We start from the raw sequence: 144179 nt of genomic DNA on the forward strand, positions 1-144179 counted from the left end.
TTCTTGGAGAGGGATCCGTGGCCCAGGGCATCCTCAGCCCCAATGGCGTGTATGGGAAAATAGGAAACATTGCTGAGTGAGTAGATTTGTTTCTGACTGTCACATCTGTTCAACATTCCTCTCTGATCTCTGGTACATGTAACCCAGGAAAAATGAAAGGAAAACTCTGGCCCCAAATAATCTGCCTCCTCTTTAAATAAGCAAGTGGACTGAGAATATAAAGGTGGCATTTTTGGTGCTAATTATTCAAATGGTGTGTAATTGGTCTCTTGTTTTCTATGTGAAAATACGGACTGTACACTCTGTATTAGGGCAGCGCTGGCTGCTGTTCCGAACAAACCCTCCAATTCAGCGCCTCAACACAGTAATTTATTTCTCACTTGGGCATCTGTCAAATGTCCTGGTCAGAGGGTGGCTTCATTCCACAGGCCAGTCAAGGCTTCTTTTACCTAGTGGTCCCACCATCTTCTGGGGTCCTGGATTCTTCTGCTTCCAATGAGGCACAGTGGGGATGCCTCACCCATTTTTTTCATTTTGAAAATTTTCTTTTTCTTTATTGCGTTAACACTGGTTGACATCATTATTTGTGTTTTAGATGTGTAGGATTCACCCAGCTTTTGTTACTATACCATACCTACCATGAGAGCACCCACAGTCCATCCCCAGGCACATTTTTAAAAAACCCTGACCTGGAGGTAAACAACATCACTTTTGCTCATATTCCATTAGAGAAAACCAGTCACATGAGAGCACCTGGGTGCAAGGGAGGCTGGGAAATAAATCCCAGCTGAACAGCCATGGGCCAGCTTCCGTGCGGAGGGAGGAGCATGAATTTTGGGTGGGCAGCTGGCCAACTTCCACCACCATGGAGATGAAGCACCACCTTAGGCTGCTCTTTAATGCACGCTGTGGACCAGACGATGCACTTTTGTTAGAAATGCCACCATCTTGGATAACTTCCAAAGCATATCTAGAAAATGGGAGGCTGTTGTCAAGCACAGCCTGGACACTGTGGATGTGGCAGGGATGTCAGGCAGATGGAAAGAGTTAGAGCAAAGCCTGAGAGTGGGACTTGGGTGCAAATTCTGCCTCGGGCAGTTACTGTCTTATAGGCCACTACACTGAGAATCAGTGTTCTGAACAGCTATTTGGGGATCAAAACCTCTCCCTGCAATTTTAGCATGGTTAGAAGTAACATATTTACAAGTCCTGGCTGACAGATAGTAGATTAATGATGACTGGTGTTATTAGAACAAAGATTTCTCAGGAAAGCAAGTATGCCTAATTTAAGTTGCTTAGGAGATTAAAAGTGGAATAATGAACAACTAATGAGCCTTCTGCAGATATAAGTTGTAGGATAGCGCGGATGAATGCAGATGTTCTCACGTGCGTCCCGTATCCTGAACAAAGCCCCACATCAGAGTCCCATCAAACTGCTTGTCATGTCCTGAAATCCATGGAGCCACGGAATAGGGAACATTCATAGAATATTGGAAGTCATGATTTATTGAGTGTTTAAATTATGGCCCCCTTGGGACATAGTGTTACCAACACCAATATGATATTATTGCTATTGCTGTTATGCATGAGAGAACTGAGGTACACAGAGGGAAAAGAATGCTCAATCACTCGTGGTGGAATAGGGATTTGAACCCAGGCAGTGGGACTCTAGAACTCAAACTCCTAATCAAGGAGCCTGGGATCTTGTTGGCGGAAATGCTTTATCTGTGTGAAAACACTGGAACACAATGCATGATAACATTGTGAAGTGTGGTTCAAATTATGAATGCTCTAGGAATTCAGTCTGGAGAGGAACTCCCAAGGCCCGGGCCCGCTGTGAGCCAGGCATTGTCCCGGGTGTTTTCTATCCTTTCCATTTAAGGAGAGCTAGCATGGCTTAGGTAGAAGAGGAACTGGACAGGTAGGGTTTAAATCCTCATGCTGATAATTACCACCTATGTAATCTCAGGCAAATTACTTAACCTTTCTGATATGGCTTCCTCAATTGAAAATAAGGATTAGAACTACTCCCTTATAGGGAAGGGTTTACTGTCACCGAATAGTAGCACTGGAGGGTAGGTGTTATTCCCTCAACAAATATCAATTAAGACCCAGACACCTGGGAACAGCACCAGGAGCCAGAATAAACTATATTATGCTGTTGTAACAAACAGCCCTCCCTTCCCCCTATTCTCACCAGTTTAACACATACCAATTTAATATTTGCTTATGCTACTTTTGCATTACATGTGAGCTGACTGTTCTGCTATCTTTACAGAGCCAGGCTGACTGGGGGAGGCTCTGTGTCTGTAATTTCATGGTGATTAAGATAGGATTGCCGACTTGTGTTTTCAGAATTGTCGAGACACCAGGATTTGCCCTGGGCTCTTGAGTTTCTACTTGAAGAGTGAAGCATTTCACTTCTTTCATTCTATTGGTCCAAGCAAGTCATATGACCACCTCTGATTTCAAGAGGATGGGGTAGTGGATTTCTATTATAACAAATTAGGGAAAGAACCAGAAAATACCTGGTGAAGAGCTTTAATTACCACTACAGGCCTAATCTGTTTACCTGCAAGTCCATTATTTTAAGAAGAGGAAACTCTGAGAGGCTAAGTCAGTTGACCAAGTTCACACAGCTTGGGGGGAAGGGTGGGCAGACTCACCCTGTTTTATTTACACTGGCTTCAATCTGCCTGCATTGGGTTTACAGATTTTGTATAATGCAGAATGAGTTTCAGGGTGGGGGCAGGGAGGCCCTGCAAGTGTGGAGGGCAGGAAAGGAATAGAATAAACATGGCCTTTGTCTTTGTATTATGCAATAACCAGTGTGCTCCTGGGGAAGCTGGGACAGGACAGTGGGGTTCATGTCAAGCATCTGGGGAGGTGAAGTTGGACCAAACCGGAGGGAAGGTGAATATGGTGACTGCTTTTAGGCCTTACTCTGGAGCAGGAGGGGGCTCAGGTGGAGGGCAGGCTGTTTGCAGGAGTCCAGGTTAAGGTGATAAGGGATAGAAATGCAGGAGGGATGAACCTGGGAGCTACAGAGGGAGGTTTGGGCATGCTCAGTGGTGGAAAAGCAAAGAACTACACAGCAATGTGCAGAAGATACCGGTATACTTCATACCACACTCTTCTTATCCCAGATACGACACACACACACACACACACACACACACACTCCTCTTTTTCTCTTGGTTTCTCCCTTAATTTTTCTTGCTACTTCTGAGGACAAGGGTAGCCTCCCATGGTTGGAGGCCCTCCCTGCCTGACCCTCAGCTTGTGGGGTGCAGCCCCCATTACCATGTCCAGGACCTGATTCTTTCAGTTAAAGGCGACTCTCAAGGCCCAAAGGGCCAGGAGACCTGCCAGTGTCTCCTGCTCAGCAGGCCCTGGGCCCGGCTCCATCTGGCGTCTCTGCTTTCCCCACCTCCAAAGGTTGCCTTTGCGTCTGGACGGGCGCCCAGCTCTGTCCTGGAGTCTCTAGCGCCCCTACTCCCCCATGGCCCCAACTCTCTCCCTCCTTCCCAAGCGGCTGCCCGGGGTCCTGGAGGGTGGCTCAGGCCCCGCGGTCAAGCAGGGACCCCAAATTCAGCCTCCACGTCTGCCTTCCGCTGCGACTCCGCCTCCTTAAGGAAGGGCCGGGCCGGGGTCCCCGCTCCCCGCTTGGGGCTCTTCGGGGTGCGCCGCGGCCCGGGCGGCGGCCCGTCCCCAGCGGGAGCCGGAGGCCGGGGATGCCAGCCCGGGCGGGCGGAGGGGGCCGTGACTCACCGCCTGTAACCCAACCCTCGCGCCTCCCCTCCCCCCGCTGCCCCCCCATCTCGGGCCTGGCGGCCGCGGCGACACCCAAAATAAAATGAAGGGGCGCCCGGACCCGGGGCGCCCCCAGCCGAAGCGCGAGCGGACCCGGGAGGCCTCCGGCTCGGAGCGCGCGCGCTTCCCCGGCCCCGGGGCTCGGCGCGCCGCCGCCCGGGCGCCCGCGGGGGGAGAGGCCGGGCGGCCGGGGCGGGACGCGGCGGCCGCGGGGGACTCGCGGTAGCCGGGCGGGCCGGGGAGGGGGCGCCGGGCCGGGAGCCCCCCGGCCTGCGTCCCGGCCGCGCGAGGACAAAGCCCCGCGGCCGCCGGCGCGGCCTACCCGGCGCGGCACAAAGGCGAGCGGGCAGCACCCATCCCCCTCCCGCTCGGGGCCCGGGGGGCCGGGGGCGGCGGGGAGGGGGCGCGCGGGACCCCGCCTCCGCGCCCCCTCCGCGCGGCCGGGGAGCGCGCCCCCCCCGCCCGGCCGGCGCGGCCTCCGGGGGAGGGGTCGGGGGGCGCGGCGCCCCACATAACACTCCCCCTCCTGCGCCGGGAGCCACCCCTCTGCCCTCCCTCCTGCGAGCTCCGCCGCCTCCCTGGCCACCGCCGCGCCGCGCCCGACGCTCCGCAGCTCGCCGCGGCCGGGGGGCGGTGCGCGGACCGTGCGCCCGGGGCGCAGAGGTGCAGTCCCCGGCGCCGCCAGCGACCAGCCGCAGCCCGGCCGGAGCGGGCCGCCTCCCCGATGCTGCGGGGGCGACCCTGAGCGCCCCCGGCTGCCCTCGGCGGGGACCCAGACGCCCCGAGCGCCGCGCCGGCTCCTGCGCGCCCCAGCCCAGCTCGCGCCGCGTCCGGACATGGAGGGGGCCGCTGCGCCCGCGGCGGGGGACGCCCGCGACCTGGGGCTGGGGGCGCCGGGCGCGCCCCCGGAGGCGGTGGTGGGGGCGACCGCAGCCCCCGAGGCGGCCGCGCCGGAGCCGAGGAAGCCGCACGGGGTGAAGCGGCATCACCACAAGCACAACTTGAAGCACCGCTACGAGCTGCAGGAGACCCTGGGGAAGGGCACCTACGGCAAAGTCAAGAGGGCCACCGAGAGGTTTTCGGGCCGAGTGGTGAGTGGGGAAGCCCCCGGGGGCGCGCGCCGCCTGTGGCCGGGGACCGAGCGCCCCGGGGCTGGCGCCTGGGCGCGCTGGGACGCTCTTGTGGGCGAGGGGCTTGCCAAGAGCCCCTAGACAGACTCCTCACTCCCCCCCCCAGCACCCCGTGACTCAGGCGTGTCTCTCCTCTGAAACACTTGTTACATCCTGTCTGCGCATATTTTGGGGGTTTTTATCCCAGCAGCAAAGTAGTGTTTATGATTTGCAAACACTTTGCAGCGTTGGGACCGCCAGGGTCTCCCTCTCCGGCAGGCAGTCACCCCATATCCTGGGTTCTCCAGCTCCAAACGGACGTACACCCTCAACTTTGAGCAGGTCTCCCAAGTCCTGTGTCCTGGAGGTGACTCGATTCTCCCCCCCACCCCCACTCTCCTTCTGCATCCTCCCCAGGTTGCTGTCACTGCACCCCAGGGGGACTCCTGTCTGTTTTTTGGAGAGAAGGCACACCGGAGGGATGTGACAGCTTGGGGCTGGCTTCTGAGAGCTCTGAAATGCCCCAGGCGCTGCTCGCCACACAGGGGGCTGAGTTGCAGCTGACTCAGTTGCATTTCAGTTCAGTCTGCAGGACTGCTCCACTGCCTAAGGGGTCTGGCCCGGCAGCCCTGCTGGTGACAGCTGAAACCCTGCCGGGGTCCGGGTACCAACAGCACAGCCCAAGAAGCTCCTTGGTGCCTGGTCCCAAGCTTGCTTCCTTGTCATTTTCCTTTCTGCCGAACACGCCCTTGAAGTCCACACTGCTCATGGCCAGAGGGTCGGGTCCAAAGTGACTGTTGCAGAAAGATTGTGTATGGTGTGTGGCAGAAGCTTCACATGTTCTTTGATTTGAAGCATATCCGATGCATTTTTAATAGATGATGGCCAAAGTCAGGAACTCATTATGGGATTCCTTGTGTGTGCACTCTTGGGGGGTGTTTCGGGGCTCAGGGTTGCTTGTAAACTTTAGCAAATGACCACAGGGAAAGGCAAAATGAACAATGGCATGAAGTGTTACATTGATGTTGATATTTTTTCTCTTGTGTCTGTGCAGGGACAGTTCTGTGGGAAAAAAATGGGGCATCAATCAGTAAGCTCACCCCCTAAATTCCCGACTATAAGGCTGTCTAGATAATTCCCTTATTTCTAAGTCTCACTGTTTGGGCAGATACAGCTTTTTTTACCCCTGTAGATAAAAAAAAAATGCTGTTGGGGTTAAGAGGACATTGGGACATTGTACTTTGTAGTTACAAGCTGTCTCTGTAATAAACAAATGCAACAGTAGGTAAGCAAGCAGTTAAGAATATACTCTGGGCAAATGCTATTTTTGTAGGCTGAAAAATCCAAAGAGGAAATGGTTGCAAAGACACCCCTTGCAAAACACACGTTCAGGTTGGTGCAAGAAGAGGCTGAGAAGCGTGCGCTCCATTCATGCTTTCTGTCCGAGGTGATATTCCCCAGGCTGGATGTTGAATAAGCAAAAACTAAGCTTAGCCCCTCGCTCGTGTTGTCTTAGTAGCTGTTGAAGAATCGCGCTGGGAAGTGGGGAAGCAGAATAATGAAAAACAGACGTGGTTGGAGCTGCAGGTTGAGGATGTGAGCCTGCGAAGGGTTGAGTGGTAAGGGTGTGTCTGGGATCTGTAAGGGGCTTCAGACACCCAAATACTGGGGAGCTGCGGCCAACTGTTTGAAAGAATGAAACTTTATCTTATGGCAGACACCTTAGGGAGCTGCACTGGGGCATCCTGTTAGCCATCGGTCTGGCTGTCTGTCACCTCTCCGTGGAGATTAGGTGAGGGTGAAAGGGATTGCATCAGGAGCCTGGAGCCTGCCTTTCTCTTGGCGGTCTGTCTTTCCCTTTATTTGCAGAAACGCTCAACATTCCGTCGGGATTGAGTCGAACGGCCACTAAGGGGCGCGCTGAGAACAGCAGAGGCTCTTCTCTTAGCTCAGGACTTGAGTCCTGGCGCTGTTACGACCCACCCCAGTTCAGTTTCCCATTGCGCTATTAATTTCAGTTAAATCTCTTGTTTTACTCAAAAATTATGTAAAGATTTAAATCTGGTGGCAGATCCTGGCCCAGGAATTGGCAACCCCGGACTGCTTGCTACTTGATAAATAAGCTTAGAATGTTAGCAAAATCATCTGGTGGAAAACCTTCAGACAGGAAAACTGAGGTTTGGTGAAGAGCAGCCATCCTTGGCCTGCATCCTCCCCCTGCTGAGCACGCCGCTCCCAGATGGGTTAAGAACTTAAGTGAAAAACAGGAATTGTCAGGTGGAAAATTCCCTCTGCCGGGCTGGACAGAAAATAAAACACAAATACAATTGCTCAGCAAATTGCTCTTGCCCAAACAGTGCTTGGTGACTTAGAATCTGTCAAAAGCAGCAAGAAATTTTCATCTAAAGTATGAATGTGGAGTTTTTTCCTAGTTGCAAGTATGCCTTAAACAGCCACAAGTTGCTTTTGCGGTGCAATGGAAGGTGATGGAGTGGGCACTGTCTCAATTCTGCCTTTTTGATCTTCGGGTGAATTCTGAAGCACTGTTTTATTTTTGCTTGCGCCCACGCCTTTCAGAGCACCTCTCCAGAGATGGAGCCCTGGCTGTGAGCTGCTTTCCAGTGGGAGCAGCTGGAGGCGGTGGGGGGGGGGGGCGTCAGGTTGCAAGAGGGGCTGTGAAGTCAGCAGGGGCCTCCATTCGAGACAGACAAGTGTTTAAAAGTGAGAATGTTGTAGCTTTTAGTTGACTGTCTGGAAGGCTTCTGAATCAAACCAAACACCACCCAGAAGCGTCTGCTGTGATCTGTGAAAGGCAGTTTGGAGGAGAGTTGAAGAACTCTACTTGCAGCCAGGTTTCAGCCCTCTGCATGGCCCAGCGTTGTCCCCATTTCACTTCCAGGTGGGGTCTCATGGCCACTGCCTGAGTTTATCTGCAAGACCGGGAGTCCAAGTGGCAGCTTCTGGAGATAAACAGGTCTGTCCATAGGACGGTCCCGCAGAAGCCTGAGAGACTGCTCGCCACCCCCCCCACCCCCGCTCCTTCAACTACCCCCCCACCCCTCCTCCCCCAACCCCTAGCTTTGTGACCTTGGGCAAGTCATGTAACTTTTGGAAACCTCGCTTCTTCATCTGTAAAATGGGCTACTCATAATACCAAAGGCACGGACTTGTGAGAATTGGATAAATTAGTTTATAAAAAGGCTCAAAAGGGGAAATTGGCCAATTTAGTTTCCCTTTTTAGTACATTTTCTTTTCATCTCAAGTAGTTTTTCATTTGGATTTTAAGACCCTCATAGAGGCAGGATGCCTTTATCGCTCAGACAGAGGTGAGGAAAAGAATTGTCTTTCAGGTTAATTAGCAAAGGTCAGGTTAATTAGGAAGGGCACCCATATGAAGCCAAGACAATCAGCCAGATTCTGATAGCATCTGAACACATTTCTAAAGCCTTGAATTTGGGCCTTGTTCATTGCACAACTTTTGTTTGGAGCAGGGCTGTTGAATGAGCCCCATGTCATAACATAGCATATGTTTTCTTTGAGTCAAACCCTCTGGACCTTCAGGCTGGACAAAACATTGTCAGAAAAACAAACAAACAAACAACAACTTTTTGGGGAGAGGTGTCATGTGACCATCTCACTGTCAAAGGCCAACTTCTGCTTCCCTCTGTACCTCAGTTTTCCCATGAGCAGTATGTGGTGAGGCTTGAAGCAGGCAGCAAGGTGTCTGGGGGAGGTCTGGCCCAGGGATGGCAGGACCCTTGCCAGAGTGCCCCCATGTGCCTTGGTGTCCCCAGGTTCCAGAGCTCTAGCTTGGCTGATAGGGCATCCTCCCTCAGCCAGGGAGAGGAAAAAGGCTACTTTAAAGACTGGTGCAAAGTCATTCACAGCCTGTTGCTGGAAAACTGCAGACCAGGGAGGCAAATTAGAGCTGACTTGCCAGCCAGGGCGTGTGTGTCTGTCAAGTGCATGGGGCTGAGGTTCCATGTTGCAGCTAAGCCCCAAACCCATTTTCATGGCATCAGGGACCCCAGCAAACATGTGATCCAGACTTCTCATCCCCAGGGCGGGATAAACAAGTCACAGGAGGGTTAAGTGAATTTTCTGTGGTCCCACAGCTGATCAGTGACTGAACCAGATATAAGCAACCTGGATCAGGGCTGGATATTTTCCATTGCTCATTTAATAGATCTTTACTAGAGCAAGACGTGATCCTCTCCCTTAAAGAGCTTATAGTCTAGGGCCTCCCCTGGTGGCGCAGCGGTTGAGCGCTGAGCTGCGAGGCTGCAGCGCCGGTTCGTTCCCCGGCTGCCGGCGAGGGTCCCACCAAAAAAAAAAAAGAGCTTATAGTCTAGTAGCGAAGATGAGATGTACTTACAAATACTGAACTAATTTTGTAGCACAACAAAGATTTATTACCATCAGCCATATGCTTCTCAGCATGTTAAATGCTGGGACGTAGACCATGTTGCTTACAGTTGGTAGATGACACCGCTCCAACAGTTGCTGGGCTGTGGACCTCTTCCATTCAGGACGCTGTCATTTCAGGTGAGTTTCCAGTGGGAAGGTAACTCACGGGGGGTTGGTTGGATACACTGAGTTCTAGACTGGCTGGGAAGGCTCTTCCCCTGTATTACCACTGCTGCTATTAGGACTGCCAGCTGATATTTTTGAGGCCTTGAGGCATGTGATGATGTGTTAAGTGCTTCACAGACTTTTACAGAGAAGAGGTGGGCACTCTAATTTGATCCATTTGAAGATGGGGAAGTGGTTCTTAGAGAGGTGAAGCCCGCTGCCCGGAATCATATAGCTAGGTAGTGTCAGACAGGGCTGATCTGTTTGGAAAGACCTTGTTGTTAGAGAAATTGGCGACCTTCTTTCTGTTGTATGGCTGATGACCCCTGGATTTGGGTGATGTCCTCACTCATGGTGCTGGAAGACCTGCCAGGGGGTGACTCTCCACCTGGGTGGTTTCTTGTTGCTGTTCAGGAGGGAACACAGTGGGGTTAGGGAAGGCATGTGCTGTGGAAGATGACCCTTGACTTTTGTAGAAGACTGAAGTATGGGGTGTTGCAGGTCGAGGGCAGGTTCTAGGATAGGCAGGCAGATTGCGTGGGATGCATTGGGAGCCAAATTGTTAAGGTAGGATGGGGATAATAATAATGTAATAACAGTAGTAGCAGCAGCAGCAGCAGCAGCTAATGCTTCTTAGGTGCTTAAAACATACCAGGTATGTCTCAACTGATTAAATCCTTGTCACATTCCTGTTGCCACTCCATTTTCCAGATAGAGAAACTAAGTCACAGGTTGTTTGGCCTGGCCAAGGTCATGAGCAGCATCAGAGCCAGGGTTTGGATCCAGGCAGTGTGAATGCAGAGACCTTGACCATATTATTCCTTTTTCTGGGTGGGCTGAGCGGAGTTCTGACCACAGCGGGGCTCTGAGCCCATCTGTCTGGGTTGCTGGCTTGGAGCAGCAAGGCCGGCCTGGTGGTTTTCGCAAGAGTTGAGGTATGAGAAGATAAGGATCGGGACCATGTCGGCGGGAAGTGGGGCAGATATGTCTGCTTCTGGCAAACTTTCTGGTGCACGAGTATGTTTCAAGGCATCGGGCCAGGGAGCGTTCTACCTGGACCCACACTGAGTTCTTTGTTCCTTGAGTGGCCACAGACCCTAGAATTCCTAGGGGCTGGAGAGGTCAGCTGGTTCACTTCCCCGCCTGCAGACAGAAATGCACCCACACTGCTCCAGGATGTGGGGCTCTCACTTCCTCCTGGGAGGCGGCTGGAGATAAGGGTTGAGTCAAGGTATCTTGTCTGCGGGTGAGTCTTGTCTAACCGTCTTGTAGATGCCTCTTGTCAACGCCTGGCTTAGTGCCAAGCACCTAGTAGGTTCTCCAAAAAAAACTGGTAGTATGGAGCTGCAGTGAATACTGAATACATTGAACAAGGAAATATTTCAGGAGGCATTGGAGCTGCAGGTCATCACCCCTGACTTCATGGAGCTTTCTGATTGGAAGAAAATGGCTGGAAATGAAAGGCAAGGCGGGTCTTAGCTAAGTCTACATAGTGGGGTGGCGGGGGGGGGGGGGGGGGGGGGGGGGGGGGGGGGGGGGGGGCGGGCGGGGGGGGGGGGGGGAGGCTGCCTCTCCTTCCCTTCAGGAATCGCGTTTCTGTTGCAGTTGCCCGCGCGCTCATTAGGGAGAGAGCTGTCTACCCAGGGCCTGTTGGCTTCCTGTACTCAGTGGCTCTGGAGTCAGACAGCATAAGTCTCCTTTGTCTTCCCCACATGAAAGTCCTGGAGCATCTGTAAGTTATGATTTGTGAAGTATCTGCTTTAAAGCAGAATGCATTTATCATCGGGCCGGCCCAGACGGCACTGTGCAGTGCAGAAATGAGAAGATCCCAGGCCCCGGCACGGGAGGGGCTCGGCCAGATGACCCACCGTGAGCAGAGTCTGGCTGGGCTGATAAAATTCCCTGGAAATGGCCCAGGAGCAGCCAGATGTTGACTTCACAGTGAGGCTCTTCAGTGCACATTAAACCCAGACCTGGACTGTCCCACCTCTGGCTTGCCCCGGAGAAAGCTGTAAGCTGGTGTGTGCACAGAAGCCTGGATGTCAGTGTCCATGGCAGCTCCATTCCCATGAGCTTCAAGGGGGTCGCAATCCACAGTCTGCCAACTGCTGGATGGATAAAGTGTGTCTGTTTCCTTTATGACCTGTCCCTTGATTATATTTATGGAATATTATTTAGCAACAAAAAATGAAGTTCTGGTCTGCTTCAAGCCACCATGGACGAACTTTGATAATACTGTGCTCAATGAAGGAAGTCTGTCACTCAGGACTGCGTATTACACAATTCCCTTTCCATGCAATGTCCAACAAAGACAAATCCATAGAGACACAGTGGATTGGAAGGCACTGGGCTAAGGGTTCTGTGTGGGGGTGGATTGGAAGTAAAGGGGGTATGGCTGCTCATGGCTGTAGGATTTCTTTTAGGGGGAGAGGACAATGTTCTAAAATTGTGATGTTACTTGCACAACTCTGTGTCTGTACAAAAAAAATACCTGCCTTGTGTATTTTCCATGAGCAAATTGTGCGATAGGTGGATTATGTCTCAACTACGTGGCCATAAGTAAAGCCACTTTTGCTCAGAGTGAGGCTGGGAAATGGGCCTCGGGGTGGAAGCTCTTAATTGTCAGGGGCCTGAAATTCCAACCTGCTAGTTCATAATATCTCAGGCTCATCTGTGTGGAAAGCAGGAAGCAGTGTCCAGGGCATAAGGACAGGAGCGTGCCCTGGGGCCAGAACACCTGGGCCCACATTCCCTCCCACCCTTAGTGGCTGAGTGACCTCAGGCTAGTCACTGATGCTCTTTCAACCTCCATTTCCTCATCTGGGGCTAAGATCTTAGCAGCTTTTGATTTTTGAATTGTTGAGATGCTCCAATAAGATGACTTGATGCAGCTGAGCCTTTAGCCCAGTGCCTGGCACCTAGTAGGTGCTCATTAAATGCATCTAGGATCATTGCTAGTTTCAAAGGCACCATCTAAATGAGAAAAAAGCCCCCCTTTAGGAGAATGAATCTGAATTCTCTGAGACTGAGGATTCCCCAAAATAAAGACACATTGGAGGTGTGGTATGGGGGTGAAAGTTGGGGGGCATACCTTTTCCTTTCAATCTAGCAATCAACAGATGCACTGAACTAGCTCTGACCGATGTGCCCAGGGCTGGGAGGAATCGCAGAGGAGAATACCATAAATCATGCACTGAGATACCTAGAATTTCTTTGGGGCATGGGATTGATATATCAGGAACACATCCAAGACAATGCAAGGCGGTATATAGATCAAGTGTAGAGGAAGAAATCACGGCGTGGCATCAGACCAACGTGGTTCATTTTCTGTCCTGCCGCTGGCAGCTGGGGAAGGCATGCGTTTGCTCAGAGCTCCTGTTTTTTCATCTGGAAAATGCTGCTCCTGATATCCTACCATGTGGGATCGCCCTGAGAAGCAGGGTCTGTCTGGAAGCTTCTAGGGCAGAGGCTGGTGCATGGGAGGCTCCTGCAAACCAGCACTGGTATTATTACTTTCTGAGAAGTACTGCCCTGTGTGTTTGGGTCATGGCTTTAGCTGCTTGGAAACTTCCCGTGGGGATGAAATTCTGAATTTGCCACGTCCTTCAAGGCTCCCACCTGTGTGTCCAACTCTAATTTTCTTATTCCTCTTTGAGTCCTGGTCCATTTCCTTTGGCGCACATAGAGGGTGGGTCTGATGACTTGTCGGCATGCACCTTCCCTTTCCTTTCCCTTCAGAAGGCTGTTTCACTCACCCTGTGTCCTGACCTGCAGACTGGTGCAGAGAGCCGGTGCCCCATGAGTATGAATAAACTGCTTCATGAATGCACCAGCCCTCCTGAGAAGGGGGGGTTCTGGAGTGCAGGGGGTATGGGCCTCCTCCTTTTCCTGGTCATCCTTGCCTACACCCTTGCTAGCTGCGGAGAGCCCAGCACTGCCTGGTGCCGCTCGTCTCCTCCGCACGGTGGCTGCAGACGAGGAGAAATGGGTCCATTTTCCACCCTTGGTCTCTGTCTCTGCTCCCAGCAGTTTTTTTGATCTCCAGGGTCTCCTTGGGTTGCCTGCATACTTTCCTGCCTACCCCAGACCCCAGGCTCCACCTAAGAAAACCTGGTGGTCTCTGTGCCCAGTAAGCAGGCTTTAGATGCAAAAATGCATTCGCAAGACTTTCAAAACATTTCTCCCTGGGTTGTAAATCAAGTACTTTAAGAATTATAAACTGGCTGGACTGTGAGGTTAATGTATGTCTGGAAAAAATACCATCGTGCTTTGCCTTTTAAACTCAAGAATTCTACTCGGTTTAAGTTATTCTGAAAGAGATGGAGAGACAGCTGAGGTTAAGGGGAGGCTGTGGTAGGCGCCCCTCCTTCCTGGCTGGGGACAGGACTTGCCTTCCTGTGGCCTGGGGGCAGCTCGGACCTGTTGGACTCAAGGGGAATTTCTCAGTGAGGAAAAGGGAGCTGCTCCATTATCCTCAGGGATCCCTCGCTCCCTTGTGTCAAGCTCCTGTAGTTCTGTGGCTCAGCAATCACCAGGAAGCTCACTGCTGCAGGTTGGAAGGAATGCTTGCCAGCTCTGTCATTTTTTCCCTATGAATCGGGCTCAGTACACATGTGTTGTCCTAGTTGCCACAAGACAAGCGCATCACGTCTCTGCAGGATGAAGGTGGGAGGAAGTGGACTGTCTAGTGCTGCACCTCAAAGGAAGCATGGGCTGGTGAGGAGCACAGCCTCCTGCTAACCTGGAGAGGGCCTGCTGGACGCAGTTTCTTCATCTGTGAAATGGGAGTGGCCGCTAGAGTAACTGAGTTGCGCACCGAGTTCAGTGTTGTCCTTAGAAGAAACGCTCTGGGCTCCAGCAGGAGGGTCGTGGTCGTCTTGGTACTCGGGCAGCCTGGCACGGTGGGTTGCACATAGCCAGTGCCCTGGTGTTGAGCCCCTTTTCTTCACCTGGGCATTGAGATGCTCTCCAAGACTCACCTGGGAAAGTCCCAGGACGAGACTCCTGGGGTCCGCTGAAAGCAACTGGTGAAATGCAGACTTCATTTCCTGTTGCCTGGTTTTGGCAGAAGGACTTCTCGTTGGGGGAAGGGGAATATCTTTGCTTTTAAAACCCTTTTCGGATTGTTTAGGATAGCTTTGTCGAGGCTGGGGAGAATGGCCCAGCATGGGGTCAGCCCTTGTTGGGGAGGTCTTTGTACCTGCCCGCTTCACCCCCCAGGCCCACACCTGTTTGTAACCTGGAGGTGATGATAGGAATGAAACCCATGTCTGTCTGGACTCTTAACTACTATTCTAGGAAGCTTCCCAAGAGGGTGTAGAACAATCTCTGCCATTTTCTCTTGTGCCAGGTGCTCCTTCTCCGCCTCCCAGCAGTGGGTTTAAAAATATCTTATCAGATATTTATTGAGCTCCTTCTCGGCCAGGAGCTAGAGTGACAACAGGAAACAAGGTCTGACCTTTACCCCAAGGAGCTCAACCTCCTCGTGGTTCTTGAATGTCAGTCTTGTCATTTCTACGTCCCCTGTCTGTGATCCACACTTAATGTTCCGTGATCCAAACTTACTGCTCCGCACTGGTCTGTTTAAGGAGACTGGTCCATTTAATACATTCCCGCTGAATTTTTTTTTTTTTTCCTGGGAGGGAGCTTCAGTCTCTCAGAGTTTCACCTCTTTGCATCCATTATGTAACCTAGATTTTCTTCCTATGGATTAAAAGAGTTGCCCGCCAACTTTGAGACACTCTTAGTGTGCCTCATGCCACATAATTACCTTGTAGGGTTTTTAGTAGGTTGGAAAAGCAGCTTTTCCCCAAACAGCAGCAGCAGTGGAAGGGAAGAGGCCGACGCCTGTCTGGTGAGCTCAGAGTTCAGTGCGTGACTACATTTGAAGGAAAGACCGGGCAGTGCTCTACTCACCCCGGAGAGGAGCACCCTTTACATCTTGCTTGTGGTGAACTGAGAGCTGCTTCCCAGGCAGAGTCAGCTGGCATGCTCCGAGAGGCAGCAAGCGTGTGAGTGGGCGTGCAGGCAGCCGGTAGCAGAAATCCTGCAGGAATTAAGTGGAAATCTCCACTGTGGAGCCCATGCCCCTTCTTCCATGTGTGGGGAGGTCCAGAGTCAAGGGGAGTCCTTTCCCTAAGGACCGTAATAGCAGGGAACCTTTACTGTTCGCGGGACCCTGCTCTGGCTGCTTTGCATGCTTTCTCCTCTGCGCCTGGATTATTATTGTGTTCATTTTGCAAAGGAGGGAGATAGCGGCTCAGAGACATCAACTGATTTACCCAAATTCACTGAGCCAGGATTTATGGCTGGGCTGCCTGACTTTAGGGTGATGGTGGTAACCACTGGATTCCCTGGCCTCTTGTGGGGACAAGCTTCCTCGGCCTCCTGCCTTGGTTTGTCACCCATGCTGTGGATGGTGGACACCCATTGAACCCAGACTCAAAGTTCATAGACGTTGTCTGCAGGTGTGTGAAGCTAGCGGTGAGAGTAACTTAGTTCCACCATCCTAGTTATTCTGTGTCTTTTGCATCTATGTGCTCCCGGGTCCCCTCCCAGGCCAGGCACACAGAAGAACATTCTGTCGAATGGCTGCGGATTGTTACGAGTGTGGGAATGTCATCGGGAGACCTGGGACCAGCCCTCCTGTAGCCACAATTTGAGCTGTGGCCTGGGGCAAGATGTGTCCCTTCTGTGGCATAAACTCACTTAGCTGTAAGATGAGGGCTCTGGGCCAGAGTTTGTGTTAAGATTTGCTGCTCATTCAGCAGCTGCGCCCCGAGTGTCAGAGTGCTGCTGAGACGTGAGTTTTTCGCTCTCTTGGCACTTGCGTCCAGCCCCTTCCAGAGTCTGCTTTTGTGTCTTCATGTCTTGTCCCTCTATTGCTTCCAAAGGCCAGTCACTGAGTATTCCTTTGTCTTCCTTCACTAGAAGACACGATCCCTTTTGCCTGTCACAGTGCCCTGCAAATAGATCTGGGTGACAGGCGTGCAGGTCTGTATGAAGGATCGCAGTAGCTTTCTTGTTAATGACATCCCAGGAGATTAACATTCTGGGGCTAAAGCCCAGGAAGAAATTGAAGGAGTCGAAGTGCCTGTTTCCAGGAAGAACATCTTTCCAAAGACAAGGGGCTGCTGAGCTTGGAAAGATTTGTTATCTCTGCTCGTGGAGGATGAGGGAATCAGGAGAGAGGCCTTGATTTTTCATCAGGTAATGCTTTTTTGCAAACCACAGAGAAAAGAAAACAAAAACAAACCTCCCTCATCCCCTTTAGGCAGAAAAAAACGCTTCTTAAAACAGCTCATGAAGGAAAAAATTGTACCAAATATTTTGCATTTATCTAGTGGCGGCACAGTATGAATTCCTTTCAGCCCCACGACGAGTTCTAATTTTATGAAATGTTTGGATTAGCCACCAATTTTCCGGTGGAATTTAGGAGGCTTGTACTAGTGCTTAGGCCAAAAGCGGAGAAATCTCATAAAATCCTCACAGTGTCTCGGGCCCAGTGGGACGTTGTAGCCAAGGACAGAGTGACCATCGCAGAATGCCCGGGGAGACGAGAGCTCTGGCAGCTGGCGCCCGGCTTGTGGACAGTTGGGTGTTCTTGAGCCTCAGCCTCTGGGGCTTGGCCAGGCTGCATACCACTTCCTGCTGATCATGGGCTATAAAAATTCCAGCCCGAGTACAATGCCTTGTACCTGACCTTGTTCTTTCAGTTCCCCGAGCCAGCGAACATTAGGGCATCTGGTAATTGGGTGAGAGGCATTTGATAACGCGTGCTGCTCGCCACTCTCCACCACCCCAGTAGGTTTTGCCTTGTGCTATTAATTTCCAGTTCACGTATCTCTTCCTGCCTATAGACCTGCACTGTCCAATATGGACACATGTGGCTATTAAAATTAAAATGAGTTACACTGAGATAAAATGAAAACCAAAGATCCTTGGTTGGGCTGCCCGTTTTAAGACACGGCTAGTGGCTGTCATTGGACAGTGCAGACAAGGTCACTTCTCCCTGCACTGTAGAAAGTTCTGATGGACCTGCAGATCTGGGTGCAGAGTTTCACAAGAGCAACCCGCAGCACCTCTGACCTTGCTTTGTTATTTCGTACTTCGCACTTGTCACTGTTTGTACTTGTCACTGCCTGTCACTGTCTGTCACTATCCGAGTAGCTGCGTGCATCATCTCCAGAGTCTAGAACGGTGTCTGGTAAGCAGTAAGCAGCCAGTGAAGATTTTTAGAAGGGATGGATGAAATTGTTGGCATGATTTAGCTTGCTTTGCTCATCCCTGCCTCCCAGTGAGCCTTCCAAAAAATTGGGTTAATTGCTGTAGAGTTGGAACCTCTGAGTGGGTTCATCTGATATTTGTTGAGCTGGGGCTGTGTGTGTCAGGACTTGTGTGAGGCTCTGGGATACACTAACATGGATCCTCTCGTTAAGTGGGTCTTAACCTTGCAGGGTGTGCTGGTTAAAATGTGCTATCCTTGGTGCTCCCCCGTTGGATCTCATCCTGCGTGGCTGGGACGGGACTTGTCCACAAGCTGGGCTGGGAGCCTGGGGAATCTTCAGCATTTTGAGCAAGCAACTCAGGTAAATGTGATGCAGTGGGCGATAGTCTGTAGTTGAGAAACACAGTTCTAGCCAATAGTTGCTAGTTGCTATATTCACCTGGGGATACACCACCCCACCTACTTTATTTAGTCCACACCTTCTCATATGATAACCAGAGGGCACCTAGACCCGGGATTCTTATATTGAACCTGAAACTTGAGGCCCTTCTGCTCACTATCCTCCCATGGACTAGTAATAGCAAACAACTGCACAGTAATAATTGTGCTAAAGTCACTGACTTGAATCATCCTCCCATCTCCCTAAGAGATGCACGGCATTCACTGTTATCCCTGTTTCATGGTGCATAAAATCAGACACAATTAAGTGTCTTGTCCGTGTTTGCACTACTGCAATGCTGCAGGGGCCTTTATATCACTTTTTGCCCATTACTGAGACCCAGTTTTCAGGTATACTATGAAATACCTGCTTAGGAGTTCACAGGTGTGGACATTCTGAGCTCTGTTGAGCTACAGATATCTCTCCTGGGCCTCACAGAGTGTGATGAATTTACTCAGCAGACATTCTCTTGGACTTACTGTGTGCCAGCCTTAGAGACAGGCCCCTGGCCTTGGGGGGCTGGTATGTAGGTGAGGATTTCTGAGAAAGTCCAACCCATGAAGGTCTTCTTCTGGACAAGAAGAGCAAAGCAAATCTGAAAATCAAGGTGTTCCCTTATCTTATTGCTTGGGATTCAGTATAGTTTTCTGTAGAATATGCATGTGTGCTTGGGGGGCTAACAACCTGTTTGTCTGCACTCTTGTTCACACCTGCTTTTAAGGAAGCATATGTCTTCCTCTCCATCCTTTTTAACCCCTTAGGGTTGGGGGAATTGCCCAGAGCCTCTGATTACTTGGTAGGACCTGGGAAGGAGACTGAAAGGGAGAGGAGTGGGCATTTCTAGAATACTTGGTGTGTGCCCTCTGAAGACACACTCCCTGAGGCAGTTACCTGAAGCACCTTATGAGGTGGAGACCATCATTTTCATTTTCCAGTTCAAGAAATTGATGTGCAGGAGAGGAGCTGATCTGCTTGAGTGATTAAGGCCACACCCGTGTCCCTCTGACCCAACTGTGGGTTCTCAGTCTTGGCTGAGTGTGAACATAACCTGGAGACCTTTTAAAAGCTCTCTGGAGTAGGGCCCAGGCATCAACATTTTTAAACCGAGTCCTCTTCTCTGGGCTTGAGAGCCACAGGTTAGGGCATGCTGTCCGTGGAGGTCCAAGGCAGCCCCTCCTTGACCCTCCCCCAGTCTACCCTCTCCAGGGAGGGCTGGTGTGTCCAGACCCTTCCCTCTGGACCGGGGCCGGGACCTCTTGCTCTGTTGCATCAGAGGCTGCCCGTAAATCGGCAGCCGACTTGTTTTCCTTTTAGGTCCCAGTTGTAGTGACCTCTGTGTGTCTGTTTATTTCAGGGAAATAATTCCATCCTGCAAAATCAGTTCCCTGGGGGCTACAGAAATCATTTGGAGGGACTTCTTTTAGTGAGGTGACCTCAAATGTCCTCCTAAAAGAGGCGACAGCTGTTCCCCCTCTCCTACCCCCCGTCTCACTTTGCCTTCTGTCATGGTCCTTTCAGCCCCATATTGAAGGTCTCACTGCAGAGTTCTTACACACAGCTTTGCATAAGGCCTGTTGGTAATAATGGTCTTTTTGGGAGCATAACCTGTGTGTTCGGCACACCGCCAGGCAACCTCTGTTGCGTTACTGCATTTTGCCTTTTTGTGACAGTGCTGAGTCCACATAAGTCTGCAGTCTGGAGCTTTTGATCTTTGGACTGGAGGGATTTTCAATCCTGCCATGATGTGCTGGCTTTTTTGGAGGATGAGGTGGTCCAGGGATGGTAGAGACCACCACTTTTGGGTTGTTGGCTTGGCTGGGATGGGGGTGGGTAGTAAATAAAGGGGTGGTGGGAAGAGCAGAGGAGCCTAATAGTCCCTAGAGTCCAACCTGCAGTGAACCTCAGGGGAATGGCAATACTGCTTAATTTGATGTTTGGGGAAATGCTAATAAATTATAACAGAGAACTCATACTATATTTTTTCTAGGTATTTAAATCTCATCCATTTAAAAGTCAATCCTTAAAAAATTATAGCCAGTAACAAGTGTTGGTGAGGTTGTGGAGAAAAAGGAACCCTTGTGCACTGTTGGTGGGAATGCAGACTGGCCCAGCCTCCATGGAAAAGTGTTTGGAGGTGTCCCAAAGTCTTTACTGCATGTCCCAGAAATTCTACTCATAGGTATCTACCTGAAGAATGCAAAAACACTAATTCAAAGGAATGTATGCATTCTTATGTTTACTGCAGCACTATTTACAATAGGCAAATTATGGAAATCACAAGGACAGAGGAGTAGGTCAGGGAAATGTGATATATACTACACAGTGGAATACTACTTAGCCGTGAAAAAGATGAACTCTTGCCAATTATGGCAGCTTGGATGGAAATGGAGAGGATAATCCTAAATGAAATAAGTCAGCAGGAGAAAGACAAATACTGGATGGTGTCACTTACACATGGGATATAGAGAAACAAAGGGTCAGATAAAAGCAAACCAATAATATATCCTTGACAACTGACTGCAAGGCTGAGGCAACCAGAAGGGGAGGGTGGCAGGGTTGGAGTGGGGGAGGCAGGAGGTTCTGTGGAGCATGATGGAGGGTTCTTGGGGCTTTGGTGGTGGGCAAGGAAAGAAAACACACATTTGTAAAGCTTTGAACCTATATCTCCTAAAGCAAACATAGTCATATAGACCAACTTTACCGTAATAAGCATAATTTAAAAAATTATAGCCATTTCTTGTAGATTCTTTCTCAAGTGAATGCACACTTCCTTGCCTTCTTGACACAGAGTACCTTGAAGCTAGTCAAACCTCTTCTTGATGTCTTTGGGGAACTTCTCCTAAATGGTCCTCAGAGCTGTGCTTTGGAGTTCTCTTATCTGCCTTTTATAATTTGTCTGTCTTTCCCCACATGAACTTTTCATTCCTTTTTGTGACCTTTTTAAAAGATAAAGTTCTTCATTTCCCTGTAGCAAAACTAAGGCGTGCTCAATACCGAAAACTCATGAGACGCAGTAAAGTTAAAGATGAAAAGTAAAGTTAGCTGTCCCGTCTTGATCCCGTCAGGGAGACTGTCTCAGCAGCTTTCTGGCTCCATTTCTTAGCCTCCCCACAGAATCGCTGTGACCGAGGTAACTAGCCTCATGTGGGGTGACCCCCTGGAGATGCTCAGCACTTGCATTCAATGGCACTTCTTGGGGTAGCTTTGCTGAGGCTTCATTCTCTTCCTCACTCAGTCTTCACAGATGAGTGGACCCTGACAGTGAATCTGGGGACACTCCATTTTCTCATGTGACAGGATGAGCCACGATTAGGGGCCAGGGTCCCCTGGTTAGTACCTGACCTTGCTGGGTCTCTTGGCCCTGAGCTCAGTACATTTCCCAGTCACCACCTCTGGCCTGTGTCCTAGACTGTGGGTTAAAAGATAAGTGGCTTTGGAATAAGAGAACAATCACTAAATTTGGATAACTAAGTCCAGGAAAAACCTGCCATTACCTCCCTCAATCCTCTGGGTTGCTCCAGGGGTGGGTTTTCTAGCTTCTTTTCTGAGGATGTAAGAAGCAGTGTTGAGCATGCCAAACGCACGCTCTGATTGAACATCAGTCTTAGATTAGTACGGAGATGGCTGAGAAACACACTTGAAAGCAACTTGCATTATTATCCGTACATAGCTTACATTTTATGATCTGCTCGAAGATGCAGGGAGCATAAATCTTGGGGAGGGCGGCCTCGTTTACTTGTTCGTCTTTTCTGCAGATGGGACGCTTGCATCAGAGTCGGGCTGGCTTCAGATGTCTGCTCCAGGATATTTTAGCTGAACTGTATGAGTCCATTAAACAAATGGAAGAGTTTTTGGGAAAGAAGGGCCGAGTCTCAAACCAAATGTTTTACATGGGGAACATCTGGGGGATATTGGTATTTGTGTGTACAGTACATCAGAAAGCAGCTTGGCGGGGTTCAGCTAGGATGTTTCTGGCCTGCGGTTGCTGGATCTGACAGTTTTGTTGTAAGGGAATGGTTCTTATGAAGTGTCGCCATGGAGGCAAGGCTCGATCCAGGAGGGGGTGGCCTTGTTGAGCTGTACGCTCAAATTGTTCTGATTAGCTTCCCGGCCAGATCGTCCACAGCATTTGAACAGTTGAGTCTCTGAGCTAGTTTTCCCCGAGACTGAAACTCCAGAGAAAGGAGGCCTCAAAGGAGGCCTCACGAAGCAAGGCTTAAGGTGTGTCTTCTTCACCCGGGGGTCCGGGGGGTTTGACTGTGAGGTGTGGGGGCAGGTGTGGCCCAGAGCCGGAGCCAAAGATCCAAGCATCTAAGTGTAATGTCAGGGTATTGCTTGTATGATTGGTAGGTGCTGGGATGCTCCTTTTTTTTTTTTTCTGTTTTACTCTTCTGTAAAATAAGCAGCCTGGGGGCCTCCCCGGTTGTCTAGGGGTTAAGTCTCAATGCTATCACCACTATGGCCTGAATTTGATCCTAGCCAGGGGGCTACCTACATGGTACAGCAGACCTCTCCTTTCTCACCCGCTGCCCCCCTTAGCAGTGTATTTCACAGTCAATCTGACTGTTCTGCTCCTACTCTGTCTCTGATGGATCCTCTTACCCCCCGCACCTCTACCTACACCCCAAGTCTGCTGCCTTCTCAAATTGGGCTGGAAGCAGCTTGAAGGGTAAGGTCCTATTCTTCAGGACCTGGATCAGTACTTTATCCAGTGCAGATTTCTCTAAATTGCTTGCCGGAGAATTGACTCATTATTGCATCATTTAGTACATGCCTCCCACACTCCCCTGACCGATTCTGCCTTTTGCCCATCTGCAGGGGCTGGTACCACGGAGAGCGGCAAGGAGCACCAGTGGATGTGCTTTTGAAGACGGAAGTGGTTTCAATATTAACAAAAACAAAGACTTAGCAGGGCACTAGGCAGTGAGGCCTTGGTGGGGCCTTCACCCTCTAGAGACTCAGATCCAGTTCTGGTTTATCAGACTCCTATTGTGTGCCAGAGGTGCCGAGCTACTGGCCTTCTGTGTGGCATTGAGCTTAAGAGCACTGCCTGTGGGTTTAGCAAGACCCTGCTCTCCTATTTATGAATTGTATGCCTCAGGGCAAGTTTCTTAACCTCCCTCAGACTCAGTGTATATTCATTGAGAAAACAGAAACAATCATGTTTTTGCAAGAACTTAATGAGCGAGAGGTTGAGAGGCTTAGCGGATGGTGCCCAGTGGTTGGCATAAGTAAGAGCTTGATAACTGGTAATTATGATTACTCTTAGTGATTGTGAATCATCTCCAGCCTTTCTGCTCTGGGCATGTATTACCATCATCTACACTTGAGAGATTAACAAGTAAAAGAAGACTCAGGGGCGGGAGGCTGTAGAGTGATGAGATGTCCTGCTGTATAGTTTTATGTTCTTTAGGGTCCTTTTCTCCCCAACTTTATTGAGATATGATTGATATTTAATACATGTCAGTTTAAGGGATACAGCATGATGATTTGATACATGCATGCATTGCAAAATGATGCCCACAGTAGGGTCAGTTAGCACTTCCTCTCCGTTGACATGATTATCATTGTGTGTGTGTGTACCATTTATATCTACTCTTCAAATATTCAAATACTAATACAAATAATAGTGCTGTTAACTACAGTCCACACGTCATTAGGTCTCAGAACTTACTGTTCTTATACCTGGAAGAGTTTGTACCTCTGACCACCATCTCCCCATTCCCCCAGCCCCTGCCCTGGTACCAGCGTACTGCTCTCGATTTCTGTGTGTTGGATTCCTTTCTGTTCCACATGCCAGTGACATCACGTGGTAGATGTCTTTCTTTGGCTGACTTACTCAGTTAGGGTCCCTTTTAATGCTTGGGATCTGCCTCAGCTTTTTTGGTCTATACACCACCCTAGCACTTGCTGGGCACTGGAGATGCAGTGAGTAAAACAGAAATGGTCTTGGGGCACGTGGATCCTACAAGTAATGTTGAGCTGGGTTATGAGAGGGCACTTAGGTATGCAGACAGGGCCTCATCGAAGGGGATGGATGTGGAGGAGTTGGTGAGTCAAAGAAGTTAGTGCAAACAATAGGATGTGGAGGGATCCTGGCAGAGAAGATGACAAGCACTAATGTGTAGGGCCCTGTCACTCCTCCCCCAGGCTACTCCCTGGCTCCTTGTCATGTCCGCAGATGCCTGCCGCTCTCTCCCAGGGTGGGGTCTGAGTGCTGGCCTTGAGATAAGGCTTAGGGAGGCATCCTGTCTGATGAAGCACAGGCTGGGCCCGTCTGGCCTGAGCATGCTCCTGGGTGTCAGGTTGTCCCTACTGGAGCTGTGTGTTTGTAGCCGGAGGTGCTGCTGTGACAGGCACTCTGGCAGTTTGTGGGTGCTAATCAGTGCTGGCTGACAAGCATCCAGATAGATTTTGCAGTAGTGCTGTGCAGCAGGGACTAGCCTGAGGGGCAAGGCAGGCTGCCTGTGAGGAGATGATGAGCAAGGTCTCCAGGGGCACAGATTGCAGCTCCAATATGTCTTTGCACATTTGAATTGCTATAAATCAGTTTTCCAAATAAGAGGATTTGATCAGGCTAGCTTCTGAAGATTCGCTCACTAATTTATAAAATCATTTGTGGTTAAAATGTAAAATAAAATGTAAAACCGTGTCTTTTCATTTTTGCATGTTGTCTTTTACCATCTTAAGGAATTAAAACCTTATTTTGTCTCATTCTGCTCACTTGAATTAGCTCAACTAAATGAACTATTTTTTTTCTCTTTGAAATTAATTTTGTTTCTTAGGTCTTTTGTCTACCTTGTTATTGTTCTCAGGGTTCTTGATTCAATAGCAGCCTGAAGTTACTATTTAAAAGCAATGTTTTCAGTGAACTAAGAAATAATGGGATCAAAACCTTCCAATAGGCCTGCTCGTGTGTGATATCAAATCAGGCTTCTGAAGCTGTAGCAAGATTTGGACTGAATTGGACTGGAAACTGTTCCTGGCATGTCTGTGTGAGGACGGCCCCCCTCTCCTACACTAGACAGCGGGGACATATTTTGCCTTACAAGACACATCATAATTTGCCATCCCAGTTCGGAGTCTGTCACTTCCCATCTTAGTTATTAGTGACGCAGCAGTTCTGCAACTTGGCTCTGCTGGGACCTGCCTCACATGTGCACGCTAGACCTTCTTGTGGCAGTTTCGGGCCTGCTGCTAGCATTGCCCCAAGTATTAACCTCGGACTAGAGTGAGACTTGGGCCCCTTATTGCAATCCCAGCGCTACTGTTAACTTAGTGAACTTGTTTCTATGCTTTAACCTCCTTGTGACTCAGTTTCCATGTCTGTAAATTGGGGGCATTGGCATGGAACATTTGGAGGTACTGGCCACTCTCCATCTGCTGTTTGTAGGGGTGACTGTTGACTTTCCTTGCCCTTCAGCCTGTTCCCCATCTGATAGGACCCCCCCCCATATACCCTGTGGGGTTCATGCTCCTGTGCTCCTCATTTGCAGATGGAGAAATGAGCCTGTAGTACACTTTCCCGAGTATCTGTGCAGTGGACACCTGAACTAAGTTGCCGTGACTGATGACCAGCCCAAGGCACTGACGCTGGGCTTCTTAGCGGTTCTGCTGGGCCAGGAGGTTGATAAATAAAAGCTGCACAACCTTCAGCTTATCCAAGCTGTGTTATAAAAAGCTCCAGTAATCAGATGCTACCAGTTGAGGCTGTCCAACTTGTAAGTGACCTCAGCCCTCAGGGCGAGCCCTTATCCTCCCGCCCCAGGACAATTGTAAGTAACCTGGCAGGAAAGCAGCTGAACTTTGGAGTTCTGACTTGGGTTGCGTTTGGCTTTCAGAAACATAAAAGTCTAAAAATAAACAGCTGCTTGGCTCCTGCAGTCCCAGCTCATCAGCCTTGTCTTTGCAGACTTGCTATGTCTCTGGTGCTGCCTGTGCACCTCTCTCATGCTCCCAAGACTTTCTTCAGCGGGTCTTGGATCTTTTACCAGATCAGAGCCTGGAGATACTTCCAGGAGATCAGGGTAAGAGAAGGCTCTTCAAGTACCCCCTAGACCTGTCAGTTCAGGCCAGCTGACAGGCTTCTGAGCTTTCCTTCTCTGGGCACCTTCCTGAATCAAAGGCCTGCAGCCCCAGCTTGTCTGCAGAGCCTGGGGGAGCCAGTGCCTGCTGCCTCCTTGACCTTGCAGCCTCCTTCTTTGGGCTAGGCTGAGTGGAGTGTCTGAGAACACAACATCCATTTCCAGGGGTAAATTAATTTGGGTCACTGAGTCCCCTCCAGGATGTAGCTTGTTTTTAATTCCCATCTATATAGACAGGCAGTTTATTAATTTTCATGAATCATCTGATGTTTAATACGACTTAGACATATTTGAGTTACAAAATAATAGGTGCTTCATGATGACATTCTCTGAGTTAGGATGGCAGTTCTCAGGCATTGGGGTGCAATAGAATTACTCGGGAAGCTTGTGAAAAATGCTGACACCAGCTTGTCCCCGCCAGACTCTGAATTCCAGAGCTCTGGGCTGTTCCCTAGAACCTGTATGGTGACCATCAATTTCCCTTTTATCCCAGCCAGGAGGTCTCTGCTGACACCCTCCCCAAATTCTCTCGCTGAGAGTCTGGTTGAGCTCTCAGGCTGGTTCGCGGCTTGCTTAGGGCATCACCACCAGCTTCAGCCTCACATGGGCCTCCTTTTTTGTGGCTCCAATTTATCTCTTTCCTGGTCAGCCATGCTGCTCTCCAGTGTTTACAAACCCCAGCACGATACTGAGCGTGAATCCGCTGACCTCTTCCTTACCGACTGCGCTCCACACCATCATGTGCACTGACAAGATGCTTAGTTGTGTCCTTGAAGAGGGGAGGGTTGGTTTTGGAGAGCAAGGAACAGCTCTACACATAGCTAAGAACACCCCAGGTCTCCTTGAGGGTCTTTTAAGCGGGATCTGGGTCCAGTCAAATGGAAATCTGATTTACTGCTTGAATTCTGGAAATAGAATGGTTTTTTTCATGGCAGGAGGAAAATCAGTATCACTGGAGGAAACATCATCTTTTGGGGGGATATAGGGGAAGTAGGGAATTGAGAACTGAGTGGCAGAGGATTGAGTTTTGAGAACCACTCACAAGATAAAGGGAGGTGAGTGGGGGTGCTGGTGGAGGTGAGTGGGGGTGCTGTTCTTTGAGCATCCCTACACATGGTTGCTCCCTGGCTTCAGGCTGCCTCTCCTTGGAGCCTGTTGATACACCTCTTGGCTTGCAGACTGCCTCTGTCTGAAAAAACATCCATGTATTGACATGAATCAACAGGCCAGAGAGGAAGGGACCCATGGGCCTGAGGCAGAGCTGGCTTGGGCCCTTGTGGGGCTAGTTGTATCTTGGCACCTTCTGGCATATTGTCCTGAGTTGACCAGGCTCCTGATGAAGAGCTTGGGGTCATTTAATTAACTATGGGCATTGGCTGCAAGATGGCCTCCTGGGTGGCATCACCATGGTGAAGGTCAGGCGCAGCCTTTCTGAGTGAAAGCTATTTGGGGATCCTGGGGATCTTTGGATCATCCTGGGCCCATGGGACTCTTACCCCGAACTCTCATCATCAGCCAGACAAGAGCAGGAACTGGTGCTCCAATCTCCAACTTGACGTGGCACCCTGTTCATTGCAAGTGGCCTCTGGATCCCTTGGTGAGAAAAGACCCCCGAATTGCGTCTGACTCAGTGCCCTGAAGCTCCCGTGGAACGTGGCTGGTGTGAGGTCACACCTCGTGAATGGCAGGGAAGCTGCCAGCTCCTCTGGCCAGGATTAGAAGCCAGGCGTGTTCTCAGTGAAGCTGATGCCCTGTGATGCAGTGTTTCTTCCTGTGACCTCACATGTGACCCTGGAAAACTTCAATGCTCAGAGGAGGCGCATCACACTGGGCTTTGGAGACCTTTTGGGGCCCATTGAGCTTCTTGGTCATGTGCCACATTTGCTGTCCATTCCACCTTCATCCCCTGCCTCAAGAATTGGCAGCCTCTGGGCTCAGCCTGCCTGGATGCAAGTCCTCACTCCATCTTTTACCTGCCGCGTAACTGTGGGCAGTATCTATCTTCTTGAGTCTGTCTCTTCCCCTATAAATTAGGATTGCAGTTAAGATAATAGATTAGGTTCACTAGTGCATCACTGACATGTATTAAATATTAGTTACTGTTACTATTAAGAATATTGCCACTGATTTAAAAATGTTGATAGGTCAAGGCCAAAGGCAGAGCATGAACATGTCATTACTCAAAATGTGGTTCCTGGAACCAGCATCCCTGCCATCACCTGGGAGCTTGCTAGAAATGCAGAGTTCCAGCTTCCACTAAAGACCTTTGGGTTCGGAATAACCCCTATTTGAGAGGCACTGTTCTAGAATGCTTCCTGCAGGCTGACAATAAATGAGCATCTGTGGCAGGTGGTTACTGAGAGGCAACGGCATTGAGTCTCTTGGTTAGAACCTCAAAATACATACAACCTGCCCAGAATTTCCCCCACTCCCCAAAGCTGCCCTCAAGATAACTGGCTGCCCTGCTCGCTCTTTGTGGAGATGCAGACTGGATATTGATTTCAACCTGCTCTTGCCTTAGTACAAATGTGGGCATGGGGAGGATGTGTGTGGGGCCTGGAGAGGGGAAAAGGTCTGTGATTAGCTTAGCTGTGGAGTCATCTGCCCTTCACGTGGTCCAGGGCCCTGTATGCTTCATAGACCTCCATTCCAGACAACCTCCATTCAGCAAACACCTACTGTGTGCCAGGCACCATTTACATTATATCCATCCCTTGCAGCAGCCTTATTTTTACAGTTGAGGAAACTGAGACCTGGGAGGCTTGGGTTGCCTGAGGTCACCAGTCTGCAAGTCTGAACTCCCTCCATATTCTTCTGTCCCCCTGTCACCCTGCCCAGATCCCTGCTGTTACTGTTGCCAACAGCTCTGTGGAAAAGGATACCCAGGAGGCTGCAGAACAGGTGGTTTTGGTGATTATTCACACAAAAAAGGAAAAACTACCAATATAGAAGAGGAGGCGGGGCCTGTTACATTTTTAACAAGAGATAGGAAATGACTGGGCTGAATTTGCCTCTTTAACGGGCAGGCACTGCAGGGCAGAATTCACAGGTCCGGGACCAGCTGCTGCAGAAGGTTTAAACATTAGACTATAGGGTGGCCTCATTTAAGAGCAGACCATTTTATAAGGCGCATAGTGCTGTCTAGACTTGGGAGCGTTTATGATGTCCCATGCGTCGGGCTTGCACACCTGAGTTTCTGGCTCCAGTTGCTTTGAGGGTACAACCTCTCCAAGCAGTGCAGGAACAAATTGGAATTTTTGGGGAAAATTCTCCCTGCAGGGTCACTGTATGTTTCTTGGGGTGCCCTTAGCCGTGAGGCACACCTTATTATTTGTGTAAATTTTGCTTATTGCCTTTGTCCCTCTCCCTCCTCCCTACCTTGAGGGCTGCCTTGGGGGTTAGCTCTGCTTGGCTCCTGGAAGGCACTCAAAAGGAATAAGAAAATGAAAATCCTAACCCAAGAAGACTTAAGTGGGTATCATGAGTCAGGCTTTTGACTCTAAGTAGGAGCTTTTGCTCCCCTGTTCACCTGGAGGGGTAGCCATGAGAAGAAGATGGGGAACTAGTCCTGGGTAGCTTTCATGGGTCCCAGATCTCATCTTTTGTCTCGTCTCAGACTCAGGTGCCACCATGATACATGTGGGTCCCATTTGAGATGGGGATGCGAAGGTAAAGACCCCAGAGATGAGATTCGCCTGCTCTTCTTATGCTTGGGAACCAAGGTGGTCTCCAGTCTCAAAGCCTTCTCTTGCTGCCCCATGAGGAACTGGGAGGAATTCCAGTTTGCTCCAAGGAAGGAAGGCAGGCTGGCAGCCCTATTTAAGGGGTACCGCTGTCTGGGTTAATTAAGCGTTAATTAAACATGGTCTGGCCCAGAGCACTTAGCCTAGGCCAGGCATGTTCTAAGTACTTAACATTTAATCCCAACAGGCACCCATGAGGCAGGTACTGTTATTTTCCTACTTGACAGGATGAGGGAAGTGGAGCTCAGAGAGGTTATGAAAACCGCCCGAGGCCACACAGCTAGTTTGTGGCTGTAGCCAGCACTCGGCCCTGTGTCTGGCCTCACGCAAGACCTCTTCTCTGTGCACGGTCTCAACTTATCCTTCAGGTGCTATTTTATGCCACAGGAGCTACATTTATTGATCTCCTTCTTTGTTAACAACTTTAAAAAAATGTGACAGCCATTCGTAGCTCTCTAGGTCCTGTAAAAACAGGCCGGGGGGCAGAATTTGCTCACTGACCAAATATGTAGCAAACAAAGAAGCAAGATGATTTCAGCTGGTGCAAGAAGCCCCGAGGAAGAGGATGTGGGGAAAGATGGAGCAAGAGGAGGTGGACAGGAGTGGTGTTATGGGCTCCAGGGGCAGGAAGGGTCTCTGGGAGAGGATGGCATGATGCTAAGCTTGCGTGGAGGGAAGGATGAGAAGGTCTGCAGTGTGTCAGGCACTCGGCAACGTGTGCGCCTATCACTGCCCCTGGATGCCTGCTATCACTACTCTCTCATTACTGTTTCCTTGGCTTGCCCTTAACTGGCTCTCTGGCCTTGGGTGCGTCATCTCACTGCCCTTTGGACTGACCTGTCCTCTCCCCCCAACTGCCATGGCAGTGGCTCTAAGTGGTTTCTAGCACGCCTCTCCTCCTGACTTCCCTCCAGTGAGCGCTTTGAAATAGGGGCAGAAGGAGCTTGCTCTCCCGTACATTTTCAATAGAAGAGTCTTTGTACTAAGAGGGAAGCTTTGTAAAGGGGCTGCCTCTGTGGTTATTAACATTTATGGAGCCCTTTTAGTTTCCTCAGTGCTGCGTGAGGCTTTGCTAGAATGTGGGCACTTTCCTTTTCACACTGGCCTGGAAGCATCCCCTTGGCAAATGCACCATGGGACCATCGGCCTCTCACTCCACTGTTGAGGGGCAATTGGCAAGTGGACTTATTTTTTTACGCCCCAGAATGTCTTACCCTCCCCGACCCTGGATGGTAAAGAATGTACTCCTATTGTAATTTGACAATAGGACCTCCTGGAGGTCCTGCTGCATAATCAAAGGGGTGGTTTCTACCCTTGGCCCATCTGAGTGCATGGAGGAATGTGGACTTGGTCCAGCAGCCACCCACATCCTCCGTGGCCTCTGTGTGTTCACTGTCTGCTTCCTCCAGGAACGAGTCTCAGGATTGCAGGCCCTGCTCAGATAAAATAAAGCCTTCCAGTCATATCTTTACATTTGACGTCAGCGCAGGGAGGCTTTGCTGCTGTGGACTGAATGGGGCTGTCGCGAGGGCCAGGGGTAGCGCTGAGCCCGGCATGGTGGTGCAAGGGGGCGGGAGACCCATTCATCTTTGTGCAGCCTCCCTTGATGCAGCCACGTGGTCCAGCCCCGGGCTGGAGTGGGGTGGTGTGGGGCGGGGGAGCTCCCCCTGGGCTGCTGCAGGGCCGGCATCCTGTGTTCCTGTGCACGTTCTCTGTTCCTCGCTTGCCATGTAGGTAGGATGTCACAGGTATCCTAAGTCACCTCCCTGTCGGGCTTGTCTTGGAATGTTTGGTGGGAGTGCGTCTCCCTCTTTCCTCCAGTTCCACTGTCTGTGTTCCACTTCTCTGTTCTGTGCTCTCGTCACCTCATAGCATCAACCCATCTCTCCCTTTGGCTCTTTCCTTGCCGCCTACCCTTTCTAAGTGCCTCCCCACACACCTGCCTCCCCCTCTAAGTGTTTTCTCAGCCTGCCACAGGCTGAGCACGGCGTTAGACGTGGACATAAAGCCGTGACTGAGTTCCCCATGACATATAAGTCATGACACAAATACTGATCTCCCGATGAGGGGAGGGTTCTGCAGGGGAATCCAGGACCTGCCTGTGGGTGGAGCCGGCACGCAGCGGACACAGCAGTAACAGTGGCTCCCAGTTCTGTGGCCTCATGGGTGGCGCGATTGTGTTTGATAATGTCTCTACGGACAGAGCTTGTGGGGACCTGGTGCAGGCGCGAAGCTGTCGGTGTCCAGTTCCACTCACTTCAGTTCCACACATGAACAGGTGTATGCACAGGTGAACACGTGCCTGCCGAGGCTGACCTGACCTCACCCTGTGATCGAGCAAGGTGAGGTCCCTGATAGCCAAGGGCATTTCTCCAAACTCATCGTCCTGCCTTTACAACCCAGAGGGTGGTCATCTTGGAAAGGGTAGTGCCTTGGGAGACCTCACCGGAGGACCGGTTTGGAGGAACTGAGCGGGCTTTGGGACCTGGCAGTAAATGGGTTGGCGGGTTTTCCTGTTCGCCCCGGATACCTCCCCAGACCAAAGTAGTTTTTGGCCCCCCCGAGAGCCAAGGCAGATGCAATTACTAACCAACTTGTTTGTGAGCAGAGATGATTCCATCGACACACTTTTTCTTATTAGATTCCTGTTGCCATCCAATTCCTTTTTATGGATGTGTTTTATTTGAGAAGTTGTTCTTTGCGTTGGCCCTGCAGTTCCGTACAGTTTGGATTTGCAGATGACACTGGCACGGAGTAGTGGAATCAGCTGGGGCCGGCCAAGGGGGGCCTGCTGTCGCTCCCTTGGTCTTACTCTGAACTTTCTCTCCCAGTCTTTTTGTCACCTATCTGGGAGGTGTTTGGGTGCGGGGGAGCATGTAGGGAGAACTTAACAGACATCAGAGCAATTGCATAAACACAGCAAAGTCTGGCCTCTTAAAACCCCGGCTTGGAGGTCGGGCTGGCGTCGAGGTAGACCACTCGGCAGTGCTTCACTCACACCCCGGAGGCCTCCGCACAGCCGAGATACTCATTTCACCTCCAAGTTGAATCATCCAGACCCCGTAACCCGAGCTCTCCTTTTTCCCTTTTTCAAAGAATCAGGATTCCTAGAGTCAACAAATCTGGCCAAGTTAAGCAGCCTCCACTTTATGAAACAAAACCCACCCTCCCAACCCCAGGCTGTTAAAACCTGATGTTTTCTGTTGCTGGGAGAAGGGTGTTTTTGCTGTAAATGAAAGACGTGACAGGGGTATTTTGAAGTTTTGTTTTGGTTATTGTCGGTTCTGCCAACAAGTAACATCTGTATTTATTTTCCAAACTCCCCCAATGGCTGATTTGCATCTGTTTAGTTCTCTGAGTAACATTTCATTTCCTGACTTTATAGGTTGCCATAAAATCCATTCGTAAGGACAAAATTAAGGACGAACAAGACATGGTTCACATCAGACGAGAGATTGAGATCATGTCATCCCTCAACCATCCTCATATCATCAGTATTTATGAAGGTCAGTGATTTTTTTTCACCCTGTATCAGTTACCATTTCTCATACCATGGGGCTTGCCAAGATTTTTAGGTAATTGCCTTTCTGGGTGGGAGCCAAGTATTTTTCCTCATGATGCAAAAATAGCTGGGTGTTATCTCTTATTTGGCTACCTTGAATGCAGCCAGACACACGTAGCGCAGCGCCTTCTGCTCATAAAATAGTTCCTGGGGTACCTTCTCCCCTGCTCCTTGGTGGTTGCTAAGCAACCTGCCTTACTGCAAACCAGTATGTGAGACAGCCGTGGCCTCTGAGAAATGGCAGTTTGCTGGGTGACCACGTAACAATGGCTATGTTGTAAATGTCATTCCCAAAGCTGGTGATGCCATGCCGGTGTCCTGAGTTACCCACTTAGGCTCTTTGAGGTAAGAATGAACTTTGAGCAGGTCCAGGAAATAGCCAGAAAGACGAGGGAGGTGCAGATGCTTGGCAAATGGAATCCAAGTTGTAGTTGGTGTTTGCAGGAGGAGGTATGGGGAGAAGCTTATAAAACTGCTCTTGCTCAACTCTTCGGTCCTTAATGGGAAGAAATGAAGAGTATTAACTTCCCATAGTCAGCTTATCATACACACACACAGCTTATCATATACATGGACACACGTATACATCATCTACATACTGATGGATCATCCCTCCGTCTCACTGTCTGTCTGTCTAGCTATCCATCCATCCACCCACCCATGTACCTACCTACCCTTCTCTCTTTCTCTCTCTCTCTCTGTCTCTCTCTCTCTGTCTCTCTCTTTATCTCTCTCTCATTCCCCTTCCCGTCTGTCTCTCTTTCCTGGAAAAGTATTACACAAGCAATATGTATTTATTGCAGAAATGACTGAAATACAAATGTTAAGATAAAAAAATAATTTCAGCTCTAACTCCCAGTTTGATAAATAGCTCTCCATCCATATCCATATTTTTATCTACTTTTCCATAATTGTATGTGGTTTTTAACCAATGTTAGATCATAACGATTGTACTGTTTTTAGCTTAACATTTTTTTTTCATTTTTTATATCACACATCTGTTCCATAAACAGATGTCAATAAATATTCTCCTGTCAGGACATTTTAAAAGACTTTGTAGTATTCCATTTATGGGCATACCATAATTTATTGAATTTAATTCTTTTTTGTCAAACATTTAAGTTGTTTCAAATCTCTGTTATTATAAACAGGTGACTTTCCTTGTGCATTGTTTTTACATTCATTTCTGATTATTTTCTTATGAAAAATTCCTAGTCCTGGACTTACTGAGTCAAATGGTTTCTCCAGAATGTCTTAATATATGATTGAGTCAGAAAAATGAATCTATTTTTAATTTCTTCCCTAATCATAGCAACTTATATAGTAAGGTCTAAGAGGAAACCAGATATTTACCCTAAAATTTTTCTGATATTTAAAATTTTCCTTCTGATTCCATGTGGGTTTTTTTTTTTTGCTATTTTTTCCCCTGCTATTTCTATTTTTGCTGTTCATCTAGAAGTAAATATTGGTAATATCTTTTATCTTGATTTTTCTAAAGTTCATTTTCGGAGCCCCCGGGGATAGGATTTTTAAAGGGAAATTCTCACTGGTTCAACCGTTTATTCACTCCACAAACATCTCTTGCAGTGACTCTTATAATGTAGTCACTGGGCCAGCGATAACAGCCTGCCCAGATTTTTGGGCCTTACCCAGGTGCTGCTGGGTCAGCCACTCTGGGAGTGGCGCCCAGGTATCTGTGTTTTAACAAGTTTGAGAACCACTGGTCTATGAACTGTGTCCAATTCTTGTTAAGCACAGTGTTAATAGCGGTTAGAAACTTTCAGAGGAATGTTCTACGGACCTTATATTCAAGAAGCAGCAGAAGGCATGGTAGAAAAAATACAACACAGAAGTAGCAGCAACAGATTCCAGTACTGTGAAGGTCAAGGGTTAGAAGTATTCATGAAGATGTGTGGCCTCCAGGCTGGGTCTTGAAAGAGTTCTTTTGAATTGGTGACGGTAGAATATCAGGCTGAGAAAATACAAATCTGAATATACCTGGTGAATGAAGGGAATTTCTAGACGTTTTAAGTGAGAAGAGATTCAAAATGCAGGAGGAGAGTGAGTTTTGTTAAATTTTGAGCATTTTTGCTCTGTATGGTTTGGTTACCATGAAAACCTGAAAATGGTAATAGTAAAAGATCACCTGTCAGGTATGGACAAGTGCGGTCAGGGTGTGCTGTGAGCACCTGTGTGGTTGAGATTTCTTTATCAGGGAGGCAGGGGAGTGCCTTCCGGTGTGAAGTGTCCAGGGTCTTTATTTGGTCTTGATGCAGTCAGTGGTTACTGAAGCCTGGCCTGGAGAAGCCGGACCTATTTGCCAGCATTACGCCCTCTCTGGGGCTGACCGTGGGATGTCTCTCTGAACAAGGAAAGACCAGATGTGACCATTAACGGAGACACATTCTCTTCTTAAGGCCCTGTTGGTCTTGGTTTAGCTTCTGCTGGAGGCTTCAAGAAGCAAGACCCTTGCTTTAAAGATGAGCTCAAATGTGCATGAGGCCTCAATCGAGGACCTGAACTTTAATTTTAGGGACTTGGGAAAGAGCTTTTAGTTCTCACATAAAACAGTTTTGGGTTTCTATCTTAAATCCTCCATGTTGGCCTAGATAGACATGGCACTTTGGACAAGCTGTGGGCCTATCAGTAATGGCACCGATAAAATGGGGTAACTGTCTACCTCTCTCAGAGGTCCCAAAGAATTAAATGAGATGATACCTGTTCTGGCAAACTCAAGGATGGTCATCACCATGAAGATGCCATAATATCATCTGTAGATCTTACCTGGGGTTCATTGATAAGGGTATTTCATGGTGAGCTTCAGGGGCTCTATAAATCTTCTGGGATACTGTCCAATACAGATCCTATTAACCATAGATGATTATTAACATTGAAATTAATTAAAATAATTTAAAATTCTTGTCCTCAGTCAAGTGCTCCCTGGCCACTGTGGTCAGTGGCTGCCATGCTGGACAGTGTAGAGAGTTTTCCCCCACCACAGGGTAGTGCATGCTGGTGTGTGATGTGTCTTGTGTTAACATCATGGGTTATTTTTTTCTAGGAGGAGGGTGCATAGCTTTCCTCAGACTCTTAAGTTAAAAAGATTTAAAAAAAAAACCCTACTGCCACCAAATATTTTTGACCTGCAGATTACATAAATAACATACGAATACTTATAAAAGAATTTATATATTTACATAAAAATTTATATAAATAAAAAGTATTGTTTTTGTGCAGAAAACTCCAGGGACTTAACTGTGGCCTTTTTTTCTTTTCTTAGTTTCTGTTCTGTTCTCTTTCCCTTCTCCCACGCAAGTTCTGCTTCTCCCACATTCACTAAATAACTGTGGTGGAGGGTGGTTCCCCTGGGGATTAGGAGCAAGGGAGTGCTGAGGTGCTGTTTTTCAGTGTGTACCCCAATAACTATGACCCCACAGCCCCCAGGTCCCCTGACTGCCTAGGAGCCCTGGACTCTGCTCTGGGAATGACGTTGGCCATCCTGATGGCATGAGCAGAACTGCACGGCTCACAGAGCTCTCCTACCTCAGCGCAGTTTGGTCCCCATGGTAGATCTGGGAGGTGAGCAAGCGCCCCTTTCAATTTTGTTACCATTTTGCAGCACTGGGGAGACTGAGACTTTGGAAGTTTAACTTGTCTCCCTGGAATGCCAGACTAGCGCACCACAGGCTGGGGGCTGAGACCACCCTGGAGGCTCGAAGGCCAGGGTCAAGGTGTTGGCGGGGAGTTTCCCTCAAGTGCCCTCTCCTCGGCTTGCTGGCAGCTGTTTCTCCCCGTGACTTACATGGTTTGCCCTCAGTGTGTGCCTGAGTTCAGATGTCTGCTTTTTACCAGGATGCGGCCATATTGGCTGAGGGTCCACCCTGATGATCTCATTTAATTTAATTAGCTCTGGAAAGACTGTCTCCAAATACACATTCTGAGGTGCTGGGGGGAGCACTTAGACTTATGATTTGGGGTGTGTGTGCACAATCTAGCTCATCACCCTGGGTGTTTCAGGGAGTTGGTGGCCTGGCACACAGATCTCCTGATTCCGTGTTCTTCCCTCTGTCAGGCTTCAGCCAGCATTTCTGATATGGGTCTTGTGCTGGCTTTGCAACCGCCTTCTGCCCCCATTCAGCCCCCTCTGCCTGGCTTTGGCTGGCCCTTCAACCAGGGTGTGGTAGGGGCGGTGTTGGCAGTCAAGGTGGTACAACCCAAGTCTGTGAGCTAATACTGTGGTCTTTCTGCACACACAGTGAAGGGGAAGCTACTCCCTGGAAGCTGACTCATTTGACAGGCCAACCGAGAGCCTCAGCTGAGTGCAGAAATGCTTTAACTAGCTTAGTGAAAAATCAGTGTCGAGGTACCTAAGTAGCTGTTTGAACATTAGCCAGGTGAATAGACATGTTTAAAGAGCTTTACAATTTCTTTACAGTTTCTCCAATGAGGACCTTTATGATTTAGAAAACACACACATGTACATGCATATGTATGGTTGTACATGCACACACACAGCAGCGGTGGCAGACACAACAGCAACAGCAGCAATGTGGCAAAGCAGTAATGCACCTGATCCTGTATGTTTTGGAACTTGGGGCTTCATGAGGGGAAGGTACCATCTTGCATGTACTAACTGGTGATACTGAAATATTAGTTGCACAGAAAAAGTCATTCATTATTAAAAAATGACCAATTAAGTGCCTACTGTGTGCTGTGCTTTGGCCTGGGCACTAGGAATACAAGGGTGAACCAGACAAGCTCTGGTGTCATGGAGTTGACATTCAGCTGATAGGTAAGAGGACTCTGGTGAATTTTGAGCTGAGACCTGATGGGGTGAGCAGTGAGCCCTTTGAAGACCTGGGAATTCCAGGCCAGGGAACAGCATATGCAGAATGCTCAGAGGATGGAAGGAACATGTGTTGGTAGAAGTGACAGCCTGGGAGACTGATGAAAGGTTGGAGGGGGCTGGGACCTGAACACATTGGCCAAAGGACAGAGTGTAGATTTAACACCAAGAATGGAGAGGAAACGACTGGTTTTTGAGGAGGGAAGTCGCATTTTAAAATTCATACTTTAAAATAACACTTATAATAGTTAAGAGTTGTTTCCCCTGTGCCTAGGATGTGTTATCTCATTTAGTCCTTATATCCTTCATGGATATAAGTTAGTTATAATTAACATCCCTACTTTATGGACAGGAAAGTTGGGTGTGGAGGCGGAGGATATTTCCTAAGCTACACTAACATAGTGGTGGATCTGAGAGTGGAAACCAGTTGGTGACACCTGCAGACAATGTTCCTTGCAGTTACAACCACTTACAGGGCTGCTGTGACCCCTGATGGGGGTGAGCATTGTCCAGGCCCTGTGACCACAGAGTGTTCCTGGCCTTCCCAGAGCTTGCTGTCTTCAGTCTAGGTAGGGTGTTAAGTTACAGTTTTCTGGGTCTTTTAGAAAATATTTCTGCATACATCTTGGGAAGAAGCTGGGATCCTAAGTTGGTAAGCTCATCGGCCGAGTGTTTTCTAGACTGCACACCATGGAGGTGTATTTATATCAATATATGGTTTATATATTGTAAAGTCTGTGACTTCACAGCATCACTGTGATGCTCACCAAATCCCCCAAAATAATTCCTTTCAAATGTGTCTTTCTCCAAGCAGACCCTGGGGTTGCTCTCTCCTATTGACCCATGGGTAAAGGTGATTAACCCTCAAATTTGTCAATGCTGTGTAAACACAAACCATCACTGGTTGCTAATGCTAAGTAAATAATAGAGGATGGAAATACACCTTCCAGTGTGATACTTAGAGTCATGTGGTAGAGGAAAGGAAAAAAAAAAACGAAATCTCTGGCACCATCTAGGAGAGGGACCCCTGCTCCCAGTCAAAGGAATTCCAGTCTCTCAGCAGGGAGGTCATTGACAATATGGAAAGAGCAGCTGAAAAGGAAGTGCCTGCCAGAGCTTTCAACTTGGTTGCCTAGGATGGAAGAGATAAAAACAGTTTTTGCTCGAGTTTCTGATTTCAGGACCCAAGTTCAAACATCAAAGGCACGTTGTCACACCCCCACTTCCCCTTTGAAAGTCTAGGAGACCTAATCTGCAATACCATGAGAATGACTTGCAATACCATGAGAATGATTTGCACAGCCCTTTAGGGAACTTGTGCAGCATCTGGTAACACTGGCAGGTAAAAGTAAAAAGGTGGGGGTGGTGAGGGGATCCTCCTGGGCCTTCATTTTCCAGCTCTTGGTGTTTGTTCCTGGGGACCTCTTCCTGGCCCTGTGAGATTACATCCCTTTATTGCCCTTTGCTTCCTGCCCTGCTGGCCTGGCCAGCACTTCCATCAAGTCTCCTGTCTTAGGTGAGGCTGATCTTTGCTTTCTGAGCACATGTCAGCTGTGGTCTCTCGCCTTTGGGAGAGTTTCTCAAACTTAACAAAGTAAAGCAAAACAGACAAATGTGCCTCCTTTGATAAGAGTGTATCAGGCCCTTCTTCATGAGCCTTAAACCTGTGGCCCAGGAGTAGATAGAAAAGAATCCGTATTCTAGCAAATTCTCCAAATTCCTACCATGAAAGACACTTTGGATGAGTTTACTGTCAGTTAAAAGCCCCTCTCCTCTTCTTGGATGTATACATTATAATATGCTTATTCACCTTACCTGTGCCTTTCTGAGGTTCTGATAGATCTCTCCAGGAAGAGATGTTCTTGCCTCCTGGTAAAAATCATTACTTGGAAAATCTAGCCAGAAGTGCAGAGGAATTGCCAAACAACAGCGTGAAAAGCCGAAAGACTGCTTAGTGTACAGCAGGCTTGGGGGACAAGAGGTCCACCTCCTGCCTCCTTCAACAGGGGTCTAGAGCCAGAAACTAATGCTGCCTCTGGGAAATAAGCCCTTGAGGATGGCAGGACCCTAAAAACTGCCTAATGGTGCATTTGAGCAGTGGACTCCAGAGGGCAATACAGGGCCTGCAGCCTCAACATCACCTGGTCCCACCCCAAACCCATCAGAAGCTCTGGTTGGGGTGAGCACCGTGCTGTGCAATAACCAGCCCTGCAGGTGGTCCTGCTCCCCTCAAGTTCCAGAACCAACGCGTCAGAGCCCACCTGCCCAGTAGAACAGAAACCTCACAGGGTTGCCGTTTACAATTTTCTTTCTTGGCTCAAATGTCCCAATCTGGGATTCTTGGGCAGCAAGCAGATCCTGATTCAGGCCCTTTCAAAGGCAGAGAGCATAGTTGAATTGAATGAACTAACGAGACCTGTCGGTTATTAATATTCCCCACTGTCTTCATTCATTCATTTATTTAGCCATTTATTCTTCCAATCATTCATTCACTTTACAAAATTTATTGAGCACGTATGTACCAGGTGCTGTCCTAGCAGATTGAGTACATTTTTATTGTCCAAAATAAGCTTTGATTTGAATGAGCTATGTGTTTTGCCAGTTGTTGCTGTGTGACCTTGGGCTAGTGACTTAACCTGTCTGGAGCTGTTTCCTTACCTACAAAATGGGTAGCTGCTTATAGATAAGGCTGTGAGAATATAATGACATAATGCATGCTTAACAAATGATGTTCATTATTCCTGATGTGATGCTTAGGGATTTGAGAGGTCCTTTCTGGCAGACAAAGAATAGTTCTTTTAGGGGGCCTCCCTTGTGGCGCAGGTGGTTGAGCGCTGCGCTGTGAATCTGTGCTGTCGGTGGAGCAACCCACATGGCAGGGCAGACCTCTCCTGTCCCGCTGGCTGCTCCCTTCAGCAGTGTGTTTCAGTCAGTCTGCATGTTCTGTTCCCCACTCTGTCTCTGGTGAATCCGCTCACCCTCCTGCACATCTGGCCTGTACTCCCGTTCTTATATAAATAAATAAATCTTTAAAAAAAAAAAAAGTTCTTTTAGAAGGTGCTAGGGGAGAAGGTTAAGGTCAGAATACCTAAATCAGATTCTGAACATTGGCTGCACAGTAGAATCTCAGGAAGCATTTGTAAAACATGCTGATGCCTGAGCTTCACCAATTGGGACTTGAATTTAATTGGCCAGGCTGAGAAATATAGACTTCATCTTGCAAGTCAGAGGAAAAGAGCCCCGTTCTCGACTCTTGTCTTCGGTCTGATCCTTTGTCACCAGCGAATTCCAGGGAAGAAGGTGTGCCTGGCAGTGGTCACCCGGGAGCAGTGAGGGATACCTTTGGGTTTGGGTTTACTTACTCAGCCATTTGGTTGCTGCCCTCATCAGGGACTCAGGGCCCCATGAAACAGTTTGTTGAACTTGGCAGAGGGGTGTATTATGCTTGTGTTTACTCTTTTGAACCCATGGCGAATTGCTGAGCATTTTAACACACTCCCTTTGCTGCCAGATTCACAAATTCCACATGAAGTCTCTGCAGACTGGATGGAAATTAAGGACTCACCCCTGTTAATAGCCCAGCACCAGAGCATGTCCTCACTTTTAACCTTACGAATGAGCTTCTCAGCTGTGACTCTGTCCAGCCACATTTTCTAATGAGTTTCCTATTAAGTTAGCTATTTGACCTTCAAGTGTATTATTTTCATTGTTTTCATTTGATTACACCCAAGTCATTTTTCTAGAGACTGGAGATTAGAAATAAAACAACCAAAAAGCGAATGCTACTCCCTGGCTGTCCTGCCTCGCCCTCTTGGGTTTCCTGGAATTCAGTATTTTCTAGTGTCTCAAATAATACTGCTTGTACTCGAAGTTAATTTTTAAAGGAAAAAAATGGAACCATGTTGTTATTTAATGTAGAACCTTTTGAAATCAACTGGGATGGCTGTCTGCGTTCCCCCAGACTGCCGGACCGACATGCATTTCCAAAGGCTCACGGGCTCAGAGACCAGGCCCCTTTAACGACCATATCCTGCAGAGGGCATTTGAATATCGCAAATTTTACCACTGAACCGCCAATGCAAGCGGGATTTGAATATTGAAAGGAGGGTTGGGCTAGGTGAACTGAAACATGCAAGGTGCGGACTCTGGATTTTTGATGGGTTTGTGATGGATGTCCTGCACCCACCATAATTTGTGGCGGTGGTTCGTTTACCCAGCAGGCAGGGCCCTGAGATTCACACACACATACTATGCTCTGAGTCCTTTGATGTCTCTGAGTGTTAGTTCAGTCTCTCTTCCATTCTCCCACCTCCTCCTCCCATTCCTTGAGGGCACAACTGCAATCTCCAGTGTCGATTCTGCCACACATACCCGTCGTCGTAATCTTGGATTTGATCCAGGCATGCTTTGCTCTCCCTAGTTAACCAAGACTTGCCGCTGCATAATATAGATAACACATGTATGTGTGCTTCCTGCTGTGTTCTGTACTGTGATAATCCTCATGGTGGGGACAGGGAGCAGAAGCATCCTGTGAAGAACTAAAGCACAGAAGGCTTGCCGAGGTAGCCTGCTGCCACTGAGTGGCAGTCGGGACTTGACCCTGTAACCTGCCTCTGAGACCTTGCATTGCATAGCATGGTGTTTGCAGCCATACCTGGTGGGTCCAGCAGAGGCTTGGAGCAGAGGTGTGATAACCTCAGGCCTGGTGCTGGGACGAGTCCTACAGCAAAGCCCTCTGTCGAGAGCTTCAGGCAGAGAGACTGAGGCTGCTTTCCCAGAGGGGAGAGGCTTCTACTCGCTTTACTGCACAAATGGGAGCATGTATTTTTCAGACGTTCACTGTGTCAAGTACCAGAGACTTAGCTGCAGCCTGGGGTGGTTCTGGAGTATGTGCGTGCGTGCGTGCATTCGTGTGTGTGTGTGTGTGTGTGTGTGTGTGAGAGTGAAAGAGAGAGAGAGAAACAGAGAGAGAGAAACACTCAGACAAGAGCACTAGACAGAATGATCTGGGAGCCTGTGGGGCTTGGCTGATGAGTGTGTGGTGATGGTTGGAGAAGTCCATTTCCACCTCCAAGCCCTGCTTGTTTCCATGGAAATGCCCCCAGGCTTGTTGTGGAAGGAGGGTGAAGTCCTATAGCAGGCCAGCCTGGTGTCCTTGATTTGCTGTCCGTGCAGCTTCCCTCTCCACCTTGGCCAAGTCCCCTGTTCTTCTAGGATTTGATGTGGAGCCTCTAATTAGGTCCAATGATCTTAACAGAAGGAAATGGGGAGCCTTCTGCACACCCTCCTCCCCACGTAGCTTGTATACTTGCTAACCGTTTCTTTTGCCTTCTGTGGAGTCCACTGCTGGCTGTGGGTGGCTTGGTTGGCTAGGATTCTCCTTGCGCATGCCAACCAGAATCCAAAAAAGTATGGTTTAAGAAAAGACAATTAGTGAATTAAAGAGCCTTTCATTGTCCAAACCAGGAAACACATTGACTCTACTCTGACGACTCATTGACAGTGGGAGAGCTGCCAGTCCAACTTCATATTCACCCTCCGTGCCCCTTGACTTCAGGGATAGGGACTATTTTGTGAAGCCATGAGCCTGAGAGCTGTTTGGAATTTAGCTCAGGGGAGGAAACTCTGAAAGAATGAATCTTTACTTTTACTGTGGTCACATCGGTTTACAGTACTGCATGTGATTTAGAAGTATAGGCTCACACCCTTCAGGTGTATGTTACCCACCACCCACCCACCACCCATAGTCCTCTACCCTAGTCCACTGTTCCTCCTCCCCATTGGCTTTCCTCCATTCCTCTCCCCCTCAATTCTAGAGATTTCCAGTGTTTATTATGGTTTGGTTTTATTTATATTCTACGTGTAAGTGATAGCCCCTGGTACTTGTCCTTCTTCTGAGTTATTTCACTTAGTATGAGCTCCTCCTCTTCCAGTCATGTTGCCACAAATGCCAACAGTCTATCTTTTTTCCTGCTGAGTAGTATTCCACTGTGTACATATACCACAACTTGAAGAATGAATCCTTATATTGTCTAAATGACCTCATCAGGTTGCAGACAGTTCTTGCAAAGGAATGAGCAATCCCTTTCTGAAAGGGAAAGTAAGCTGCTTTCTGTGAGGATCCTGCTGATCTTTAATAAAAGGACTCTGCTGAGGAGTGGAATGGTGCTTCTGTCTGAGGTTTTAGGAAAGTAATAAATCTGTGGCTTGTTAGAGGTGATAGCATCCCAGAAGGAATGGCAGCATCCTGGAACTAATTTACAAGACGGCCCTTTTTGCTTAAAACTAACGAACCAGTCTTCTTCGCTTTTTTATTACCTGCTCTTTCCGGAACTGCCTGTAAATGATTCCCACCATCTCACTTCCCAAACTCATTTTCTTCCTAAATGGTCTCATGCATTTGGCTCTAAAATGGCTGGTGGATGGTTAAAAAGCCAAGATCTCTTTCCTCATGAGCATTTCTCCCAGGCCAGAGCATTGTTTTGATAATACGCATTTTCTCAAGTTATACAAGTTGTGCTATTAACCCTGAGGGCAACAGGAGGGAATTGTTAGGAATTGGGTAATTAGTGGGGTTGTGAAAGCCAGACAATCAGAAGGCAGAACTGGACTGTCAAACTGAACATCTGATGAAATTCAGAATTAATTTGGAGAAGCAGCTGTTGCTATAGCAACCAATTTCCACTCTCCCTTGAAATGAAAAATAAACAGAAAACAAGAAAGATAATTCAAGTTGGTGTCTGGGAAGAAGGCCCTTCTGTAGGACAGTAGAAGAAAATGGAGCGAGTCTGGATGTTTTAAGATATGCTAAAACAATGGTGAAGCCTTGTCTTGCAGACAAAACCCAAATCATTTTTGATGGTTGAGTTCCACGCCCGCTTTCCCTCGGCTTCTTTCCTGTTTCCAACGACCTCACCAATCTTTCTCTGATTGTCTAGGGACTTCCCAAGTCTGGCTGGACTTGGTTTATTTGCTCAGTACTAGATGAATTCAACTACACAGCAGCTCCTCCAGGACAAAGACTGTGCCTCAGGCTGTGTCTGTATGCACTTTAACACAAAGCAGGAGGCTCAGATAAATACTTCAGATTGGCTGATGATAAATACTTCAGATTGGCTGATAATAAAAGCGTGTTCAGAAAAGGCAGTGTGTGATGTTGGTTGTCTGCAATGAACAAGAATCTTATTGGGTTTGATGCAAGGAGGGTGAACATGATGACGGAAGGTGGTGGAAAGTCGTGCCAAGAACATATGCTTTTTTTTTTTATTATCAATTTAAGTTTATTCATATAAATGAGAATAATTGAATAATAGCCATGCAACTGAAACCATACTAACAATCATTTCTCTAGACCTGATAGCATTTTGAGAATTAATTTTGTCCATCTCAAACCTACTATTCTAGTGAAACTACCTCTAACCTGATACATGATTCATATTTGGCAAGTCATTTGTATAAATGGAAGAATATTCTTTTCTAAAACGATGAGGAGGTCTCTCTTCTGGTGGTCTCTGACATAATATTTATGAATCTGTTATTATCATAGATGTATAAATTTGTTGTCCATTGGGGGTGGGAATTGTGTGGGGAATATAACCAAGATGAAAATGCATACATTGTGCAAAAATGAAAAATGATGTAAAAAATATATAAAATAAATGTAAATTATCAAAAAAATGTAAATAACCACTTATGGTTAATGGCTTCTGTACTGGGCAGTGAAGCTCTAAACTGTCAATTCAATACATTGGCTTTGCAGAAAGACCAATATGTTTTTAAAATTTATATTAGGGTAGTATATAACTATGTTATTTTAATGCTTTTCAATTCCTGGAAGAAAGGATCTGCATTTTATAATGTTTATTTGCATTCTAATATAGCGTATTTCTTTGTGTCTAAAATTATACAATAAATATTTGTTATGTAGTTAAAAAAAAAAAAAGAACATATGCTTTCGAATCACAAAACTTGGGATCAAATCCTTACCTGTTATCTGCCCAGCAGAAAAGTCTACAGATGAGCATGGAACTACATGCCCGAGAATGTTCTCAGCAACACCATTCATAATGACCCACCATTGGAAACAGCCCAGGTGCCTCTCAAGGGTAGAAGGGAGGGCTCAACCGTGACACACTCACAGTGGGGAACTCTGCAGCATGGATAGCGGCCAGTCTCCCATCGCGTAGAGCAACTGGGATTGCTTTCTCAAAAATCATGTTGAGCTGATGAAGCCAGACAGAAAAGAATATATACTGCACAATTCCATTTCTAGAAGACTCGAAGTTGGCAAAATGGATCTATGATATTGCCTTATATTTATCCCATTCGTGAAATTGGCTTATCTATTTCTCCTTGGGGAGATGGTTAATGACAGAAAGAGGATGTTTGGAGGGGGTGTTTGTGGAGGTGGGCTCTGTCATTGCTCCAGCTGAGAGCTGTTTCCCTACTTATGAAATAGGGATAATGTTAATACCTGTCTTGCAGGAGTATTAGGATTAAGTGTGACCATCCATGACATGCAGTAATTGTTCAGTAAATGGGAACTTTTGTTATTATAAATGAACCTTTTAAAAGGAAAGCTCGCTATCTGGGAAGACTATGGAGAATAAGAGCTGGGCTCTTTTATGGGTCCAGGGTCCTAGATGCCACCTTGTCCATCGTTTTGTCTGTGTATTGTTTTTGGCAGTGTTTGGTCGTGGGCAAAACCCCCTCCAGTGCTCCTTGGGGGCATCAGGGTACCTGTAGCACTGATTCTCTCCTCCTGATATGCGTTACCTGCCAACTCTTTTTTAAAAAAATTTCTTTATTTATGCATACAAGAACTGGGGTATGGGCCAGAGGTGGGGGGTTGAGAGGATTCGCCAGAGACAGAGTGGGGAACAGAACAGGCAGACTGACTGAAATGCACTGCTGTGTGGAGCAGTGGGCGAAACAGGAGAGGTCTGCTGTGCCATGTGGGTAGCTCCCTGGCCAGGGATGGAACTCGTGCTGCAGTGGCTGTGGACAGCTTCATAGTGCTGCGTCTTAAACCCTTGCACCACCAGGGAGGCCCCACCTGCCAACTCTTAATGGCCCTGCACTTAGTGTTTCTGTCTCTGCCCTCACAAATATCATGCCTTCTGCCCAGCCTGCCTTTCCTCCCCTTCTTAACCTGGTCAAGAGTCCTTTCCAGGTGCCCCATGCCATCCACCTAGCGGGTACTTTACAAGCATTTGTTGCTCTGCTGAAAACCAGGATCTGCACCAAATGGGCATGCCCAGTGTGTGGGCTGACTCAAGCTCAGCTCAGTTTCTATTCGGGGTTTTAATTTTCCTGGTAGGCCTGGCATGTCAAGGGCCATAGTTTTCCTTACCGTTCTGGAGCCACCAAGCTTCTGGGTAAAACTGTCTGGCCAAGAGACACAGGCTTTCATTTTTCAAAAAGGAAACCCTTCCCAACGGGTGGAAAATAAGCTTTTGCTGAGTGACTAATAACATAAACACAGACAAGATTTCTGAGCTTATAAATAACCAGTTGTAAAAGTGCCCAAGGGAAGCAGCCCTTTCTGCCAGAAGAATGGTTGAGAGCGTTCCTATCACCTTCCTGGCAGTGACCTTACCGTGCCCAAGGAGTCTTGGGCTCAGGGTGTGGAAGTTGGTCATTTTTCAGTGCAAATTCCCAAGACCTTGTTCTTAGACACTGTAAATCCTGGCTATTTTGGAAAAATAATAGTGGATCTCTAGGTCTCTTCCTGTCTGAGAGCCCTGTGATTCTGCAGCAGCCATAGATCTTAAGGTTTTGTTGGAAAAATTATGAGAATAGCTTCCATTTATTGAGCACTGGCCAAGGCCCGTGTTGCGGGCTCGAGACCTGGGAACTCACTGAGTCCTCCCAGACTGTGTAAGAGAATCATTAGCCTCACTTGAATGGTGACGAGACTGAAGTTCAGGGAGATTGATGTGTCTATATAATAGGTAAGCGCTAGCATGTGAGGACCGGCTCTGCCTTGCACCTGCTCTGTGGCCACGGCCATTGTTATCATCACAACATGTGCTGCACCCCATCTTTCTCATCTGTAAAGTGGATATCTTAGGGCCAAGGCTAGGACTTAATTCATGCAAAATGCTTATCAGTAGCTCAGTGTCTCCATAGCAGGGGGCCCTAGGTGGAAGGGCTCCAGAGACTTCATGCAGATCTGAGATGCCCCACCTAAAACTATTGTTTGCTCTTGGTTCATCTAGAGCTGCCATCAGGGCCTGGGGTGAGACTCCAGTGAGGAAGGGTGGGGGTGGCGTCCCAGAACCAGGGACAGTCCTGTCACCTGACTGCCTCCAGCCCTGTCTTCAACAGTGAGGGGCCGATTTTCTCAATTGGATATCATCTGCTTAGCCAGTGTTTCCCAGCCTGACCCCTGGTTCATTTCAGTAGGAATATTGAAACTACCCAGTCAGCCTGTGAAACTGCGTGAAAGCAGCTGTCCAAGGATGACTGTGTATTAGCATTTTGTAAACATTTTACCCGTATTAGCCGCATAAACTTTTCTCTCCTGTATCCTTGGGGGGCTTTGAAATGTTCCCCAGCCCCGCCAGCTGCAGGCAGTGGAGGGGCAGGAGTGAAGGACAGTGAGGACGGGATTCAGAGCAAGCGGGGCAGGGCTGTGGGACACATGGAAGAATCTGGGTGTATTTCCAAGGCAGGACCAGCAGGGCTTACTGATGGATGCTGCTTGGGGCGACGCGTGGCATAGTGAGTTGTGCTGAGCTGAACTGTTCATGTCTCTGTGCCTTTCCTCCCCCAATTGTCGCTGATGTGACTTTGGCCTCCTTTAAGGACAGCTCAGACTTTTTAGGGTCTGAGTGTCCTTGTACTTTCACTGCTGAAGTACTTTCACTCTCTCTTCCTTCCTACCTCTTTTATTTTTTTCTTTCTTTTTTAAGCACATTTTCATTTTTTTATTAATATATTTTATTTTCTATAATTCTTACATCATTTTTCATTTTTGCACAATGTATGCATTTTCATTTTGGTTATACTCCCCATACAATTTTGCCCCCCTTATTTTGGCCCTAATCCCGCCTCCCTTTCCCCCCACCCAGTGTGTCTCTGGTTTATAGCTGCTTGTTGATTTTGATTTTTCTTTATTATAATTTGTCTTTTTCCTGGTCCCTTATTTAGGTTTCCTAAATTCCTCCTATGAGTGAGACCACCCAGTATTTTTCTTTTTCTTTCTGGCTTATTTCACTGAGCATGATCCCTTCCAGCTCCATCCATGTTGCTGCAAATTGCATGACTTTATCTTTTTTTGATTTCTGAGTAATATTCCATTGTGTGTATGTACCACATCTTCTTGATCCAGTCATTTATTTTTGGGCATTTAGGTTGTTTCCATAGCTTAGCTATTGTAAATAGTGCAGCTATAAACATAGGGGTGCAGGTGCCCTTTTTAATTAATGTTTCTGTGTCCTTTGGGTAAATACCTAGGAGTGGAATTGCTGGATCATACGGAAGCTCCATCTTTTAGCAGGTTAAGAAATCTCCACACAGCTCTCCATAGTGGTTGGACCAGTTTGCACTCCCACCAGCAGTGAAGGAGAGTTCCTTTTTCTCCACATCCTCACCAACATTTGTTGTTGCTAGTTTTTTTAATATGTGCCATTTTCCCACCTCTTTTAAAACGAGCAAACCCGCCGCCTTCTCTCGGACACATCAGGCTTTCCAAGCCAGAACCATCTTGCTGCCTGGGCAGCTTTGCCAGTCTCCAGAGCTGATTGGTTGGAGAACTGACTGAAGGCCCTGCGGGGGGCAGAGCCGTGGGTACCCCAAGGCCAGCAGCCCAGACCAGCCAAGTTTATCTGGCTGTTGTCTCTCGTCCTCCTCCTGCCTTCATTTATCAGAGACTTTTAGCTGGACTTAAAGGAGCTAAAAAGGAACTGGAGGGGCCTGAGCTTCCAACAGCCAGTGACGAGGTGTGGGAGGACAGGCGACCCAGGCTTGGGCGTGTTCCAGTTCAACTCAGTCCTCAAAGGGAGAGAGCAAGAAAGAGCGTGCGCGTGCATGCTCCACCTCGGGATCCAATAAATTCGATACCAACAATCCTAATCAACCTTGTTGAGCGCAATGTTGTAAGTGTAGGTTTTGTTCTTAGCATGTCACATACCCAATATCCAGAGATCCTCCCAATAGTTCTAAGAAGTTCTTACTGATATTATTCACATTTTACAGTTGACTAAACTGAGGCACAGAAAGGGCAAGCCATTCCCCTCAAGTCACACAGCAAGTAAGAGACAGATCCAGGGAGCCTGCTTAGGAGTGTCTTGATTGTAAAGCTATAGTTTTTACCTCTCAAAGTGGAGGCTCCTAGTGAGGAGATACGGCTAGGTAAGGCCGCAAGTAGATTTGCACAGTGCTGTGATGTGAGAGGTAGAAGGATGGTGGAGAGGAAGCCACATGTGACTTCAGTCTTGACTGATGAGTTGGATTTTCCAGGCATGTAAGAAAGGCAGGAGTAAAGGCACAGAGAAGAGCAAGGACCTGTGTGTGTGGGGGCGGGGGGGTAATGGGGGGTAGGAGGAGAGAGACATCGAGGCTGGCGAGATGGGAGGAGAAGGGGTCTTTCAGGGATGGTCCTTAGTATCTACAAAGGCTTTTATACCATATACCCTGGGAGCGAGTATTTAAAAAAAAAATGGTGTATTTTGTCCTTGGCCGAAGGGGCATCTTAAGTGAAGGCCCCAGTACCAATGGGTAGCCATGGAGTGGCTTGGGTGGAGGTGGTGCTGAAGCCCGACAGCCTGTCCATGCTGGCCCCCCCCAACCCACCACCATGGGCCTCTACCTTGAACTCAAGGACTCAGTGGAGCAAAGTTTAAATATCACGGCTGGACAGTATTAGGGTTGGGGCAAGAGGAGCGTTTAGTGCTACATAATTATTTATGGTAAATTGTCCAGGGTGCATACATGATGTTTTGAATTCATTCACTTAATAAATGTTAATTGAGACCCCGTTGTATGCCAAATGGCATTCTGAATGCTGGGAATATACTATGGATGGAAAGACCAGCCCTCGTCTACCTTCCTGTAATGTGTAATTCTAGTTGTGTAATAGACTAAGAAAAGTTGCCCGGATCATGTAGGATCTTGCAGACCATAGACAGAACTGGTTTTTTTTTGGGGGGGAAGGGGGTACATGATGGGAAGTCCGGAAGGTTTTGGGCAAAGAGGTGTCAAGATCACCCACCCCTTTTGGGTTCAGAGTTGCAAGTCAGGTATGGATGGCTGTTTCTTGTCTGAAGATCAGTGCACAGTAGTTGTGTCTGTCATCACTCATTATCCCTCCTACCAGGGCTCCTCTGGTAGAAGGGGCTTGTGAGAAAAGTTTCCGGGGAGTGGGGTCCCTAAGAGAGCCACACTTCCCTCAGCCTCGCAGGCAAGGCACTCACCTGACTCCTTCTGGGGACTTGCATCCTGACTGTCCTGACCCGAGCTGTGTGTCCCTGCGCGGGGACATGTGGGGACATCGCTGCCTTCCCTAGTCCCCTCCGTGGTTTGTCGCCAGCTTGTCGGATGAACGGAGTGTTTGTGTCTGCTGTTCCCCCACAGTGTTTGAGAACAAAGACAAGATTGTGATCATCATGGAGTACGCGAGCAAGGGGGAGCTGTATGACTACATCAGCGAGCGCCGGCGGCTCAGCGAGAGGGAGACCAGACACTTCTTCCGGCAGATCGTGTCCGCCGTGCACCATTGCCACAAGGTACCCACAGCCTCCTGCACCGCCCGGTTCTCGTCCTGGCCTGGGAGGCCTGTCTGCTCATTGTAGTGCGCGCGGAGAATTTATAAAACAGAGAGAACGAGGTCACCATGCATCACCCTAGAATCCAGGGATAACCCATTCTGGACACTTTTGTTAGTTTCCTCCCAATCTTCCTCCTGATCCTCCTAATTCTTTTTTATTTAAATTTTATTTGGAAGATTTTTCCATGTACAGCCAAGTTTCCAAGCTGATACAGTGTCCCCCAGAGCCCTCATTCAGTTTACCCACATGCTCACATTTTGCATTATTCCCCTGGGGCATTGCTCATACCCAAGACACCCCCTTTACACGATGCTGTTAGTGACACTCCAGATTTTATTTGCCTTTCCCTGTTTTTTCCACCCCTAATCTCCTTCCAGTTCCAGCTCTGGTGCAAAAGACCATGTTGCAAGTATTATTACATAGTGTATGTCTTGCTTGTCCACTCAGCATTTGAATTTAACCATTTTCCTATGTAATTCAGAACTCTGTCATTTCTGTGATTGTTGGACATTTAAATGGCTTCCAATTTCTGGTTATCCTAAATAGTGATAGACATCTTTATACATGAAGCCTTTCCTCTCGTTTGATTAATTTATTTAAGAGAAATTCCAGAAACCCCAGACTTACTGGACCCTAGGTTCTGAAGCTTTCCGTGCTCCTAGTACCTTTCCTCACATTGGCTGCATCCATGTGGGTCCCCCATACTCATGCGCTCATTGTAATGCAGTTCTCCTAATGGGTGTGCTTGTGATACGATCAGTTTAGTGGCTTCCGGTCTTTGATGAAGGGAATGAAGAACACAGGTATTTCAAGCCCTATTTCAGCATGTTGTTCTTCATCATTTTAGCCATGACATCCCTCCCCTTCAGCCTTTCCCCCAAAACTGTCACCCCTGAAACAGTCATTCATGGTGCGGACAACAGTGAGTGAATCCAGCATGGCACCTGAGAGTCAGCCTCTTCATCATGGGGTTTGTTGAAATTGAGAGTGACTCAGGAAGTGATTAGAACATGGTTGTTTAAATCCAGAATCCTTAGCCCAGGTGAACATTATATGATTTTTCTTTGCTGACTCAAAAGACACTGATAATTCTGGTCATATGCAGTATTATCAGGCACCATAGCAAGGCCCGACAGACCATATCTTTATTATCCAAAGCGCGCGAGCGCTGGACTCACATGAATGGGGCTCTGTCAGTCTTCTTGCCTCTTATTATGAAAACCAGGAATGCTGCAATAGCAACAAAACTGCTCCTGACATCTAAAACTCAACAAAGTCAAGTACCTTTACTCTGTATCTCTCCTCTAGGAACCATGGTTTGTGCATATCTGAGTTCAAAACACATCTGTGAAGTCTTGGGTTAGAAAAAAGTAGTAAAAATACATGTCTTCATCTCCCCAGGCAGAGCTTTTGGAGATACTAGAAACTGTCAAATGAAAAGGAAAATAAATAAGGAAGCTTCACCAACTGTAAAATGCAGATTCTAAACTAAAGCAGTTGAATGAAACATGAGGAATTTCTAACCAGTTGGTTTGCTTAAAAGAACAGCTTCAATTGCAAATGTCCTTTATGCTGAAGTTCAAAACTTACTCCTGCTATTTATCAGCCCAGCTTTAAATAGCTGTTTTTTTCAGTTCTGCTTCTCTTCCCAGGCCCACTCACCGGCTTAAAAGATCACTGGGTTTTAAAAAGAATTGAACACTCGGTTGTCACTGCTGTGCAGACAGACCAGCAGCGTGTGGTTAAGCCTCCTTTTCACCTCTCAGCTGCCTGCTCTTGTTACTGCAGCGCCGCTTCCAGAGTTTGCATGAATGAAGAGGTCACAGCATCTTAGCAACCTGCTTTGGCTGGCCTGGTGACTGTGGTCTCCCTGGCCTCTCCCGCCCCCACCCTTCACCCTGCATTGAGTCCTGCCCAGCAGCCAGTGGCTTTCAGAAACTTCTCTTTCAGCCACCTAGGAAATAGCCCTGGTGCTGCCTCTGATATCCTCAGGCCATATCTGGATTGGGTTCCTGGGTCAGAATAGATTGAACCAGGCCCCTTTGCAATGTGGGGGAGGCAAGGAGACAGACAGACAGACAGACAGACAGACAGGCAAGGTCAGTGAGCCTCACATTCTGAGACCTCAGCAAAGAGATCTGCCTTTCCTGGGAATCACCTCACAGACAGACATTGTCTGCTGCTGCCTGGGACGATATTGCTTTCACACAGTGGAATTACATTCCCACAAAGAATCCCCCTGCTGTTTTACAGGCTCTGGGGGAGAATGGATTCCAGTCATTTTTCCCTTAACCACACAGCAAGTGACTAATGCTCTCCTGTCGCTGGTCGCTGGCGGGGAGCTTCACGACAGCACGAGCAGCCCTGAGGTTGGAGGCAGAGACCACCGGGCTGGCGCATTTCTTTAATCTGTCAAACATGTCCCTTTGCTCACCCTCCTTTCTCTTTCTGGCTCTCTCATCCCAGCCGCTCACATTCAGTTTTGTCTGTCTTCTCCTTTCAGAACGGTGTGGTCCACCGAGACTTGAAGCTGGAAAACATACTGCTGGATGACAACTGCAACATTAAGGTACAGCCCTTGCCTACTTGATTGCTCAGCAGGTCTGGGTATTGTACCTGGAGCGGGGGGGGGGGGGGGGCCTCACCTGCCCCAAGCTGCAGCCTGGAAATATGGCGCCACTTCCTTCTCTGGCATCTGGGTGGGGGAGTCACTGGCTTGAGCCCTCAGTTCAGTTCAAAGGACTAAATTCAACAAGTGTTTGTGGCCCTCCAATTACATGCCAGACATTCGTGCTGGGACAAGAAGAAATGACTCTGATACATCCCCAGGGAGCTCCTGATCTACCCCATCACCCCATCACCCTAAAGTAGTTATAACAATGTGTGTGTGTGTGTGTGTGTGTGTGTCACACTCAATTTTCACAATAGCCCTAAAAGACAGGGACTGTTATCACATCATTTTACAGGGAAGCTGAGGCACAGAGACATTAAGTTACTTAGTTACTCAAGTAACTCAGGGGCAGGTAGTGGAGTTGGGATTTGCACCTCTGTCTGGCTCATCCCAAATTCAAACCGCTAACTCGATTTGCTAGCAGGGCCCTTTGTTGTTTTAGAGCTAAAGCCTTTCCCCACCGTCTGTACCTCCCAGCCCATGTCTCCTCCTCCCCAGCCCCCCAGGCCTGAAACCAGCTGTGGAACAGGGAAGCTGACTGAGATGGCCGGGCTCTTTGCTGCTGGGAAAGAGCAAACCACCAAGTGATGGAGTTTATGTTTGTGGAGAGTATTATTGCTGGCTGCCCCCGGAGCTGGAGAAAGCTCTCCTGTCCGACAGGGTTCAAGTGCCTCCTGCAGAGTACTCCCGATGTCTTTTTGATCATGTCTGCAAAATAAGCAAATACGGTTTCAAAATAAACTAAGCTCGCCGTGTGGGTTTCATTATGAAACGGCCTTCGTGCTCCCGCCACCAGAGCTTGGCTCTGATTGGCCTCCGGTGACGTTAGTACCTCATCCGTGGTCCCGGACAAGGCCTGGGAACGACCTTGCATCGAACTCTGTTTTGTTGTCGTGGCTGTTCCTTGAGGGAAGCAACTCAGGGAGACTGTAGGCTTGCCTGGGGGGATGGAGCTGCTTTGGTGCTTGTGCCCTTCCTGCAGGTCATGGCACAACGGTTAGTCACCTCAGCCTTGAGAGCCCCCCAGGATGACTTCTTTCTTCTTGCAGAGGAGCTCACTGTGGTCGCCTATTTCGTGTAGTCCAGAGAGTAAAGGGAAAGCTGTTGGTTAGAGCTGTTCTCTGCAGGAACAGGAAGTGAAATTTCAGGCTCCGTCTCTCCATTTCTGGAAAAATGCCTGGATTATTCTAGAAGGAGCACTGGCTACACTTAGAAAATTTCACCCTGTGTGGCTTGACATTGGGGAAGTCATTGGACCCTACTTCCTTATTCACTGTGCAAGGGTACACAGTCACTACTGCATGCCTGTTTTGAGGAGTAGGGGGACACTCTGCTGAGCTTCATAAGCTGCTGAGCCCTGTGCCCTGAGTCAAGGTTAGGCTGCTTTGGAGCTGGTTGTGCTGGGCTTGCATGGCAACCCTTACTGCAGTGTTTTAGATGAATGACTCGCCTGTCTAAGCCTCGGTTTCCTCACTTGTCCAGTAGGGATGCCAGTCCCTGTCTCTGGAGATTATTGTTTATTTGTTAATTTTTTTTCAGTGAGTGTTTCCTGAGCAGTTACTGCATGCCTGCTTTGTGGCCAGTCCTGGCCATCAGTGACAAACAAGAGGATTCTGGAGAATTCTGTACTCAAGGCACTTAGCACTTAACACCAAGGCACCGGCTGGAAGGGCTGGCCACCAGAGAAGACAGAACTACCTTCAGAAGTTCTGAAGGTGCCCAGGTCCGGAGGTGTGATGATCAGCCTGTGGCTGGAGGGTTTGATTCTGGTCTGAGGGGCATATTCTAAGGGTCTGTGTCATCCACCCTGCAGCTCCCTCTCCGGATTCTCCCTGCCACCTGCCCCTGGAGTGCTTGAAACTAAATGTAGTCTTTACAAGGCCTGGAATGTGAGCCTCTGGCTTGGGGATTGGGTCCTGTGACGTGACCTCTTGGTCCCATGATGTAGTCCCAGCAGTGATAAGGCACATAGCTTCCTATGGAGTCATAGAATTCCCCAATGGAGGAGAAGAATGGTTAGAATTCTGAAAGCAATTGTGCTGGGAACAATGGGGCCAGAGCCCAGGAGAATGGCTCATTTGCATAAGCAACTGGGCAATGCTGTTGGGCCTCCCAGCTCCCAGGACCACATCCTTCAGTATAGGATCCTCCTTCCTCCTGTAGGGCAACAGCAGACACATAGGACATAAACATTCAGGCATGGGTCCTGTCTTTTCCTTTGTCTTTTCCTTCAGAACTTCTGCTCTGGCACTCCCCAAGGTAAAGCATGCACACTCATACCAAACAAAAGCCAAATCTCTCCCTCTTCAGATGCTCATCCTTCCTTCTGCTCATCCAAGGACGGCCGCTAGGATCTGAGAATGCTAGAATTTGAAAGACCCTTGAGGTTCATTTCCCAACTGTTTGTTTTAATGATGCTGACCCAGACGTCTAAGAGATGTGCCTGGGATCACACAGTGCATCAGTGTAGACAAGTTATTGTATCTTTGCCTCCCCGGGGTGTGGCACACTGCTTATCACACAGGAGGTGTTCTTAAACCTTTTGATTTGTGAGCAAAGGGACAGCAGCCAGGATCAGAACTCACGTGTTTAAATTCTAGGCAAAGTCTCTTTTCATCATCTCACACCCACTTCCAAGGTTTTTTAGAATGTGTTCCAGCTGGTGTGGATTTATCTTCCGGCTGTATGGGCTCAGCGCTTCCTGACTCAGCATTTTGCTGAAAACATATTTAGAAAGGGCACTTGTGACAAAGGCAGGCAGACACATGGCCACAAGCTGGCCTCTGTGTCAGTGACACCGATGGCCTGTTACTTAGCAACAGGATACCATCAGTGAGGACCCTTGGGTGCCTCTCTAAATGTGGGTCCATATCTAAGGGTAGAGGCGTTTTTGCCCAGGAAACCTGTAAACTTTAAACTTGTCACATGTTGCTGCAGTTTTGGTGGGGCCCCACGTCCCTTGTTCCTCTCCCCTTCTCTGCCTGATGTTGATTTGCAAAGAGCACATCTGGCGCTGGAAATGATTTATCTGGCCATGGCGAGAGGGTGTGGCTTCTAAAAATATTCACACAGTCGGTCAGCAGAAAGAATGAGAGCAATGCACTTCTTTGGTTTGCGTTCCGTACTCTGGAGAAGCATGCCTACTAAAATAGACACCCGGCATAGCATTAATTTGCAATTAATAAAAATGGGCCAGATTCACATCCCACTCTCTGGGAGGAAGAAATGATGACAATTCCCATAGAAGGCTCCTGTAAAAGTGCCTTACAATGAAAAGAGGTCCAGGCACCAGGGTCAGCTGACCCCCTCAAAGAGGGCTGGGAATTTGGTGAGCTCCCAGGGTTGGGAGGAGAGGGGCAGAGGGGAAATGGCCTGTTACACCCATGACAATGGAAAGGCGGCTGCTGTGGATAAGAAAAGAAGCTTTGAATGGCCAGGCAGAGAAGAGATAGCGATAGCTCTGAGGCTTAACAAGCCAAGTGGGGCAGCTCAGGATCTGGGCCTCTGGGCTTTGATTATATGAACGTGAGAACCCTGCATTCACACATTCATTCATTCATCCATTTGTTTGTTCGTTTATCTACTTGTGTGTTTCTCTATTTCTGTCTTTTTCTCTGTCTTTCCCTGCATGCCTACATTCACACATTCATTCCTCTACTTATTCATCTAGCAGTTGAGTATCTCCTGTGGGCAATATTTATTCAACCACAAGTATTTACGAAGTTCCTATTATGTGTCTGGCCCTGTGCTGGGTGCTGGGGTTCAGTAGTGAACCAGATGGCGAAGTGCCTGTCTTCTTGGAGCTCGGTGTCTAACAGTTGTTAACTCATCTGTAATAATGAGTCATGAGAAGGACATAGTGGTGAATGAGGAAGATAAGGAACTTGCCTGAATGGACTTACATTGCATTTGGGCACACAAACAATAAACAAGTGAATATATAAGGAATTGTCTGGTGGTGAAGAAACTCCATGCAGGGTATGGTCAGTGAGTGGCAGGTACTTTTTTAGCTAGAGGAGGCTCCTTACACAAGATTGGAGCTCCTGAATCCACCATGCTTTCTCTGGCCTTTGTACACATAGTTCCTTCTGACAGGAATTGCTTCTTCCCATTGCTCTTTGCCACCTTGGAGTTTCAGCTCGAATGCCACTTCTTGCAGGAAGCCTTCTCTGATCTTCATCCTTTAACAGGGCTAGGTAACAAAAAACTGTGAACCAGAGACACTTTTTGGGGGGTGGGGGGCGGGAGGGGAGGGATTGGGGTCAGAATGGGGGGGGTTGCAATTGTATGGGGAATATAAAAATAAAATTTATTATTTAAAAAAAAAGTAAGAAAAGAAAACAAAAACAAAAACAAAAAAAACAGGGCTAGGTATCCTTGCTATCTGCCCGTCAATATTGTAGCAGTGGCAGGTCATTAGATGGATGAACCAGAAAGCCTTTACCAAGGAAATAGTGATTGGAAGGATTTGGGGTTTGAAGGATGGGTAGGAATTCAACACGAAGAAATGTGATGGTGACCCCAGAAAACACAGAATAGGGCATGGAGCCTTGAAAAGGAAAATAACCATTCTTGAGCCCCTGCTGGAAACCCAAGCCTGTGCACAACTTCCCACACCATATTTCATTTGGTTCTTAGAATGTCTTCCCCCGAGTGGATCTGTTTGCCCACATCTTGTAAATAAGCAGCCTCCTGCAGCTAATAAGTGATGGGGCTGGCTACAAACTTAAGTCTCTTTGACTGTAAGGAAAGGTACCTAATAAATTCTACCTTTCCCACTTAATCTTAACCAAATGGCCCTCAATCTGAGATTGCATTTTTATGGTGCTGCTTTAGCCACCTTGACACTGTCTGTAGGCAGCTTGCAGACAACTGTTCCAGGTGGCCGGTGGCCAGGCTGCCTGCATCATGGTGGCCGGAGCAGCTGTGCAGGGACACCAGAGTCAGGTGCATTGTGAGTCGGAGTGCCCCTTTGACAGGCTGCGTCTGGGGGTGCCTGCGGTTAAGAGCTTCCCCAGATGGCTTGCGGTCGGTTGTTTCCAGTCTCTCCAGAGAGACAATGTGAGCTTCGAACCTCTGAAGATGAAAGCCGAAGCCACTCACTCCTGCTCATTGTTTCACTCCCTACCCTCACTTCCTGCCAGCTCTGGGGTCAGGCTGTCCTGGGGAAAGCCTGGGCAATTTAACTCCAGCGCCGGAAAGGAGGTACAGAGTGGGTCTTCCTCAATGGGGTCCTGTCTTCCTGAAGAGCTTCTCGAAGAGCTGGTTTCCTGACTCCTGACAGCAATTACTTGCCTTTATCCAGAGCTTTATGGTCAAGGCAGCGCTTCACATGTTGCAGGGCAGCTGTGCTGCCCTGTGCCTCAGTTTCCTCTTCTGCAAAGTGGGGATAATAATGGTAACTTCCTCAGAGGCCTGAGGTAAGGGTTGAATACATTAAATGTGTGGAGCACACAGAATAGCCACTGGCCTAGCAGTGCGGCTGTTACATCATCACATCGTCGGCATCATCATCATCTTATTTATCTGACTTCGGTTTTCAACACTGGCGGGTTGGGCTATGGAAGTTCCATCCACTGACAGTGGAAACAGACTCAGAGAGGTTAAGCAGTAATTGCTCACGTTGAAGAAAGTATGGGTCAAGCACTTGCCGCTGATCAATTCATTTGCTGTTTTCTCAGCCCCTCAAGGTGGCTTCCAAATGTTGATGTTTCAGTCCTGACTGAATTGTGTAGGGGCCAGAGGGTGGTTCTGAACCAGTTCGGAAAGGAGCAAAATGCAGAATAGCTGCTTCCCTGCAAAGACTGTCAGAATGTCAGACAAATTGGACCTTCAAAGCAAAGCCCAGTTGCTTCCTGCTGGAGAGTCACCCCTCCTGCCCCCATTCTCCTGTTCCCTGACATGGGTGGGCGTGCAGGTGAGACCCTCAGGCACAGGTCTTGTTCTTGTCTCTGTGACTCCAGCAATGCTGCTTCAATCATCCGACCCTTTGTTGCTTCACTTAAAGTGTTAAGAGGGCAGGATTAGCACTTGTCTAAGTGTTCTTTCAGATCCAAGCCAATTCTGGGACTACGTTATCTTGTCTTATGATGTTTAAGACCAGCAGCTCCCAAATTTCAGCTCTTTCACTCTCTTCATGGATTCTGCCTTTTCTTAGTATCTTTAGTGTGAATTTACTTAGTGATTTTCATGAGTTTAATTCACTTTTAAAAATTGTGTTTATTTAAAAAAGAAACCTCCATAATTACCTTCAGTGGAAACCTAGCATCACTTGCCATGAATAGAAAATCAACTAAAAAATCAATGTAACAGGAACCAAATTGCTTTCGTCAGTCCGGTTTTGAGGCTGGTGCTGTGGCCGGCTGTGAACTGGGACTTATTCTGATTAAGTGTGGAGATGCCAGAAACATACCAGTCCCCACAGAGACCTTCTCCTTGATTTAATCTGAAGGATCGATAGAGAATTGAGGAAAGGAAGATTTCTTCGCCATGGCACATGCTGTCATCCTGCCTGAAGAGAAGGCTGAGGCTTCCGAAGGTCTCAGAACCAGGCCCTTCTCCCTTGACAGTTGATTAACTTCCAGAGGGCAGTAAATCTTAGAACCAAGGCCCACATTTAAGTGGCTCACAGTTGGAGAACTACGTGCGTGTGTTCATGAATACTGCTTTGCCGTTCAAGTGCCAAAAACGGGGACCAATCTAGGTTTCTATTAATCTCATGTCGGCAGCAATGACAGTTTTACGGGAGAGGCCGATAAACATCCGTCTGCGAGGGTGGGAGTGGGCATAACAAACTCACTCCCTCGCTTCGCAGAACGACTGCAAAGAAAACAAGGAGCCCCCACCCCCAAGGCTTGGGGGATGCCTGGAGTGAGTGTGTGTGGGTGGGATTTGCATGTGCTGTGTGTGTGTGTGTGTGTGTGTGTGTGTGTTTGGAAGGTCACGCAGTCCCCAGACACCACGTACATTGCGGGGGTAGGTAGGGAATGTCTTTCCCTGAGGACATGCTCTTCTGTGGGTTCCTGCTTAGCTGTGAGGAGAGGACAGAGTCCCGGCTTCTTGGCATGTCCCAGGCTGCAGCCCTCTGTCCTCTGCTGACTGACAGGGCACACTTCATAAGCTTCCAGCCAACTTCCTGCAAGCCAGTCAGGGGCCTTGATAAGAAAGTGGAATTCAGGGCAATTAAGTGCCATGTGAGCCCTGAGGATGCATTTCTGGAGAATGTGTTTTCAGAGGGCGGTTGTACCCCAGCTGCTTTCAATGACATTCCATTCATTCAGGGAAGGCTTTTGCAAAATAAGCTTGTTCTGGGGACTGCATTGAGCAGAACCTCAGCCCCACGGGCTGGGCTGCAGTCTGGGCGTGTGAATCGCTCAGCCTATTTATAGGCCTAAATGGAAGTCAGGTGGGGGGATGGCTGAGGTCTGGGGGGCACCGTTTGCAGGCTGGTGGGGAGTGGAGTGAAGTTCGAAGATCCCCAGGGCACCGTGTACAGTGTGCACAGCAATTGGGAACTTTAGAGACTGGGTTGATCTGGCTGATAGCCCCACAGAGATGAACAACCTTGTCTCCCTAAGCCTCAGTTTCTCCATCTGTTAAATGGATCTTCCAAAAATTGTGATGCAATCTCTCCAGTATAAAATGAACCATCTTCACCATTTTGAGGTGTCCAGTTCAGTGGCATCAAGGACAGTCATGTAGTATTAAAAGATTTCAGGAAGGGTTACTTTAGAGAGTGCAGAATGTTTAGAACAGTGCTTGATGACTGGAGGTTGTTCAGTTAGTGGTAACTACTAAGAATTTACTATTATTATTTTGAATTGTCTGCTAATTATCTTGTGCTTTTCAAAGTATTGTTGCCTATTTTGGTGATAAGTGTTTCTCAGTTGGGGCGGGTGTGAAGAAGGGGAAGACACAAGAGTGAGGGGAAAATGTAGGACCTGCTTCTGCCTCAGGGGACTCCATCTAGCTGACCAGGTGGACTTACAGATGTAATTACATCCTGTAGTTACATGCACGTGTGTGTGTGTAATAAGTATGCATGCGATTATATGTGGGTGTGCATATATTTACACATATAAGCACTTGTCACTAGAATAGGCTTGATAGGTATATAGGTTTATGTACACAAAGGGAAAAGTGCTGCCATAAAGTATAAGTTAGACATTCCAGGCAACCAGAGGAGAAGAGAATTCCCAGAGATGAACGAAGCAAGAGAAGCCAGATGAGGTGCAATGTTTGCAAGGAACCTGGAGGTTATAAAGGGTGTTCACCGTCATGGTTTCATCATGATTGAGCTTTTCCTTATTATCCTCACAGTATTCCTGTGAACTGGAACAGGACAGGAGTCTTAAGCTCCCACCTTTTGGTGGGTAAACTGAGGCTGAGCCACTCATTGACCTACTCACTGGGACCCTAATAAGCTCCCTGTGTCTTGCTTCTTTTTGCAGATTGCTGACTTTGGCCTTTCCAACCTGTACCAGAAGGACAAGTTCTTGCAAACATTTTGCGGGAGCCCACTGTATGCTTCTCCTGAAATTGTCAATGGCAGGCCTTACCGAGGACCAGAGGTGAGTGGGTTTTCTGGTGTGTGTGTGCGTGTGTGTGTGTGCGTGCGCGCGCGTGCGTGCGTGTGCATGCGCGCAAACACGTGTGAGAGAGAGAGATACTGGGGAAGAGAAGTAGCCAGGAGGGTGAGACATGGATCCTAGAAATATTCTTTTTAAAAAGCAAGCAAATACAAAACCCTTTTCTTTATGTGATTATTCAAGGCATAACATACATACCTGGGAGAAAATTTTTAAAAATCCACAAAATCTTAAAAAAGAAAATAAAATTACCTGTAATCCCCCAAAAGTGATAAGTTAATGTATTTTGTTACTTTTAAGACTTTTTTCATTGTCGATCCCTGCATTTCAAAAATTATCGATATCATTACATGTGTATCTTGCCTCTTATTATTTTTAAAGTATATTGTGACATTTTCCTAAATCATTACTACTAAAAACATGGCTTTGAACGGCAACATAATGGTTTGTTGTATGAATACACCATAATTTATGTAATCACTTCTTTAGCCTTAGTTAGTTTGTTTCTGGTTTTTTCCTATTACAACAAATTGGACAAAAAAAAAACATTAAAAAAACTAACAGCAGTGAATATATTTTTGATTATGGAAATACATTTTAATTGCATCTTCTAATTCATGAGAAATTCACTTCTCTACATGCTGAAAGCTTTCAAGGCCATTGTTACAACATGAGTATGTTAAAATGTTATTTTGAGAATGGGTGAGTTGAGAGTGATTGTTTTTCTTGAAAAAAAAAAAAAGAATCTCTTCACAGAGATTCATCCACTCACTTTAGATAACAGTTGCTCAGCGGTTGAAATGCTTCCTTCCAAATATTTATCTGTTTAAGAGTGTTTGGGGGCAGGGCTGAGGGGGTAGAGAAGGAAGCCAAGAGCCCTCAACCAATTGCAGCAAAAAGAAAGTCTTCCCAAAACAAGAAAGTAAGGGAGGAACACATGATTCGATTCAGAAAACTGCAGAAACTGCACACTGTAAACTTACCATAGATAATGAGTGCTCCTTTGATCTATATCTGTTTCCAAGGTTACAAGCTGGCACCTTGTGATCTGGGGAGCAAGCAAGCTTTATCAGCCTTTTTGGAAAACAAAAACAAAAAATCAATGCCAAAAATCAAACCCTGAACAGACATTTTAATAATTGTGAGGTTTCACCTGAAAGTCTGATTAATGACTTTTCTTATAAGACCAAAGGACCTCACCACGCTGGGCCAGAACTACTGTGAGGCAGCAGCTAGCAAGGAGGGAGGCTGCCTGCTCAGGATGAAGGCTCTCTACAGCTTGTCTCTGTCCCTGATGCTCCATGTTGTACCCCACATTCTCTCTTTCTTCGTTCCTGGTCATTGTTTACCTGGCTCTTGTAAGCATTTGAATTTCCCACCCCTGATCCATTATGAAGAATGTGCAGGATGGAATTGATTCCTGGCTGGAAGGGAGAGTCCTGCACCCTCCCCTTAGCTCCATCACTGGGGTCTGGAAATCATTTGCATCTCAGTCTTCTCATCTGCTCAGTGGGGTTGAAAATAATCCAGGCTCTACCAGTTTCACAAAATTATAATGAAGATGAAAGAAGATCATCTACTTGAGAACATTCTATTTGTTTTTGGTTTTCAATTTGGAGAATTTGTAGGTTAGGACTGTGGATGAGCAGTTTGAAATAGAAAGGTCAAGAGGCAGGTCCCAGCTGCGTGGCTCATCACTTGTCAGGTTGCTGCTGGGGGTGGGGAAGGTAGTGGGGAGGGATCCTGACTGCACTAAATTCATTTCCTGGGGTCATGGGGATGGCTGCTCACAGGCTGTGATACTAATGGTTTGGGAAACATACTAGACTCTCCCAGCCTCATTATGCCCTGTCTCTCTGCTGCAGGTGGATAGCTGGGCCCTGGGTGTGTTGCTTTACACTCTCGTTTACGGAACAATGCCCTTCGATGGTTTCGATCACAAAAACCTCATTCGGCAGATCAGCAGTGGAGAGTACCGGGAGCCCACACAGCCGTCAGGTGCGTGCCCCAGGAGGGCCGGAGGTCGAGGGGGACGAGGTCGCCTTACGTGCTCACACATTCTGCTTTTGTGCCAGTGTCTACAAGGAATCTCTTGTTTTTCCTTCTTCTTTTCTCCAGAGCTTTGCCTTCTTGCAAAGCTGGCTAGTCATGCTACCTTTACGCAAACCTCCCCAAGCGAAAATTTCAGAACAGTCGTTGAACACAGAACTGAGGCTTGTAGTCCTGTTTGCTTGCTGTGTGAACTTGGACATGTCTTTTTTTCTATTTGGATTCAGTTTCTCCAACATAAGTTAAAATTTTGGAAAAGATATGACATGCTATCCCTCCCAACCCCTGCAGACCCCCAAACCATCCATCCTCAGCAGACTGTAAGCACCATACAGGTGGCAGCTGTTCTTTGTCACACAGCACTGTCTCACTGCCAAGTAAGAACTCTCCCACCCCCAAAATGAACCCTATGGCTTACAGACTCATGGGGCCACAGTCCCTGTGGTGGCTCCAGCCCCTTGGGCTTCGCATGGGCTTTCTCCTGTAGCTGTGATCAGATAGCAGGAAAGGCCGGGCTGAAGGGGGTCCTCCTCTGTGTGGGTTTCTCTCCCGGAAGGAGCCTGGACTTCTTACATGGCAGCTCAGGGCACTAAGGAGAGAGAAAAAGCTGCCAGCCTTCTTAGTGTGTGTGCTTGGGGGCCGGGTAATGTCCCTTCCACCTTGTTCTGTTGGTTAAAGCAACCAAGCCCATAAGTTGCATCTCTTGATCAGGGAGCCCTCAGGTGCATGCCCCAGGAGGGCCAGAGGTCAAGGGAAAGTGGTCACCTGGAAGTATAGCTATGAAAGGAAGGGCCACCCTTGGAAAGCAGTTAACACAGACACTCCATCCAGACGTACGTCCTCTGCATACAAATCACACACGCTGGTTCTCGTGGTTTCTTATAGTTATGCTCTCCAGTGTTGCTAAGAATGAGTCAATGAGTAGTGAATACTGAGGCATTGCTCCTGGGAAAACAGAGGATCAGACGTCTGTGAACTTCTGCTCACAAGAGGTTCAGAAAATACTTATTAAATGACTGGCTGGAAATCATCCTTTTACTTTCCAGGGGTGCAGCTCACCCAGGCCCCATTGCTAGGCCCTTTTGAGCTACTCGTCAGCTATTAAGAGGCAAAAGGAAGGTTCTGATTTCCCAGGATATAATTCAACCCCCATTGGGAGAGCAGAATTTGGTCTTAAAAGTCACCTTAGAAGCTGTGAGAGTCAGTTGGTTCCTGTAGCCTCCTTAGCATCCCCTTGGGATTTTCCCCTAGTTTTCTGGCAGCAGAAATTTGTAAATGGAATTTTTCAGACATGCTGTAAAGGGACACAGATAGAGATCTCCAGGTCTGACAGCTCAGCAGGCTGCGCCTTATGTCAGGGAGGGAAGGAGGTGAGCTCACTGGGTGTGGGTCTCAGAACCTGCCAAGGTGCGGGTGAGACCAGCTTTGGAAGCGCCCCTTCTCCCTGCACAGGTGCATCTTTCTCCATCGGCACCCTCTGATGAGGAGCCTTTTCTCTATGCCTCAGTCCCAAATTTCCTTTTTGTGTCCTTACCCACCCCCAGTGTCTCAGTCCAGCCAGAAGCCCCAAAGCTCCAGCTAATGCATCTTCCTCTTTGCTTCTTGCTGGGCAGATGCTCGAGGACTCATTCGGTGGATGCTGATGGTGAACCCCGACCGCAGGGCCACCATCGAGGACATCGCCAACCACTGGTGGGTGAACTGGGGCTACAAGAGCAGTGTCTGCGACTGCGATGCCCTGCACAGCTCCGAGTCCCCACTCCTGGCTCGCATTATTGACTGGCACCACCGTTCCACGGGGTTGCAGGCTGAGGCCGAAGCGAAAATGAAGGGCCTGGCCAAGCCGGGGGCCTCCGAGGTCATGCTGGAGCGGCAGCGGTCGCTGAAGAAGTCCAAGAAAGAGAATGACTTTGCCCAGTCCGGCCAGGACTCGGTGCCCGAAAGCCCCTCCAAGCTGAGTTCCAAGAGGCCCAAAGGGATCCTGAAGAAGCGCAGCAACAGCGAGCATCGCTCTCATAGCACCGGCTTCATCGAGGGCGTGGTCAGTCCTGCCCTGCCCTCTGCTTTCAAGATGGAGCAGGACTTGTACCGGACGGCCGGGACCCTCCCCAGCTCCCCCGAGGCCGAGGTGCCTGGTAAACTCAGCCCCAAACAGTCGGCCACGATGCCCAAGAAAGGCATCTTGAAAAAGACCCAGCAGAGAGAGTCGGGCTACTACTCCTCCCCGGAGCGCAGCGAGTCTTCCGAGCTGTTGGACAGTAACGATGGCATGGGGGGCGCCCTCCCTTCCCCCAGCCCCCCGGACCCGGCCAGGCCGACTGTCCACAGCCTCTCCTGCCGCCGGAAGGGCATCCTGAAGCACAGCAGCAAGTACTCTGCAGGGACCCTGGACCCGGCCCTCGCCAGCCCCAACGGGCCCTCGCTGGCGTCCTTGCTGGAGCCGGGCGTTCCCGCCGAGGGCCTGTCCCGGAGCTACAGCCGGCCGTCCAGTGTCATCAGCGACGACAGTGTCCTGTCCAGCGACTCCTTCGACTTGCTGGATTTGCAGGAGAACCGCCCCGCCCGGCAGCGCATCCGCAGCTGTGTCTCTGCCGAAAACTTCCTCCAGATCCAGGACTTTGAGGGACTCCAGAACCGGCCCCGGCCCCAGTACCTGAAGCGGTACCGGAACCGGCTGGGAGACAGCAGCTTCTCCCTCCTTACGGACATGGATGACGTGACTCAGGTCTACAAGAAAGCGCTGGAGATCTGCAGCAAGCTCAACTAGCTCCCTGGGGCAGGGGTGGATTGGGGGTGGGTAGAGGGAGGAGCAGGAGCAAAGACTTGCGCTAATGAGCTGGTTACCTCTTTGTTGGTCGTGACAATAGACTGATAAGGGATGGGTGCTGTCTTGCTTGGCCAAGCTGGCAGCTTGAGTCAGCCCCTAAGAGGGAAAGTGGGCTTTCTGCCAGTCCTGCCAACTGCCAGTCAGAATTTGGGTCCTAACTGGCATTTGCTATATGGCATCTCCTAGCGGACCACCTGTCCAGGGGAGGTGTGGGCCAGCACTTACCAGGCTGGAAGCAGATGGGAGAGGGAGCATTGCAAGAGAGACTGGGGCCATCTGCCTTGGGTGAGCTTGAAGAGCTTGCTTCTCCTCTGCTCACGTTGCAGGCTTGGTCTGGCTGCTTGGGGTTGGCCGGTGGTTTCAGATCTTGAGTTGGCGATTGATTGTTAATGGCTGCTGGGTGTGCAGATTTGAGCAGTCCTGGCACAGGACTGCTGGGATTGAATAGTAATGATTGCCATGGAGGTGGGAGGGGAGGGCAGCAGCACTCATGGCACGTCGTTTCCATCCTGGATAAGCTCTGGGAGTTGGGCTAAGGCATCCTGTGAGCTCTGCATTCACTCTTTCATGCCACTAGTGTGGCATTTGTTAATTTGCTACTATACTTTGAGTGGAAGATAGGGCCTCGGTCAGAGACAAGACTTTGACCAAGGACTTAAAGTCAGCACATGGGGAGTTTTGAAAGAGCTTCTTGCTATCTGCCCCTTCTTTCCCCATGTCTGCCTTGCTCTTCAGTACCACCTCCTGAGGTTGGACAGGAAAAAAGATGGTGGTATCAGAGGTCAAAATTGTGATGAATAACAGAGCTCATGACCCTCTGTGGTCTTTGCGCAGATGAATGGAAGTTGATCCATAGCAGCCAGGGGGCAACCTGTCAATTTCTTTAAAGTTTCAATGTTAACTGGAATGCTGCCTCTTGGATTCTTACCTGCTTGAATCTGGGAATTGGATGTCGATACTGTCTGTAATCTCCAAAGGAGTAACTGGCTCAACCATTTGCCCTGTTTACTAATAGCAGATGGCTTCCCTGTCCATCAAGGATAGATTTCTCAGAGGTAGGGGAGTTTGTTTCTAGGGAGTTAGTGAGTAGGTGGGATATGAGGATGAGGAGAGGAATGTCAGGCAGGAGGTGCTTTTCCAAACAGGTGTTCTGAGTCATGGCTTCGAATGCCTAGGCTTTTGGTAAAAAGAAGGTCTTAGCCATTCAAATGAATAAGGTGGCGAAGGAGCAGAGTGGGTTGGGAGGAAGCATACAGAAGAGAAAATGCTTCCTTAGAAATCATCCAAATGGTTCTGGAGGTGACAGAACTCCTATCCTAAAAAGTAACGAAACTAGGCATTTGTCTTCTAAGCGCCCAGATGACAGGAGACATGGCACCACTCCCACGTGGGACAGCTTCAGATATTGGATTTGGAATCAATGGTCTTACTTGGGAATTTGGGGTGACTTCAGATTTGTCTTACCTGGGCAAATCAAAACCCTTGTGTCAACATGGCTGACTTCTCACGACCACCCAAGTATATCAGGAGGACTAGTCTTGGGGCTAATTTTGGAAAAACCAACAGATAATATATAGTTCACCTTAAGGCACTGAGAACATTGAGCAGAAACAGCTTTTCCCTAGGGACATGGCTCCTTCTCTTGTCGCAGGCAGTGTGGCTTTGGTTTGTATAGCTAGTCGGAGCTGAGCAAGGAAGCTTCTTGGTTTCCTTTCATTCAATCCCACCTTCTTCCTTAACTCTCACGTAGGGTCAAAAGGGAAAATTCTATGGGTAGCAAATGGTGTGGGGGTGTATAGGTACACGGAAGTGATTCTGAACCTCTTAGCTCTCTATTCCTTGTCTCATTTTATGTGACCTTTTCTGGAATCTTCTCTGGACAGCTGAGCAGCTGCACCGCTGATCCTCATGTGTGACTGCTGGCCTATGTGGGCACTCTTAGCAGACCTGGGGATCATACCTACCTCCTGATATATGTTTTTTTCCTTCTGTCGAGTGATTACATCTGTTAACTGTTTCCATACTTCTAATCCAAGAGCAAAAATGTTAAGGAAAATCATTCTACTTCCTTCCTTCTCTCCCCAAACACATGTGTGTTGTGTTTTGTCCATAAACCTATACAACGGATTTGGTCATGGGAGTCCCCTACGCAGAGGCAGAGATCCTGAGTTTAGTCCCACTGGTGACTTTAGGTACTTGCAGTGCTTGGGGGACTAAATTTTCCCTTTATTGAAGACTGGAGAGTGGATTAGCTCATCTCCCAGGCCCTAGTTCAGCATTCTATAATATCCTATGATTCTAGATCCTATAACATCCTCTGATTCTAGATTCTACACATCCTCTGATTCTAGATGTTGTGTTGACTCTGTCCTTTCAAGGAAAAGCTTGGAATAGAGGGAAAAGTCCTGAAAAGTAGCTCCCTTGCTTCCTGATGATGTCCTTTTCTCCCTACCAGCCACCCCCCCAGCCAAGGAAGTCATGCTTGATTCATTTCCATGGAATTACAAGTGCGAGACACTTACATGACCTGGTGGACCAAACGGGAGATCCCATATCAGCTCTCCTGGTCCTTTCCTGGCCTCTGTGGGTCTTCTGGTGTCTTAGTTTACACAATTGCCAAAGGAGTAGAATTACACTTCTTTTTACAGGTAAATTTCAAGGCATGATCAGTTTTCAGGAAGTGCTTCAAGACCCCAGGTGAAATGAAAATGCTAAGTCCTCTGAATGTCCAGCCCTTCATGAGGTGCTTCTTCAGAGGACGGGAGCACTTTTCAGGGTGATTCAATGGATGTTCCCAGGCCTGCTGTCTTGAGTACAAATGTGAATGATCGACTGACTGCTTATTGTCAAACTGGAAATGTTCTGTAGGGATTTACTGGCATGGTATCATTCCTAGAAGAAAAAAAAGAGAGAGAGAAACTTGACTGCACATTTTTTTTTAAATCCGTGTTGTGACTTTAATTTAATTTCTATTTTTTTTGTAATAAAAAGTTGACTTTTTTATTTGAATTTGTCTTTTTTTTATTTATTGGTCTGAAGGCATTTCAAAGGTATTATAATAATATATTGGTGTAATTTAATTGGTGCAACATGCTTTATGGCTCCAGTCAAAATTGGTTTTCACTCCTTTGATTGGTTTGAGCCCAGAACAGCCTACAGGGAAAATTAAAAAAAAAAAAAGTGCTGGATAGCCACCCAAAGTGTTTGTATTTTCATTGGAAACTGATTTTTGTTTTGTTTTTGTTTTTGTTTCTGTTTTTTATTTTTAAATTAAATAAATTGCAATGAACTGAATTGAACTGGGACTTTGCTTCTTTATTTGGTTGTTTTTCTCTTAGTTAAGTAAGTGACAGAAGGAGTATAAGTAACTGAAACCCACCCAAGCGCAAAAGGAGAATTTGCTCAGTGTTCTCAGAAGAGGAAATGCAGCTGGCCTTACAGCTGGAACCAGATCTGGGAAGAGGAACCCAAGACACCCATGCACCCTCTTTTAGGTTCCTGTCTGCATTCCAGATGTCTTCTCTTGCAGCCAAGCTTTCCCCTTCCTGGTTTTGTCACCCACCTCGGCTGACCCCCTCACTTCCAAGTGGATGTGCTCTCAGTCCTAGTTTTCAAGAGGTGACAGCCTTCCATGTGAACTAGAGACAACTTCAAAGATTAACACTCTGTCCTGCTCTCTCCCTACTGTCAGCTGCCTGCCCATCAGCAACCCTTCTATCCCAAGGGCAAACAAATGGCTAATTGGATTGCTGAGAGCCCTAGATCCATGGCGGGATAGGCCACTGCTTTGCCTATAATAGCGTCTCAAGTCCCATTTTTGCCATTGTTTCTGGAGCAAATAGACCTTCCAGGATGCTCTTGGAAAGAGGGCCTGAGAGTAGGCTTAAGACTGGGGAATTCCTGGATCCTGGCCATATCACGAAGGGACATCAGCCTCTCCTTGGATCAAACATTAGAGTCATGCTCTGCAGCAAAAAAAACTGGAGGGATCCATGTGAGCAATGAAGAAATTACTTTGCAAAGAAATTACAACTTTTAATCCCTTATCTGGTTTAGCAGAATGTCTGATTCCCATTGTCACATTTAGCAAATAAAACTACATCCCAGTTAAACAAGGAATAGTTTTTTGAGTGATGCTGATACTTAAAAAATCATTATTTAATGGAAATGCAAATTTAACTAGACATATTATACCTGGAAACTTTAATTGGGGTTTCATTGGCTACATTGATTGGGTAAAGGGCATGGGAGAGGCTGGGGGAATGGATGACCGTGACTCTAGGGTGAGGCGGAGAGAATTCCACTTCCAGTTTGATATTTGCTATTGAACTAAATTATTTCACCCCATATGAGTTTTCTCCTGTGTCTGAGGGGTGTGTTAACTGCCCCCTTACCCAACTTGAACAGGGCAATGAAAAAGAAATGAGAGAATTTCTATGTTGTTACTTTGAATGTTAAGTTCAGTATGAATGGGAAACTGGTTTTTCTTTATAGGGTAATATTTTCACTAACTTTTAAAATAGGACATTTGTTAGGCTGTCTGTCTGGCCTGTTCTTAATTATTGCTGTGCCATCTGCCGCTCTTAGCAAATGGGCCTGTCAGTCATTTGCAAGGTAAGGGATGAAGAGGAAGGTTACTTAAAAGTAAGTTTCTCTGGAGAGACACAATTCTGCAGTGAGAGGGAGGGAAATAGCCTGAGCCTGACCTTGAGGCTGGACCAAGCGTAACATAGAAGGGGTGGCGAGTCAGCAGGGACTCCCAGGGTGACACAGATCCCAGTTGACATGTGAACTGACAGTTTGGCGAAGTGAATTGGAATGGTCACTTTGAGGGGGAACTTGAGAGAACTAACATTTATTGCATTTCTATATGGTAGGCAAGTGACAGAAACCTTAGACCAATGTAAGTAACAAGATGGATTTACTGCTTTATGTCACTGAGAAGTCCAAGGAGTATGTCTCAGGCACAGCTGGATCCAGGAGTTCAAGTGATGTCACTGGCCTCATTTCACTCACTCTCACTGGATGTGGGCTTCATTCATAGGTAGACACTTACTGCACAGCTGTAAGAGATGCTGGGAGTTATGAAAGTCCTTTATCGTGTGATTGGTCTTGCTGGGGTCAGGTGTCTCTCTCTGGCCCAGTCACAGAATCTAGGTAGAGAGATGCTCTGATTGGCTGGCCTGGATCCTGCACCCATCCTTGTGTGTACTAGAATGATGGCTCCTTCAAAATCACCTGGAGTGGGGGAGGGCAGCCCCCCAAAGGAAGGCATACAGAGCCCACAAACAGTAACCCATGCTAGTTATACCATTTGGGCCTCAATTTCATCTATAAAATGGCATTAAATAATCCTAACTTTCAGAGTTATTGTGAAGATTAAAGGCAATTAAGTACCTCATGGAGGATCTGGCATAGAGATGATTCCTAATTTATACAGATAACGTCAGGGAAGACCACAATAGAATATACATACAGAAAGAAGATACATTTTTAACAAACATGTTAGCTGAAAATCAGGTATAATATCAGAAAAAATCCAGCTGAAATGTGTTTAAACACTCTAGGGGCTTTTAGTTCACATATGTGGAATTTATTATTTCACATACATGGAATTCTAGAAATGTATAGATTTCATGGTTATTTAGGTCTAATGGGAGAATTGGGTAATAAACAAGTAAACAAATACTCTCTTTCCCTCCAAAGCACAGATTGTAGTAAGTGCTATGAAAGTCATGGAGAGGGTATAGAGATAAATATTTCAAGAGGGAGCAGACCTCGTGTAGAAAAGGAGTAGTTAGGGAAGGCATCTGGAGAGGTGGCCTTTGGGCAGACATCTGAAGCTGAAGAATTAGCTATATGAAGAGTGGGCACTCCAAGCAGAGTGACCAGTCTATTCAAAGGCCCTGGGGTCTTTAAAACGGAGCTTTACAGGACTAACTTCTGGTTTGGTAGCATGCATAGGACAAACACGGTCCAGGGAGTGTGGTGCTTTGCTAAGCATGTGTGGCCATGTTCTAATGTGGACTGGCTGTGTCCATTTATGACTCTGTGTACCCTTAATTAGAAATGGCTGCTTCTTTCGACAGGTGGTCTCCAGACGAGATACATGCCATGACGTGCAATTTGAAATAAGAATATGTTTCCACTGAGGAAATTCACTGACAATTTATTTAAATTTATGGAGAGGATGTTTTTAATCCATGGCATCATGCAAAGTTTGGGGCATGGATGTGGAGCAGCAGAGATGCTTTATGAAGACCACACGTGTACAATTTCTTGTCACAAACCTGCCCCTCTTTTAATGCCCTTCATAATCCATTTTAATAGGTGAGGACACTGAGTGTTGGAAATGTGCGAGTAACTGGCCCCAATCTCCCCACTATTAAATGTGGAGCTCAATGCAAGTATAGAACCAGCTGACCAGCTTCTGGGTCCAAGACCTTCCTCGTTCTATTATGCTCTTACCCTGGGTCATCTCAGCTAAGGCTCCTTGATCATAAACCTCTATATGTTGCTGCCTCCATTCACGTACAGGACATTTTCCTACAGGAACTGAACAGACACCATCAGGAATGGAGACACTGGCCTAAGCTGATGCACTCTGCCAACACAAATGGAAACGAGAGCAACTGTCCTCCAGGACCTCACTGATGTTAAGCTCCAGTAGCTGAGGTCTCGGCAGGTGAAATTAATAAATTGATTCCGGTTTCTTAAGGCCTCTAGAGAGGAAAAGGATGGAGAAGTGAGTCCATCCAGAGCACCTGCTGTGATTCAGAACTCAGTAGAGGGGAACTAAGGAGGCCTTTGGTGGCCAAATGCCTTCAGTCCAAAGCTGTGTATTCACATGCATTCCCCAATAGGGTGATTCATGTGCTCTTTGCCTGTGCAGGTGCAGCTCAGGGGACCCTACTTCTAGAAAGTTGCAAGCACCAAGCAATTGCTTGGAAACACATGGTGATACAGGATGTCAGGCTGGGCTGCATGAAGGCTCTTGCGATCAGGCATTGCAGGAGAAACCTCCATCACAGGAAAACAGAGCATTGCCATTTTGTCAGAGCCTAGAGTGGGGTGATGACACAGACATGACCCCAAATCACTTTCAGGGTAACAGTTCAATGTCAGTTGAAACTAAGGGTGGAGAACAATTAATTTTGGAGGCAGCTGAAGGAAAGGGTCTCCAAAAAATAGCTATCCTGAGAAAGTTCTGCAAATTTCAATCTGTGAATCACTGAAGCTGAAAAACATCTGATTCAGCATTGCCTAGGGCATTCCAGAAACTTTAGCCATCAGACTTTGGAGCCTGGACAAAAGGATGTGTGCAAAACAGAAAGCCAAATGCAGATCCAGGCCTGCTGGTCAGCTCTAAAAAGGATATAGTTGGGGGTTCAAACCCAGTGAAGTACAGATGGCCCCTGCCAGTAGGTTCTGTTCAGACTGACTTCTCATAAGCACTTCTAGTTGGGCACCATGATGATAAAATAAAAAGACTTGGAGGGCTTTGGAAAAATCCCTCTCTTTTAGAGAAACAACTCATAATCAAATGTTGGGTCCTTTTGGAATCCAGAATAGTGAGAAAATATTGCCTTTGAGGCTGAGTAAGAGCTAATGAAAGCACACCTTGCTAGGATTCCAATGTGAAGGGACAGATTAAAAGAGGCAAGTCATCCTCCAAGTTTCCAATGCAGTCACACACTGTTGCTTTGACTAGTGTGTCCTCTGAGTCCTTTCCTGTCCTGGAATCTTCCAGTCTGACCAATCGTGATCCTGCCTCTACATTCCATTACAAGGACGTTACTCACAGCCAAAGTCCTGGCCCTCATTGCTTTGTTACTCACCTATGGCACCATTTCTGTCTTCTCTTGGTCCTAGAACTTGCCTTTGTACCCTCTCACTCACTACCTGACTGTGACCACTGCTGTGACTTCCTAATGAAGCCTGAATCAGCCTGCCCCGTTTACCTGCACTCGCAAGTCAATGAATATCAGGGATCTTAGTCCAACACAGATGCCAATGCCAAGTGGGGAGTCTGGAGACCTTAGCTTTGGGGTTTGTGGTCTTGATCCAATTGTTTTCTCTTTTTGGGCTCTACTTTCCTCATCTACAAAGAAAGGCATTGGAATGGAGCAGTGATTTTCAAAATATGTTCTTGGGATCATCTTAAAGAATACCAACCTAGGTCAGGGAGAATGGAAAGAAGGAAATATGAGCTGCTGAGATTTAGAAAACCACACTTCAGCCTAGATTGTTTCATTTTATCTGAGCATTATGCCTCTTAAGGACCTTTGCTTGAAGAGTGAAATTCACAGTGAGAAAATTTTCAAAAAAGTCCTGCACCATAACATTTTATGCAGGGGCATTCTGATGATGCTTAACAACTGACTCTCCAGGATCAGGGTCGTGGGGTGTTAAGGGTGTTAGGGGAGGGCAGGGTGTAATTTGTAGAGTTTGCCAATTCCGATAGTGTAAATATTCCCGCTATGATCAATTTTAAGATACCAGTGTGATATCACTGCTATCAATGTTCCTGGAAATGTGAAAATTGGTTCTTGTAAGTCCTATGTGTCCCTTATATGCTCTGCTGGTCTTAATGATCACTCCTGATGCTGAACAAAGAGAAGTAGTGACTCAGGCAAGTCCCTCAGCCTTTCACTGCACAGGCAGTAGATACTTGTTGGTTCACGTTGACAGCACTGCTCCCTGGTTCTTTGAGGATCAGAAGCCATCTAGCCCTCCTTATGAGAAATGTTTCCCCCCACCCCACATTAGTGATCAGTAATTAACTAAAAACTCCCCCCACACACACATTAGTGATTAATAAGTAACAAAAAACTCAGTGTCCCTGTACAGATTTTGGGAACTCATTCTTTGTATAATGTCCCCTTCCCTAAGACTGTCAATGCAAATGTGGCTGCCTTGGCTTCCAAGGTCAACCTGACCTTTGCCATTTTCTTAGTCTGGTGAATCTGACCAGAAATTTCCTCCAGGTTAAGTTGGGGGCAATTGGAATATTTTGCTTGGTTTTCCCTTTATACAGGGGGTAGATCATGGCCCCATGCGGCTTGTTGTCTAATGTCTGAAAGCAATCATTTCATGTATTTTGTTCTGCTTTATAGTTTGTTTTTATAGTGTGGTGGGGGTATTCCCTGGGATTGCTCCTTCATGGATAAAACAAAAATTGCTGTTAAGTCATTTGCCCATCACAGAAGTGTTGAGGGTGGAAGTGGGCCTTAAGCTCAGCTATGACTGACTGCAAAGTTTGTGCCTTCCACTGTTACCAAGATCCTACTCTTTCTCCCCCACTTAACACCTTCAGAGAGAAGGCGGGTAAGAAAAGCAAGATGGTTAGTCTACTTGCTGGCAGTTCCAGTAGAAAGGATTAGATTAGACAGGGCGTGTGCTGTTCCAGTTGAGGCTGCTTCTTAGAGTGTCCTGCCAAAGTGAGTTTCCATTCATTTTCTCCCTTGTGAGTGAGTGGAAGCAGAGGGCAGCTCTTCATTTATTTGTTTACTCATCCATTCATCTTATCATTTATTCATCTCTTGCAGATCATGTATAGGAGACTTCCTGTGTTCCCGACTCTGACTCTAGGCTGTTCTTCATGTTGGGGAATGAGAAGTCAGATTTTCTTTTGATTTCTTCTCCCTCTCCTTGCTCATTTTCCCAAACCTTCACTGTGATCACGCAGGAAAGGCACAGATGGGGACACTTTAAGATGTCTCCCAGGCCCTGATGCAGTTTCTGAATGGTTAGGAGAAGTCAGGGTCTCCTTCCCTATGAAAATAAATGCCAGTGCTCCTGGGAGGAACCACACATTAAGCCACAGCCAGTGAAATCTTCCCCAGCCATTTATGTTCCAGGAGAGATTTATTAAGTGCTAACTGAGAGTAAGAAGGGAGAACAACATAGGTCCCCGGGGAACTGGGATGGGATGAGAAAGCAAGGGAATTCTCGGGGGAAACGTGGCAAGCACAGACCCTGAAATTTTGCCGTAAGTTGTCTTTGGCTGGGTCTTAGAACAAAAACAAAACTGACTGATGATTTGTAGGTTGGAGGTCCCCCCACACTCACGTTTTCCTTGAAGCTGCCTCTCAATAGCCCCTGGAGGTGGATATTGATACTGCCAAGGAAATGGAAGCTTGGAGAAGGAACGTATTGGACTGGAGTGATCCAGCTGGTAAACGCATGGCCTGAATCTGAACTCAGGCCTTCTACCTCTGGGCTTCCGATCCAATTGCTGGCCTGTCATCTAAGCACGCATTGCCGCTCGCTCTGTTGGAATCATCTCTGTCATTACTTATGCCGTCAATTAAGCATTTTGCATTTGCAGCCTCTCCGCAGAGCCCCAAAGGTCATCTGGGCTCTGCCTGTCATCCAGATGTTTGTTGCCAACCTCAGGAACAAGTTCTCCCCCTCTGTGGCTGGCTGATTGGAACGGAAGTGAAAAGCAAGTCTGGTCTAGAAGACCAAGGAATGACAAAGGAAAGGATGCAAAGATGCCCTCCGCCAAAGCACAGTACATCATCTGGGGAGCTATGCCGGGAAGCGAAGACTCTGGAGAAGAGGCAGTAATTAAACAGTAGTCTATCATTAGGTTTGCTGCAGATGGACAACAAAATGCCATGTATTTGCAGGGTGAGGTTACGAGGCTGTTCCTAAGAGAGGCACCAGCAGACCTAAATGAAGGCTGGATGAGGCTAATGAAATAAACGCATTTCCTGCTTCTCCATGATTTATCGTTCTAGGGCTGCACTCCATAGTAATTCAATAAAGCTGAAATGGCAGGAATGTCTGGCAGATTTTTTGGGAATATGATACTTGGTTCATTACAGTGGTTCAATTTCAGTATCTGAATAAGAGTGAGATACAAAGGGACATCAAAAACCGTTTTTTTTTTCTCTTTTACTACAGTCTGAGCATAGCCTGTGCCTCTATTTTATTCAAGTCAGTTCAGTAGTCAATGGATTGATAGCTTCCTGAGCTTCTGGTGTATTCGAGAATGGTGAGGCAGTGGCTGCCCACCAGCCCTGGTCCACCAACACTTAGGACGTTTATGCTTCAACTCATGGTTTGTCTTTTCCTTCTTGATGTCATGGGATGTCTTGGGGTTATGCTGGGATTGGTCCTCTGGGACATTTTTCTCTGTTAGGGCCCCAGGGACTTTTGAAACCTCCTCCTTGTGTGCATATGTGAGACAGAGACACAGGCGAAAGAAAGTCAGGGGGTGGGGAGGTAATGTGTTCTTCTTTTAGCTTCCATTCTAACAGCAATTATTGGATGTTTATGCTGTGCCAATTACAGGTCTACAGTGCGCTTCTGCTTTCTTTGTTGGTTCTGCATCCCTCCCTCCCTCTTGATGCCAGTGGCTCTGGCGGGGCATCCCCTGGGTGTGGTCGCCTCCTACCCTGCACGGATGAACTTTCACCCCCTCTAACTAGCTGAATTCTCTTTCTCCTGGACCCAAGGTTCATATCCAGTATCTCTTCAAAACCTAAATATGGCCAATCAGTGCCATTTGGGGAAGTCAGATATAGATGCTGGGGGAGGGAAGTGTATGTTCTTCTTTCTTTTCTTTCTGGAATGACAGGAAGGTGCAAATCTAGAGAGACCACCGATGGCCAGTTTTATCACCAAGTGTTAAGAAACATAGCCCGAGAATGAAGACAAGAGGGAGAAAAACAGAGTGAGGAAAGTAAATGAATTGTACTCTGTGACATCACTGGATCTTCTGGGTGTAGACATCCAGAAAGCAAACATTAACCTTGATTTCACAGTCCCTTTTTGGGGGGCAGGGTTAATTAGCTTGACTTGGGCTTCTGTCACTTGCAACCAAAGGACTCTTGATTGATTCGGCTCTAAATATAATGTAGACTAAAAAGACGAAGGACACTCAGAGAAGTAGTGGTCAGTGGTCAGATCTGACCTTTGAACTTACATGGCTCATGATCCAGGGAGTTGTCATTTTAAGAGCTAAATCCATCAGCGTTCTCAACTTAAGACTCTAGGAACAAATTCTGGTTCTTTTATGCAGAAATGGAAATTTTTACAGGCTATTTGGTACTCAAGTGATTACTCGACCTTAAGGAGAACCAGAGGTTGAGAGTATAGCTGGATGGATGTGGTCTCCCCATAGAGAGACCAAGGAAAGAACCTGGGATTCCTGTGGACAGGTCACCCCGATTGCCCTTGGGTGAACTTGCCCTGTGCCTCCTTGTGCCGTCTCACAGCCAGACAACACTCTGTGCCAAAGGAGAGAAGGGCAAAGTGAAGGGGAGTGAGTCTCTCCTATGGATATTCTCTTCTTTGAAGTAGGAAGGGGCTCCCGCCCCCTCATCAGAACAGGAGGAATAAGCACCTCCTAACACCACGTTAAATGGGGATCGTCCTCTGTGTGAGACGTGCTACTAAGCACTTCTCCAAAATGATCTCATTAAAATTTCATGACAGGGAAATCGTCTAATAAGAGCCAACAGTGATTTTAGTGTTTATACCACATTTTTCTAAGCCCTTGGGATATGCTCATTCATTCATTCCTTATTAGCTTGAGGCAGGAAAAGGATAATGAGATTTTAAGGAAGAGACCACCTCCCAAGGCGTGGGCAGGGAGTGGGCAGGGAGTGGGCAGCCCCAGGAGAGTGGGGAAGGTGTGTGGAAGGGCGCAGCGGGGCTGCGGAAGGACAGAGCCGGGTGGAGAAGACCCTGGACAGGCGCTGCCATCAGGGAAGCAGGAAGCCGGAGGAGGGGACCCTGGGAAAGGCAGTACCCTGCAGACAATTCTTCAGTCCTTTCTGGACAGCAGAAGAAGGGGCCCCTGGGCCTGGCATGCTTCCTTCCCAAGAGCTGAAGTGCCCAGAGGGCCTGTGCCCGGCTAATCCATGGTGTGGGAGACACGCAGGAGGGCAGCTCTTTAGAGGATCTGCGTCCAGTGGCTGCTGACCAACCCCTCTGTGATCTCTGTCTTCTGGGGAGGGGCCAGGGGCTCTCCACTGTGGCCCTGGGGTGGGTGATGTGAGACCCACCCACAAGGGACCCAGATCCTCACTTCCCCAGTGGGGCCTGTCTGGTTCTCTGGTCTGTTCTCTGTGCCAGTGAGGCTCTGCTGCACCCAGCATCTCATGCTGTGCTGTGTTCTTCTTGGAGACCCGATAGCAAGATGCAATGAGTAGAGGGATTTAGAGGTGCTTGGGGTTGGTACCTGACAGTGTCCCAGCAGGAGGGACTTGGCCTCCCTCTCATCTGCCAATGCACCTGACTTTGACTGCAGCCAGAGGGCAGGGACAGCCATTGCTGTGGTTGACGTGGCCACCTCCCAAGGCCCAGGGCAGGTGGAGAACCGGCAGAGCACATCTGGAGGGGTAATGAGGAGACACTCATAGGGCCCACTCTGTGACAATCCCTATCTCATAGATGAGAAAGCCAAGGCTCGGGGAAGATTATCTCCCAGTAAGAGGCAAAGACAGGTGGCAACTCAATACCCCTTGCTATACAGCTCATGCTCTGAAGTCACCTTTGGCTGTACCTCCTTGCCTCTGAAAAGAGGTTGTGTGCCAGGTGGGAGGAAGGGCACCGACACTCATGGGTTTCTGCTTTATGCCTAGCCCTATGCCAGGCTCAGCACAGGCCTATGGAGAGAGGTATTATTGATTCCACACTGTAGGTGAATAAGTTGAGTCTTGGAGAGGTTATGTCACTGGCATGAGGTCACACCGCTAGTGAAGGTGCTGACCTAGGTCTGCCGGACCCCACAGTCTCTAATCTTTCTATCAAATCGCATGCAGGATAAAGTGGATGGAGGCAGTGGTCTGGGGAGGTAAGGACGCTTTTGTGTGGGATGTTTGGGAATGGGAGGTAGGAACGGAGGAGAAATTAGTTGGCAGTGACCCTCTTGGGCCTGAGAAACATACGGCATGTGGGTAGGCATCCCAGAGTGCCATCTGGAGTCCCAGCAAGTCCCAAAACAGCCTTTCTTGATGCGCAATCAGGAGAGCAGGCCCGGATGGGCTGCGTCTCGCAAGAAAGCAGAAAGCCTCATGCTTTGGAAGCAGCTGACAGGGGCGATTATGCGGCAGATGGGAACTTGAAATCACATGTGAGGGCTCGGGGCAGCATCTGGCTCCCAGCAGCGCCATCAGTGTGTTGGAGACGCTTCTCCCTCAGCCTCCCTTGCTGGTTCTTCCCCTCTCTGACTTACCCTTCCCTCTCTCCCCTTTGCTTGGCTGTGTTCCTGTTTCAGCTTGAGATTTCTCAGGTTCCCTCTGCCTCTTCCCAGGGCCTGGGATGCATTTTTGCTTTGCCATTCTCCAAGCCTCTCGAATTCAGTGCATTCAAATCAAAGCTCCTCTCCCCACCTGCTAAAATCCCTGCTTCTCCTTGTTGGTTTCCCGTGATGCTGAGGCCCAGGACTGAGGCAGGATGGCTTCCTGCCTGCCTCTCCCCAGACCCCTCCAGCTCCTGTTGCTGTCTCCATCACTCTCCATGCCATGTCTGCTTCCACTTCCCGCTCCCCAGTTTTCACCCGCCTCATCCTCCTGCAGCGGGTTCCCCTGACAGCTCCGTCCCTTCTCTGCCCCTCCTGCTCACTGCCCCCCGAGTGGCCTTTCTAAAACACCAGGCCTTGTTTCAAAACATTTTCTGGGGTACCAGCAGTCTTAGCAAGGAGAGAAGAAGGAGGCACTGCAGTGGGGCTTGGGAAGGAGAGTATGGGGGGCACATTGACAGCCCCCGCGAGATTCCAGTCCCAAGGGCAAAAGAGGTGTTGCAAGTGTGATGTGGGCTCGAATCTGCTGACTTTCAGATAGAGAGATGGCTCTGGGCGCCCAGGCAGGCCCATGGAATCTCAGGAAACCTCACCAGCAGGCAGGTAGAAAGGAAAGTCGGAGACATTTGAGATCCAATAGGGTTCAACTGGCTTGAAAATGACGGGGGCACAGGTCAAGGGCATGGGGACCGTAAGTGCCACGGCTGCCAGCACCCCAATGCTGTGAGCACGCCGAGTGAGCTCACAGGTGGGTCCTCCCGCAGCCCCAGGAAGGAACGCTGCTCTGTGGACGCCAAGGGCTCAGCTTCATGAACCCTAGGTCGGGCATGTCAAGCTGACGTCTGAACCACAGAGCCGTGAGTTAACACGGGGTGTTGTCTAAACTGCCTAATTGGTACTACTTTGCTGTGACAGCCCTGGCCAATGAAGACGAACAGAATCTAATTCCCAGGGAAATGAGATTGCTTAGCAAGCCTGCTGCTGAGCATGCACCGTGGCAAGTCCCCCTGCTGGTGTGCCAGATGGGGGCCCAGTTGCAAGTGCTGGCAGCCAAAAATGATCCATGACAAAGGACCAATCCTCCTAGACCATCTCATTCAATCCACCTATCAACCCAGGGGTGGGGTCGGGGACAGGGGTACGGTTATCCCCATTTAACAGATGAGGCAGTTGAGGCCCCAGGAGGGGAAGCTACATTCTCCAGGTCCTGAGCTTGTCCTGGGCAGAGGCACACCTTGAACCCATCATGGAAACTCTCTCCACTGTGACTGCTGTGGGTCCTGGTGTGGTCCTGGATCCCATGTGGTCCTGGTGTGGAATGTCTCCTGTCCCCTTTGCTGGCCTCATGATCTGTCATTCAAGGGAAGTAGATGGAGCCCTGGGGATCCCACTCAGTCAGGATTGCACCTGGATGTGATGGACGCCCATCACACAGCACCCATGGGTGGTGGGACCCACCTGACTCTCTTCGCCCCCTGGGCCCAACTAGCATTTCAATGCAACTCTCTCCTCCAAGTTCAGAGCCAGGCCAACATAGAAAGAAGAGGGGAGAAGCTCTCAGTTGGTGCTTCTGTCCTAACTCGGGCTCTGGAGCAGGTCCAGTGGTCACAAGCAGTTTGAGCTACTGCACTGGTTTGAGGATCAGGCCAAATGGAAACAAGTTAGGTTCAGTGCCCTTAGCAAGGAGACCCCAATTCAAAATTGCCTGGGGTGATCCCCAATACAAGCCATTTTTAGAGTGACTAGTAACCATGACAAGAATTGGTTCCTTAGGCATTTATATATATTGGCAATGTTTGTTCAATATATACAAAGATATTCGGTAGAGATATAAATATAATTTGATATTCAAATAAGTAAAATAAAATGTTCATCATGTAAATAATTGGAATTTTTGCTTCCCTGGGTCTATGCAGTGTAGGGATTAAGCACAGGATTGTTGAACACCTACTATGTGCCAGGCACTCATTGCTCATGGGCACCTGTTCTAAGCCTGACACTGTGCAGGGTTCTGGAAGTGCAAGAATGCCATCAGTGCAGCTCACGGTCTTCTCATTTTTCTTTGTTTAAAATTTAGAAGGTAACTCAGAGAAACCACAGAAATTGCTCAAGTCAATTCATTCATTTCATTTATTTGTTTATTTTTAAAAGATTTATTTATTTATATATACAAGAACTGGGGTACAGTCCAGAGATGTGGAGAGTGAGAGGATTCACCAGAGACAGAGTGGGGAGCAGAACAGCAGACCTACTGAAATACACTGCTGAGGGGAGCAGCGGGTGAGTCAGGAGAGGTCTGCTGCGCCATGTGGGTTGCTCCCTGGCTGGTCGGGGATTGAACTCGTGCTGTAGTGGCTGTGGACAGCTTCATAGGTTGTGTCTTAACCCCTTGCGCCACCAGGGAGGCCCTCATTTCATTTATTTAATATCTTTGTACCTTTCACCTGTGTTCAGATAATTTTGTAAGTCATGCCTCTTACTCATGCCCATTCTCCCTGTAGTGAGTGCTCATTCTAACATGTTATATTTATCCTTCAATTAGGGTGTGTCCTGGTAAAATATGGTTAGTGTATGTGTTTTGAATTTTCACTAATGGTGTTATGTGTTCAATGCTATGTTTCTTTTTTAAAAAATTCAAATATTATACCAACAATAAAGCTACTGATGGAAGTTTAAGATTGCTCTGAAAAGTTCTTTTGTTGTTGTGCTTAGAATACATGCCACTAATGATGAAGAGTTAGGATATCTGCTCAAAAGTTTGTTTTCAATTTTGTGAATTGTCTTCCCCTCCTATTTTTGGCTTATATTATTTTTTGGATATGTAAAAAACATAGATCAAAAGAAAAAAAACCAAAATTAAGAATTCCACCCAGAGATATTTTCTTCCCACCCTTATCCCTCCACCCTTATTCCGGTTCTCAGACCCACAAGAATAGCTGTTACTCTTGGTTTCTGATTTTCCTTGGTCTTCAAGCATACAAATAACACATTATCTCTTATTTGTCTTTCTTATTACACAAAATATAGTATATGTATAAAACAACATTCTACATCTTGTTTCTCTTCCACTTGGCAGTATATCCTGGAGTTACTCCAATCAGTATTAGATACCTTCTTCATTCTGTTTTATGGCTCCACAGTATTCCATTGTGACAATGTACACCTGTACATTAATTTTTCATTTTCCTAGTGTTGGAAATTTTAGCCGCTTCTATTATTTTATTAAAACAGACATGCCACATGACATATGTTGAATTTGTGAAGGTACATTTTCAGGGGGGGATTCATGGAAATGGACTTGAAGGTTTAAAGGACAAATGCCTTATGACTTGATGGAATATTTTCAAATTCCCCTCTGTAGGGTTGGATTGTATCCTTTGCACCATGTAATTGATGAGATGCCAGTTAATCTGCAATCCCAATAGGACGAAGTCAAACTTTAATATTTCCAACAATCTTATAGGTGAGAATAGATTTAACTTGCATTATTATATTATGCATGAGGTTTAAGGTCTTTTCATGTCTTTCCAGATGCTTGCTTCTTTTAATACTGTACCTTGGAAATCTATTCACAATGCTTCAGGGATATAGAGCTTGTTGCTTCTCTTTGCTGATTGCATTTCATAGAGCACATTCATTATATTTAATCTTGTTATTCCCCCTAGCATCACCCATTACCATAAACCATGACCATAAACCAGAATTTCTCTGGGATATATGTACCCAACAGGACATGTACACATTTAATTTCACTCAGGCCTGACAAATTGCTTCCTGAAATGTCGTAATCACTTTCCTTTCCACCAACCCGGCATAAGAATTCTTTCATTTCAAATTCGCTCATTGATTAGATGAGAACATGAGGTCTAGAAGTGGTCATAAATTTTGCTACTGAGAGTCAAGATTTGAACCTTGGGCCTTTAAATCCATAAATCCATTTTAATCATTGTTGATGAATGCCTTACTTTATAAAAATGAATTAATTCAACAAAGATTTATGGAGTGCTTACAGAAAGATGCTGGATCCTGAAGATACAAAGAGGAGGGACAGTCTTAGAAGGGCTATCAGTTAAAAATCAAATAGTGACAGAACTGATACATCCAGATAAAATGTGCATGTGTCACACAGATGAAGCATTTGAATTGGCCACACTGGTCTTTCTCCCCATTCTTATTCAAGTTTGAACAGGACGAAGGAGGTTGGTGGTTTCCCCATTTTATTTCTCTAGATCCTCCTGCTGGTCACATGATCATTTTGTGATTCTCCACGGGAACATTTCCCTATCTAAGGGACAGGCAGACTTACCCGCCAGAACAGTTCTGAACCACTGAACCGGCAGTTTTGAACAACTGACCCCAGTGAGGTCAGAGCCTGCCACCAATTAGGAGAACAGGGTTGTTCTGTATGGGCAACATGATCTCAAGAGAAAGGGACGAAAAGACTTGCTGTCAACCTCACTGATTGGATTAAGTCACCCCCTGTTTCCTGGGGGGAGCATAGGAAAAACGGTCAGAAGCGCTGAGGTATTACCCTAGGGATAGAGGTTTCCTTCCAAAATTCAAGATTTCTTGTTGAGGCAGAGTTCTGGGTTCTGAGAGTCATGGAAGATTCTAGGCAGCCTGTCTTGCCCTGGCCCTCAAATAGTTCACATACCACAGATGTTTGAGAGAAACTGCAGGGGAAATGCAGAGAGACAGGCAGTTGGGGCATGTGATGTGGAGGGAGGAGAGGTGAACTCACAGAGACACTGTAGCCACTAAAATTTCATCCCCTTACCAAGCGTGCTGTAGTGGGTAGCTGGGCAGGATTTGGAGTCCAGCAAACGTGGATTTAAATTCCAACTCTGCCATTTACTGAGGGATATAAAACACATCCTGTAACCTCTCTCTCTAGTATTCTCGTCTATAACAAAGTGGTCGGCACATCAACTTTGTGTTAGCACAAAGCTTTAAAGAGATAATGTCTGCAAAATGAGTTCATAATAGGTATTTAACAAAGTTATGAGCAAAATCTTTTATCACCATGGTCTATAAGTCCTGCATGATCTGGCACCTTTTTATCTCTCCCAAGCCAAATCCTATCCTTTCCCCATGAGTTACTGCACATGGTGCAAACACACTGATCTCTCAGTCCCTCACACATGCCAAGTCCATTCCAACCTCAGTGCCTTTGCTCATGCTGTCTCCTCTGCTTTGAGAACACTTCTCATGAATATTCTGTCTCACAACTTTTTTTTCACTTCACTTTCATCTCAAGGATACCTCCTCTCTCTTCTCTTTAGATACATTTTCTCCCCTAACCCAAGTTCCACTTTACAAGTGTCACTCTGTTTTGTCTCTTTGATAATATCTATCATTGTCTGAACATTTCTTTTTGTCTTTCTGCCATGAGGATGTAAGTTCCATGAAGGTAGAAACCTCTTGTATTGCTCTTGCTGCAGTGCTGAGACCATAGTTGGTGCTCATTAAAATTCAAAGGAGAGAATGAAAAAGGGGATTGTGGCCATGACTTTGGTGGTGATGAGGACTCTTTCATCTCTTCCTTCCCAGGCTCCAGAAATTTTTCTTTTTTGACCTCCTTAGCTTCAAGCCTACCCCTGCATCTTGCAGGCATATTGAGGATGACAGGCAGTGCAGGTTTTAAAAGGAGAGAGCTCAGTCTTTGGGAAGAAGACAGGGCCCCTGGGAGAAAATGACGTGAAGCAGCTGAGTTTTCTTGGCCTGAGGCCCTGAGATTCTGGAGTGAGTTTATAGGATGGTCCCCAGTTGTTATTGCTTGTTATTGAACATTTATGTATCTCTCAATGTTCACCACGATCTTTTACAATGTCTTTTATCGAATTTGCAAAAAGCTTTACAAATGTTTTTTATTAGCTTTTATGACCCTGGCAGGGGTTTACCTGAATGAAAAAATGGAACACTTGCATTCTGTGGGATTGGAATGCTTTTCATCTTCAGATGTCTCTCCATCTCCTCAGCTTGTTGTATAAATGTCAAAGAATGTAATGTCAAGGGCAACGTTGGACTCTTCCCCGGAGCCGGGGGTCCAGGAGGTAAGATATGGGCATACAATCTCGGAATCAACCAAGTGAGTTCTGAACAAGTTCTTGAAAAGAGATTCTGCCCACAGCTCCTGGAGCTGGGTTAGCCTCCCTGAGGGACTCAATTCTCACCATTGCGTAAGCTCTCCGTATTGTCACCACTCGTGACACAACATGACATCTGTCTTTGCCATTGGGACTGTGAGCTTTGGAACCATCTGGCCCTGGTGTGTATGTAGAAGGTATTTAGTAAATGTTTCTTGAATACCTAGAGTGAAAATAAGTGAATAAATACTTGAGGTCCTGCCCGTGTAAACATATCATATATGGAGGGAGCCAACATCAAAAGTCATTTCACTTATAAGGGGTTAGTTCTTTCCTCTGCTTGTGGGCTGTGGTCTAGAGCTGGTTCACCTTTTTATCCACACCTCTTTCCCCTCATGCCATGCAGACCAAGGACGGGAGAATGAGCTAAACTCTACCAATGGTGAACTTGCAGGGATCTCTCCCAGACACCAAATATCCAAGCCTAGATCACAGGAATGAAAATGTTTTGTTAGTCTGTTAGTCAACAAGACATGGATCAACTCCTTGTGTATTACTGAGATGCAGCACAATTCTAGAAATGTCAGAAGACTCAATATCTATTATTCTTAGATGATAAAAACATATCTAAAAAACACATGCCTGTTGTAGAATAGTTAGGAAATATAAGCAAAATAGAGGGAAATAGAAATCACTTGTAATCCCACCATTCAGAACTAATAGCTAGTATTGATCTAGGATTTTAAAGTATTAATAGATACAGAAATATAATTATAAGTGATTTTTACAAACATGGTCTGTAACTGTAACTGTGTTGTTAATTGTAATAACTAATACTTATGTGGTGGATTATTCTAATGTCTTCATACGTTCTAGTTTTCTTAATCTCCATAATAACCATATGAGGTATTATTGACATGCCCAGTTTAGAGATGAGGAAACTGAGTCACAGACACTCATCAGGCAGCTCATCACTAAGTGATGGAATCAGGATTTAATTTGAATTAGGAAATTTGGCTCCAAATTCTTTTTATTTGACAATAGATGGAAATACCTTACCACACTCATATTTTTCTATAGACTTGGCTGCAAAGTTTCCCATTGGACCACTATTCATTTAACCAAAGGTGATAACAGATACCAAATCATGTGCCAAATTAAAAAAAAAGAAAAAGAAATGATCAGTTTCAGTCCAAAATTTGAAAATAGGCTAAGATTCTTCCCTGGTAGTTCGCTGGGGAGGCTGTCACAAGATACCACCAAAGGCATGGGTTAAGCACCAGACCGTTACTATCTTGAGTTCTGGAGAACAGAAGTCCAAAAGTAAGGTATCAGCTGGGTTGGTTCCTCCTGAGGGCTATGATGGATGGCCTGTCCTAGGCTTTTCAGATGCTGTCTTGTCCTGTTCTCTACATGTCACCTTCCCTCTTCGTGCGTCTGTCTCAGTGTCCAAATTTCCCCATTATATAAGGACTCCAGCCGTATGGATTAGGATTGCTGCTAAAGAGTATATTTTAACTTGATTGCTTCCGTGAAGATTCTCTCTCCAAATAATATCATCGTGAGGTAATGAAGATTAGGCCTCCAACATAATTATTTTGGGGGCACGCTATTCAATCCAGAAGAGCTACCAGTTACCAGCAGAAGGACACACACACACACACACACACACACAAGAACACTGCTGTTTTGCAATTGCAGCCTACTGTGCAACAAAATTATGAAATATGTTAAAAGCTTAGAGAATGAGCTGATAAATCTCATAGTCATATGCAGTGGAATTTCTAGGTCAAAGAATAAGAATACTTTAAGGCTTCTGATAGTCATTGCCAGGTTTCCTAGAGAAGGACTATAATGTTCTCAGTTAGGACAGCGACATTCTTCAAAGTCTGAGGTTCTGTTTTATTACTCTTATATATTTAATAGATGTTTGGCATCTATTGGGTTAACAACATACTTCACTATCAAACACCATTACTTGAATATGCTTCATTTTTTAAAAGCATAAGCATGTATGGGTGATAGCTTACACCTATAGGTCAATCCTGTATTTCTGAATCACATACAGTGTTGTAAACCTAATGTTACTTGATAAAAACAAAAATAAAAGTATAATTATGTCTCAAATATTGCATGGGATAGACATATACTAACAATTTTTCATTGTCTGAATTTCAAATTGAACTAAGCATCCCATGTTTTTATTGGCTAAATTTGGCGACCCTACTCACATGTATAACGGGAGCCATGGCAACCCCTATCTCATAATCACTGTCACTCAAGACCGTCACAGTCCAGTGGTTGGCATGTAGTTGGCCCTCTTCAAGAGCTAATTAAAATAGTGATTTATTAATATTTCTCTCTGCTCTTGCCATTTCAGGCAGCTACCACTTATTTGAGCACTATGAAGTCTTAAGCATCTTAGAGACATTACTTCTAACCTTCAAACAACTGAGATCAATATAAGACTTGAGACTTAAGAGGTGCATAAATTTATCTTCCCAGGCTATGTGGAAATGAGATTTAACCCAAGGCAACTTGGTTGCAAAACCCACACTCCAACTTCTGTCCAGGATGCCTTGAAACTCTCCAGGGAACCATAGATCAGCACTGGGATCCTGGTGATACATTATTGAACCCTGACACATTCTGGTAGAGAACAACAACATAAAGTTCCTGTACGATTCATGTTTCTATCTTAAAAAAAAATAGGAAGAAGAGACAATAAATAAGCATATCAATAATCTAATTTTGGACAGTGCAAAGTGGTAGGTCAGCTGGAGTGCAGGTCAGTTGCCCATAGGTCGGGAACACTTGTTTGGACTCAAAGTCTTAGTTTGCTTGGGCTGTTATAGCAGAATGGCTTAACTGGGAACTTCAATAACAGACATTTATTTTTCACAGTTCTGGAAGTTGGAAGATAAAGACCAGGTGGTTTTTCTGGGGGAGGGGGAGAGAGAGCGAGCTCTAGTTTCTTTCTCTCCTTGAAAGGACATTAATCTATCATCACAGGGGCTTCACCCTCATGATCTCATCTAAACCTAATTACCTAATTACTAAAAATCCACCACCAGATACTATTGTATTGGAGGGGTAGAACTTCAACATATGAGTTTTGGGGGATGCAACCTTCAAATCCATAACATATATGCAAAAGTAAATTTCTATTGGGTTTGGCCATTGAGATTTGGGGCTATGTCTGATCTGGCTGCTAGTGCCACCTTAACACCTGGATAAGGAGCATGGATTTGTTTGTAAAATGCAATGGGGAGCTATTAGGAGACTTTCAGCAGCAGCACAAGCTCATCTGATTTAAATTGTGGCTGATTTAATATTTCAGATATAGTTTGTTAGCTGATTTAGTGAGGGTACTTGGCTAATGAAGTGAATGAGAAACTCATTTTCAGCTCCTCTGTGAATGCTAGTTTATTTTTTCTGTCCCGTGCTACTGAGCCATGGTTCAGCCTCCTGATGGTCAGTCCACACTGCCGCCTTTGGAAGTAACTGTCCATCTTCCTCACAGTCATTCCCAAGCTGACTCCTTTGCCCTTCCAATTCTCTTTCTCAGTGAATGGCACCCCATCTATGCAATTCCCAAGGTCCCCAAACATAGGTGTCACTTAAATATCTTGCCATGGTCAACAATCTGATCGCTTTCCACTCTTCTACTTTCCAACTTCGTCTCCAACTCTCTCAGCCCTCCTTATTTTGCTGAGTCACATGGTCTCCCTTCTGTTCCTCAGGCAAAAGCCAGCCCGTTCTGGTCTCAAAATCTTTGCACAGCCTTTTCCTGATCCTTGGCACACTCTTACCCAAGGTTTTTGCACGGATGCCTCTTCTTATGGTTCAGGGTTTTTCTTAAATCTCATTCCCCAGGGAAGATGTCATTCCCACCCCATTACAGTTGTTTTCTCCTTGACCTCACATCGCATGCGTGTTACCTCTACCAGGTTTCATTGTCTTGTTAGCACTCCTCATTAGGCAGAGCCTGAGAGGGAGGTCATGGTAAATAAGAAAGTGTGGAAGGAAGCGTGTTGGCATTCTTGTCAGACTCTGGTTACTCAAGTGGCTCAGCATTGTAGCTTTTGTTTGATGGCTTGGAACGAAGAGTGAGTCAAGCTGGGAATGTCCTAAGCTGCAATATGATCAGAGAAGTAGGAGAGGATGTGACCCAGACACCAGGAGAGCCAGGAGAGGTCATGGCTGGAGCAGGAGAGAAACAGAGCACTTGATGCTACCTGGTAGCTGGGAGGCAGGCAGCGGTGGGCACACCTCCAGCCCCCCAGAACACTCAGAACTGATTGTAGTAGGAGCTTCCCTGAATGCATGGGAATGGTGGCAGAGACATTCTGTTGGTACTGGTACTGGATGGAGAGGAAAATAGTGGCTAAAATGATAAATACTCTTCTTTGTGATAGATGGGGTATGGTTCACTGGACTGAGGCAGAGAGAGCAGAAGAAATTGCTGATTTCACCAGTTCTCCAGAGTGGGGAAAGGCCAACCTTGCAGGACATTGTTGTGGATCAGTTGTAAGGGGTGATCATAGTTGGTGAGGACCTTCAGGTCTTATCAGACTGACTGAGTCACTCCTGGTATCATTGGGGTGGGGAGGTGCTGGGTATGTGTTGTGGTGTGGGGAAGACTCTTTACTCCAGCCCTGGGGACCTTGGGTAACTTACCTGACCTCCCTGTACCTTATTTCCTCAACTGGAAAATTGGAATATTAAGTGAACTCTTATAGGGGGTTAAATGGATTAATTTGTGGAAATTCCTAGAACAGTTTCTGCCACATAATAAGTCCTTAAAATGGAGGTAGGTAATATTTGTAGGTATTTTTAAGATTTACTGAAAATTTGGCATCTGCAGAGATTGTGTATCCTGATGAAAATAATTCAAATATCCCATGGACCATTCCTGGTCTTAAATATCTGTTTGGCATCTGCCACTGAAGGTTCAAATTAGCCTCCTACTGTTCATGATACCTGCCTTCAGGTCTTCTTCCTGTTCTGCCTTTGACTGGGGTCCCCAGTGTGGGAGTCCCAGCTGTCTATAGTGGGGCAAGGGGTCCTAAAATGCAAGTTCCTAGCTGCTATTTTTTCCCTGCTTCCTATTTTTCAAGCTCCCCCGCCCCGCCCCAGTCCAGATTTATTATTCTCCGTGTGTTTATGTCAGTGGCATTTCAGGCTAAAATAACTGTTCTTATCTATTTCAAAGGAAGCGGGAGGTGGTGCCTCCAGACACTGGCTGTGGTTGTGAGTCAGTAATTCCTGGTCTTCTTCCTTTGGGTCAAGGCTGGAGTGAGCCTTGCAGTGAGCCTTCTTGCAGTGAGCCTAAGGTTTATTCTGGGTGATGCCTAAGCCCCGTGGAAGCACCCCCCTTCTGAGAAAGAAAAAAAAAAAGACCTTGAGGGGTGAACATGAGAGGAACTGGCATTGATTTTATTTTTTTTTTTAATTTTAAGTCATTTTTATAACTTTATAATTTGGGGAGTACAACGTCACACTCCCATACCTGCACCTGCTTCCCTCGGCCTCCACCTGCGCTCAGTGCTGATGTGCTAACCCCTTCTTCCCCAAGCCTGCCTCCCCCGACCCGTCCTTCCTGGTAACCGGTGTATTTTTCACAGCATCTATGAATTATTCTTCCTATATCTTGCCAGTTTGTTTTCTTTGGTTATTCAAATTCTACAAATGCAGAAAACATTCAATCACTGTCTCACTTTCTAACTTATTTCATTTGATATCATCACAAGATCCATCCATTTAGGCCCAGAAGAGAGTACTTCATCTTTTTTAATAGCTGAGCCATATTCCATTGAGTCTATTCCTCACATTTCTTTATTCAGTCATCTGCCATTGGGCATTTATCAATAGATGGTCTCCAGGACTTGGCTAGTGTAACCCACGCAGTTAGGAGCATAGGGGTACATGTATCTTTTTGTATTAGTGTTTCCATATTCTTTGGGTAAATACCTAGCAGTGGGATTGCTGGATCATATGGTATTTCCATCTTTATTTTTTTTAAGACTCTCAATTTAAGGAATTTAAGGAATTCCTCCATTTAAGGAATTCCTCTGTTTTAGGAATTTTCCATAGAGACTGCCCCAGATTACATTCCCACCAACAGTGGAAGAGTGTTCTTTTTTTCATCATCCTCCCCAGCTTTTGTTATTTCTTGTCTTTCTTGATAGAGGCCATTCTCACAGGGGTGAGTGATGACTCATTGTAGTTTTTATTTGCATTTTCCTTCTAATAAGTCATGTTGAGCTTTTTTCAAGTGCCTGTAGGCGCTGACATTAGAGGTGAAAAGAAGTGAATTGTAAATTTTCCACCTTTACTCCTTCCCCCTTACCAGCTCTGTGACCTTGGGCAAGTTACTTAACCACTCCTGCCTCAGTTTCCTTACATGCAAAACCACTAATAAAAGCTTTCATGTGACTTTGTTACTACAAGTCAGAATGACAGTGTATTTAAAGGGCAATTGTTCTCGCCTCAGCAGTGTATTTCAGTAGATCCACCTGTTCTGCTCCCCACTTTGTCTCTGGTGAATCCTCTCACCTCCTGCACCACTGGCTTATACCCCAGTTCTTTTATGCACAAATAAATACATCTTTTTTAAAAAAATAAAGGGTAATAGTGTACTTAAAAAGCCTGTATACAGCAGGTGCTAAATGAACAGTAGTTATAGCTTTTAGTGTTCATAACATTATTATGAGGTAGGTGTTACTGCTCTATTTTAACTGAACAAACCACCACAGGTCACAAAGCTAATATACTTCTGAGCCAGGAAGACAGCCCAACTATCTAATTCCAATTGTTTTAATTTTCTGTCTCTATAATATACAGACAATATGCGTGAATCCATCCTTTTTGTAAAAACTTAACAATTCAAGAGTATAGAAGCGAAAAGTGAGATTCATGCCTTACCCATTGATTCCATTCTCTTCAGAGACAATGAACCACCTTCTCTCAGTCTATTATGCTGTGCCCATTGTCTGAGAAGCTTCAGAACAATCTTCCCATGTGCTTTTGAACCACGAATGGAATTTATCCATCTAGGCAGTTCTGTGACTCGTTTTTGACACTCAGCTCCATGTTTTGGCAATTTTCCCACACCTGTTCCTATAACTTTGCATCATTTTTTGAAACCATTAGTTTAGATTCCATAAAATAACAGCATGATAAATTATGCAATCAAATTTATGAGTGGTCTTTCTATTGAAAATGTTTTGGCCCTGTTGCGTCTTTGAACTTCACTTGTTGGTATGAATTGATTTTAGATTCTCATGCCATCACATCTGTCTGTCTTTCCTTTTATAGCTGCTAAGTTTTGCATCTGGTGTAGAAGCCACCAGATGAAGGAAAAGGCCAACCACTCCCCCTGGCAGAAACTGACTTACCCGTACCTCAAAGTTGTAAAAATATTCTCCCATGCTCTCTTCTAACATGCTCCATCATAACCTTAGAAGTAAGTGTGGCCCCAAATAGTGTCACTTACGGGGGTTGTGCTGAAGAGGTGAACTTACTGCTAATCACTGTTACATCGGAATTCTTTGTTCTGGGGCATACTTAGTAGTTTGGATTTTTATGTTGAAATCTAATGATGTACTTGGTATCTATTATTTTAGTGGTATTGAGTGGGACAGCATATAATTTTTTTCCCTTGTAAGTGAGCTCTTGTGTCAATACATGTATTGGATAGTGTTTCCCTTTAAATTTAAATTGCTGCCATAATCATTAAAGTGTGTTGCATGCATAGCTCTCTCTCTGGACTCTCCTGTTTTATTAAAATACTTGTAACCCTAATCATATTCATCCTTCTATTTTATTCTGTTGTCCTGTACAATAAGCACTGGCAAAGAATGAGTGTCCATACAATACAATAAATCTTTTTGAATGAGTTCATGTAAATTTCAATTGGTGTCTTCATGTTTCTTACATTTCTTTCATTACAGTGCTAAAACTGATCTGCAATGGGATGAATCACCTATTTCAGCCACTGTGGCCTATGGTTTTTATTTGCCTGATCTCCTAGTCTAGCCCTCGCACCAGCGAGTGAGTCTGTGGTCTCTCCCCCAGATGGCTTCTCCTCTCCCCTGCGCTTTCACATATGTTCATGACAGATTGCATTCCGGCTGTTGTGACAGAACCATAGCCCTGGAGCATCAGTGAGAGGCTGTAAGTTAAGAAAAACTTAGATCTTAATCCTGGGTGAAATCGCTGGAATCTGGGGGTGTATGGGGATTTGCAGGCTGGATGACTTGGCTCAATGGAGGAATGCATCAGTTCCAGGGATCAGTAGTATGAACTTGCCTAAGGGGGTACCAGGGCACTAAACTCACCGGTACATGTATGTATGTTTCTGTTACGCATCTGCATATGTCTGTGACAAGCCCATGTGCAGGAATATGTCGTGAATATGTGTGCACACGTGAACATGTGAGTATATGCCTGTGTTATGAATATGTGCAAGTGTGAGTGTGTGTGGGAGGGCATGTGGGTGTGTGTTGGAGAAATGCCTGCCCCATCCAGCCTAATCAGGCAGGATTAGTGAAGGCTTCCTGGGTTTGGGGGCGATGGATCAGTGGGTCAATAAGAACTACAGCTGGGTCAGTGAGATGCAGGACTGACGGTGTGGTTTTGGGAAATCAATGCCCCTCATCTCCCCTGTTCTGTCCCCTCTTCCTATCCTCAAGTTTGTTGAGATTCAAATGAGCTGAATCTCATCTCATTCTTGAAAGCCCTTCATGGGCCCAAAGGGAAGGAAATGCCGGGGAGCTCTGCTTTCTTGTTCCCCAGAGTGCTGTCACTAACAAGGCTGTGGTGCTGATGTGGAGTCTAGGAGCAGCCCTGTTTAGTTTGCACTGGGCTGTCAAACAAACATGTGTCTTGTCCCAGGAGCCGGTGCCTGGTCTTGTGTCTTGGGGCTTGGACATTCCTCAAATGCAAGCTGACTTCACTTCTCTGTGTCCTGTGGATGGGGGTGCTGGTTACTCCTACCTACCCCTCCTCCCCTCACACGAGTCAAGACAGACAAACTGCCTCGCTGTCCAGACACTGGACACGGAAGACACTGGACACGGGCTGCCAGCTGTAGAAGCTACCTGATGAGGTGATGGGAAAACACCAACCTCTCCCTCTGGCAGAAACTGCTCGGCTACAGACTCCAGTGACTTGTGCTCAGATAACTGAATTGGCAGATTTAAGGTTTCCTGGAATAGGCTTAAGTTGATCAGCCCCAGCTCTGCTGGTTCTGTTTAATGCTGCAGCTTGGACAGTGGGCTTTGCAGGCGGGCGCCACCCATATACCACTTGGCAGCTGAGGACTGGACAGCCAGCAGATGGGGCTGCAAGGGAGACTGGCCACTTTTGAATATGAAGAAGGCCACCCACGGGACCCTCCCGACCCAATGGTTTCAAAAACAACCGGTTCAGTTGTATATCATGGGAGTGTATTAGGGCTCTTTTCGCTACAAATGACAGGAAACAAAAACCAAGTCAAATCTGCTTAGGGAAAATTTATTTTTTTAAAGATTTATTTTTATTTTATTTATGCATCCAAAAACTGGGGTGTAGGTCAGAGGTATGTGTGTATGTGGGTGAAAGGATTCACTAGATATAGAGTGGGGAGCAGAACAGGCAGATCTACTGAAATACACTGCTGAGGGGAGCAGCGGGTGGGACAGGAGAGGTCTGCTGCGCCATGTGGGTTAGCTCCCTGGCCAGGGACCAAACTCATGCTTCAGTGGCTGCAATAGCTTGGTAGCACTGAGAATTTAACCCCTGCACCACCAGGGAGACCCCTAAGAAAAATGTAAACTTGATGGCTCATGTAATTTGAAAGACTAAATAGTTTTCAGGTATTTCAGGTATTGCAGATCCAGGGCTCAACCATCTCCTGAATGTACTCTTCCTCATTTCTTACTCTTGTCCTCTTTCTGAGTGGCCTGTTCTCTCCTCTTTCAGAGGCTAACTCCCTCTGATGGAAAAAGACATCTTTGTAGAGGAGTGAGAGCGGCTGGCAGTCTCTAGATAGTACTTGGAGTAAGGAAGGAGGGCATCCCTAAATGGATGGGACCCTGGGCAACCTGCTATGGGAAAACAAATGCTCAGTTTAGAGCAGGAGGGTTCTCAGCTTAAGTTTTCCATTGTTTTGTTGCCATCTCAGAGTAGAAAGAATAAAATGAGATTATTGTACTGGTGATGGTGACTGTACTGATTTCTTCCTCCACCTCACGTTTCCAAGGCTACTTGCAATAGGCCCGCACAGCAGTTACTTAAACACATTTGTATCTTTCTTGCGATCCTGAGGATACAGCCTTGAAGGACCAGGCTAAAGTGTTCCTGGATATTGCCTTCGGTCTGATTACATTCGGGAAGAGGAAGTTCAATGCTGAATGCAAGTATCTGAGAGAACTGTTGGTGTTTTCGCCTCACCTGTCACATCCAATCTATTTGATTGGCTCCTGGAGAGACTCACTCGGCTGAAAAGGCCCTGGCTGTTTTATTCTTGTGAAGAATCACTGAAGAAACAGGAAATGTTATTTATGCTGGGAAATAGAAGTCAGGGAGAAAAGGACTGATCTGGGGAAATGAATTAGTTTGCTAATGGGCTGCCATAATATAATACACAGATAGAGTGGCTGAAAGAACAGACATTATTTCTCACAGCCCTGAAGGCTGAAAGACCATGATCAAAGTCCAGCAGGATGGTGTTTGCCGAGGACACTTTTCCTGCCTTCAACCTGTGTCCTCACGTGGTAGAGAACTGTCTGGCCTCTACTTATAAAGACACTAATCCTATTGGATGTGGAACCCATCCTTATGACCTCATTTAACCTCAGTTACCTCCATAAAAGGCTTATCCTCAAATATAGTTTTATTGGAAGTGGGGTTTATTTTTGGGGGGAAATATTCACTCCACAACAGAAAGGGAAATTTATTCTTAATCCCAGTGGATCTCAGACTCTTATGATTATGTGCCAGAAACTGGGCTAAGTGCTTCATGTGAATTATCTTAATTAACCTTTTCCACTTCTATGAAACAGATATAATCACTACCTCCATTTTACTTAATAGGCTACTGAGTTTGAAGGCAGTTAAGTAAGTTGCCTAAGGTCACAGAACCAGCAAGGGATGGAGCCAGAACTGAATCCCAAGTCTGTCTAATTTACACACCTACTCTCTTAGCTGTGATGCTCCTGGCCACAGACAGCCTGTGAAGTGCAGGTCCAAACCACAGGGAGTGTCCAGGCTCCTGGGAAGAATTTAAGTTTTGATATCTAGTTCACAAAACACCAAGTTTTAAAATACAGCACACAGTTTCTAACTGAGAAAGAGAGGAGCCCAACCTGGGGATGAAAAAGCCCTTGGAATTTCGTTCTGGAAACAGTCTGGTGGGTTCTCAGATGGCCACTCCCAGCGGGCTCTGTCCTGCTCGCCAGGTCTGGCCGGGCCGGGCCTGCGTGACAGCCTAGCGCTGAAGTTCAGTGGCACCAAGGTTCTCGGTTTGATGGCGTGAAATGGAGACACAGCATGTGGGAAACTCAGGAGATCATGTCTAGTTTCCCACTGGAGGTGGGCGTGCCCCGAAGCTGATGGAGCTCTGGGGCTCCTCCCTTGTCTGAGAATGTGTTTTTGTAGGACAGTTTAGCAGCAATGAACTTAGACTGCTGTCTCTTTCCACTTCGCTTCTCCTCCTACCCACACCTTCCACTCCTCCTTGGGTTGGCTGGTGTTGGGGTGGCCACTCTTCCACGCAAGGCGATATTGGATGGTCAAGCATGATTCATATAGAGTTTTGTCTTATTCGCAAAGAGGCTCCCACCCCCTCTGCTGCCCCTGGGTTGTATACACTTTGCTCCCCCACACCCCTCAATCTGTTCTGCCTCTCTTTCCCTCTCACTAGTGATTCTCTGACTCGGGATCCTCTTCCCAGTAGCTGAGGACCCAAGAGCAGTGGGTAGGACAGAGCTCCCGATGCTTCTGCTCATGTTACCCTCAGGACCCTTTTCAGCTCTAAGAACAGAGTCAACAGCCAGCACCCCCGGGCGACCGCCTGACCTAGGTGCCTCTCAGGAACAATCTTATTATTCATTAACAAGCTTGGTTATTTTATGGGCCAATTAACTTGGGAGGCCGTGGAAGGGGAATTCCAACATTGTGCAAGGCCACATCTCCCCTCCTCATCTCTCTTTCACCCCATTGTAGTTTGGGTCCCTGCCACTGTTTAAATTGAAGCTGATTTGCTATCCCAGCATCTGCAGTTTGATTATTTGACTATTGCTTGGCTCTGGGTCAAACCACGGGGGAGCCCACTAGCCAGTGATTAAATCTAGGCAATGATTATAATGGTTTTATTTTAGTTGGGCCTCTGTTTATAGGCCCACTGGTGTTAGAGCGGAGTGTTATTGTAATGAAGTATTAGCCTCATAGAAATAATCACGTGAAGCAAGTGGGCCGAGAAACACCACAGAAATGGGGTTGATGATTTGGCTAATACGTCTTTCCTTGATCTTTGGTTAGCTGTGAAAGAGAGTGTGCGGGAAGAGATGCGATAAGGCTGGTCATTATCCAGCTCCCACAGGTTGTTGGGCATGACCGAGGCGCTTTTCCATGTTGTACATTTTATTTTGAATTGGCCCCTCAAGGTGGCGTGATGAGCAAGCCTGGCTTTACAGAGGAGGCTCACAGAAGTTAAGAGCAGCACCCTGGGTCCCACAGCTCGTACCTGGAGGACGATGCTGAGGGCTGTTTGACATCCATCACTCTGTGATGGTTTTGGCCAAGCTGGTTTGGATTCATTAAAGTTGTTCCACTGTAAAACTGAACACCAGTGCGGCGATTGGAAAATACTGTATCCTGCACTTAGGATCCCTGCACTGAAGATGTGAGGCACCTGGACAAAACTGGGCCTTGGTTGAGCAGAGTTAGAAGCAGAAGGATGTGCCAGCATCCTGGAGGGCTGCTAAATGCACCCTAGCATGGTGTTTGCCAAACTTGCCTGGTTGTCAGACTCACCTGGGGAACCTGTAAAAACTGAAACTTCCCAGGCTCCACCTCAAACTTAGAATCTTGAGGGGAGGGGCCTGGAAATCCCTGCTTTTTTAAATGCCCCACGTGGTGCTCATGATCAGGAGGCTGGTGCGGGAGACGTGGTTCCAGGGCCGTGCGTTGCCCAAGAGCAGATACGTGGCTCACAGATACACATGGCAGTGCCAGCAGGAGGGCACAGTGCTGGTTCTATGATCCGAGCAGACAGGTAAAGGAGAGTCCTGGGGCCCTCGGTGGCTTTTTCAGGCTTTTATTGAGCTTTTACGTGTAGTGCAGCAACCAGATAACAGGAGGCAGAGGTGCAGGGGTCCAGCCCCTGGCGAATCTTCACTCTTTACTGGACTCTCTCGTGTTCGCTTGTGGCCTCTGCTTCTCTGCTGGTTCTGTTCCCTCTCTCGCTTGTTCTCATGCTCTTTCCATTCCCGTGATGCTGCCCTTAGAAGCCCCATCTCAGCCCAGGTGAATCCCTCCTATGTATGCCCACACCCCACTCCAGGTGCCCGCCAATAGGCATGCATCAGGACTGCAGATCCATCATCAATCCTAATGGTGGGAAGGCAGAAAAGCCTGACAATCATTCAATCATTTACCCTACACACACTCAACTGGTCCCCCTGGTCTGACCTCTCACCCTGGATTAAGAGCCTGGGCTCTGAAGATAAACAAATCTGAGTGTAAATCTGGGCTCTCCTGCTAGGTGAAGGTGGGTATGTGAATACAACTCTTATTTACAATGCAGATAATAGTAAAAATTGTGAACATGATTACCTGAAAGTATATCCCCATTGCAATACTTCACTCTGCTTTGTAGAGTGAAAGCAGCCACAGTCACTAGGGGGACGAGTGGATATGGTGGTGTTCCAGTAAAACTTTATTTATAGTCACAAGCAGCTGGCTGATCTGTCCTATGGGCTAATGTTTGCCAAACCCTAAACTAAGGTTCACAGATAGGGAAGAGGGGGTGGTGCAGCGAGCTGTTAGCAAAGTTTGAAAGCCAAAAGGTACCTTCTGCTTAGCTTCCTTACTGAAACCAGTTACATAACTACATCTTAATTTCTTACTGCTGGAGTTACTTTCCTGTTGGGACAAACTTAGACACAGAAGAATATGAGCGCCTAACTATGCGGCCATTCTCATTGTCATTGTGTGGAGCTTGTCAAGGATAATTTGGATTTGGGTGAGAATTTAATGATCAGAGTTTTGTTTTGTTTTTTTTTTTTAACTTGTGCTGAAAAACAAGTAACATGACATTAATCATGTTGACCATTTTTAAGCCTACAACTCAGTGGTATTAAGTATATTCAGTTGCTGTAAAACAGATCTCCAGAACCTCTTCATTTTGTAAGACTGAAGCTCTGTGCCCATTAGACACTAGTTCCCCACCCGCCCTCTCCCAGCCTCTGATACCCACCTTCCCACTCCTGGCTCTAAGACTCCAGCCACCCTGGCACCTCATCTAAGTGGACTCGTTCAGCATTTGTCTTTTCCCGACTGGCTTGTTTCACGGAACACATTGTCCTCAAGATGCAGTAGGAGACAAGATTCTGTTCCATTTTGAGGCTGAGTTCTGAATTTTATGGTCTAAATTTTGTGGTTGGGTGGCAACTGATGAGTGTAAGCATGGGCGTTTTTTAGCAGTGGGGAAAGGGGTGACTTATGTCTTCTTGGACAAGAGACAGCAGTCTTCCAACTTTAAAATGTCTTGTTTGTTTACACCACACGTGGTTTGCCTGTTCACCTATCAGGGGGCACCAAGTTCGCTTCCGCCTCTCGCTGCTGTAACTAGTGTTGCTATGAACACGGGCGTGCAAATACCCTTTCGAGCTCCTGTTTCAATTCTTTTGGCTATAGACCCAGAAATGGGGTTGCTGGTTGTATGGTAATTCTATTTAAAAAATCTTGAGGAACCCCTGTACTATTTTTCATGGAGATTGCTCATGTTACAATCCCACCAACAGTGCTGTTTTGTTTTGCTTTAAGAAAGTTTGGGTGTTTTTTTTTTATGAGTAGTGAGAAGTATTCTTTTTCCTCCTCACTTCCCTCCCAGCACCCATCTAACAGGTGATGATCCCTCCGGTGTGAGATTTCCCTTGTCCTGGGTGCAATGATGCATTGTTTCTCCTTCTACTGGCATCTCTCTGCTTCCACCCCTCCACCCCCACCCCAGCTCTGCTTAGCAGCGCCCATTCTACTTCCACAGGGAGGGCAAACTCTGTGCAAAGGCAGATGAGGCTGGCTCCTTCCTGGCTGGGTCCTGGGTCCCTTTGCAGCACACAGCAGGTGGTCGCTAAATGAATGCTTTGCTGACTCAATAAAATGCAGCCGCCCCTCCCTCTCTGGTTCTGTTTTTAAGTGGCCTATTGCAGAAAAGGCCATGGATGATGAAAGTGTGGATGGAAAAAGGGGTTGAGGAATTTTGCGCAAATGAGCCACATTCAGCAACAGTAAATTCACCACATTCTTTAGAAGCCTGTGAAAATCTGGCAGACAAAAAAGGGTTTTGTGAGTGGGTGTCAAATGATGAGTGTAACTATGGACATTTTTTTAGAATCGGGGAGAGGGGTGAAGAATTTCTATGTCCTCTTGGACAAGAGAGAACAGTCCTTTCCAATTTTAAAATGTCTCTCTTTTTATGGAAAAGGGGCCCACAGATGGATTACAAGTATTTTCTCTTTTGGAAAAGCAAATCAACTGTGTTCATGTCAACAGGGAAGAATGTTCTGGAATGAAGCTGTGTCTCACAGGTAAGACCATGAAGAAACTCTGCTTCACATCAGGGGTAATCATGGAGAGTAAAAGATCCTTTGTGTTTCTTGATTTATTTTAGCATATTTATTTCAAAGTAATTCCAAATCTATGAAAAAGTTACAAGAAGAGTAAAAAGATTCTTGAATATGCTTTACTTTATACCATATTATGTTATCATTTCTTCTTCTGAACTGCTTGAGAGGAGAGACATGTGTTTTTCTGCAAAAAACATGCACATCCTCTTACAATCATCAATGTCAGGCAATCTGTGTTAACATAATGCTATTTCTAACCCATAGACTTTATTAAAGTGTTTCCAAATGACCCAATACTATCTTTTATAGCAAAAGAACCAAAAGGATTTTTTTTCTGGTTCTGGACCCAATGCAGGATCATGTGCTGGATTTAACTCTTGTCTCTTTTGTTTCCATCAACATGGAACAGTCTTCAGGCTTTGTCTTCCCTGGTCTTGACATTTTCTAAGAGTAAGGATCTTTTTTTTTTTTTTTTTTTTTTTTAGAATGGCTCCCAAGTTGGATTAATCTACTGTTTCCTTATAGTAAGACACAGATTTGCATTTGGGAAGGAATATCACAGGGATGATGCAGTGTCTTAACAATGAATTTTCAGAAGGTGATTGCTTCAAAGGTTTTGGCATTCAAGAAAGATCGGATGTATCAGAGAGTGCTCACAATGCTGCCCTAGGGTCACTTGTTAGAGATGCTGTTTAGGATTGTGACAGTGACAGTAACATTGTCTCTTTGAGCCTCAGTTTCCTAATCTGTCAGATGCAAAGTGGTGGTAATGCACATTCATAGAGCACTTACTATTGCCAAAAATTGTTCCACATGTCTTATGTGTAATGGTTCATTCTGTCCTCAGAACCACTATAACATAGATATTTTTAAACATTAGTATTCTCTCAGGCTGTCACAAAGAATGTTCGTTCATATTTTCTAAGTGCTGGCTGGCGGGGGGAGTGCAGAGAGAGGCAGGCAGATCAGAACCCTGATGCGTTGGGATTAGAATGTGTAGTATTGGAGAGGGGTAGAGGAGACAGTTTCAAGGAAGCTGAGTTCATCACAATTTTGCAGGGATAACCTTGTATGGCCTTTTTCCCCCTGGCCTGGAGAAGAGAAACGTCCAACAAAAGGTATTGTTAACTGTGTGTAGGACAGGATTATTATCAAATGGTTCCACGGGTAGATTTTAGGGTTCTATGAACTTCTTGAATTGTACATACAGAATTGTGAGTGGCCATGTGTGTATTGCATGGATTATCCTATGGGGAGGTTTTCAGGTTTTAGCAAACACTCAGTGCGTTCTGTTACTGAGAGCAGAACAAGCTTGGTGGTCGGGGAAAAGAGGAGGAAGAAGAGTTATTTCACAAATTATACAAGAAGTTGCTAGGAAACCATTCATTGACTTTGTGAATTATAAATATTTTCTATTTAACCCAAAATAAATAGACCCCCTGTCCTTCCAATCATGAGAACATAACTGCTTGTGTGCTGGGAAGGAGTGGGACCGGGGGCTGTGTGTGCAGGGAGGTGAAGGGGTGAGGGAGAAGGGGAAGAAGGGAAAGTGTGTGGAGCCAGACTCTGCGGATACAGACCTGGGACCCGCTTAGTGCAGGGGGTAGGCTGGGGGAGGCAATGTGGCATTTGAGGCCTGGAGAGGGGACAGGAGAGGGGGCATGGTCAGAGGGCACCTCCACACTCAGGTGTTTGGCCTCTTATACTGAGGGGATAGAAACAGTGAAGGCTCGTGTTGGAGGCATTTACAAATGAGGACAAGTTCACTCACATGTGGAAACAAACAATTCACAAAAGAAAGACAAAGGCACTGACGAAACCAAGCTAAAATAAACCCTAGAAGTAGGTCTGCAGAATTGATGCTATTAGAGGTGGGGTCCAATGATCTAGGGTAAAGGACTATGTGGGTGCTTGGGTGACAGGGTGGGTGGTGACATACCTCCAATAAGGTATCAACCTACTTCCCAAAATCATACAGTGACATAAGCCGATGTTACCTTAATAAAGGAAAATAATAAGAAAACAAAAATAAATAAATCACAACCAGCAGGGAGAGGGTCAAGAGGGAAGACATGGAGACCAGCCAGGAGGTCGTCACAATGCAAATAAAATCAAGAGCAACTGAGATAGGGGGTGGAGTTTCATTTCTTGAATGTTAATGGTTTATTGCTGGGCCCATAAAATGACTGACTTCATTCTGATGGGGTTTACCCTTGTTGGCTTAACATGACCCATTTTCTCATGGATACCAAACAGTTTTGCTTTACTTTCTGCACTGTCTGGTGTGGTGGCTGGCCCTCCTGCTTCCTCTTTGTCCATGTCTGTCTGTGTAGTTGAGGACACAGAGGTCTGGGGTGGGCAGGTTGGTAACATGGGGGTCAAGTCAGCTCCTCACCAAGTAAGGCGTGAGTGTGTGTAGTAAAGACAAGGACAGGGCACTTCCACCGGCTTCCTTATTTCTTTGTGACTGCGAAGAAGAAGGTTGGGTTTGTGCAAAGGGATGGTCCTGAGTTCTAAGTTGAAGAGCTTTGATGGCAGCCTCAAGTGGATAGCAGCCTGCATTCCCAGGCTGTTACTGTTTTTTGCTGAACAGTGATAGATAGTTGTAGTAACAGCAAGAACTGTGGATTGGAATTCAGGATGCCTCAGATCAGAGCCTTACTTTTCTGGTACCTAAATGGACATCCTTAGACCTCAGTGGATTGTGGTAAGGACAAGGCAATGCAATGTAGGCCAAAAGCATTGCACTCCATAAATTCGTACAGATGTTAGGGGTTATTACCATCATTCCTTGGCTGCCTGAATTATCCCCAGGAGCACTTGCCAGTTCAATTAATGTGTAAGAGTCGTTCTGACCATGTTGATTCTCATGACAATAACACAACATGCTTATTTCTGGAAAGCACCTGACCATGTTGATTCTCATGATAACAACACAACATGCTTATTTCTAGAAAACCTAGAGCCATCGCTTTGAATTATTCATTTCCAACAGGCTTTGATAGATTTTGCAACATAACTTGAAGGGGTGTAAGCCTACAGGCCAAAGGGCATTCCACTGAGCATCTGTACTTTTTACTTAGTATGTTTGATTTCTGCCTGTTGCTCAGTGGTTGGCTAAAGGCATGATTTCAAACAGATTCTACCTGATGAAGACATTCTGCTCATTTATGAGATGATATCCATCTCACACTTTGTCTAAATCAGTGTATTCTAGCAGAGTTGGCACACCCTTCCAATACCACCCATTTTTAAGTCTTTTTGATGATTTGATAGACCAGGGCAGAAAACCAGAACAATCTCTGATAGGTGCAATCGAGGGCAAAGGGTGGTGGCATGAACATCAATTGTTCGATTTTCCCCGTGACTTTCTTGATTGTATTTCCCAAGAACAGTATAGTATGAGACATACAGAATAGACGTGCTACGTAGATAATGTCAAAGGTGAGAGCAAAACAAAATAGGAACCCCAGAAATTTGAATGGTTAACTGAAAACACGAAGAGGACTGAATTAAACCCTGGCCTCCTAAGGAGAGGTTTCCAGCCAGGTGAGGCCTTTCAACACCTCTGTTGTATCATTTCTTTCTTTGGACATTGTCTAAAGAAATGTCATAGCGCCAAGTTCTGCTTGGGCTCTAAGAAAGAAATAATCAAAATTCCTAACTCTAGGAAATTCTAATTTAGTGATGGGAGGCAAGACACCTATGAGAAGTCAAATAATAATATAATGTTTCACTAAACAGAAGAGCTAAGTGAGAAGCTTGAGGAAGTATCTGGTTAAAAAGCATGGGCTTTAGAGGTGGAGTCCTGATTTTGCCAAGACAATCTTTCTGAGTGAAAGTTGTTTTCTTGAACATGGTACATTGTGGTATTGCTGGACAATGCTTGTAAGGGCTCAGCACACTCTGGCATGGAGACATCACTTTCAGTCACTATTATTGGTATAAATATTATCATATTTACTCACAAACCTTCACATTCCTCTGTGGGTCGGTGCGCATGCCTGTCTATGACCATGGTGTTCCTATGCTTAGACATTTTACTTGTCACTTGTGAGCCAATCTGATCAGAGAGAGTCATTCAACCATCCAATCACTAAATAAATAGCCTCTGAGTGACCACGATGTGCCAGGCCCTTTCCTGGACACTGGAGAGCAATCAACCCTACAAGCCAAGGTTTCAGACCCCTGGAACTTATAGTGGAACCAGAGATCCATGTAAAATATAACTATAATGTCAGATAATGATAAAATGACATGTGAAGAAAGAGGCTGACACGTCCTCTCTCTTACTATGATGCAAAGAATATTTTATTCCTTGATTTAGCCTCGATACCCATACCAGCAAACAGCTGACCTGTTTGTTCACATCATTAGGGTCTTCTCACATCTTAATGTCTGAATCAACAGAGCACTCCAGGACGAAATCTGGGTTCTCGAAAGGAGCGACTCTTTTTACCTACAGAGCATATGGGCTGCAGTGACTAAGAAATTAGAGACTAGGAGATAGAAGGCCAAGCCTGAGAGAATAACTAAACTTCACAATGTCTTAGAAGAAAATAATGATGGACAAAAATGCCCAGCTTGAGTGGCCAGTGGCCAGCAGGGAACAGCTGCTTTGCTGTGACTCGTCCTTGTAGTCAGAGTGGGAAGCTGTCTGGTTAGCCTGATTTATTGAACTATTGAGCACCCACTAGATAGTCTTTAGTTTACCATTATTGATGACTCGCTGAGTCCTGACAGTAAACTTTGGATGAAATAAGGTACAGGTGAAAAGCACGGCCTGGGGCTGAGAGGGTTCGGCTTAAGGGAAGGTACAAATCAAAGCTTCCACAGCTCTCACAGAGCACATGGGCTGAAGAGGTGGTGACATCTCCAAGGTGTGAGTCTAACTTTTCCCTCATTCCCTGGATTCCTTTCACACCCCCTGACAGGCTCTCTGCTTCCTGCCCCCTCCCTCTCTCTCTTCAGGGACATGTGTGCCCTGGCAGGCAGGCATTCGTGATAGCAAATGAACCCCACATCCAACCCACCCAGTTACCTCTGGGGTTTGGTTTGTGAGCCTTGGCATCACATTTTATGTTTATAAAAGTCAGGAAGAAAGAGAGATTGAAGAGGGGAGGTGTGAGGAGGAAGGAGAGAGGCACACACGGAGGCCATTTTACTCCCATGAAGAGGAGCAGATGTTTCTTGTGTTGTATTTTACAATTTTGGAGTGACTGAGATGCGGGGGCATCATCACTGGCTGCTCCCAGGGTTCAAGGTGGGGGGTCTGACCAGAAGCCTGAGGTGGGCCAGCAGTTCTTCCCGCCTCAGCTTTAGTCACGCACAGGACCCTGAGGAGGCCATGCACTATTTATATTCCTTTCCAGGGATCCTTTGGGGGAAGAAATTCTCTGATTCTAAACTGCCTGTGTTGGCTCCAGAAATCTCTGCCTGGATGGCTTTACCACTGACCCTGGCCCATCCCATGCCTGCCTGACCCCAGCTTGCTCACTCTGGATCATTATCTCCCCTAGGCCTCAGTGTGTCCTGGACTCAGCTGCCTTCAAAGGTGCTTCCTTCCCAGATACCTCTGAGCTCGACCCTCCTGAGTTGTCGCGAGCACAGAAACACCCCAGACTAAACACTGAGTCACCGCTCACTCACTGCTCTCCCCGAAGCTCCTGTTTCAGAGGGAGGACCTGAGGGTTTTCCTGAGAGAAATAGCTCCCCCCTTTTCTTGCTGGGTGGTTTTAAGGTGCGGCAGCATCGAGATTGTTGGGAAAGTTGTGGGTGGGCCAGGGGCCAAGTACAATGAAGGTATCACTGGGTCAGCAATTTGAGCATCAACTAGGCCTCTCCCTCCTCCCCACCCCTCAGACTCTCGCCAGACTGCAGCCAAGAGCTGTGGCGTGGACCACCACCTCACGCTTTTGGAGGAGGACCTGGCAATCCTACCACCTGATCCTTTCTGCAGCCCCAGAATATAGGCAAAGATGGGGTCTCCTGTTTTGCAGATGGAGAAATGGAGCTCAGAGAGGGCAGCAGGCTTCTAACTGGTGGCTCAAGAGTCCTGGAGCCAGGTCTTGGAGCCAGGTCCCCAGCAGTGTGTTCTTACCCATCAGGCAGCTGCAGGAAACAGCTGGATTGTATAATGAGAAAAGAGGGACTGGGAAACTCAATGTGGATTCTTGGGGAAAGAGGAAACTGACCTCCCACAGTGAAATGGTCAAGGCTTGGCTCTTGGGCCAACTGGGCATTTGTTCAGTGGCCTATGCAGTGACCCAAATTTGTTCTGTGTAGTTTTCTGTGGGTGGGGTAGAGTATGGCAGGATCTGTTGGTTCTTAGGATCTTGACCTAGAAGTTGGAACTCTGGGGATTGCTTATCTTGTTCAGCATGAACTGGCTTACTGAGCCACCTGGGTTGATCTGTTCATGCATGAGAGGGAAGTCTGAGTACTTTGTATCTTAGAGCAATAGCTCAAGGGTCAAGGCTAGTCACAGTTAAGGCATGTCCAAGAATAGCCCATTCATCTGAGGAATTCACACTGAGGTTGATGGGCAGCAAATTCTTTTCTGCTCCAAGTGTCAGTATTGCATATTTGCCTGTTTTACTTCTGTTTTTGTCTGCTTTACAGTGAATCGTCTATTATTGAACAGCAGGAAGATGGGTGTGAAGGAGAGGAAGTTAGAGAAGCACTTTACCATTTAGCAAAACAGACGTTACTCGGGCCTCTTTGAAGACATGAAGACCAAAAGCAGGAGGATTCTTCTCTATCTGCATTTTGAGTCTCAGGTAAGCATCTAGTTAACATTACTGCTCTCCCATAAAATCTACTCTTCAAAAGTAGAAGTTAACAACAGAATCTGATAGGCTCTCCCCAGGACCATGGTCTTAAATATCTTGACCAAAACATCTAAGTAAATGTCACTGAAGGGAAAGTTTTACAGAGATATTTGCGCCTACCTTCTACAATGAATTCTGATAGGTTCTATTCTACCATATTTTATATCACTTAAAAATATATAAGTTGACCTACTAACGCATGACTGGAAAAACCCTGTTATAGAAATCTTTACAAATGGCCTCAACAGCTTCTCATGAAATGGCTTTACTTATTAGTCAGTCCCACAGGCTTGGCCCTGTAGACAATGCTAATAGGCAAGGTCAGTGCTCATTGTGGCCCATCCATGTGCAGAGGGAGGATGATGAGGAACAAGGAATTGCAAACGCCCCATTCTGACCCAATCCTTCCCCTAGTGTCTCTGGTTCATAGTTTTTTTGTTGATTTTGATTTTCACTTTCTTATATTCATTTTCCTGGTCCCTTATTTAAGTTTTCTAGATTCCTGCTATGAGTGAGACCATCCGGTATTTTTCTTTTTCTTTTTGGCTTATTTCGCTGAGCATGATCCCTTCCAGTGCCATGAGGAACAAGGTTTTACATGCTTAATAGACTACTGTTAAAAATGATGCTTTGTAAGAAGTCATTACAGAAGTCACATAAATATGAATAGTAACAGGCACCAACTCGAGCAATTTTTTAACAGTAGTCTATTAAGCATGAGGAACAAGGTTTTACATGCTTAATAGACTACTGTTAAAAAATTGCTCGAGTTGGTGCCTGTTACTATTCATATTTATGTGACTTCTGTAATGACTTCTTACAAAGCATCATTCTCTTTACAAATTATTTTCCTCTTAGAACTGATCTCCCTTCTGTGTGTCACCCTGTTATCTAAGCCAGTAAGGAAACATGAGTCTAAATGGGGGAATAGCAAAAGACAAAGAAAATGACCAATTAAACTTCTTTTATCCTGCCTCCAGGATAAAAGCCTTTGTTTATGCTGTTCCATTCTCTTAAAATGCTTTTCCAGTTTCTCTTTGTCCAAAGTCAGTCAATCTCTCAAGGATCACCTCTTCCAGGAGGTCTTCATCTAATATCTTTCCCTGCTCAGAACTTTTGAAAAACCACCAACTCTACCACTTATTGATGGTCATCACACTTTACCAGCTGAGTTGGAATAACTTAATGTTTTCTGAATTTCATCATTGATCTCTTTTAGGGAGTTCACCCCACTTCCTAGGTGACCTGGAAACCATGTTGTAAAGTGGTCTCCTGCCTCCTGGGCCCAGTAGAGTAAATGAGGGGTTGGCATACAACCAAAGCTGATTCAGTCAGAGTCTTTCCCTGGAAATTCGGAACGAGAAGAATATGGGATGGGTAGGGGGTGGAGAAAGAGCCAGAGAGAGAATTCATTGCCTGTTTCCCTAAGAACTTGCTTATTATCAGTTCCAAAATGAACTGAGGTTTCCCTGCACTTATGCTCTTGAGCCTCTGACACATTCCTGTGTCTTTTTAATCTTTTCCTAGGGTGATCATGTGTCCTGTTGCCTGGCCAGTTCTGAGTTCTGCCAGTTCTCCAAGCATATTATTTATCATGCTTGATTCACCCTTAAAGTGGTGCTCTGTCTCCGTGGCTTACACTAGCTCGAGTTGGTGTCTGTTACTATTCATATTTATATGACTTCCATAATGACTTCTTACAAAGCATCATTCTCTTTGCAAATTATTTTCCTCTTAGAACTGCTCTCCCTTCTGTGCGTCACCCCGTTATCTAAGCCAGAGACCTGAAAGCTAGCCTAGACTGTTCCTTCTCCTTCACCTCATAAACCATTTACTCATTTTTTAAAAAAAATCTAAGAGTCCACCTATGACCAAGCACTGCACTGTGTGTGGGTGTAGAGCATGGGGAGTGGAAGAGATATTCTCCATCTTCTTTGAACTTAAACTCTAGCTCAAGAAGCTCTCTCATATATTTAATTTCGAGCCATGATAAGTGTGGCAAAGGCTCTCTGAGAGAGAAAAATGGGGCAGGTGTGGGGAAGGTTTATCCAGTACTGGTGCTCCAGGAAGGCTTTCTGAGGAAATAGTATTTTGCGCAGATCTTAAGTGTCAGAAGTTTCTGGTTAATGAAAGTATTTCAATAGCAAGGGTTGAATGGAGAAAGTCTACATTTTAGGTTGATCACTTTGAGAACTGTGTGGAGAACACAAGAGAAGGGGTAAGCCTGAGAGGGAAGGAGACCAATGAAGAGGCCCTGATAGTGATTTAGATGAGAACTGATGGTGGCTTACACAGGGGGTAGTGGAGAGAAATAAAGATGGACAGATATGGGGAAATATTTGGGAGGTAAAAACCAAGAGAATTTGGCAATGAATTGGATGTGGTGGAGGGGAGGGGCTGGCGGTGAGGGTGAGAGAGGTGTCTGTTGGTGTGTGACTTCAGTAAGAGGACAGATAGTGGAACCGTTTATTGAGATGGGGAGAAGATAAGGAGAAGATTTGATGCTGGCTGTAGAGTGTAGGCAAGACATTGGCTTGGGACATGTTTAGTTGAAGGTTCCCATGAAAATTCCAAATGACTATTTTACTTTCATAGGCATGGCAGGGTCCTGCACTCTTGGTGAAGTGGAAGGAAAGGCCCTGTTCTTGGTTTAAAACTCTGCTGTGACCATCTTGAAATGGTTAATAATTTGATCATTGAATTCAAGGTTTTTTTAAGTGAAGTTTGAACAATGGAGCATGTGTGTGAGCAGAAGAAATATGCCTGATATGAATGCCTGCTATTCTTCATCACCCCATTCACACAAAGTATCTGTGACACCCCTGATCGAAAATTCCAGTAGACTCATGACGTGAGGCCATGTTTTTCATTCAAACCAGAATTTCTTAGAGCCCAGAAGGAAGGTGCTCTAAGAAACAAAAATAACACAGGAACCCTATCAGGTCCTTCCTTAGGTTGAAAATGAAGTGATAGAAGGAAAGAGAAACACAAGGTAGCCCACAGTCCTTTGCCCTTCCATCCCTTCCTTATTTATCACTCTTAGTAGAATGGGTCTGTACTAAGGAATGAAAACATGGGCTTAGTTTTATATAGCATTTCTGTAAGAATGAAATACATAAGTATGTAAGAATTTATGTACTTTTGGTTGATTCTGCACATGAGTTAAATATCCACATTTGCATTTAAAACCGACATCATGCAGTATAAAGATGAATGGTAAAACTCATGCTAGAAAAATGGTGACGCCAATTCTCACCCTCCACTGTCTTCCCAGAAGGCAGGCAGAGGTACACACTCTGCAGGAGTCTTCCACTCATTGTCTGCATGGGAGGCTCACCTTGAGTCTTCAGTTTGATGTCTGACCTCTTGCAAACCCAGGTACTCTAGGTGTGGCTATTTTAGGCACTAGATTGGTGGCCAAGTAATAGCAAAAGGCAGAGGAGGATCTATTGTGATCTTCCAGAGCATGAGCGGTTCTGTGGGGGCAGGAGTAGCATCAGAGTTTCTGTGAGGTCTGAGGTGGGTCCCTGTTCTGGGAAAACTACATTTCCCTGCCTCCTTTGCAGTTACATTGGACCCATGTGACTGGGTTTTGACCAATGGGATGTGAGCAAGAGTGACCTAAGGGTGTAAGATGGATAGCATGCTCCCTGGTGTTCTAGGGGGAAAGTCAGACTTACACAATTTTGTGCTGGCTCCCCAGGTGACTTTCCTTTCAATGCTTCCTTGGGGGAAACCAGGGAAGGAAGGCTGTGGAGAGCGATAAATCTAGTGGGGTGAGATGGATATTTCACAGTAGCTTTCTTAGGGCAGGTAAGAGATTTGCGCTTGGAATATCTTCAGTAGTAGCAACCACGAACTCCTGCCATTTGCAACACCATGATGGGCCTAACTAGTATTAGGCTAAGTGAAATAAGCCAGATGGAGAAAGATAAACACCATCCTTGACTTCCTCTTCCACAATAAAGAAACAAAACTAATGAGCAAATAAAACAAAAACAAACTCTTAGGAATAAGGACAAAATGGTGGTGACCAGAAGAGAAAGGGGAATAAGATGGGTGAGGTGTACAGTGAAGGGTAGACTCTGGACGTTTGGTGGTGAGTAGAGTGAGGTAGATTCAGATGTTGATTTATAATGCTGTGTGGCTGAAATATATAATATTATAAACCATTCGCTTTAATACAAAATTTAAAAGTAAATAAAAGGCAAAAAAGGTATTGATGATGAACTGTTTCAAGGGCAGCTGCCAGTGAATTCTTCCCCTGGTGTCCACGCCCTGATGATGGACTTGGCCGATGACCTGTGGCCAGTGGGACACGGGCAGCCCCGATGCACATGTCGGTGGCTTCATGCTTGTGCTTGCTGTCACCAAACACAGCCTGACCAGCCGCTGCAGCTGAGCACAGCCCACAGCCGAGCAGCAGATCACTGAAGCTGCTGAGAGACCTGGCTCACCCACAACACTGTGGGGAATAACATTGTTGTTTTAAATCACTAAGCTCTGGGGCAGTAGATAAGCAGTACAATATCTTACTCGTGTTCGATTCCCTAGAAACTACTAGACTTCCTGGCACATTCCTACCCTCCACACATTTTCATTGACATACGCTTTATCCTCCCAACAATCTTGCTGGGTGAGTGTTAGGATCACTGCTACTTGATTAATTATAAGAGTCACGATATGCTTACTCATCCCAACCCTGCACGCTGGGGGTGGGGGCACTGACGATCACACCCTTGCAGAGGATGTAATCAAGGTCCAGAGAGAGGCAGCAGCCATATCAGGTCCCCCTGCAGCGTCTGGTGGCCTGTATAACACGCCCTTTCTCTTAATAAGGAAAATGATCTCAGCTATGAATGGAGCGCTTCCTAGTTGCTTAGTGCTTTGTGCATATTGTGGCGCTTTTATCCCTGCCAAAACCACCTGGAGTGAGCTCTATTAGCATTTCATTTTAGACATGGAAAAACTGGCCAGCAAGAAGGAATTGCTACTGGCTCCCCAGAGCTGGTAGGTGGCAGAGCGGAGCTCCACAGCTGGGAGGGTCTGACTCCTCGCTTTTGTGGCCGTCAACATCTCCCAAGACTGGAGTCACAGTTCACGTGGGAATTAGGTTCCAAAGATCATTTGTGGAGGAAATTCACACACAATAAAAGTACTCTCAAACATCCCTTAAGTTTCCTTTGATGTGAAATGTGTTTATGCCACTTAAAAAAAATACGATATGTAGATATGTAGCATGTATATATCAGAGTTGTATCGAGTTTTAAAAAACGACTTTCAACACAAAATCACTCTGGCAGAATCTGGCTATAGGCTGACAAATTCCATTTATTTTCTTCTGGTATTCACAGACAGACTCGCTTCCTAACCTTTTGCAGTTAAATTGGGGCCATGCGACTGAGTTCTGGCTGATGGAACACGGACAGGAATGATCCATACCATTTCTTGGGTTGGCCCTTACACACTGCTGCCCCCCTCTTCCAGGAGCTGGCCAGCTCTGGCCTTCAGGCCAAATCTCAGCCACTGCCCACTTTTGTAAATAAAGTTTTATTGTAACATGGCCACACTCATTTGTGTACATATTGACGTTTGCTGCTTTTGTGCTGCAACAGCAGAGATAAGTAGTTGTCATAGAGACCAGAGGGCCACCAAACTGGAAGTATTCACCAAAAGTCTGCTGCCCCCTGTTCTGGTCCTGGTGTGGTGGATGCTGTGAGGCACCCCCAGGCCCCCCTTTTGGAATGAACACTTAATTCCTCAGCTGCTGTGCTTGGTGTTGGGAGACAATCTTCATTTGCATCCAGTGAGGTTTGATTACAGAGCTGTGACAGCATAACCACCTGGCTCCAACTCAGCAGAGCTCTGAGCAGCTGCCCTCCTCCAGAGCTCTCCATTTTGGCCAGTGGAGACCTTTTTGGGGTTGCAAGACACCTCATTCTCCCTCTGTCCAATCTTGCATCCTTGCTACCCTTCCGCAGGTATTGACCCCACAAACATTCCCTTATGAATGTCCTGGATCTAACCTGCATTTCAGAGTCCGCCTTTGGGGAATCCAAGCTGTAGCAGCTTTCTGGGTGTTTAATGGGGTGGCGTCATAGATGGAAGGCGCTGGATCCTTGAGTCACACCTAGAGCATAGTCACCAAGGAGGCCCTCCGGCAGCTTCTCCTGTGACAACAGGCATGCCCCCTGCCTTTACTGTACTGCGCCACTTAGATTTGGTATTTTTGGTTACAGCAGCCAGCACTGCTGCTCAGTTAGGCAAGATGTTTACCCAGTGAGAACTGAGGCAGACTGGGAGCCCACAGGGGCCACGTTTTCTTCACTATGGAGCATCTGCCCTGTGAATGGGGAGGAAGGTGAAGCCCCTCATTCTCGTGGTATTATTCTCTTTCAGTCTCTTTTTTCACCAGGCACATAAAGCAGGATTCTTATAAGTGAAATTCAGGCATGATGTGACCGCACCCCCGCCTCTGTTTGGGGCTCTACCATCAAAGCATCTTTGACAGCTTGCATTCGGCCATGACTGAAGAATGTAGCATGTGAATGGCTGAGAGGTGGACAAGTGGGGGATCAAATCAAGCCCAGATGTCAGTGGGCTGCAGCCATCCCCAGCCATCCGCTGGGACAGAACTCCGAGGAAGAACTCCAGTTGGGGGATCCCAGGAGCTGAACATAAACAGCCCCACTGCTGACTGCCCCCAGGCATGGCTGCACTTCAGTCCGCTGCGCTGTGAGAGTGTCTGCAGAGGCAGCTGGAGCCCAGTGTGGTCTTTTGTCTACTCTCTCTGAAGTCATCTTAGGACACAGGTGTGCATCCCCCACAGCAGCCGACAGGGAAGATGAATCAGCTGCCCTGAAAGACGTGCCCCAGAGCAGTCTGTCAGCTGAAACTTGTCTGAAGGAGCACGGTTCCCCCCTGACCACAGCTAATGAAAATGTGTGGCTTGCCTGGAGAAGAATCTGTGTTATTCTTTAAAGGAACAATGTTAACCACAGATGTGCAGCATCTGGCATATGGTAGGGATTTCCCTGAATGAGAACAGTAACTGGACCAGCCAGCTCATGTGATGCCGTTGGGTCCAGGCACGTGTTTTCTTACATTCAGCTCTGGATTTGGGTTCTCAGAAGTCCAGGTGGAAGTCCAAGCGCCTCTTCTAATTGCTTTGCATTTTTATAACCTGGCCCCTCCCCCCATATGTATCTTTCTTTTTATGGATCTTGATGAATATGATTAAGATCTTTTATTCCTACCTCTAGGTTTTGCTCATGCTGTTCTCCATGCCTGGATGGCTATCCCTTTTTTAATGATTAATTGTTCAGGACTCTTTCCATTACAACGAATAGATGTCCAACCCAAATTGCTTTAAGCAAAAAACTATATTTATTGAGTAATATAACTTAAAATCCAGGACCATTTGACTTCAAAGTCAGCTATAGCTGGATCCAAGCATTCAAATGAATTTTTTAAAAGATATATTTATTTATGCATACAAGAGCTGGGGTATAGGCCAGAGGCATGGGGTGGGGGGTGAGAGGATTCACTAGAGACAGAGTGGGGAACAGAACAGGCAGATTGACCAAAGTACACCGCTGAGGGGAGCAGCAGGCGAGTCAGGAGAGGTCTGCTGCGCCATGTGAGTTGCTCCCTGGCTGGCAGGGAATTGAACTCATCTGCGGATTGCTTCATAGGTTGCGCCTTAACCCTTGCACCACCAGGGAAACCCCTCAAATGAATTTTTAAGGACCTGATCTTAATCTGTTTCTAAATGTCTAGACTATGTTTTCTTTGACATTGGCTCTAGTTTCAGGTAGGCACTGAATGGAGTGACTGAGAGAGCTCCAGGCTTATATCCTACCAGGTTAGCTATTCTACATAAAGAGATTGCCTCTTTCTCAATAATCGTGAGTACTGGGCCTGATTAGATCATTTGGGGACTGCATGTATTTATCGATGAACACTGTAATCAAGGGATGGAATTTCCATTATTTTCTAGGCCTGGGTCTCCTGCTCATCCCTCAGCCTGGAGAACAGGGTCTTTCCCCAAAGGATATCAGGATCTTATTATGAGCATATGGCTGAATGGATGTGGAACAGTGAAAAGCAACAGACATATAATCCGTAGCCTGCTACTCAAATTCAAGTTCATTCTGACCTTCCTAATTAGGCTTTCCCGGTAACCCAGGGCACAATCCCTTTTCTCATTATACACCAAGGATGAGAGTGTCTATACCTCCTATGCTTCATCCACTGAAACTGAAGGGCTTTCTAGGTAATAGAGGACATGGGAAGGGATGATGGTAGGGTATGGAGGTAGAAATAACTCTGTAGCTCCTTTATTCATTTGAAACCCAGTGATAGAAATGGAAACAAGACAGCAATGGAAGAAAATGTTTGAATGGAAGAAAAAGTTTCAACAGCTCACAAAGTTTGGGACAAGGAAGAAGGGCCTTGGAGGCATAGACTGTGAGCCAATTCTATGTGTGTGTATGAGCCCCTTCTCCTAATGCTCCCCAGTAGATGCCTCCAAATTCGGGTAGGAACCAAGATGAGCATACTATAGGCCAGCTGAGCACTCGCTTAGTCTAGATGAGCTCTTGATGGCCAGTGCTCTGTGCCTTATATTTCTTCTACTACCCCATGTGCCTAGCACTTTTGAGAATCTAATTACTCAACTGGTTTTCATTGGAGTTTATTGTGATGTAGATGCCAGCACTCAAGCCTTGGCATCAAGAGGTCTGGGTGGCAATCTTGACTTTGACCAAGATAAGTAGCCTTACCATGAGAACAGTGAACAGCATAACAGCTCTTTTTGACTAGTGCTTCTAGTTCACGATTCTTATACTCCCAGCTCATTCACAAGACCCTGTGAGGTAACACAAATGCTATAGGGTAAATTTCTCAAGGATAAGTTTAAGGTAATAAATGGGTATTATCAAAAATCTCCCTGGAAACTATCATCAATCACCCATAAAGTACAATTTGAAAGGTCTTGTGATTAATGCCAAACACAGTCATACTTGTGAGTCATTAGGATGGATGTAGTAACACTTTGTATATTATTTAGTAAGAGTATATATTCCAAAGTGTAATAGTAAAGTATATTTATGCACTCAATATAACAAGATATTTACAATTAGGAAGAAGGAGGAGAGTAGTTCCATACCTTTGATTTTAATATTGTTCTGGATCACATGTTCATTAAGTGGCTTATCATGCAGAATCTTCTATTTATTATTTTTATTTCTCGCTCTCTCTGTTTAAGTACAAATGGGTGGATTTATAGAAAATAAATATGTGGTACCTTTCCCCTGTCCTATTCAATTAAACATGTTGATTACAGATTTGGAAAGTATCAAACATTGGGCTGGGTGCAGAGAATTCAGTGGTGAACATCAGAGGCATGATTTCAGGCTTAATGAGATATATAGCATTTGCTGATTATTTTATAGATGAAGAAGCTGAAGCTTAGAGAGGTAAGCGGTTGTCAAGGATTACCCAGCTTGTAAGGAGCAAGGCTGGGATTGGAACCCAGAGTCTTTTGACTTTAAACCTAAGTTTTTCCCAATTACTCCTCACTGGCTTACAAGGCAACCAAAGTCACTTCCAAAGCCAAAGTCAGAGACCTGGATTTCATTACAAAAGAAATAAGCCTCTGGAACTGGCCACTTGCCTTGGTAATTGGAATCTGGAATTGAGTTCATATTTGGTGCTGAGTCCTCTCCTCCAGAAATGGGGTGGGTTGGAATGGAATGGTAATGAGGGCTCTGTCTGCTCCAGAGGGTCTACTCCCTAGTCTGCCCACCAGCCATAATGGTTGTCCATCCACTTTAAGCTCCTATTGATTACAAAGAGTTGATGGAAGCAGCTGAGCCAAGGGCAGTTAGAGCTGAGCCATGGCCCTTGGAAATTACTGCCTTCCAGACTAAATATGTCAGGCACTTTCCTTGAATTCTTTTCAAGGACAAAAAGGCTGGTTTGGGCTTGCATCTCCCTTGTTTGGCATCTGATGTTTGTGTGTGTGTTCATCCCCCATAGGTACCCCAAGTGGCTTGAGAATCAGGGTGTCCTTCTTCTAGACTCCCAGGCTTCTGTGAGTCTGTCAGGCCCCATCCTAGGAGGAGCCTGGAGGAGGCTGCTGCCAGCAAGAGCTTTCAAATGTGGTTTACCCTGGCACCCGGCGTGCTGACCCAGCCCACCACAAGGGTGGCGGTGCCAGACCTGAGGCTCCTCCTAAGCTGGGCACAGCACTTGGGTGAGTTAAAGAGCAATGTTCATATTGCAGGCAGTGGTGACTCCCGTGCCCTAAGCAAGGGCAGATCCGGCTTCATCTGCTCAAATTCATTAAGGAGATGTTTGCAGTTAGCAGAGGCTCAGGCTAGAATCAATTCCTTTCTATTGCTTCTGTCAGAAAGATAAAAATAAAGCATTTAGCCCAAGGAAAGTTGGCTTCTTACATGGACTTGAGTATTTACCCTTTGGAGAAATGTCACTAATGTTGTTTTAATAATGCTTTATGTGCCTAGAGACCAATAATAAGAAGAACTTATTATTTACCAAAGCAAATGCTAGCTCCTTAATGATGGGCTAAGTATCAGCTACTGGCAGGATATGTAGTGGGTAAGTGCTGTGTAATTACCAAGCAAATTCATCATTATTTCTGTCTTATAAACCAGAATATGTGTTAAGTATTACTTTGGGGCCACTGAAAGTAATTACTGAGCCTCATCTCTGTAAGAACATGTAATTATCCTACGGTTGCCCTGTGTTTACTAAGCAAATCTATGCAATTATTATCTAAAGCCCAAACCCTGCCCTCGGAGCCACAAAAGTGCACCCCAGGGCAGGTCTGCGCCCAGAGTAGAAGCAGCATGTGTAAGGGGTCAGGAAGGATCGGAGCCTCCACTTTCCAAATTCCAGCTCTACCCTCATTCCCAGTCCCCCAAATGGGACAAATAAGGCTTTGTGAAACAGATTCATGGGCCTTCCCTCTCCTAGTCCCAACCCATCCCAGCCCTGCGCTGGGCTCCTGCTGTTCAGACCTGCAGGTCCCAACCACAAGGCCTGCTGGGACCTCAGCATGCGGCTGCAGAGGGTTCAGTTCAACAGTTCAAGGAAATTATTTCATAGCAAAATTCGTGTTAGTAATTGCACTGGGCTCTGAAGATCAATTATACATGCCCCTGCTTTTGAAAGCCCAGGTGGGAGAATCAGGTGGGACATGGGGATGGAAGGCCTGAGATGCAGAGGCTGCATCGCCTGAAGGTCAAGAGCAGTAACTGCTAGGCTTCAGATTTGCATTTGCAAAGTAGAAATCATCAGATTGGTGCAGCAGACCTCACTGGTCTCACCCCCGCTGCTCCTCTCAGCAGTGTATTTCAGTAGATCTGCCTGTTCTGCTCCCCTCTCTGTCTCTGGTGAATCCTTTCAGCCCCTGAACCTCTGGCCTACACCCCAGTTCTCCTATGCATAAATAAAATAAATCTTAAATAGCACTGTGTGTTACAGGAGAAAGACAGAGGAACAATGCCTGGTACCCTGGGAATATTCCATACTAGTTTGCTGTGGTAAACCCGTGAGGGATGTATGTCCCAGGGAGTCAGCACCCACAGGCCACCAGGAAATGAAGCTTTCCCTGCTCCTGCTCCCTGGAGCCCATGGAGTGTTCCTCTGAATGCTGGCATTTTCTTCCAGGCACTGTGTTAGCTGGTGCTGACCTCTGACCTCCCTTACTGAGCTTATTGAGTTCCAAGTTTGGGTTTTATTCATCTTTGTGTCCCTAACACCAATGCACAGGGCCAGGAGCACAGTGTGCACTTGTTACATGTTTGTTGGATGAATAGCAGTCACTCAATAAACACTTGCTTTTTTTTTTTTTTTTTAAAGAATTCTTTAAAGGCCTATTTGGCCACATGGCCAAGGCAAGGAGCCAAAACCACAGATTTTATGTTTTCACTAATGTGGGTACATGTGGGGGAGTTGGATTTTGAAAAGATCACCGAAGAGATTTCTTGAAGACTCAGATGGGTGAACAAAAGACGAATTAATTAAAAACAAAGAGACAAAGGCCCTAAGCACTGGGCTTCTTTCTACTCACTTGGTATTAATGACTGACATTTGACTGTGAGGTTGGGTCTCCAAGCAGGACCCCAGCTTCTTTTTCCAGCAGCCCCAGGTCAGAGTGGACTCTGTGAGCTGCAGAATGAAAGCAGCATTGTGAACAGCTTTTGTTCAGGGGGTCTCCCAGCCGGTCTGGGCCACCACACTTCACTGTTTACTTGTGTGTTCTTAGGCCGCGGCCCTTGGTATTAGCAAAAGATTAGATTTTTCTTTCTTCATCACCAACTGCTCCTCTACCACCCACGCCCCCTTTCATTTCTCCAGGCTCCATCTCTATGGCTGAATGTTAATTAGGCTGAACACAAGCTGGAAGGTCAGTGGCCTGTGGTCTTCTGTAAAGCACCTTCTTGCTGGTGGATTCTTAAGTTGTAGAATAGGAACAATGGCTAAATTGGTTTATTTACCATTTCAAAGCACTTTCCCACACTTTATATTTTTTTGTCTCAACAAAACAATGTGGCAGGCTATTTATTTTTCCTATTGAATATTTAGAATAGTAGCGCTCAGAGATGGCAACTGATGTACCTACTGTCACGGCCAGGAGATGGGAGAGAGAACTCAAGGTCACAATTCCACTCCTAATGAGGCTCTTTCTGAAACACCACACTGGGGTGCTTACTTGTAGTCTGTCTACTATCTATTAAGCTAAGATATTTGATGAAATGTAGTTACAGTGGAAAAACACACTATATTCATTGCATTTCAGAACTTTCTGGAATGGGGTCTGGTCATTTCTTGGATTTGACAATAGGATTGATAAAGGCAGCTTGAGGTCAATGAGAAGCGCTTGTTAACAGGAAAGCTAACTGTCTACACAATGATTCACCAAACTCCTGTCTGTGCTATTCAACCAAAGAACATTCCAATTATAGTATGTGCTCATCTGGGGTATTTAGAACTTGAGGGAGGAATCCTCCAAATGTATGATTCTCCTGCTCTTAAAGGAGCTTTATCCATTCATCTATTCATGGACACTTAGGCACTTTCCATAACTTGGTTATTGTAAATAGTGTTGCAGTGAATGTAGGGGAGCATATATCTTTTTTTTTTTTTTTGCATTATCTTTTGGAATTACTATTTTTATATTCTTTGCATAGACACCTAGAAGTGGAAATTGCTGTGTCATCTAGTGGATCTATTTTCAGTTTTTTTGAGGATACGCCATACTATTTCACATAGAGGTGAAACCATCTTACATTTCCACTAACAATATATGAGGCTTCCTTTTTCTCCATATTTCACCAACACTTGTTTCTTGTCTCTTTGATATAGGCCATTCTCGCAGTGCGAGGTGGTATCTCACTGTGGTTTTGGTTTGCATTTCCTAATAATAAGTGATGATGACCGTATTTTCATGGGCCTGTTAGCCATCTGTATGTCTTCTTTGAAGAAATGTATATTCAGAACTTCTTCCCATTTTTTTAGTGGGTAATTTGTTTTTAGTTGTTGAGATATATCTTGGATATTAACCCCTTGTCAGGCATATGGTATGCAAACATTTTATCCCATTCAGTAGGATGTTTTTTCATTTTAATGGTTTCTTTTGCTGTGCAAAAGCTTTTTAGTTTAATGTACTCACATTTGCTAATTTTTGGTTATGGTTTTCTTGTTGTTAGAGTTGAATCACCAAAGACATTTCCAAGGTCTGTGTTTGGAATGTATCAGCAATATTTTCTTCTATGTGTTTATGGTTTCAGGTCTCACAGTCAAGTCTTTCATCTATTTTGAATAAATGTGTGTGTGTGTGCATGACAGCAGTATAATTTTACTCTTTTGCAAGTGACTGTCCAGTTTCCCAATATATTTGTTGAAGAGATTTCTTTTTCCATTGTATGCTCTTGACTCCTTTGTTATAAATTAACTGTCCATGTAAGTGTGGGTTTATTTCTGGGTTCCATATTCTATTCCATTTATCTGTGGATAACATACTATTTTTATAACATACTGTTTTGATTACTATTGTTTTGTAGAATAGTTTGAAGTAAGGAAGCATAATACCTCCACTGTTATTCTTTTGGATTAATACTCAAAATTTCTTAAAAGCTATTTCAATCTCTACTGGCAGCTATTGAAGGATATTACAGAAGATTCAACTCATCAATCTCAGCAGTATTAAAAAAAATCCTCTTTTACCATTTCTATCACTTTCAATATTTCCCAAACTTTACAATTGGCTCCAGACTTCTTTTATTTTCAACACTTGTACTCATCGGTCTGCGAAAATTTTTGCTAAAATACAAGCCATATGATTCTTTACTCTTTCCTCCTACTTCCCATCTTTCGAGGCCTATGCTTTCTTTATCTTCCTAATAGCTCTTTCTCTAAGGTAAAACTTCCCTGTTTCTTATAGTCTCATGTTGATTGAATGAATGAATGAACACTCTTGATGTAAAACAGCTCTCCTATCACAGCAGAAATGTTATAGCTACTACCTTGTAACTCAAGTGTCACAGGAAAAGTTTGTTTATTGAGGTTTAGGACTGCATTGTGGTGAGCAGGGACTCAAGGAGGACATGAACTGAATGCCTGAAGAGCATTGACGGGAGTGTGCTTACATAGACAAAAGAGGTGGGACTAGGTCTACTTCACGCAAATGAGAATTTCAGTCTGTGCAATTGTGATTGGTGGAATGTTTGTCCATTGGTGATGTCAAATTTTAATTCCAGGTGTGACTTGCCAGAGTGGTTTCAGTTCTTGTCAGCTATGGTTGTGTGTACACATGCCCCAACATGTGCCAATGCCATGACAGGTAAGTGACCCTGCTCTCTGTAGCCTCCCAGCTCTGTTTGGTTGTTATCCATATTCCCTGTCTGGCTCCATGTTTGTTTTTCTTATGTTATTTATCATTGTATTCATCAACACAAAGGATTACAATTCACCCTTTACTCTTTGCTCCAACTTTTCTCCTCCCAAGGTTGTAAATTTCAGAAATGTGCAAGGGGACCAAGGGTCATGTGTGTGTGTGTGTGTGTGTGTGTGTGTGTGTGTGTGAGAGAGAGAGAGAGAGAGAGAGAGAGAGAGAAAGAAGAAGAATGTGTGAATGTATGATTATTGTGTGCATTTAGACCATCCTACCTTAAAAGTTAGATCAAACCACTGAGAAACATCTCCATGCTTCTCATCTATTTTCCTTTTGAAAATTGACTGCCTGCCCCATTGTCAGCGCATAAGTGGCACTAGGTTCTATTTTTATTTATTTATGATACTTCATTTTAGACAGGGGATGGGACAGTGAAGCTTAAAAACAAACAGTTGAAACAAAGGGTCCCAAGCAGATCTCTTGGCTCCTGACCCAGTCTGCTTATTCTTAATCTTTTCTCACTGTCCTAAATGCACTTGTGGAAACAAGTTTGACGTTTGCCTTGAAGCTTCAACTTCGGCTCTGAGTTCTGATTGCTCCAGCTCTCGCACACAGCGTTGAATCCCCATGAGAAACATGAATATGCTTCCTATCAGAAAACCATAGATATTTTCTTTTGCTTCATGTTTTGGGAATGCCAGGTAGTATTAATCCTCACTCAGCCAACCACCTTCCTTGATACTGGGTCTGGAGAAAGATGAGGTGGCTCCAAGAAAGGGAAGTCTTTACATTTATTTCTTTGTTATACTTGCCTGTCACCCTGTATCAAAATGACTTGTTTGCAAGTGTGAATTTCCTGATATAGTGCGGATTTTTCAGAGTCAGGGAGTATTTCATTTTCACTTTGTATCTTTAATGTACAGCAGCATGTTCTTGGAAGAGATGTAGCTTTAGGTGAAGTGACTTGCTGAAATAAGCAGGAGTGGTGGAGCTGATAGTAAAAAAGCAGTAATCACCAAATTTTCCTCTTCTTCTGCCCCTCTTCCTCCCCTACTTCCTTCCTCACCTCTCTTCCCCACCATCATCAGCACCATGATGATAATGATGACATCATTATCATTGTATTTGTTTGGTGAAATTCTGTCTGTTATTCTGCTAAGGGCCTTTCATTTCATCTTAATTATCCCAACAATCCTATGAGATAATATAATTATGACTCCCATTTTATAGATAAGGAAACTCAGACACAGAGACTAAGTGATTTACCCCATATCAGTGCAGACTTGAATAGAAATTTCTTGGACTCCAAGCTCATGAGAAAACAGTCACACAGTAGACGTCTAGTGGACAGGAGAGACCACATCAAAAAGCTGGTATTTGATCCAGGGTTTGAAGGCTGTATTGGAGTTTTCCAGTGATTGATGTTACAGCAGGTGATGACTGAGGAAGGCATTTCAAGAGAGAAAAGAGTATAAACCAAAGAATGGAAACACAAAAATCCACAGGCTGTTTAGGAGCATCTTGCAAAAGAGCTGAGGGCATAGAGTATTGAGTATGGGAAGAAGAAAAAGAATGATGTAAAAACAAACTGGGGTAATAATTTGAGAGAGTGACTGGAGTAAAAGAAATTCAAATTATTAAAAAATTTCATAGAGTAAAATTTTGGGGGGAGTATAGTTTTCTAAGTTTTCACAAGTGAACAGTCATGAAACTCTCTTGTTGAGAGTTCTAGCCCCTCTCCGAATTCTCTCCAGCTGCCCCTTTATGACCCAACCTTCTCCACTCAAAAGCCCTCCCTACCCTCTACTGTCCACCTATTCAATTTTACCTTTGGCAGAATGTCATGTGAGTGGAACTAAATAGCTTTCTGAGTTTAGCTTCCCTCACTTAGCATAATGCTTTTGAGATTCATATACGTTCACAAATCAATAGTTCATTCCTTTTAATTGTTGAGTTGTAATCAGTGTATTTGTTTATCTATTCGTCAGCTGAAAGACATTTGGGTGGTTTCCAGTTTCTGGTAATTAGGAATAAAATGGCTGTAAACACTCACCTACAGGTTTTGGAGTAGAAATATTTTTGTTTTTGTTGGGTAAATGCCAAGGAGTGAAATTTTGTCACATGGCAAGCGCATGCCAACCATTTTCCAAAGTGGTTGTACTATTTTACAATTCTACCAGCAGGATCCTGTCAGTGCTTGCTATTGTCAGTTAAAATAAAATTAGCCACTTTAATAGGTCTGTCTTGGTATCTTATTGTGGCTTTAATTTCCATTCCTATAGTGACTAAAAGATGTTGAGCACCTTTTCAAGTCTTATAGTCTGTGTATGTCTATCTTTGAGGAAGCCTCTGCTTAAATCCTTTGCCCACTTTTATGGAGTAGTTTGTTTTCTTACTGTGGTGTTTTTAGTTTTTCGTATATTTTGGGTCCAAATCTATTATGAGACATATGATTTACAAATATTTTTCCCTCAATCATATTCTTTCCTTTTCATTCTTTTAACAGTATCTTTCACAGAGAACAAGTTATCATTTTTTGAGAAAATGCACTTTATCTCTTTTTTTTTTTTATACATCATGACTTAGGTGTTGTTCCTAAGAAGCTGCCAAACACGAGGTCACAAAGATTTTCTTCTAAAAGTTTTATATTTTATAGTTAGGTCTACAAACCATTTTGAATTAATTTTTTTAATAAAGTGTGAGGTATGTATTTTGCACATGAACATCAAATTCTCCTAGTGCCATTTACTGAAAAGATTATCCTTTCTTTATTGAATTGCCAAATTGCAATATGGCAATTTGTCAAAAATGATTTGAGCATCTTTGTAAAGGTCTATTTCCAGATTCTTCATTCAGTTCCATTGATTTATGTCTAACTTTTTGCCAGTGCTACAATGTCCTGATTATGTGGCTTTATATTAAGTCTTGAAATTGAACAGTATAAGTTCTCCTGCTTTGCTTCTTCTTTTTTCAAAGTTTTTTTTGGTTATTCTAGTTTTTTCTGCTTTATCTTACAGATTTTTCAGTGGGTTGAAATCTTAAAAAAGCCTGTTAGGATTTAAATCAGTATTATGTTGAATCAATTTGGGGAGAACTAACACATGCATAAGAGTGGATGTTCTAACCCATGAACACAAATTTCCTGGCATGTACCTGAATTTAAAAGCCCAGACGCACAATCTTGGCGGTGTTTGCCAAAGGCCCTGACCCTTTGTTGCTTCTTGTTGCCTTGACCCTTGATTGTGCTCACATGTCATTCTGAAAGCCCTCATTTGAGCAAAATGACCAAGTCTGAGGGATTTCATACCATATGCTCTATAAGGCCAAGCCATTTCTCTTGAACTCTTAGGCCAGACACCTAATCATCAATAACAAAATATTGAGACTTCACATAAAAATAAAATATATGGTTTCTCTTGAAAAAGATGTGAAGATCTAACCCCCTAACATATATGCTGTTCCTTAGCAACAAGCTGGTGCTGAGCATTTACTGGACAGGGTCTGTCCAGTGCCTTTTGCTTTGAATCTTTTACAGTTTTCTTGGGCACTACCTGTCTAGCTCCTATGACATGTGGGCTTGCAACTCATGCTTTTGACCCTCACATTGGCTTGGGTCCTGCTCCTAGTCATTACATAATATTTATCAAGTACCCAATGTATACTAGGCACTGTCTGCTGAGAATACTGATATCGACAATTCAGTAAATACCAGTAAATACTCCTGATTTCCAGGAGCATACATTCAGAAAGGGGGAGCATAGGTGTAAGCCAAATAAATAGGTTATACAGCTCATTAGAATGCAGAAAGCACAGGGGAGCAAAATGAAAGCGGGGGTAGACTGGAAATGAAGGTCAAGGTGGTGTTGCTAGGACAGCAGGTTGGGAGGAAAGACCTCAGGAGAAGGATCCCCTTGGAGCAAAAACTCAAGGATGGGGCTCCACCTTTTGTTGCGGTGAGAAGGGAAGACATGGGAGAGGTATGAGTGACTAGAGGTGACTTGAGTTTTGAAGTTGTAAAAGCATCACCTCTTGAGAACAAAGAGTTGGGGTCTTGGAGTTGACCAGACAGCCCAATGACAAGGCTGTTCCAGTGATCCGCAGAGAGAGAGAGGCTCATGTCAGACCAAGGTGATCACAGCGGGGTGGTGAGAGTGTGCAGATTCTAGACAGAGTTTTGAGACTTGAAAATTTCTTAGTGAGTTTTCCATTTCCATGTTCCTTGGTGCGGGCCACTCCAGCATGTTCCTACTTCAAATTTTTTGGAAAAGAAAGTCTCAGAATATTTCCTCCCAGGAGATCCCTAAGCTCTTTTTGCAATTTGATTCACCCCTTCTTGAGTTCTGATGCAAGAGTAGTGGATGTACCGTAAGGCTTCAGTAAACCAAAGACAAAAGCCACATATGGTTCTGTTTCCCCTTTTCTCTGGGGGCAGGGAGAAAGCCTTTGTATCTACAGGCACAAAGGGAGAACCCGTAAGTGACATCCTTGCCTTGACTTCCCTATATGTCCCAATCATTCTTCATCCAAATCTACTATCTGGCTGTGACCTCTGCTGCTTTATTATCCCTCTGAGTATCCCTTCCTCCAAGTGCCCAGTGACCTCTGATTGGTAGATGCCTTGATTTGATCTCAATCTTCACTCTACTCCCTTGCTAATTCAAAGGATGGTCCTTGGACCAGGATCAAAGACATCGCCTGAAAATGTGTCACGGAAACAGAATCTTAGGCCCCACTTCAGGTTCATTGGATTGAAGTCTGCCTTTCAACAAGATTTCCAGGTGACTAAGTATTACACTCATGTCCAGTCTCTTAGGCATTTGACACAGGTCTAGGACACTTCATCCGTTCCATCATGCCACTTGCTCTTACTTCTCCTCCCTCTTTAGTTATTCTTTCTTAATCTCTTTCCCTTATTCTTTCTTAATCTCTTTCCCTTGCTCTACTTTCTCTGGTAATACTTCCCCAGGTTCTGCCTTCTCTGGTCTTCTAGCAATTTCTATCTTCTCTGGGAACTTTTCTACCCCAAACTTTAACTACCACTAAATACTGATGGCTCACACATCTCTCTCTCCCTCTTCAGTGATTCAGACTTCTACGTCCACAGTCTTTCCAGATTTGTGTCTGTTCTGCAATGCTTCAAACAATTCGCATCCCAAACAGAACAAGTTATCTTCCCGGCTCTCACCGCCTCCTTACTTCTCCTGGGTTTCCTGTCTAGATTCAGGATATCATTACCCCTCTACTCTTCCACAAACATTAGAGACCCACTCCCTTACCTCCAGGTTCAATTAGCAACCACACTATATCCAGCACCAAGCTTTCTATTCCTTTTGCCACTGCTGGGATGTAGTCCTTTGTCTCTAATAACTTGGGTTATTAATTAAGATCAAGAGAGTAGGCTCTTATCCCCACCTCTAGCCTTTACCCTCCAGGCCATCCTCCACCCTGACATTAGTGCATGCATCCCCAAATACACACCAAATGGTTACTGTCATTGCTCTTAAAACTCAATTGTGGTTCTGCCTAACCCACAAGATCCAGTCTGTGCTTATTATTTTGGCATGCCAGAGGCTCCTTGATCTGGGCCTTGCCTATTCCCCTAGCAAAGGATCCATCTATCCTTTACGTCCCAGAAATTTAAAATTCCTCAAGGTCTCATATGTATCTTGTGCTTCCCTCGTCCCTCCTATCCCTCCCCTTTCCACCCCATCTACATTCTTGCTTTTCAAAACATTCTTCTCTTCATTCTTATATTCTGGCTCTTATCAACCTTCAAGGCTAAATTAAAATAGAAGAGGGCTTCTGGGAACAGTGCTAATAACTGCTCGGACGCCCGTGCTCCATTGCACACCCCATTCATACTGCACGTGTCCTGTCTGGACGTGGTGGTAGAGTTAGTTCTAAACCTCCTGCCCTGACAATACTCTGCAGCCTCATTAGGGCAACTGCCATGTCCGATTTATTTCTGTGTCCAGTGACTAGTACATAATTTATGTCTCATAAACTCTGAATTGCACTGAATCAATAACCTTCTGTTGTGTATGCTATGCTTAAGTATAAAAATACAAATGTTTCTCTGTGTTCCTTTATTTATTTGGTATATCAGATTATGCTGAGTAAGCTGAGAATTGAAGCTCATCAAGAACATTTCCTATCTTGAAGGTGTCTCCACATGATTCTGTTTCCGATAAGGAACATTGGGGGGATTTTTCTTCACATGCCTCTGACCCAGAGGTTTTAAGCCTTTTTCTTATCAAAGTTTCTTCTGTATCCCACCACATCCCAAACATTGCTCAAAAGCTTGCTTCCGGTGACCTTGCTACCAGCTGTGAGCACCTCCTGTGTGTTGGGGAGTAGATCTGTGGTGAAGAGTTTCAAGTCTGATGTCAAAAAGACTGGGATTTGATTTCTTCCCTGCCAATTCTTACCATTTTAACCTTGATGGGATTGTTTAAACTCTCTCCCTGCAATTTCTTTATCGGTAAGGTGGATATTACAATAGTGCTGACCTCACAGGCTTGTTTTGAGATTATTTCAGGTAAAGGCATCTTGAGATGGATCCAGGTAGTAGGTGATAAAGATGGAGATGATGACGATAGTCAAATTGTTCATTAGGGATTGACTCAGAGCTCAGTGGGGAAGACCAGCAGGTACCGGCCAAGCCTGGCACTTTGGGATTCATTTGTGAGGCCAAGGTGGACCACACACATTCCTGGGCAACCGCATCAGCCTGCCTGATATCTCAAGAATGAGAAAGTCAAACAAAAACAAAACAACCCACCTGCTCAGATATGTTTATCCCTTCAGAACAAACAACAACAATCAAGCTTCCCATCCCTCAGCCTCACATGTCAAACAAGTAACTTTTTTTTAAAAGATTTATTTATTTATTTATACAAGAACCAGGGTACAGCCCAAATTCGCGGGAGGGTGAGAGGATTCCCCAGAGACAGAGCAGGGAACAGAACAGGCAGACTGATGAAATACACTGCTGAGGGGAGCAGCGGGTGCAACAGGAGAGGTCTGCTGCGCCCCGTGGAACCCTTGCCAGCCGGTCGGGATCAAACAGGTGCTGTAGAGGCTGTGGACAGCTTCACAGTGCTGTGCTCAACCTGCTGTGCCACAAGGGGAGGCCCCTCCAACAAGTAACTTTTAAAAGATAGTGAAAATAGTTTTCTCAGACACTTTTGTTTTGGGGAGAAAATTCTGACATAAAATGTTAACCATCGGGGTCTGGTACAGGGTTTAGCATGGTGGTGTCTCCTTGCTGCAAACTCTTGTGGGCTCCCTACAACACTGTGCTAAAATCCAAACCTCCCTGTATTCAAGGCCCTTTACACATGACTCCTGACTCCCCTCAGAGAGACACAGTCTCTCTCCTTCTTGGCAAGGAGGAGTAGTGGTTAAAAGATTCTGAAATCAAATCTCATGTCTACATACTCTTAGTTTTTGACTTTGGGCAAATTATTGCTGAGAGAAGTGCTCTTGGTGTTTCTGAAGTACCTTCCTCCCTCTGGGGAGAGGGAACCCATCAAGCAGTGAGTATTAATTCATCAGTTTTATTAGTAATAAAACTTGATAGGACATGCAGGCAAAATCAGGTTTCCTAAGTCTAGATATTTGGATTCATTTGTGGGTGAGTCTTACTCAGGGGTTCAAAGCAGATAAGGAACTATAGGTCTCCTCCTGTGGTCAAAGTTGAATCATCTGATGGAGAGACAAAGACTGTGGGGGCGGGGCGGTGCTAGGGAGGTGAGGGGCAGGCTACTCCGAGAAAGTCAGGAACCTGGAAGGGAATGAAGGTATGTGCTCTGAACTTTTCTCAGGCTCTCTAGTTAGAGATATGATCCTGGAAGGGCGGGTAGAAACTCCTTGCCCATCCTTTCAAGAGGCCCGAAGTCCCATCTGTGTGCACAGGTAGAAGGCCTAGGAGAAAAAACAGTGGGTTTCTACATGATCCTTCTGTCCTGGTCTCCTCATCTATTAATTGAGGGTAATGATAGTAATTTCCTTTTGGTATTGTTGAGAGGATTTTAAGAGATAACTTTTTTAAAGTTGTCTTTTAACTTTTAAACCTTTTAAACCTGATTGGCCCATTTTGGTGGATTCATGGGAGTTCCAATCAGATTGGCCCATTCACAATCCTAGCTACTTGATTGGTGCTGGTTGAACTACAAGTGTGACCCACCTGAATACTGAAGTTGGGCTTCTTAACTGAAACTACACAGTGTGCCCCCCCGATCTGTGCTGAGGTTGGGCTTCAAAACTGAACACCAGGAGCCCCATTAGCACTGGTGCAACCTGATTGGCATCTATAAGACGCCAATCAGATTGGTCTATTTTCCATCCATTTTCCATCCCATACTGGTTTCATGGGTTCCCCTGAAAGTAGGAGTGGGTGGTGATGGGAATAAGGGTGAATGTTGAGGGGGGATATACAGGAGTGGTAGAATGAAGAAAAAGAGCAACCTAAAGGAAAATGACATTGAACTGCCTGCTCCATAACTGCAGCTCCGTTGAGAAGACATAGAACGAAGATGAAAATGCATTCATTGTGCAAAAATGAAAAATGATGTAAAATATATAAAATAAAATTTTTAAAAAATTAAAAAAAAAGACATAGAGGCAATTATCAAAGAAGCCAGTCTACTGGGAATGGAAACTTCAATGAAAACTGAGAATATTGGTGGTGTTAATTTGTAGAGACAATGGTCTTCCTTTCGAACAGCATCTGTGCAGGGAGACCTGTGCATACACTGTATAATTCTACAAGTGACTTTGCTTGGGGAGAGCATTCTATAAGGCAGCAATGGCAACTCAGCATTCTTCATATTCAAAGAGTTGAGTTTTACCTTCCTTGCTAGCAGAGAGGTTTTGGGCCCAAATTTATTTCTGTGTGGCTCTGCAGTCCATTAAGCAATGGATTTGGCCACAGGCTCACCCTTCCTAATGATGTTTTTCTTGGGCTATTATGAAAAAACAGCTGAAAAAAAATGCTGAAAACCACACGATGACAGTTCAGGGAGAGGCCAGGTGTGTGACACATGGCAAAAAGAAAACAGAATGAAACTTAGATAAGACCAAACCCACAAAAATTGGCTACTTACACCTGAAGAGAAGCCTGAAAACCAACCTGTTGGAAGGTCTCACACAGATGGAGCTTCTGTGGCTCTCAAAAGGGACCTCACTGCTCTTGGAAGACAAATGGAAAAAAATGAGGCCTTGAGTTGCTGCAGGCTCCTCCATCCATCGATGCCTAATTGGCTGTCCTGGCACAGAGGGCTTTATGATGTTAGAAAGTCAAGTTCCATGATGATGAGACAGAGGAATGATAACATTATTAGCTTCAGTGTCTCAAAACCACCATGCAAAGTGAGGAGGGAAGCTGTTGAAATCTGAGTTGTGTTTTAATTTTCTACCTTGGAAGAAAAAGTTCTGATGGAATTTTGAATCTAAAAGAAGCAAAGAAAATGCCCTTGGAGTTCTAATGATAGCTTCCTTCTCTTTAGGATGTCCTGAATGCCTTGCATTTTTCTAAGTGCTCTCTACACATACATAATCTTACTGAAACCTAACAACTATCAGAAGAGAGGTTGATTATTTCCTGTATTCTGGAAACTAGTAACCTTATTTCTGAACACAGAACTATCTCTAGCTTTAGGAAGGAAAGAACCAGGGAAATAGACCTTGGTGTGCATCTCCTATAAAGAGGTCTCTTATCTCCACTGATGTTATTTCAGATCCTGACTAGTAATCAGGGACCTGGTGTTCTACTGAGTGAACATGGTCAAAACCCTGTATCTAGTTCAGCTTTTTCTTTTCTTTTCTTTTTAAAAAAGATTTATTTCTGTATATACAAGAACTTGGGTACAGGCCAGAGGTGTGGGGGGTGAGAGGATTCCAGAGACAGAGTGGGGAACAGAACAGGCAGACTGACTGAAATACACTGCTGAGGGGAGCAGTGGGTGAGACAGAAGAGGTCTGCTGTGCCATGTGGGTAGCTCCCTGCCTGGGGATTGAACTTGTGCTGCAGTGGCTGTGGATAGCTTCATAGGTTGCATCTGAACCCCTTGAGCCACCAAGGAGGCCCAGCTCCCAGCTTTTGCTTTTCATGTAAGTCATCGTGAAGGGTTGGTAAAATTCAAATATGGCACCCAAAAGCCACTGCTCCAGTCTTTGGGTTTTCTCTGTCCTTACCAATCTTCTGCATCCTTACCCCCTAGACAATTTGTGACTTGGAAAACTTCAGGATTTTGAGTGAGTCAAAGTTTTTTCCCTGCACATTTCCATGCTGAACATCAGGAGAATGAAATGTTCAGCCCAGATGGCTTGACCTTGTCCAGAGCGTGCTGTTAGCCCTTTTCAGCAGTGCTAGTTTGTGATGACTGAGATGGTAGAGAGAGGGCAGTCCTCCTCTAAAAGATCAGATGAGAGCCTAGAGCATCGAGAGATGAAACAACATGCTTCACTGAACAAACTCAAACCAGGGTAGAGCTGGAATTTCAACCTATTCTCTAAAACCCAAGCTCTTAAATACCAGAGCAGAAATGGAGGCAAATCTAAGTCATTCCAAAAATTACCAGAGTCCTTCCCTTCTGACCTGTCCCAACCCCACTGATTTGCCAACAAGATGATCCTCGACATCTCCCTCCTTGCTGTTCCTCCTGTTGCCTAATGAAAGTCAACTCTGAACCACTAGGGTCTGCCTCACGGTGACAGGTGATGCACAGACAGCAGGTCCAGTTCCCTCTGCCCCATGTCCCTCCCTGTCCAGAGAGACTGCTCCTTCATCTCAACCTCCTCTTCTTCCTCCAACCAGCATTGTCTCTTTTGGATGCAAATATACCTTTGTAGCCAACCAGGGGATTTCTTATGGGGGAAAAAAATAAGTCTATTGAGGGCAGCAAGGTAAAAGGATGGACAAGGGGCCTGGTGTCTCTCATCCTTTTGACTCCAGCAGCAGGCCAGAGCTCTGGGGGAACAGCAGTCATGAAAAGGCCTGACTCCAAAGATGGGAAGAATGTCAGTGCTAGGATGGCAATAAACCCTTGGAAAGGGACAAGAAATCAATTCATCAAGTGGATTTTAAAAAGTAAATAAAACATGCAGAAGCAGGAGGGAAAAAAATCCCTGACCTCTCCCCAGTTTCTGAGGAGCCCTTTGATAATGTAGGAGCTCTAGGCCATACACACTGGTCACATTACCTGTCACTGGAGCATGAACGCTGAGACCACATCCAAGGGCTTTCACTGGGCTCTTTAAATCATCCAGGACCACAATGACATGCTAATAGTCCTGCAGAGCACTGGGAACAGAGGAAAGGCAGCCTCAGATCTGGAGGAGGCCGCGGGGCCTGTACAGGACTTTCTCCTTCGTTTCCTCTGTCCCACATCCTGGGTTGCTGTCTGGTTGAGAAAAATGAGTTGTTCTATGCATTGATTTTGGGGAACTTTTCTTTTTGCGTTGCTTGTTCTTGAAAATCATGGAGGCAGCTTCTGAGAAATGGAGCTGCCCTGTAAATAATTTACTCTCCCTCACATACCTGTAGGGTGTTTCTGTCTTTTTCTCCCCAAAACTTGGGAAGTATCAACTGACAGGATGACACATGTCTTGTTTTGTTTGCAGGTCAATTTAAGAGACCATGCCATGGGTTTGAGGTTGAGTTTCTCCTTTTCCCACTCAGCTCACTGTGTGATTTTGAGTGATTACGTTAACCTCTCTGATTTTCTGTTCCTTCATGTGTAAAATGAGGGCTGTCATGGACTTTTGGGGTTTGCCACTCATGAGCCCTCATTTCCCTTGCCAATTATACTGCACTTTTTTTTTTTTTTAACTGAGTTGAATGGATAAGATTCCTTCTCTTCAACTCCAGAGATGGATGGCTTGGCCCAATTGGCACTTGCCACTCTTCCGTACCATCCTAATTGAATCCAAAATGATATGTGAAATAGGCCCATGCACTCAGAGAGACCCCTAGACCTGAGCTGGAAGTGCCAAAATACGAGTCCATTTCTGCTGGATGTGAATAATCATGTAGCTCCAAGAGTGGTTGCCAGCCACCTTAACACAATGTAGAGAGACAATGCTTAAGAATGGAGCTAATGCCAAAGAAAATGGAATGACATTAAGCTAAAAAACCCAAAAAAACAGAAAGAAATCAAGTCTGGATCAAACCCAAAGAAGTGTCACTCATCCCAGAGCCATTCAATTACGTGAATTAATGGATTCCTTTAATTGTTTGAACTGGATTTTCTGAAGACTAACAGCATAGATCGGTGAGTGCCAGGAATATTTGTATACACACACACACACACATATTTTATTGAGGTAGCACAGGTTTACAGTACTTTTAAACTGGTGCAGCCAGCCACTATGGAAAACAGTATAGACATTTCTTAAAAATTGAAAAATATAACTACCATATGATCCTGCAGTTCCACCTCTAGGCATGTATTTGAAGTATATAAAATAGCCAAGATATGGAAACAACCTAAGTGTCCAGACAGATGAGCGGATTAAGATGTGGTACATCTATGCACTGGGGTACTACTCAACTCTATATAAAAAAAGATGAACTCTTGCCATTTTTGACAACATGGATGGACTTTGAGGAGGATTATGCTCAGTAAAATAAATCAGAAAGAGAAAGACAAATGCAATATGCTCTCACTCATGTGTGGAACATAAAGAAGCAAAGCAAAAAAAAAAGAAAAGAAAAGAAAAGAAAAAGGACCCCTTAGATTCTGACAACACAATGGCAGCTGTCAGAGGGCACAGAGAGGAGGGGTGCAGGAGCATGGCATGGTATCACACAGTTGAAGGGAATAGATATTTTAACTTTAGGGCTTCTTCTAAAGGGAAGGAAAATCACAGAGTTCTTTTTTTGGCTTCCTTGTTTGTTCTAGGAGGCACATTAGGTAGGAGAAAGCCTTGGCTATGAGGTTCTGGTTCTATAACTAGACAAATTTTGTTCAGATCTTAAAACCCAAAGGTGAGACCAACCCCAAAGATGAACAGGTTGAAGGCCTTCATAACCTCCAAGAAGGCTTTTGAAATACTTTATCTTCTAAGCCACATATAAGACTTTTGTTCATTTTGGGGATTTGGGTTTCATAATATCATGAATGCTCCAGGTATTTGGCTTAATACAAAGCTCCTCAGGGGGAGTGCACTCATGTGTATTACCACTGAATTAATCTTTAAAGTGAAGTGAAATACTAATCAGAAAGATCACTGATTCATAGAAGCCCATGTAAATCTCCTTATTTTGGCTCAAGGCTTCAAGGGTTCTCTGAAAGTTAATCAGCACATTAATGTTCATGGGATCTGCTATTTTACCAATCAGATGGAATCTAACTCTACTGGCATCCTTGAAATCCTGGGGGAAAAATTGGTCAACTTTATCTTGCTGGACAATGGGCATTGGCTATATTTCGAAATTCATTTTCTCTGTTGGGAATGGAGGGTGGGATGTCATCAATTGTCCATCACCTGTGGCAACAGAGAGAAGATATCACCTACCAGATTTGGTTTTGTTTATTTCCTCAAGTAGGTGCCAACATTCCTTGTCTTAACTCGACACTTACACCAAAGATGGCTTTTTAGTCCATTAAGAGCTCTCACCAAGCAACAAATGTATCATCACATTTCTTAAGAGAGGGCTCAAGAAAACCACTCCCTGCTTCTTTTGCTTAGGATTATTTTGGTTGTAAGTGATCAAAAATTCAACCTATTACAGTTGATGCAGAAAGGGGAAGTTGATGGTTTCTAGAGTGGAGCAGTGAGCGGAAGGTGCTGGCTGCAGGGGTGGGTGCAGGGATCTGGGCTCCCACACCAGACTCTGCTTTTGATCAGCTTGCAGAGTTTTAATTCTCAGGCTGCTTTTAACCTTCATGGTTGCAAAAAAGCTGCTTTTTAATTATTAACATGTTTATCATCGGGTGTGTTTGAGAAGAACAGCATGAAAATTGGGTTCTAATATTTATGTGAAAGGTAGATCCTGGGGCAATATGAAATGTCATTGGCCATGATTTAGGCCAAGGTGGTCTTGAACTAGGATAAGAGGCTCACAGGGATAAAGGGAGTTGTCCAAGGTCACATTGAGTTGAAATCAACAACTGTCCCTCCTTTGTTTTTCCTCACCTGACTAGCTCCAGGTCTTCACCCTGGGATCTATTGATGGTCTCACCACCAGGTCTGGTTTCTGAGCAAACCTAAAGGAGCTAAGGGAGATGGAAGATCTCAGAATGGGTTTCTGTTGCTTTAGCTTTCCTGACATTTCTCTTTCTCTTATTTTGGTGATAGAATTCTTCCTTTGGGGACACCCTTCCACTGAGTTCAGTTGAAGCCATCTACTCTCCCACATGGGAGGGGGGTGGAATATGACCTCTGCCCAGTCATGAACATGAATAGTGGTGCAGAAGTTTGTTTCAGGGACACAGAGTCATCATAAGAGGGAAGGTGATGTGAGTAGAGCATAGATGCACTGCATGTTGTCTGACCAGCACTGAGGAGCTCTTGATTGTGTCCAGGAAATGAGCACTGAGAACAAAGTGGAAGGAGCCACTTCAAGAGGCTCTGACAAATCTAGGGACCAAGCCTAGCCATGACAGTGCCTTGGGATGGACGGGCAGTTGATGGCAGAGGTTGGGGCAGCAAATATTCCCTGTAGAAAGAAGCCCAGGGCTAATGGAAAACTTGTTCATGAACACATGGGAGATCCTCTAGTGACTCCCAAAGTGGTTGAGGATAGTGTAAGTGGACAAATTTCTAGCAATTTCTCTTGTGCACTTAAAACTAAAGAAATAGTGAAGTATGGTCACTTCTCCTGATGCCTATGAAGAACTCTTATAATTTTGATTAGCTAGTCCTCAGCCTCTATGTAAGTCTCTTTGCCCTCTATCTGGCTCCCAAAAGGCCCCAAAGGAATCCTCATCAGTGGTGGACACAGTGGGGTTACTCAAATCCCAGGGTATGGACCCAGACCTTAATGGTGGCTGACTATTTTGGTGATTAAGGTAGTAAAATGGAAGTGTTGGTGGAGGAACACTTTAAGATTCAAGAATGCAGGGTGTCCTAAGCCTTCCCACCATCCTTCTCTAGCATAAAACTACTCTTTGTCTGGTTTTCAGATCTGTGGAGTGATATGTGCAATGCCCAAACATGCCCAGTTTGGAAACTTATAGTATTTATTGCCAACTGGGAGACCAAATTCCTTTGGAACACATGCATAGGTTCTGCTTCTCTCCTCAGGCAATGGAATAGTGATTAAGTACATATTTACCTACAAAACACAAGTGACACTTCAATCTTTGGATCTTTGATTCCCGAAACCAACCTGTTAAACTAAGAAAGGGTTCATGCCTGTCTCTGAGATCACGGACTGAAACTTCAAAACTGGCCCCTCTCAAATAGTCATAAATTAAAGCAATTTCAGGGGAAAACTCAAGTTCATGCTGAAACTCTGGGATTTGGTGACATGAGGTTCATGTTACTATTTGGGCTGATCTATGGGATTTATATAGGGTAACCAGATGGTTTGACAAGGCTCTTATCTGGATAATAGGGCAGATGCCAAGTCTGAGAGCCTCTTAAATTCTCTGGCTTATCTGAGTGCCAGAGGCAATATCCACCTCCAATATTCAGAGTGAAATTGCCATTATTTCTGCGACCTGGAAGCACAAGAGGTAGGGATGTGGAAGACATCTCAAGCATGATGAGTATTGTGCCTCTTCATGCAAGGAATTAGATTGCAAAGATGATCACCCAATTGGGCATCTGGGTCCATGAGTCTTGTATCATTCAATTTTAAGTTGCAGAGACAATTTTTTCCCTACTCAACAGAGATAGGACAGAGATAGGCCATGTTAGTAGAAATGAGGGGTACCCTTTGCAGGTGTGGCCAAAAATCCTGCTTCGTGATCCTTGAGGTGAGATCCAGAGGAGAATTCCAAAGCCCTAGGGAACTGTGGAAAATGAGGTGAGAACCTGGATCCCTGAATCACAGTGTGGAAGAAAGGATGCTGACTGAACACCAGCATTGAACTATCCATTCCATTTCTTCTGAGTATCTCCATTTTCTGACTAATCCCAGGAATTGCGGTCACTTACATTCACATTAGTATTTGTTTTTTTTATTTTTTCAAACAAAGACCTCACATATTGATTACTGAGCCAACCTACTAGTCTCAGAAGCATACAAAGAGAAAAATAATTTCCTCAACATGTCCAAACAGTAATGTTTCCTGTGTGTTAGGGTAAGATGCTACTGATCCATTCTCCTTTAGACCCAGTTTGATTCTTCTCCAATGTCTTGGAGTTGCACTTGATTTTATTACCAACTTTCTTTTGAATTCACTGGGGAATGCAATGCTGCTGCTTTTGTTTCTTGGCCAGGAATCCCTCGATCCAGAAAGTCTTGTGAGGAACAGAATTGAGTGCATACAACCCCATGGTAGAGAAAAAAGAGACAAGAGCAACACTAGCATTCAGCTGTATGCTTTGTCAGAGGCTCTTTACACTTTTTCTATTACTTCTGTCTCCATTTTTGCTTCTCCCCAATTAGATTGAAAGAAGCAATGTTGTTCTTTTCAGAACAACAAACTGTGTTGAGTAGACAGTTGGCACTGACCAATTTTAATTACTCTAAGAATGAGTATGTTCTCATAAAACAATGCCATGTCCATTCATCTGAACACTTTTATGATATGGAGTTAAGCAACTATAAAAACAATAAAATAGAGCCACAGTCCAGTATCTTTCCCAAGGCAGTCTTTAATTGATCACTAGGAAGCCTCAATAGCTTTCACAGTACACTTACACTAAATGCTAATGTGATTATTAGAGCTAATATTTATTGTGCACTAAGAATTTTTCAGACTCTGCTGGAAGTTTTATTTAATCACCTCTAATACTCATGATAACCATAGTTTCCATTAGTTTGCCTTCTTTGTAGATGAGAAAATGACATCTGAGAGAGGTTAAGTGATGTAGCTAAAGTCACACATTAATTAGCATAAGATCTGACATTCAGTCAGAGCCCTGTTGGCAGATCTCCTGCTTTCTCCAGCAATTTCCCACCCCATTCTTTCCCACATGGAGTCTCTAGAGTGGCCCTGGGCGCCTGTGGGATTTGCCACGCCAGCCTTGTCAGGGTCGGCATCGAGTCTCCCTATATGCATGGACTCCACCCTGCCTGCTCAGGTGTAACTGACTCTCTTCAAATTCCATGGGTCTGTGTGTGCCAAGACAGATGTGAAACCTGCAGTTGGGTAGATTAGCATCTCAGGCTCAAATCCACCCCCGCATCTCACCTCAGACCCTGCCAACTCCCGGCCCTTCCCCAGCCCGAGCTGAGGTGTGGCAGGCTGGGAGCCAGACAGCAGCACAGTGTTCCCCGCCCATGGGGCATTGTCTGACACCTGCGTAGGATTAAGGGGTGAGCCTTCAGGCTCCAAGGGACGCTCCCTTGGCTGGGAATGACAATGCAGTCAGCGAATTGTCAACTTCAAGGGAGGAAGAGAAATCTCTCAGGTATTTCTGAGGCCGATGAGGGTCTGTGCTTGAATGGGAATGCTGTTGAGGCAGACGGAAGCTGGTGCTGGGTCTCTGAAGTCTAAAAACACAAGGCATCAACAGCTGTAAGGTTGTTGGACACCTTCAGCACCCCATTCTCATCACAGATCTTGCAGGGTTCTTTTGTGGAATGATGATTACAATGATATTGATGGGCAATATTTTTTCACCTTCATGAGCACTCTGCTGAACACTCTGTTGGGTGCATGTCACACTAGTAGAATAAACCTTTGAGGAGGGGACCGCTGCACCCCTTTGGCAAATGAGAAAGCTGAGACACCAAGAAAAGAATTGTCCCTGCTCACATAGCTTTGTGGTTGGGAGAATAAGATTCCACCCCATTTCTCTAATCCTCCACTAACCTTGGCTCA

The 144179-nt window shown here is 46.0% G+C and overlaps 1 protein-coding gene across 1 annotated transcript; it reads left to right on the plus strand.

The window, feature by feature from the left end:
- The first annotated feature begins 4600 nt into the window (after window positions 1-4600).
- On the plus strand, window positions 4601-71540 carry NUAK1 (NUAK family kinase 1). Its single transcript, XM_037513720.2, has 7 exons — window positions 4601-4904; window positions 33373-33493; window positions 51974-52125; window positions 54671-54736; window positions 63289-63408; window positions 65292-65424; window positions 67089-71540. Exons 1-7 carry the CDS (start codon window positions 4650-4652, stop codon window positions 68240-68242), a joined length of 2001 nt encoding a protein of 666 aa, XP_037369617.1. The 5' UTR covers window positions 4601-4649; the 3' UTR covers window positions 68243-71540.
- Window positions 71541-144179: the final 72639 nt, after the last annotated feature.

This window comes from Talpa occidentalis, unplaced genomic scaffold (genome assembly GCF_014898055.3).
Source record: "Talpa occidentalis isolate TD23 unplaced genomic scaffold, MPIMG_talOcc4v2.1 talOcc4.16, whole genome shotgun sequence".
In the NCBI taxonomy this organism is placed as follows: domain Eukaryota; kingdom Metazoa; phylum Chordata; class Mammalia; order Eulipotyphla; family Talpidae; genus Talpa; species Talpa occidentalis.

Coding starts and splice junctions, on each gene's coding strand:
- NUAK1 (XM_037513720.2), top strand. CDS start 4,650: ATGGAGGGGGCCGCTGCGCCCGCGGCGGGGGACGCCCGCGACCTGGGG. Junction 54,737..63,288: donor ATGACAACTGCAACATTAAG/GTACAGCCCTTG, acceptor TTCTTTTTGCAG/ATTGCTGACTTTGGCCTTTC. Junction 63,409..65,291: donor GGCCTTACCGAGGACCAGAG/GTGAGTGGGTTT, acceptor TCTCTGCTGCAG/GTGGATAGCTGGGCCCTGGG.